This window comes from Equus asinus, chromosome 28 (assembly GCF_041296235.1).
Source record: "Equus asinus isolate D_3611 breed Donkey chromosome 28, EquAss-T2T_v2, whole genome shotgun sequence".
Lineage (NCBI taxonomy): Eukaryota > Metazoa > Chordata > Mammalia > Perissodactyla > Equidae > Equus > Equus asinus.
The window spans coordinates 23,271,745-23,415,923 of NC_091817.1; positions in this window are offsets into that span (position 1 = coordinate 23,271,745).

The following is a 144,179-nucleotide window of genomic DNA, read 5'->3' on the forward strand; positions in this document are numbered from 1 at the left end:
GACAGGTCACCTTTCTTAGTAAAAGATTATTTAGTCTACCTCCTTGTCTCCTCCTCTAGAAGAACAGAAGGTCACACAGACCCATAAAAGCCAAAGGCTGGTAGGTAATCAGAAAAAAAAAAAAAAAAAGGCGGTAAACCGGTTTTCTACTCCACTGTGCACCATGCATCAGGCAGAAATAAATTAATGGATTCCAGAAAGGTCTAGCTGGAAGGAGGCATCTCTCTGATCCCAAGGGCTACTGGGGATTTATGAAAGTGAGGGGCCCTTTAAATCAGCTTGGCTTCTGCCCAGGCTCCTTGGGGTGGGGACCATGTCATTTTCAGACTCATATACCCAGCACTGGACGCAGACTTGCCCCTGGCCCATATGGGTGCTCAATACTTGTTCGATGAGTGTCCAGGTAGAGAAATTACTCATAATTGGAAGACTGCCTTGAAGAAGAGGCAGTAGATGCTTTGCCAGGGGCCAGCAAACTGCAGCCCGCGAGCCAACTCAGCCCCTACTTGTTTTTGTACAGCCCACAGGGTAAGAGGGATTTTTACATTTTTAAGCAGTTAAAAAAAACCCAGAAGAATAATATTTTGTGCGAAGTAAAAATCTGACAAAATTCAAATTTCGGCATCCATAATAAAGTTTTATTGGCACACGGCCATGCCCATTTGTTTATGTGTTGTTGCTGGCTGCTTTCGCTTTTCACAAAGGGAGAGTTGAGTCGTAGTGACAGAGACTGTGTGGCCCACAAAGCCTAAAATATTTATTATTAGACCCTTTACAGAGAGAGTTTGCCAAGTCCTGTTCTAAACCTTTAAAATATGCAAACAGCTGAGAGAGAGTGAGAATAAGAAAGAGAGAGACAGATTGAATGGCTTAGTGCATTTGGGGTGCTATAACAAATCACCTTGGACTGAGTGGCTAAAACGAAAAAAACATTTATTTCTCACAGTTCTGGAGGCTGGGAAGTCCAAGATCAAGGCGCTGGTAGGCCTGGTGTCTGGTGAGGACCGACTTCCCGGCTTACAGATGGGCATTTTCTCATTGCGTCCTCACATGGCACAGAGCGGAGAGAGAGCAAGCTCTCTCATCTCTTCTTATAAGGGCACTAATCCCATCATGAGGGCCCAACCCTCGTGACCTCATCTGAACCGAATTACCTCTCAGAGGCTCCATTTCTAAATATCATCATATTGGGGATTATGGCTTCAATATGAATTTTGTGGGGATATAAAACATTCAGTCTGTAGCATAGAGTTATTCAAAGATGATATATATAGGCTTAAAAAAGGAGCAATTTCTCTCACTGAGATGGACAACTACTTCTCAAAAATGTTTTTAGGGATTTGAAGCATTAGAACAGGGAATTGGCAGATGATCTTTAAGCCCTTTCCAGCCCTGAGAGGCCCAGATTTATGACTCAGACGCCATGGAGGCTAGATAATTCCAAGGTGACTCTTCCAGGGGTCTCTGATGCCTTCAGGCTCTCCCATTCACTCTCCCTGTGCTACTTGTGGGAAGCTTTCCTGGCACCAGTAAGCTAGAGTACTCACTGGGATTCATCATCAGATTAATTCATCTATCCATCAAGTAGGCATAACTAAAGATACAGGGACTGGAGATTCAAATCTTATTGTTTAAACCCATAGCTGACAGCAGTTGCTGACAAGAGAAAAGTATTTCCTGATTCATCTTCTCAAAGCTTTTGATATGAGTCACTCTTTAAACAAGAAGGTGACCTTGCAGTTGCAGATGGTTTTCTGTGGCATTTCTCTATTGGACCACCTCGATCTAGTTCTCGTTTGAAGCCATAAAGGTCTGACATATCTGCATCTGGCCTTCCATCTCAAAAGTTTCTACTAGCCATCTTGACTCTAAAGCTTTCAGTTTGGTATCAACATGGGCCTGATTCTGGTTGAGGCACTGTCCTGAGTATAGGAAGGAGTTTGTCCTTTAAAACTATTCTACCTAGTAAAGATTCATTGTTGTGAACAAAGAAGGCAAACAGAAGCCTGAGCAGCTCCCCAAGTAGCTTAGAGTAACCTCAAGGGATCAAAATACCTGGAGAACAGGATGATGTGGTTAACAAAGTTTTCTGTCATCTTCAGAAGGTGTAAGAGTCAGTTTTTACTGTAATAATGCTCTGTAACAAACAATCCCAAAATCTTAGTGGCTTACAAACAATAATCATTCATTTCCTACTCATGGGTCAGCTGTAGTTGGCTCTTCTCAGCTAGACTTACCTGGGGTCAATAAACTAGACTGGACGCAGGCTTTGGGAAGTCTCATATCTGCTCTGTGTCTCTTCCCTCAGGACTGGAGCATGTTACTCTCATAATGCAGAGCAGAAGCTCCAAGAGGACTGGCAGAAAGCCACTCTGCCTCTTAAAGTCTCAACTTGAAACTTACACAATGGTACTTCTACCCACATCTCATTGGCCAAAGCAAGTCATATAACCAAGCCCCAAATCAACGGCTCAGAGAGGAATACTAGAGCCATGGAGAAGCCACGGCCAGGACAGAGAGAAAAGAAAGAATTGTAGACAAATAACACAATCTAACATGTGGGGTGACCTAAAGTCCCCTTACTTCCCAAGCTTTGCTGAAACTCTGTAAGCAACTCAAGATCCCTTTCCTTCCTCACTTAGTAGAGCTGAGGGATTATAAAGAAATCTTGGTTTGATAATGGAGGACGTGGATGGTGCAGACCGTTGTTCTGAACACCATCGACCTTGTCCATCCTGGAGATTGGGAGGTTTATGGGACTTGGGGCTGAATCTGCTAGAACTTAAAGAAAAACCTCCAAGCTCAAGTGAACACATTTTATTCTATCACCACATTCATAAAAGACTGTGTTTAACTGGTTAACTCTGGTTAGTTTGCTTCCAGTTTACCTAGATTGTATCTTTCATTTTCACCAACCACTTGGCACTGAATAGCCAGGATAACGATAAAATAAACAAAATGATAAAATAAACGAAAGACTATAGTTCCTTCCTGTGCTTACTTCTTAACTGTTTGCAAAATGTTTATGCTCACATTAGGTCCTTTGACACTAACAAGCATACCATGCGGTAAGAAAAAAAGAGAAGAGAAGACCCCTTTTTTAAGAGTGCTAAAATGAAGGCTCGGAAGTAGTTAGTGATGTGCCCAAGTTCGTGGGCTAAATATTAACGGACTGGAATGGAGTTAAGATTTCCTAACCCCTTGCGCAGTACTCCTTCCCCTCCCTTATGAGGAAGAACAAAGGGAGTACAGGGAGTGGGGAGCCATTGATTCTGTCCTGCCCAATCAAGGGAGGCTTCAGGGAAGAGGTGAGTGTTGAAAGCTATTGGAAGGAAACTGGCAAGATGGGGCAGGGGAGATGCTTTTATACCTTCACACAAAATGAGATCACCCAAATCTCTACTCATCCAGCCACTAGCCCACAAGACACCTTCTGGAGCCTCCAGGTGGCTGCTCAGTTTCCCATCTTGCCCCCAAAGGTCTCTTCTCCATGCAACAGCCAAAGAGTCTGCTCAAAATCAGCCAGTGGTTCCCCATCTTGCTCAAAATAATGCTCTCTGGTCTGGCCATGTGCTTCCTCTCTGGCCCCCTCTCCTACTGCATCTCTCCCAGCTCACTCCTGTCGAGCCACACCCACCTCTGTGCTTTTCCTTGGGCATAGCAAGAGTCCTTCTCTCTCAGGGTCTTTGCACCTTCAGTTCCCCCTGCCTAGAACGCCATTCCCCCAAATATACCCACGGTTTGCTTTCTCGCTTGATTCAGTTCTCTGCCTGATTGTGCCCTCTTCAGAGGTATCTGAACACCCCACCTAAAACTGCACATCTCATTACTCTCCATACTTTCACTGTACTTTGCTTGTATTCGTAGCCTCCATCACTTTGTGGTAATATATTGTACATTAAGATGTTTGCTTGCTTATTGTCTGCCTCTCTTTCTAGAATGAGAGCCCCACGGGGGCAGGGGCCTTGTCTGTTTACAGCAGTATCTAGCAGCACCCTAAAGCATGAATAGTGTATGGCAAATTTTCAGTAACTATTTGTCCAATGGATGAATCAGATAAAGGAATGAATTGGTGTTGGCTCTTTCTTCCGCTACAATCCACCTCACTGCCTCACCTATGATAGGTACCAAACTTTCCTAGAATTGTCAGTGGCCTCCATGCATCCTTCAAGAAGAGCTGAGCCCCAAGATACCACTGACTATGGCCCAACACCATTTCAGGCCCTCCCAGTGGCTACCCTAGCAACCCTTTATGATCACCAGCCTGGATCAGAGGCTTGAGGGAGCCAAATCAGGGGCCAGGAAGAGGCACCATCTTGCGTCCCTGGAGCAGAAGTCTTGGGACAAAGCCCTGGCAACTGGCATCTGGACCAGAAGCATGATACAGATTGTATAGTTCATGATGCTCTGAGGCCTCCCTCATGAGGATAGCTTCCTTGAAACAGTTTCCTACTTGGCTTGGGCCCCACACAGTCTCCTGCTAAGGGACCCCATTAACCCTGAGAGTTCCCCTGAGCACAGAAAGTACATGGCCTTGCTTTGTACCGATGGGCCAAGCCCATCCTATTGAGAACAGATGAAAAACCCATTTTGACCACCCCAGGCAGTGGAGAGAAGACCTCCCAGAGCCAGCCTTGGTCCCCTCTCCATTAAGGTCCATTATGCCATTACTCATCAAGAGAAGACCAACTCCCACCATAGAACTTTAAAGAAACAAGTGTTTAAAGAAACACATGTTAAACGGTCTCTATCTCTATCCAGCTGTTAACATGTGTATCTCATACTACACACATAGTCCACTTCTCTTATCGCATAGAAACACCAGCCACGTGGCCCTGGGCACCCAGCTAAGCCTTCACTTCTCAAGAGCTTCAGCATCCTCATCTGCAAAACGGGAATCAGTCTCCCCAGGCTGCTGGGAAAACGCCCAGAGATCTTGAGTCCCCAATCTCTACTTGTTAACCCGTTAACCTCTTTCTGCTTTGGTTTCCTCTGCCATAAAAATGAGAAGTCTACTTAATTACTAACACTCCTGCCAGCTCTAAAAGTCCATGAAATGTCATAAGATTGTTCCACGAATTTGATAAATTTGCCAAAGATTTTATTTCTTATATGATAAAATATATATTATAAGCATCTTTTTTTTCTGCTGAGGAAGATTGCCCTAAGCTAACATCTGTACCAATCTTCATCTATTTTTTAGTATGTGGGCCACCAGCACAGCATGGCTGCTAACAGAGCAGTGTAGGTCCACACCTGGGAACCGAACCCAGGCCACCAAAGAGGAACGTGCTGAACTTAACCACGAGGCCACAGGGGCTGGGCCAGTATAAGCATCATTTTAATTAGCAGACCATATTGTATAATTGACATTATGTATATTGCAATCTGTCAAATACATGTGCTAATACATCTTAAAATTGTATGACAATGTGTGTCCAACATAATAAAAGCAATGATTCTCTCTAGTACACACATCAGATACTTAATTTGATTTGGAGATGGATAAAGCATAGAAGTTGCCAGTCTCTCGCAGTCACAGTGTTTTAAACACCAGTGGCCTTGTAAATGGGTTTTGGAATGATTACAGCAATCCAGGCTGACCAGAGGGCAGGAAGATGCCATTTGAATAGTCTTTTCCTTTCCTAACACCTGCATCAGTCTAGATGTGAGGGGGGAAGTGCCCAGTCTCAAAGGGAGTGTTGTGGGATTCACCACAACCCCCACTTAGCTAGGCTGAGAACAGGCTTGCTTTGGTGGCAGATCAGGGGCCCAGCAAAAGAAGAGTTTCCCAGTGTCACATTTTCACTAGAATGTGAGCTCCATGGGGGCAGGGACTGAGTCTGTTTTCTCACTGTATAGAGCTTGGCACACACCTAATCAATGAATATTTGTGGAAAGGAAGGAGGGAGAAAGAAGGAGTAATAAGACATTAGGAAGATTCCAGAAGGACCTAGCAGGAGGCACGGTGACTTCTTGCTTGAGATATTGCCAAGAGAAGTCAAGCATTCAATGAGGACTGGGAATCTTTAAGGTCTATGTGAACCCTGAGATTCTACCTAGACCAGCCAGGAGGGGTGCAAAATGGGCAGCAGAGGGGAAACAAGACAGTCCCTCTTTTCATTTAGGTCCATGAGCCATGACATGCTGTTGGATGGTCCACATCCAGCTGGTGCCTTTCTCCTCTGGAAGAGGGACTTTGGGAGGCAAACTTACATCTGTCTGAGCCGCTGGTGAAATGAGTCATAGGATTCAGCATAGGATGGGAGAAGCAGGGGCTAACCTATAGGCAGGGTCACAAGAAGAATCAGAGCCTGGACTCTATATTAGTTTCCCAGGACTGCCATAACAAAGTATCACAAACAACAGAAATTTATTCTGTCACATTTCTAGAGGCTAGAAGTCCAAAATCAAGGTGTTGGCAGAGCTGTGCTCCCTCTGAAGGATCTGGGGAAGAATCCCTCCTTGCTTCTTCCAGCTTCTGGTGGCCGTCAGCAATCCTTGGCATTACATGGCTTGCAGCTATAGAACTCCAATCTCTGCCTCTGTCTTCACATGGGCTTCTTCCCTGGGTCTCTGTGTTTTTCTCTGTCCAAGTTTCCCTCCTGTTAAAAGGACACCAGTCATGGGATTAGGGCCTACCCTAGTTCAGACTGACCTTATCTTAACTAATTACATCTGCAAAGACTATATTTCCAAATATGTCACATTCTGAATATCCAGATGGACATGAAGTTTTGGGGGACACTGTTCAACTCAGCACAGCCTCCAAGGACTCCAGTGGTACACATTCCCTGCAGGAGCATAGCTGGACCTCATAGCCTACGCTCTCCATCGCTGAAATGTCTGCCCTCCTGGGGCTCTCTCTGACCTCTTTTGCAACTAACATGCTGGCCTCGGGGGGGCGCTGTGCCTCCTTTAACACACACGCACTCGCACATACAGTTACAGATAGTTACAGACATTCTGATGGTTCCCTCAAGGTCAGAGGGAGGGTCCTGCCTTGCTCCAGCCGTCTCCACAGGGCAGAGACTCCATAAGACCTCCACTACCCAGAGCGACTACAAGGGTGTAGATATGCCTAAAGTCATGTGAACCCAAGAGAGGGAGACCACTGAGGCCAGCATCCCTGCTTCCCACCTCACTGGGTGTTCTAGACACTCCCCACAAGGGAGTTCTGGCCCCTCCCTCAGAGGTGTGGCTTTCTTCTTGCCTGTCTCCACAGACCATCCAGTAAACCTAAGAGGGATGTACCACTGTGCATGTGTGTGTCCATGTGCGCGTGTGTATGTCTGTAGAGGATGAGATCGTTTCCTTACAGTCTCCTGTGGGGCTGAGTGCTTTGGAGCAGGACTACTCCCAGGGCTGCTTAGGCCTGAGATGGTGGAGCAGTGGAAGAAGAAAGAATTGTAACACAAGAGGAAGGCTCCCTCCCTCTGGTAGCTTGTGGAATGTTGCCCTGCTGGTTCCATGTGATGAATCGGCATTGCCTCTTCACTGCGGGATGGGGAGACCTTAAAAAGGCAGCTAATATAAGATAATGTTCTGACAAAATGCAGCCTATCAAAGGGACCATAAAAGGAAGTGGGGTTAATGGTTAATGGTTATGCTGCTGAGAATCTAGGGAGCAGCTCTCAAGCCCGATACTTTTAATACTAAGAAAATCTCCCAGGAGCCTACCACTAATGCTCCCCTTGCCTCTCCCAATAACCCAATAAACTGGTGGGAATCACTCTCCCCACTTCACAGATGGGGACGTGGATCTTCGGAAAACGTAATATGAACTAGTAGGAAATGGCTCCTTCAGGGGCATCCAAACAGCCCCTTCAGTTTATGGTTAAGGAAATTAGATCCAGAAATGGTGGTGCATTGGGGCAAGGTCACACAGCTGGTAAGATGTCCAGGTGGAATTCAAACCTAAGTTGGTCTGGCTAGAAGTCCAGCGCTCTTTCCACAACTCTGCGTGGTGATGTGGTTTGCGGCCTGTCCAGGTTCCCATGGTTAGTGGGTGTTAGAGTGAAGACTTCAACCAAAGTCTTCTAACTTCACTACGTCCCTCTAGACCTCAAAGGGAATTTTCACCCAGTCTCCATCTGTCTCCCCCTCTTGCTTCGTCTTCATAGACGGTCACTCCAGGAGTCTCTTCACTGGGCTGGGACTCGGCGAGTCCACGTAGGATGGGAGGCCCCATGACTAAGCATTTGCTGGAAGAACAAGTCCTGGTCTTTACTACACGACCAGGCTGTGTTCTCAAACTGGGCCAGAGCATTTGTTATTCTGCATCAACTCTGAGCATTGAATAGAAGAGAAAAAGTGGGACATTTCGGAACTGGCTTTCCTCTGTGCCAACAAAGTGCCATTATTTTAACTTCATTTGTGTGGTACAAATGAGAAGGAGATAAATGTCGTGTTCCAGTCAGAGTCTATTAGTGGGTATCAACTGCAACATGGAAAAGATTGTGCAATCTGGCCGTGTTAGGAAAGGGGGAGGGCTGCACTCACGGATCTTAGCTCTTAAATTCCTTCTGCCTGGGCTTTCTGAATCGTGAAGCAAGAGAAAAATGCATCCAGTGAGTTATACACCTAGAGCCGTTTGCCTACAACTTTTTTAATTAAATACAAATTCTATCTGGGCAAACTCGGGTATGACCCTCAACCTCTTTGGGGTTTAATTTTCTCATCTGTAAAATTGAGACAATATCTGACCTGCCTGCTACACTGTTTTTATGTGAGAATTAAATAAGAAAATGAATAAGAAATTGCAAATGTTTCACAAATTTTGTTAATTATGCGTTACACATCGAGTACACACAAAATAAGCATGCGCCTAAGTAATTTGGATGCATGTTATAAGCGTGTAATTCAAAATCAAATATATCGCCCTTTCACATCCCTGATGCTACTACACTGTGAGGTCTGATAGAAGAAGGGAAGAAAGGTTTAAATCTTTATTCTTTTGTTTTGTTTTAATAATTTTTTTATTTTTAATTTTTGTTTTAATAAATTTTCATTAAAGTATAGCATGTTGTACAGAAAGTACTTGATGAATTTTTCCAAAGTGAACATACTTCATACCACCAGCACCAAGATCAATAATTAGAACATTATGAGCCCCTCAGATGCCCTCATACTCCTTCCCACTCACCACCACTCCCTCTTTCCTGAAAATCACCATTACCCTGACTTCTAACATTGCAGACTAAATTTGACTGTGTTTGAACTTTGATAAATAGAATTACATAGTAGGTACTCTTTTGGGTATGGCTTCTTTCAACATCCTGTTGGTGGAATTCATCCATACCATTCAATGTAGCAGTAGCTTATCCATTTTCATTGTTGTATAATATCCCATTATATGAAAATAATTTATTCATCCATTCTACTGTTGATGGACTGGTAGGTTGTTCTCAGTTTGGGACTAATACAGATGTATATAGATTTTCAATGTGTATACAACTGGGAGACAAATGCTGGGTCATAGACTTGTGAATGTTCAGCTTTATCAAATATTGGCAAATCATTTTCCAAAGTGATTGTTCTAATTTGTACTCAGACCAGAAGTGTATGAGAGTTCCACTTGCTCTGCGTCCTCACCACCACTAGACTTTATAAGTCTTGTTATTTCAGCCACGTTGATGGGTGTGGAATAGTATCTCATTGTATTTTTAATTGCCCTTTCCTGATGTCTAATGAGGCTGAGCACCTTGTCATGTGTTTATCAGCCATCTGAATACTCTCTTCCGTGATGAGCCTGTTCAGGTCTTTTGCACATTTTTATATTGTGTTGCTCGTCCATTTTTTAATTTGGTGGGAGTTCTTGATATATTCTCGATATTGTATTGTAAACATCTTCTCCTTCTCTGTGTCTTTGCCTTTTCACTCTCTTAATCCTTTGCCTTTTTAAAAGATGGGAAATCTAGGGCCCAAAATGGGGAGGCAATTTGACCAAGATCTCCCAACAAGTCAGTGATGTAAGATGTGGGGGAAAAAACTCATATGACTCGGATCCCAGGATATAGCTCTACATACCAAGAAATGATTTTTAAGTAAAACTTGGGAGAATCAGTGATAACCAAATTATAATATTTTTTCAGAAAGCAATAAAAATTGTGTCATACAAAGTGAGAGGCACATACAAAGAGAAGTGAGGCAGCTGTTGGGACAATTGTCTAAGTCATGCAAGCCAAAACCTCTCATTACTTCAGTTCTTTAGTTTTTAATACTTAAATCTATTTTAATTCATTTTTTCCAAATCTCTATTTTGAAAAATGTTAAATTCACAAAAAGATGAAAGAATAGCATAGTGACACATGCATACCTTTCACCTATTGAGAGGTTCACTGCAACATTTTGTCTTATATATGTATGCGTGTACGTGTATACAAAATATATAAATATTTATATGTATTTTTTGCCAAGCCACTTTAAATGGCAGACATCATGACACTTTATTCCCTGATATTTAAGTGTATTTCCACCAGGACAAAGGCTTTCTCTTATATTCTGATAAAACCATTATCATACAAAAGGAGTTTAAAATTGATAATATCATATAACATTCAATCCATAATCAAATTTCCTCAATTTTCCCAACAATGCCTTTAGGATCCACTCAAGGATCATACACTGAATTTAGTTTTCACAACTATTTCATCTCTTTTATCTAGAACGGTAGCTTTTTAAAAAATCATTGATGGCATTGGTATTTCTGTAGAACGCAGGGCTGTTGTCCCATAGAATGTCCCACAATCTGGATTTGTCTGTTTCCTTATGGTTAGATTAAGTTTATTAAACAGTTTTGCTAGGAATACCCCATACTGCTTTTACTTAGGGTGTCAGGGTTTTCCAAACATTGGGGTGCATATCACTGGTGATATGTAGGAGGGTTTTATTAGCACCACGATGATTTTAGGTGGTACAATGCATAAGGACTTTTTTTTTTTGGTAGCATAAAAGCTTTATTTTTTTACATAACAGTTTGGTTTTATTGAGATACGATTCACAACCATGTAATTCACCCATTTAAAATAAACAATTCAATGGTTTTTAGTATATTCAGACTTGTGCAACTATAACCATAATCAATTTTAGAAGATTTTCATCACCCCAAAAAGAAACCCCAAACCCTGGAGCATCACCCTCTAACTCCTGACCATTCCCCTAACTTCACTCCCACCCACACCTCAGTCCCAGGCAGCCATTAATCTACTTTCTGTCTCTATACATTTGCCCATTCGGGATGTTTCATATATTTATGAAACCATGCCATATGTGGTCTTTGGTGACTGGCTTCTTCCGCTTAACATAATGTTTTCAAGGTTCATCCATGTTGTAGCATGTGTCAGTACTCTATTTCCTTTTATTGGTGAATAATATTGCACTTTATGGATGCACCACATTTTATTTACCCATTCATCAGTTGATAGACAGCTGGGTTATTGTCACTTTTCGGCTATGAATATTGCTGCTATGAACATTTGATGTACGTTTTCAATTTTCTTGGATATATACTTGGGAAAGGAATTGCTGGGTCATAGAGTAACTTTGCATTTAACCTTTATAGGAACCAACAGACTGTTTTCCAAAGTGGCTGAAGCATTTTACAATCCCCTCAGCACTGTGTGACAGTTCCAATGTCTCCACATCCTTGCCAACACTTGTCTTTTTTATTATAGTCATCCTAGTTGGTGTGAGGTGGTATCTCATTACAGCTTTCATTTGCATTTCCCTAATGGCGAATGATGTTGAGCATCTTTTCATGTGCTTATTGGCTATTCATATATTTTCTTTGGAGAAATGTCTACTCAGATCCTTTGCCCATATTTTGTCTTTTTATTATTGAGTTGTAAGAGGGATAGCCTTTTTTAAATAACAGGAATTACTACTATATCTTTGTTAAGAGTTGCAAATACTTTTTTCCAGTCTGTTGTTTCCTTCTTTTCTCCCCATGCAGTGTTTTTGTAAGTTTTTAATGAAATTTAATTTGTCAATCTTTTCTTGTATGACTTCTAGAATTTGAGTCAGAGTTAGAAAGGCCTCTCCCTCTCCAATGTTATAAGGAATTCTTCCATGTTTTCTTTGTGTACTTTTATAGTTTCATACTTAGCATTTAATCCTGTGATACCATTGAAATTTTTCCAAATGGCTATCCACTTATTCCAACATCATTTACTGAATTGTATATCCTTTCCTCTACAGTTTGAGGTACCTTGTTTATCATATTCTGAATTACTATAGTATTTGTGTCTATTTCTGCATTTTCTATTTTGTTTCATGGGCATGTTTCATTCACCACAACTACCTTGCTTTAATTATTGAGGCTTTAGAACATGTTTTTGTATCTGGTAAGGCTAGTCATTTCTCTTCTTTGTGAATATTTTTCTCACAATCCTAGTTTGTTATTTTTTCAACTGAACTTTGGAGTAAGCTCATCTGATTAAAAACAAAATCCTGTGTATCTTGTAATGATCATATTAAATGTAAAAGTTAAATTAGGGAGAAATGATATTTTATTATGATAAGTTTTCAGGTTCTCATTTTGTGTATTTGCATATTGATCCTTCTTTCTTGATTATGTTATCTAATGATTGATCTATTTTATTGGCTCAAAGAACTAGATTTGAGATTTATTTATTAACACTGTTTATCTGTTTCCCAGTTCATTAATTTCTACTTTTATCATTCCTAATGATTTCTTTTTGGTGTCCTTCAATTTATTTTGATATACTTTTTCTAAATTTTTTAGCACAATGCTTAATTCATTTGTTTTTTATTCTCTCTTTTGTTATTTAAGGCTATGATTTTTCCTCTGTACACTGCTTTAGCTGTGTATTAGTTTCCCCGGGCTGCCATGACAAAATATCATACACGGGGAGGCTTAAACAACAGAAATATATTGTCTCACAGTTCTGCAGGCTAGAAGTCCAAGACCAAGATGTTGTTAGGATTGGCTCCTTCTGAGGGCTGTGAGGAAGAACTTGTTTCGTGCTTTCCCCTAGCTTATGGTGGTTTGCTGGCAATCTTTGGTGTTCCTTGGCTTGTAGAAGCATCATCACAATCTCTGCTTTCGTCTTCACATAGTGTTCTCCACATGTGTATCTCTGTGACCAAATTTCCCCTTTTTATAAGGACATCAGTCATATTGGATTAGGGCCCACCCTAATGACCTCATTTTAACTTGACTACCTCCATAAAGACCCTATCTCCAAATAAGATTGCATTCTGAGGTACTGGGGGTTAGGATTTCAACACATGAATTTGAGGTTGGGGACACAATTCAACTCATAACAAGCTGTATTCCACAAATTCTGATAAAGAAGATTTTGATTATTGTTCCCTGAAAGAGTCTTCCATTTCAGTTTTCATTTCTTCTTTGAGAGCTGTTTAAGAGAGCCTTTAACAATCCCACATAGGAGCTTTTCGTTTTCTGTTTTGTTATCAGTGAATTATTAATTCACTTATTAATTCATTTATTAATGAATTATAGTTACAAAAAATTATCTATACTATATTGAATTTTTATAATTTATTGAAGATTTATTTATGGGTTAATATATAATCAATTTCTATAGATATTTCTGCAGCTTTTAAGAAAAATTATTAAATTTTTATTAAACTAAATTATTAATAATTTTAAAAACTCTTCTTTATTCTTTGGTTACATGGTTTAATCAGGTTTATCTCATTAAGTATCTATTTAAGTATTCTGTATCCTTATTTACTTTTGTCCCCTTCGTGTATTTTAGACTTAGAGAAGTGAACTAAGTTTCCCTTCTACTAGTATATGTTTGCCTATTTCTTGTGTTTCTTGTAACTTCTGCTTTATAAATGTGGAAGCTATATTATCTGGTATATAGATACTTGTAAATATTGTCTTTAAAAAGTCAAACTCAGAAACAGAGAGTAAGTTGGTGGTTACCAGGTGCTATGGAGTGGAGGAAATTAAGAGATGTCGATCAAAGGGTATGAACTTTCAGTTATAAGACGAATATGTTCTGGGGATCTAATGTACAGCATGGTGATTATAGTTGACAACACTGTATCATACACTTGATATTTGCCAGGAGAGTAGATTTTAAATGTTCTCACCACACACACACAAAAAAGGTAACTATGTAAAGTGATGGATGTGTTAACTAACCTTGTTGCGGTAATCATTTCACAATATATATGTGTATCAAATCATCATGCTATTCACATTAAACTTACATAATGTTATTTGTCAATTATATCTCAATAGAGCTGGAAAAAGTGGTGTCTTTACTGAACTATAACTCTTACATTATAGGGTACCTTTCTTTCCTCATTTAATGATCTTTGTCCTGAATTCCACATTATCTAATATTAAGATAGCAATCTGTGCTTTCTTTGCATTTATATTTCCCTGGTGTATATTTGTCTTTCTGAATCTCTTTGTTTTAGATATGTCTCTTACATTTAACATAGAGTTGAGTTTGCTTTGCGATCCATTCTGAAAATCATTTTATTCTCATAAAGATCTACTTTTATTACCAGGTCAAATATGTTTATCTTTCTTCTACTATTATTTGTACTATGTTGCTGTTGAATAGTTCTATTTTTTAATCTTTCATTATGTAGTCTATAATTTTTGTGTGTAGTTATTCTGATATTTAGGAAGGTTTGTATGTTTTTTCTAACAGACGACTTTATAAGCATAGTATTATTTTAATGCCATTAGCTTTCTATTTCCTTACCCTAAGCAATGATGGAATAATTATGTTTTATCTTCCTTTCTCCTGTTTTTTAGTTTTCCCAATAGCTCAGAGATGAGCTAGGACCACTGACAACCAATAAACACTGATTAACTGTTACTCTTTCCTAAAATCAATACACAACAATACACACACATATGGTCAAGAAAATGTCTTCATTTTCTTCCCTCCTCTGCCTGTATATCCCAAGCTGGTTTGTCTAGAACCAGCCAAAAGTCCTGTTTGAAAACATTCTCCCTAGACCTAAAGACAGGAATCCTAACACCTTGGAAAGAGAGAATGGTTGTGTCAATGTAGGAGTATCTGTCAAACCAATATTCTCCTCTTAGGGCCAGCTCCTGATTCCCCTATTTCCCAGGCACTAGGTGTGGCATAAAACTAGTAACCAGGGGGAGAAATCAGGACTGGATCTCCACGAAGAAGCTGTTCCAGGGGCCTGGCCCTCATCAAATGCAACAGTTACAAGATCCACAGGACTGGAGACACAGCTCAGGAAACAAGTAAATTTTAGAGACACACTTGATTATCAGAATGAGTCCAAAGATCTACATGGTCTACTGCACCTGCCTTACCTACATACAGGGTGACAACAGATGTCAGTGAACAGTTTTGCTTTATGCCCGTTGAGCCAAAATATTTCACCCTGGATAACAAATTATAGAGTTAATTCATCTATGGACCACACGTGTGTGATTGACAAAGATGTCAGGAAGACTTGGCCTTCATTATCATCATAACTGTGAACACACAGCTTGATCTGCCATTGATTAGCTGCCTTTCTTGCCAAACCTCAGTTTCCTCATCTGTAAAATAAAGACAAAAAGGGTATGAGAACATTGATCTCAAAACTCTCTTTTGTTGATATATTAGAATTGTATTTTTATAAAATTTCATCATTTTTCATTATGAACAAATTATTTGGGTCATTGTTCTTTTAAGAGTCATAATCAAAATGGACAAAAAAGTGCTTTCTAAGTTGTGTGATGCTGTGCAAATGACAAGCACCATTATTATTACTGGAGACTTCCTGGCACTTTCTTTTGGGGAAAAAAAGAAAGAAAATTAAACAGTTCTGTTGACTTTTAGAGTTGGGTTCATAGGAAGGTCTTTTTCCACCAATACAGAGATGGGTACAAGGTACTCGGTATCCCCGAGGACAGTAGGACCTGCTTGACAGGAACCAGGATTTGAGAGGCATGGCTCATATGCTCACAGAAATCTCCAGCACACAAGAGTTTCAGGCGAAAGCCAATATGTGGGAGGCTCTGGGGGCCTTAGTTAAAAGGTCAATCAATTTTTTCCAAGGTAATTTTACAGTGTCCATTAAAAGAATTCATGATCTGTTCTCTATGTTTGGGTGGAGTTCTAACTTGCTGAAGCACACAGTTCTGCATCTAAGGAACAAGTAACACAAGACATTCATTAGACAAAGGTAACTTAACCTGACAAATATCCCAATCTACCCCACCCTCAACCTCTTTTATAGAATCTGTCTTTAAAGAGGAAAATTCTAGAGATAAAGACTTAGAGCTTTGGATTCTCCTGTTACTTTGGGAAAATTTTCTACCTCGAGTATACATCCTTTTTTTTCCCTTACCCAGAATGAGTTGTTCATTTACCTAAGCGCTCTGCAGACTCCACCCCTCTAAACCAAGAGTCAGCAAAGTTTTTCTGTAAAGGACCAGGTAGTAAATACTTAAGGCTTTGCAGGTCATATGATATCTGTTGCAGCTATTCAATTCTGCGGTTGTAGTGCAAGAACTGCCATAGACAATACATAAACGAATGGGCTTGGCTGTGTTCCAATATAATTGTGTTTATGAAGACTGAAACTTGAATTTGAATTTCATATGATTATTAAAGCTAATGAAAAATTATTCCTCTTTTGATTTTCTTAAAATATAAAACCATTCTTAGCTTGCAAGTTGTACGAAAACAGGCAGTGGGTCATATTTGGCCCATGGGCCATAATTTGCCAACCCCTCCTCTATATCATGAACAACTTGAGGACAGGGACTGAGTCATAATCATCTTACTATCTCCTCAGACTTGCTTCAGTGCCTGAAACTTAGGAGACATCCAAAACCATGGAGGAAGAAGCAAGAGATGGAGACCACAGAAAGGACAGCAGACATATCCATCATACACAACAAAATGAGCCCTTCACATTGTTCTGTATGGGTATTGGGAGAGAGAAAGTGCAGAAGCTAATAGCACTGCTTTGCAGTTGGAAAGATCTGGATTTGAATCCCAGCTCTACTATTTCCTGGCTTGGCCCTGGGCAAGTAACTGAACATCAGAATACATTTGTCTGCAAGTAAAAGGAAAAACAACCAATGGTGGCTTAAACTTGGCAGATATTTATTGTCTCACCTAGGAAGAAACTTGAATCTAGTGGTTCTGAGGCTAGTTCAGCAGCTCAACATTGTCATTGAGGTCACATGCTCTTCCTGTCTCCTGCACTGAGATCCTGAGCCATTGGCTTTTCATCTTCATGTGTGTCATTTATGGTCGCAAATGGCTGTTTCAGCTTTAACCATCACATCCAGCATGTTCAAGCCAGGAAGTAGGGGACAAGAAGCCCCAGCTCAGTCTCCTCTTATACTGCTCCCTTATACCAGGAAGCCAGTATCTTACCTAGAACCCTGTAGGAAGATGCCATTTACTTTCTCATTGTCCAGACCTGGCTTACATGGCCACGTCTGTTTCAAGGGAGGCCAGTCTTTACTGTGGGATGCAAGGGAAGATGCAGTTGAGAGTGGCTTGGGGAGACCTTTAACAGTGTCCATCTCACAAATTGTCGTAGAGACAAATGAGATGATATGTGAAAGGCATGGGTACATAAGTACTCAGTCAATTGCAGTAGGACTAGCTTAGATATTGTCAAAATCCTAAAATATAATCCCTACACTGTCAGTACAAAAACTGTAATTTCTCAGATGAAGTTAGAAAGCCTTATGCTCTCATTTCACAATACTCATAATTACATACACTTAAAGTGGATGAAGATGAAGATTGAAATGGAATAGTGTGTGTGTGTGTGTGTGTGTGTGTGTGTGTGTGTGTGACATTAGGCTATTGATTCACTTTTATATTGTTCGATATGTCCATGAAGCTATATATGCACATATATATGCATTAAGAATAAACAAGAAAAGCCTGGTGACGACAGATATGCTCCACATCCTGTATGTTAAATTAGATAACTCAGACACTTTTCCCAGGCTTAAAATCTGAGTCATCCTTCACTTTCTCTTTGCCTTTCCCTGGTTAGTCAATAAGTCCTGTAGATCTTACACTGCAATATGCCTCATATTTGTTCTCTATTTTCCAAGACCCAAGAACAACCTTTATTGTCTCTTGTCCAGACAATTGCAATAGACTCCTAAGTATTCTCCCATCTCTAGTTGTTTTGCCCTCTACCAAAGCAATCTAGTCTCATCATCTTGCCAGAGTTATCTTCCTGAAGCAAAGCTCTGACCATGCCATTTCCTTGCTCAAAAATCTTCAATGGTTCCCCAATGCCTACAAGATTCAAATTCCTCAAGTTATTGGAGGTGTTCCTTACCTGCCCCCAACCTCCATTTCTCACCTTCTCTTCTCCTTACACGTCCACATCCAGCTCACTTAGAAATTACTCTCTGTTCTCTGATTCTCTGAACACCGTCCCCCCCACCCCCCATATACACACACTTTCTGCAACCACCTTAGCTCACGCTGATCCATCTCTGCTCTTCTAGATCCTCCCTTATAGAGATGATGGGCAGTTTCCATTTTAAGTTACACGAAAATTCTGCTGTGGAAGACTACAGGGAGCTTAGAATTTTATGGACCATAATTTGTGTGAAACTATCTGATCAAATCAATAAAATGGTCAATAATTGCCTCTGATGTTTTCTTAGTCCCAGGATATTTAAATGTGCTGACAACTGAGAATTTAAAAATTAAGATGCCCCATCAAGTGAGTTGGGAAGGAGACAGCTGATTCAGGCCAGGAGGCTCAGCACCTGGACTGGACACAGAAGGGGCCCAGTTGGAGCTCAGCTTGGTTTGGAGACATCGAAGGGCTTTCCCGTGGCAGAAGGTGTGTATTCTGTGCTGCTCCAAAGCAGGAAGGGGGCCATTACACTTGGTGCCAAGTGCTGCACTGGATGTGTCCTTCTGTCGTATAGTTAACTTTCCCAGTAGCTTTGTGAGGAAGGCCTTCTAATTATCTCTATTTTTCTAGTAGAGGTGAGAGATCCAAAGATAAGTAAATTCTTAAGGTCATCATGCTGGGATTCCAAACCAGCTCTGTGTGACTCCAAAATTCCACAATCTGTGCACTTAACAAAGATCATGCAGCCGTTAGGTGACTACATTTGGATCAGCTTTTGTCAGAAATGCCACAGAATACATTTGTGCAAGAGACAAGAGTCTGGACGAACTAGATGAGGGCCCCTCCTCATTCTGGCTGTTGGAGGACTCCTCTTCATTCAGTCTGGAAATAGAACTCAAGCATAGGAGCTCGCTCTTCCTATGACTTGAATTTCAATATTTTTTTTTATCATCAACCCCATTCCCATATTTCAGCAATGCCACCCTTAAATTTTCCCCATGACATATTTTTGCTATTGTTCATGTTTATACGACTAGCCCTTAGAGCCAGCCTTCAAAAACTAGATGGTAGCAATCGGTTCTTTTCCTCTTAATATGAACATGCGTAACTCAGCTTTTCTTGTGTAATAGACCACCACACAATTTAGTAGATTAGAGATTGGCTAGAGTTTGTCTGATCTAGATTGAGCTCAACTAGGCTCGGCTCCAGGCCATGGGCTAGATTCAGGTCTGCTTCACATAGCTCTCACTCTTCTGGGACCAGCTTCAAGGGCATGTCTTCCTTATGGTGGTGGAAGAAGCACAAGGTGGATAAATCAGTCACACAAGACATTTCAAGCCTCTTCTTGAATCACACCCTCTAATATCCCAACGGCCAAAAAGTTATGTGGATAATATCAAAGTCAAGAAATAAGAATTTCACGCTGTCCGTAATGAGGCCACTGCAAAGGTTTGGATGTCTGCTACAAGGGAGTAAAAACTTGGGACCAATAATTCAAACCACTACACCATTCAACCAAACAGGCACTGATCTCCTGCTATCCACTGGGTTGTGTTTTCATCAGCAGCAACATAACAAAATTGGACCAGCCATACACCAGACACAGAGCTAGGCATTTGGATTACAAAGATATTCCAGTCACGCCACTGATCTCTACAACATCAAGATCAAGTGGAGAAGAGAAAGAAGAAAAGCTAACATTTATTGAGCACTTACTATGTACTAAGCACTGTGATAAATAAGCCCTTTGACACAAATAATTGCACACAGAAATCCCAACAGGTCTTCTGGTCTCTATGACAGGTCTTCTGAACAGCCGCACTTTGCAGATTGTAATACTGAGGCCCAAAGAAGTTCATGTAACCTGTCAAAACCATACAGCTAGAAAGCTGAAGAGCTGGAACTCAAATCTAGATATAACCCCTAAGCCCATGCCCAGACAATTATAATACAGTAATAAGAAGCATACTAAGGAAGCATCAACAGAGTACTGTGGGATCAAGGAGAGGCAGTAGAGACCAGGCGACCTTTCACATAGAAGGGAGAAAATGAGCTGGATCTTGAAGCTTAAGCAGAAATCCACCAGGAGTTTGGGTTGGTGGAAAAAACCTGTGCAATGGGCTGACGAGAGAGCAGGGTAATTTCTAGGAAAGTCGGAGAGTTAACCGTCATTGGATTGTGGAGAATGTGGTAGCAAGTGATGAGAAATGAAAGGGAAGAATGAGGCTGGGGCAAGTAATGGAGAGGAGAGCCCTGTATACCAGACAAGGAGCTTTGGTTTTGCCTTAGAACTGGGGAACCATATGCAAGACGTGGTCTTGACTGAACTTGAATTTTAGAAAGAACAGTTTGGTGGCAAAACAGAGAAGATGAGCTTGAGCATGGAACCCAAGGGTCTATTCACAAAGCCTTCACAGCAAGCAGAGACTGCCAATCCAGGTGGGTCCATGTAGGTTGGAGAGTAGGGGCTGAGGCTGAAGCAGTGTCAGCTACCCCTGCTCAGCTACCCCTGCTCAGCTCTAGAGGGCATTGCCATGTTGGAAAACAGGTCCAAAATTACAGACTTTTAGATCTTTAGATTTTTAGACATTTTTTTGCTGAGGAAGATTAGCCCTGAGCTAACATCTGTGCCAATCTTCCTCCACTTTATAAGTAGGTTGCCGCCACAGCATGGCTGATAAGTGGTGTAGGTTTGCACCCGGGATCCAAACCCACACACCCAAGCCACTGAAGTCAAGTGCACCAAACTTAACTACTATGCTACGGGGTCAGTCCCTAGATTTTTTTTTTTAATAGCTTGATTTTTAAAATCTGGTATTCCTTTCAAACCCTTGCTATCCAAACATTATTCAAACTCGGGAATCCTTGCTCTCTTGCACTCACTCTGTATCTGAACTTTCACTGTCTGAAATCAGAGATGGGATAGGTTTGAACAGTTCAGAACCCTTGTGTTAGCAACTGATTGAAGCATTTAAAAAATATTTGTCAATATATATAATACATATATATACACATAAGCATACGTATACATGTGTGTATATACACACATACACATATAGGTATATATATGTGTGTATGTATACATATATATATATGCACATATATAGCAAATTTGGCACACAGCTGCTGCTATCACTGCAGCCACAGACCACACTCTGCATCTCAGAGTTGCACAGACTGCCCAGGAGCAGTGAGCTGCTTCACTCTCTCACACATTTTGTTTTTTGGAAACTGAAAGAGAAACCATTTACAACCTGTGGTCAAATATGAGCATCCTCTTATTTTCTCCCCTTACTTGACATCCAAGACCCAAGAATCACCCCCAGGAAGTTTGCCAAGGAATTGAGCTGTGCAGCTTCAGTCTTTAAAAACAAGAGACAGGCTTTGGGGATATGATCCACTAGTCAAAAGTAAAAGACGTGAAGGAGGCGGGACATCCTCAGCATGGCTCAGCAATAATTTAGTAGCTGAAACCCTCAGCCCTTAGGTTAACTGTTTTAACTACTCTGTATAATCTGCTATAGCTCCCTATTGTTTGGAGAGAAGGGTCTGGGTCTCAATCTTTCTTTTTCTTTCTTTCCTCTCTCCCTCTTTCTCTCTCTCTCCAGTTTTCTATGACTCCTTCCCTGAGTGCAAAATGCCTACCTACTCCCTGGCATGGCTGCAATTCTTCATCTGTTCTTGGATTTCCTCCCATTTCCTCCTATCATTGCTTCTTTGCAATGGAAACTACAAATACTTGTGGGCAGTTTCTTAATTATTTAACACATTTGCAGTCAATTTCCCGGACTTGATGAGAGTGCCATGGAGGATCCCCGAGGGCTCCGAGAGTGCTCTCTGAGAAGCCCGGGCCTCTCACCTTACCCACCAGCCCTGGTCCTCAGGGGGTTTAACATCAAATGGTTCTCTCACCACCTAGCCCTGTAATTCACTGGTCTGACTTATCATACTTAACTGAGGGCCTAGGACTTAGTTCAGAAAAGATTTCCAGCTGTATACTTTGCAACTCAAATCTAATTCATGGCAGCTTGTTCTATGTGTTGCTGCAGAAATCCAAACATCTTCTCTCCCTGTTTTTGTGAGAGTCTTGAAGTGTCACTAAAAAAAGTTCCAGTTCCTAGAAATTTAATTATTTAAAAAAAAATCTAGACTTCAGACAATTTCTGGAGCTAGTAGATTAATCCAAAAAATATTTATTATATATCTACTACGTGTAAGATAATGGTCTAGAGCAGGGATGGGCAAACTTTGGCCCACAGGTTTTTGTAAATAAAGTTTTATTGGAACACGGCCACATCCATTCATTTGCATATTGTCTATGGCAGCTTCTGAGCTGAAACGCCAAAGTTGAGTACTTGCAACAGTGATCATATGGCCTGCAAAGCCTAAAATATATTATCTGGCCCTGGTCTAGATAACTGGGCATTTGATTGCAAGCTGTCTGAAGGATCTTACTGCTTCTAATGGCAAATATTGGTGACTCCTAAATGTATTGCTCTATTCTGACCTCTCTCCCAACTACCAAACTCGTATTTGCAACATTTTTGTGGCATCTCCCCCTACTATCCCAATATCCTGCTGGATCTCAAGCCGGATCTCCCCATATGAGCCTCTCTTCCTATGGTGTCATTTGTCTTACTGCATCACTACCTACAGATCCTATGTCTCGGTCAGCTGCGAGCCACCCCTGGATCCTCGCTTTCCCTCAGCTGCACACGTAACCATTCATGATTCTTCCTATATATCTCCAAATCTGTCTTCTTTGTTTCATCTTCGCTGCCACAGGTTCCTTTGTCTCCCGCCTGAATCAGAGCAGAAGTTTCCCCTTTCCACCCCCAGTGAGGGCTCACCTCACCACACAGGGATGAGGATCAGCCCAGCTGAGGCACAAAAGAAGAATATGATACAAAGTTTTTTTTGATTTGGGAAAACAGCCCTTATGGCTCAAAAGCCCATAATAGCCAACACTTACAAAGCACTTCCTAAATCTAGGTGCAGTTCTAGGTAATTTATGCACTTTAGCACCTTTAATCCCCATACAATCCTACAAGGTAGACACTCTTATTATCACATCGCCATTCGACAGATGGGGATACTGAGGCTCAAAATTGAATAACTTGCCTAAGGTCACAAGCAAGCAAGGGGAGGAGCTGGAATGCCACCCCAGGGAGTCTGGCTCTAGAACCTATACTCTTAACCACTATGCTGCTGCTTCTGCTGAGCCTAAACCTTTATTTATCTTGCCAGGGTCACCAACATGGAACCCAAAGTCAGTTTAGGTGACAGCTTCCTCACAGACTGGACCAGTTCTGAGAAGAATATAGAGAATTCTTTCCCAAAGGACTTTATGCTGACATTCCAGGAGAGAGGCTCTCCCTCCACCAGGCCTCTCCCTCCACTATCTGGAGTGAGGCCCAGGCGTTCATGACAAACACAAAATTCAGAAACTCTAGAGCTGCATTTGTAAGAGAACAAGATTTCAGACTGGGGCTGGAGTAGTCAGGACAATTACAACCCTTATGCAGCCTTTCTCCTGCATTTGTCTGAAACAAATCCATTACCAAGTTGTCTTTCTGCTCCCTGATCTGTCACTCTACAAGCTTTTATCATGAATAGCAACACACTGAAATATTCAGCAAGTGCCCCGCAGAGCACTAAATACCAAAAGCACACACAAAAGGTCACGGTCTTGATCCCCCTCTCTACTCCCAGGAGTTTACAGTTTAAGTGGCAAGACCCCAAAGCTGAACTCTATACAACGTGGACTAAAAATGTGGGAAGAAATTATTTCTTGCGATTTTTCTGAGTGACTTTCTTCTGACTTTGTTGGATATGACCAACAAAAGGTAAAATTACATAGTTAATTCATCTGAACAAAATCTGTTAAGAATCTACTCTGTCCAAAGCTCTGTGCTTGGCATGGAAAGTGACAAACAGAAGTGCCAAATAATTCCAACCTTCAAAAAGTTTTCTACCTAGCAGTGGGCTAAGTTATATGTTTACATAAATATAGTACTATCTTACTGTCCCCCAAAGGTACACATTAGGGCAATAATAGTTAATGTCACTCATTGGGCCCCTGCCATATGTCAGGCACTTTGTCCAGTGCTGTGAGCCTTCTGTCATCTCATCCAATAGCCTGAGAGGCTGATATTATTAGCCCCATCACGAATGAGAGAATTGAGGCCAAGAGAGATTAAGTAACCTGCTCTAGAAGTAGAAGAGATGAGATTTAAACTCAAGTCTCCAAAGGCCACAGCTGAGACATCATTTGAGCTCCTTTTTGCTCTGAAGAGTGAATAGGATATTAATGGGGTGATATGAGCCACGCACTCCAAGCAAAGGGAGAAGCACGACAGAAAGCCCAGAGGCAGAGAAGAGTAGGATGTGTGCCACAGATGGAAGGGTGAGAGAATGTGGCGGAAGTAAGTCATAAAGGCAGGTTGGGGTTTTGACTCGATATTGAGGAGGTTCTTCATTTGGTGGCCACTGGCTAACCAGAATGGTGGGTTCTCCAAAGGACATCACATTTTAAGACATAAAAACCACCTTAGAAAGCTCTGGCTTTTTCTGATTTTGAGCCAAATCAGGTCTATCTTCCTCAATAGTGTTCCTATAACCTTTTTTAGCACAACCAAATATTCAGTAATTTGGGGCCAGGCAAACATGGACTTCCAGGACAGACCGCTTGTCCTTGCAATGGGCCTTCATGCTCTGGTGATAGAGATAACAGGGACTTAGCTGTCTTCCAGCTAATCACTTCTTCTCTGAGAGAAGTAGTTACTGCCTTGCATTTCTGTCTCATCAAAGGAGAATCAAATTGGTTTGTTGGGATTGCTACGTGGCATGTTGCATTAACAGAGTGTTTGAAGTATGGCCTTCAGAAAGTATGCTTCCATTTGTTGCACTTTATCATAATCAGAGTCCCAAAGCTTCAACCAAAAGAAAGAACAGAGTATGAAGTCTCTTTATTGGATGAAAAGAAGGAGATAAGCAGAAGGTTGGGCAGGAGACAGATTGTGGATGAGACACAATCCATGTTTTCAATAACAACACACTTTTCAACATTGTCCACATGATGTATAATGAGCAGGAAGACTCAGGGTCATTGGGAAGAATGAGCATGAATTGACCAGAAAAATTTCTGCAGTCTCTAGAGTGATGTACAAGAGTGACCTCAAAGGTCAAAGGACTCAGATCATAGAATCATAGCTGGAAGGAATAATGGAGATCAGTCCCTCCTCTTAAAATTGGAGAAGCTAAAACCCAGGGAGTGCAAAGACTGAGCCAAAGTCACACAGATGGTTAGCAATAGGACAAGATTTGAAATATCTTGATTTCCAATCCAGGGTCTATTTATGACATCACGCTGCCCTCGAGGAGAATATGACTAAGAGCAAATAGTAAATGTTTTAAGATATCAGAAACCTCAGCATAGGAAGGCTTCAAGGAAGGCAGAATGACATGAAGTGGGCTTAAATGGGTGGAGAGCAGAGGGCATTGCAGCTGGAGGGATGCAGCTTCCTCCACCTGCCCAGAATGTGCCAAGCCTGGCATCTCAGTAACAGGAAAAGAAGTAAGCAGATTCTTGTGGCAAAAAATTGCTATAGCAGTAAAATTAAATCCCCTTTCCAGAAGAAATGTAAACTCTCATAAACAATGAGAAACCTCAACCTTTGTGCCCTAGCTAAACTGTTTTAAGAAACCAACAGCTCCTTGGAAGGTTGAAGAAAGAAGCAAAAACAACTTGGTTTACCTCCCTCCTTAAAGGAACAGTGCCTCCTGCTGGCAGCATAACCATTTATGAAGCACCCTGAGGGCTTCAACCTCAGTAGGACAACCTGGGCAGACAGTCCCCCAAAGCTTAGAAGAGCCAGGTTCAACTTTCCCAGAGCCTTACCCATTCACCCAAAGAGTGACAGGACCACAGAGACCTCAGTCACCCTTGCCAGTCATGCTCAGTTCATTGGCCCATAACACATCTCCTTCAGCCAGAATGGGATGCAGCCTCTAAAATGATGCACGTGAAGACAGCAGCTAACATGGAAAAGCATCTACAAAACGAGTCTGGATGAAAAGCAGATAACTCGTGCCCACGGCAGGATAACAACGGAGATGTAAAATAGACATAAGAAGGAATTCAGATTGGAAAGAAAAATGTACCCAATTGTGGCCAGTTGGTGGGATTATGGGTGCTTTTTCCGTGTTTTAAAATAATCTTCATTACAATTATATGTGATTTAAATAATAAACAAATACATTTTGCAATATCTTTATCAACTGTGCTTGCTTTTTTCTCCAACCCACACCCAAAATACACTGAGCCAATAAAAATGTAGGCAAAGTTTTTCTTCAGCACTTGCCCTCCCATACTCTCTCCCTAATATCCTCGTTTTATATCCTGTGTTATCTCTCCCAGGGCTAATTCCTTAACCGTTATCTCAAACTGCTGACTTCTCCCTCTCCGTCTTCCTGTCACTTCCCTTCCCAAAATGTTTCCTAGTGTTAAAGCCATGCCCTGTGCTCAGCAGTGCATTAGCTAGCCTACTGATGAAGGAAGGTACTCATAGAGGTAGGTTGCTCTCCAGGATAATATATTTGCTTGATAGCTTGACAGTCGCCAAAGATGAACATCGTCAATGCCTTCCCTCTCTGTACACATATGCTATTCCCTCCCCTTATAATTGTGCTAGCCTTAGTGACCTGCTTGACCAATAAAATGCAGTGGAAATAACATTCTGGGGCTTCTAAGGCCAGGTCATGAGAAACCTTGCAGCTTCCTTCTGGCTCTCTTGGAATACTCACTCTTAGGATGCTATCTTCAGGAACCCAGCTACCATGCTGTTAGAAACCCAAGTCACATGGAGAGGCGAAGTGTAGGTGGTCTAGTCCAGTCAACAAATGTAGGTGGCCCAACAGCTGGCACCAATTGCCAGCCATTTGAGTGTGCCATCCTGGACACCTAGCCCAGCTGAGCCTTCAGATGACTGCAACCCCAGTTTCCATATGACTCAAACTGTGTGAGATCTCAAGTGAAAAAGACCCAGCTGAGCTCACTCAGTCCACAGAACCAAGAGAAAAAATAATGTGGTGTTTTAAGACACTAAGTTTTGGAGTGATTTTGTAACACATCAATAGAAAAACATTTTTAAATACTTTTTTTAAAGTGGAACAACAAAACTTCAGTTTCTGTGGTCTTTGATGTAGTGCAAGATTCTGGGAAGGATTGGTTTTCTTTTCAATCATTTCTTTAATCATTCATTCATTCATCCATCCAACTTACACATAATGAAGAAGCACCTTTGTGTAAGGCACTGTGTCAGATGCCAAGGGTTATAACTAAGTGGATCAGAAACAGCCCACATAAAAACAGTATTTCATCAAAGTCATTGATATGTTACATAAAAGTGGCACAATTCCTTGGATGAGCCAGGTGGGTAGGATTTGAATATACGCATATTTGGGTGCAAGGCATTGAAGAAAATGAGAATAGTATGATCAAGGCAAAGCCACTGAAGCAAGAGAGCAGGGAGTAGGCAGGAGAAGCAAGAGAAAGCCCTCCAGTTAGATTAGAAGGTAAGGGGCCCCAAGAGAAAAGTGAGCAGTTGGGCTGGCTGGGAAGGTGGACACAGCCCCTAAGCAGGTATTTCCAGGTAGCAGCCTCTGAGCCACATAGTCAATATGTCCCTGAAGGCCAAGGCCAATGTGATCTACATTCTCTGCCACAGACCAGTCACTGATTCTTCCCAGCTGCAGGCTCATTGATTTGTCAAGAGACCAGAGACTAAAGAACGCAAAAATCAAGTCTAAATAAATCTCCCAGGAATTCAAACTGCACATATTTCTGTGCATAAAGTGTATCCCCCATTTATGAGCTATAGCAAAGTCCACACATTCACCACCCATTAATATTGATGGGCCCATGAAGATGCTATTATTTGGGAAAGCATGATCCTAGCTCAGAGTTAATGGGTGAAAGAATCGATTCCATTTCAACCTCTAGGGAAAGGCTGAAGTTAGAGCTAGACAAGGGTTACAGGCATTGCCCCCAAACAATTAGCTGACCTGGATTCCTAACTCTGCTGGTAGCTTGCAGTGTGAACTTGGGTAAGTCACCCTCTCTCGCTGAGCCTCAGTTTCTCCATCTGCACAATGCAGAGTATCTCTAAGGTTGCTTTAAGCTCTGACATTTCACGATTCTATGGGGGAGAGGTATGTTAAGTGGAAAGGAAAAAAGAGGTGAAGTAGGACCTGACTCTCACACATCTGCCATCAACTTCAAACACATCTATATAATTCTACCGAGTCCTAATGGCATCAGCGTTTGGCTAGTACTGTGCATGACTTAGTGCTTGGCTGAGATTAAGATCAAACCTCAGATCCCCATATAGCTGACTTTTCCCCAGGGCACCTGGAGACCATGATCCCAAGTTTTTCCCTATACATCTTATTCTTGAGGTCAAACTTCATTACTGCATGCTTAAATGTAATTCATTTAGATTTATCTTCATGCATAAAACCCTGTCAGAATTCGCTAGGAAAGGGGAAATTCTCTTTATCAGATTTCCTTCTTTCTCCTCTTGGGAACGTAATGTAACTTCATGTCACCACACCATAAATTTACTTCAATGAGTTGGAAAAATAATGTTCAGCTTCTCAATAATATTTAAATAGCTCATTAAGAACTTGTATTTTACTATAAGCAAGAAGTCATGAAGCTCATGATAAAATGAATTACCAGCTCACCAACTAACAAGTTGACTACTCTCAGTTTTTTAATTTGAGGAGACAATAGCATGAAATTTCATAACAATGCCAGTCCCAATATCCCAGATTTGAGTACTGAGATGTACATTCTTATACCCCAACAAGGGCACCCTGTCTCAAGGGTTGAGGTGAAGCTAGAGGAGTACCATTTGCTAGCACTAGGCTGAGGTCAGTCCATGCTGCTTCAGAAATGATGCTCCCTCAACCATCTCTGTGGAGCACTATCCTCAACTGTGTCAGCTGAGGCAGCACCATGAACTACCTTTCTCTCTGGCTGAGCAATTGAGTAAAATTCAAAGGAGAAAATAGAGGATGCCACTAGGACCACCATTCCTCATCCATTCTGACTTATGGGAAGTAGTGGTGAAATGGCCACCCCAGCAAAATTTACTTTGCCCCTCTCCATTTTGTTGTGTTCCCTGATGTATGCCCAAAAGCTTTCCCCTTTTTTGAGCACGTAAGTTTGAGTAAGCAAGGAAAGGGCTTTGTTTGGCTGAAAGACAATTATGTAGAAGAAGGACAGCCTAAGGTCTTATTCCAAGAATCAAGAGACAGTTCCAAGAATCAAGAAACAGTAGCGAAGAGCCAAGAAACAGTGACTAAGACACTGGAGTCTGACTGTCTGGATTTGAATCCCAGCTCTGCCACTGGTTATAAGTTTAGGCACATGACTTAGCTTCTCTGTTCATGGGTGTCCTCATCTGTAAAGTAAGGAGAGTAACAGTGCTTACCACATAGGGATGTTGGAACGATTAAATGACATCACACGTATGAAGCACTAGGGCAGTTCCTGACACATCCTCCATGTTTGCTATGTTATTGCTGTGGGGGCTTCTGTAGCTACCAAGATAGCCATAAAATCAAACTGGTTCCACACCTGCTGGCCCCCGAGTAGACTACGGCCAGCCAACAAGAATAACCTTTCCACATCCTCCCCACTAGAGAACTGCACAAGTCATGAACACCTCCTGACCTCACCCTCCCTGAGTCAGGGAAGAGGAGTAAACAGTAGGAGAGTTGGGACGAGGACCTAATGCATGCAGGGCAGTGACAAAAGCAATGACTGGACAGTCAAGACACTTGGTTCCAGTCCCAGTTTGGGTTTGGATTACACATGCAATCCCTGTGGAGGTTGACCTGGATGGCCTTCACTGTCCCTCCCAGTTCTAAGACTCTGATACCCTTGAGCCCAGCACCCTTGCCAACACCCTACTCTTGGGAAATGAGATAGTGACCACCAAGGCTGCCTCCCATCCATAACGGCCTCTGTTCTAAGATGAAACGATGGTACTGGCGGGCCTGTGTCCTTTACATCTACCACATTTGTGGACTCCCCACCTTCCTATGTCCTCAAAAGCTTCTGGGACCCCATGGATCGCAGCCTGTCAATCACATCCTTTTTGCCTTCAGTAAGGTTAGCTCTTTTCAGGGGAAATTCTGAGATAACTAAACTATACTTGCTTTTCTGTCCTGCCCAAAATAACAGCATATTTTTCTGGGTTACGTCAATTCAGTGAGCTGTCAAAGACACTTAAGAGAAATCAAATGTTCTTCATGGATGGTGTTGCCACACACCTCACACATGCATACACACTGCTCTTTAAACCACCATCTAGTAAGAGTCATGAAAAGATAGAGGGTTGGAGTTCAGGAAGAGGAGAATTTTATATGCACTTACCCATTATTCCTCCAGGTTGAATGTGTGGGCTTTAAAAATCCAGCTGGGTCCTGATTCTTATCTTCATCAAGCTGACTGAAATATTTAGCAATCAGAGTTCAGTAAGCAACTTTGCTGAGTGGATAAAAAGGAGAGTGGGCCACACTCGGTGTTTCTCCTGCTCTCTCATCTCGGCAATGTTAATGGGCCACTTGGTGATAGACAGAGCCAAAGAGTGACCTCCAGCATTAGTACTAGAATGTGAATGTCTTATGTAGGGAGCTTTATTGAATTTTAGGCAGGTGAGTGATAGCCTTCCTACATCACGAGCTCTCATCAAATGTTTCCTGACTGATTGATGTTTTCTCTCACTTTATAGGCTCCCTTGAGGAATAAATCCAATTGAAAAGAACAATACACAGTTTCTATTTAATTAGATGTGTTTCCTATAAAACTAGAACTCTGCTAAAATATTAAAAATAGGCATTAATTTGAATTAGTATAAATGTCATACTTAAATGGGTTGCTTATTTCAAATCCAGATAGATAGATAGATAGATAGATAGATAGATAGATAGATAGGCATAATTAGATGCTTTGCTCACCAAGGCTTAACTTTCTAGAGTGACTGTTTAAACCAGTGACTCTTTATGGCTATTCCTGGATGTTTTGAGAATCTCTTCGAAGTTATCAACCCTTCCTTGTAAAAAGGCATCCACTGGCAACAAAAGACCCTGAATCAATAAAGCAATCCTAGAAAAAAGAACAAAGCTGGAGGCATCACAATCCCTGACTTCAAAACATACTACAAAGCTACAGTAATCAAAACAGCATGGTACTGGTACAAAAACAGGTACACAGATCAATGGAACAGAATTGAAAGCCCAGAAATAAAACCACACATCTATGGACAGCTAATCTTCAACAAAGGAGCTGAGGGCATGCAATGGAGAAAAGAAAGTCTCTTCAACAAATGGTGCTGGGAAAACTGGACAGCCACATGTAAAAGAATGAAAATTGACCATACTTTTTCACCATTCACAAAAATAAACTCAAAATGGATCAAAGACCTAAAGGTAAGACATGAAACCATAAGGCTTCTAGAAGAAAATATAGGCAGTACACTCTTTGACATCAGTATCAAAAGGATCTTTTGGACACCATGTCTTCTCAGACAAGGGAAACAGTAGAAAGAATAAACAAATGGGATTTCAACAGACTAAAGAGCTTATTCAAGGCAAGGGAAAACAGGATTGAAGCAAAAAAAACAGCCCACCAATTGAGAAAAAATATTTGCAAGTCATATATCTGACAAAGGGTTAAACTCCATACTATATAAAGAACTCACACAACTCAAGAACAAAAAATCAAACAACCTGATCAAAAAATGGGCCAGAGACATGAACAGACATTTCTCCAAAGAAGATATGTGGTTGGTCAATAGGCACATGAAAAGATGCTCATCATCACCGATCATCAGGGAAATGCAAACCAAAACTACACTAAGATTCACCTTACACTGCTGGAATGACAAAAATAACCAAAACAAAAAGTAACAAATGTTGGAGAGATTGTGGAGAAAAAGGAACCCACATACACTGCTGGTAGGAATGCAAACTGATGCAGCCACTATGGAAAACAGTATGGAAATTTCTCAAAAAATTAAAAATAGAAATACCATACGACCCAGCCATCCCACTACTGGGTATCTATCCAAAGAGCTTGAAATCAGCAATTCCAAAAGTCCCATGCACCCCTATGTTCATTGCAGCATTATTTACAACAGCCAAGATGTGAAAGCAACCTCAATGCCCATCAACTGATGATTGGGTAAAGAAGATATGTTGTGTGTGTGTGTGTGTGTGTGTGTGTGTGTATACACACACAATGGACTACTTCTCAGCCATAAAAAAGGAAAAAATTGTCCCATTCACAACAATGTGGATGGACCTTGAGGGTATTATGTTAAGTGAAATAAGCCAGATAGAGAAAGACAATCTCTGTATGACTCCACTCATATGTGGAAGTTAAATATGTAGACAAAGAGAACAGATTAGTGGTTATGAGGGGAAAGGGAGGGTGAGGAGTGGGCACAAAGCATAAAGTGGTGCACTACAACACGACTGACAAACAATAATGTACAACTGAAATTTCACAAGGTTGTAAACTATCATAATCTCAATAAAAAGTTTAAAAACAGGCATCCATAAACAACATTTTGCTACATTTTGAAGGTGCACGTAGATTCCCTGGAGCCCATTCATGAACCTCCCTCTTCTCCCCACCCCCAGGGTCTATGGACCCAGGTTGAGAACCCCTGACTTGGTTCTCAGCCATAGTCCTATCTTAAATACCATGCTTCTCTCCTCTTGAATTTATGTAACACTAGAATTTGAGCAAAATCCCTTCCGCAATCCCAATGCTGTTTCATGTCCTGAGATTCAGAGATGTTTGGCATCAAAAACTCACATACGTTTTCCTTTATTAGGGTTTCAACTGCCCTAGCAAAGATTTCTTCCAATTTAATTAAAGATGAGCCTTTTTTTCCCCTCTACTTTTTCTGTCTTGGAACCTATTTATTTTTTCACCTTATAGCTGAGAAAATTGATAAAGAGTAATAAGGTGTTGCTAATCTTCACAAAAAAACCATGATTTTATATCCTCCAAGAAGGAGGGGTTACTCTTTCCTCTTTTTTGACAAACATATTTCAAGTTCTTACACTCCTTTCTAACCAACATTCTAAAATATGGTTATACATGCTAAATCTTTCTCATTAAAGACTCCCTGTGACATAAACTCTGTTGCCTTTGGTGTAGATCTCCACCACCACCATTTCCAAAAGGAACAATATCCCTCTACACAGTCCAGAGAAAAGGTGTCAAACATACACTCTCTGTGTTAGCCTGGAAGTCCTCAAATCCAATGTCTGAAGAGATCATTCAGGCCATTCAAATTGGATAAGGCAGAAAGTGAAGCTGGAAACATTAGTTTCTTCATCTGTAGAAACAAGGCTGCTGATTACAATACTAAGCTTGCAGGGCTGCCTTAAGGACTAAAGGGCACAATGTGTGTAAAGTACTGGGCACAGCATGCGTCATACAGCAGTCAATAGAAACTGTCCAAAGGGATCAAGCAAGGGAAACTACAGCACCATGGACAGCTCCGGACAGTCAGCCATTTTGGAGAAAGTCTTCTGAGAAGACTTCTTTCTGTGGACTCTGTGGAGAAGGACTGTCTCGTTCTGAAAACGATCTTGACCACATAGACAATCTCTGGCTCTCTGTGGCAAGGAAATCATCCCTATTCTCCATCTCTACTGAAGGTGTTCCCCCGCCCCAAGATGTGAGGCTCATCAAAGGAATCTAAATGCTCCGAGGTCTTGCTGAATTAGACGCTTGGGTTTCCTTTCAGTGTCCTGTGGTTAAATCCCCAGCTGACCATTCTTCATAGATTCTTCTTCCCTCCAGGTGAGTACAGGGGCCTTAGGGCTCTTTGTTCTGTCTCCATCACTAAAGACCTTATTTCTTGACTAATATTCATTTCTCAGGGAAAATAATCTGGCTCTACCCTGTACCTTCCTTGGCCTGGTGTGTGGGTTTCAGGACAATTTTCTACTACATTTAGGACAGCCAGCTCCTACAAGTGAAAATACCAGCCAAGGCACTATCTTTCTAAATAAAACGCTGACTAAATGTTAGCAAGCTTCTTCGTCAGAAAAGGGCAGGAGTGTGAGGGGAGATGAAAAAACATGTGGACATGCTCTTTGATGGCAGTTGTCAGCTACTTGAGTTCCTGACACGTGCTGCTCCACGTGGCTGCCCACATAAAAGTATGTGCATCTATGCCCCATGCCCCCACGCCATCTCCAAGACAGTGTTCTTGACTCTTCAATGCCAGCACCACTTCTTGGCCATATAGGTGGGCTCTATAGTTATGCTCCTGAAAAAAATATGTGTTAAAATTGAATTTTGTAAAGTGAATGTCACTTTATCGTTGATTGACATCAGGATTAAGTGCTTCCTTTTAATTTCCAGTTGTTCTCTGATTGTGAGTGGCTCTAAACACTTCAGTTTCCAGCTGCTCTGCCTCCTGCCAAACTAGTTCTGTTAGGTGTTAGGAGTTTGATCATTATTTATCAACATCTCCCTAAGGCAGGTCCTTTTTAATATTTACTTGGACAATAGTAATAGCCTCATCCCTGCTTTTCCTCTTGTGTTCTTTACCACCATCAACCCATTTACACAAAGCTTCCAGGTTAATTGTCCAAAAGTTTACCTAAGCATACATCGCCCTGCTCAAAATCCTTGTTTAAGGGTTCTTCACTGTCTACAAAATTACATACAAACCCCTGACCCTGGAATTCAGTGTCCTTTTTGATATGACTTCAGCCAGCTTTTCCTGCTCTTTTTCCTGATAAATATCCTCTCATATACCAGCTGGACTGATTAATAATTCCTAAACAAGTTTATCCTTGTACCTTTATCCATATTCCTCTATCCTTCTGGAGTGATCTTCCCCTTCTCATAAAATCCTCCCATTCTTCAAAGCCACCACAAACCCCATTGCTTTTGTACAATCTTTGCTAAGTGATAATAAAAGCTAACATTTAGTAAGCACTTAGCATACGCTAGGCACTGGGCTAAGCACATTACAGGCATTATACGTCATTTATTCCTAGCAAAAACAACCAATTACAGCCCATACTTTGCAGATTAGGAAACCAAAGTTTAAGAAGTTGAGCTTCCTGCCCAAGGTGTTAGAACTATTAAGTAGTGAGGCGGGATTTGAACCCAGGCAGCCTGAGTCTGGGGCCCTCACCTTTAAACCACTTTCCTATGCCGCTACACTCAACCCCTAGCACTTGGGTAACTCAATGCTTGCTTTACTCCACCTTCATCTTGCATTATATTTATCATCTGTGTATTTGTCTTCCTTTCTTTCACTCTGGATAGTGAATACATTGCCAATTATGCTCTATTCATCTACATCTATAACCAGTACAGTGCCTGAAATTTTAGTGGAGGGAATTTTAATAAGGGAGAAGGGAGCTGTCAATGTGGGTATTTTGGATGAAAGAGGGAACCTGATCTATTCCCAGAGGTCTGTGACCATGAGATGGAACAGAGTAAATCTCATTCTAAACACATTCTACAGCCCTTTAAGAAATACCAACCTGCTTGGAGCAAGCAGTCAAGAAGCTAACATCACTTCAGTCAGGCAGAGCCTAGAGCCCAGTTACAGGGGGCTGCATTTTCCAATTAGCTCTTTCTTCCACTCTTGTCTAAAGGGACTGTGATGGGATAATAGAAAACTCAGAGAACAAGAATCATGATGTGGTTCACCTCAGAGAAAGTATATGTGGCCTGAGGGAAGCCAGCCAAGCCTCTGGCTGAGGCAGAACTCTCCAGAAATTGAAGCAAGGAGAGTGAGGATGCAAAAGGAGGGAGTGAACAGATGACCCACAGAGGAGGTTCCTTCATACTCTGTTGTATCAGTCAGAGTTCCAGCACCAACAAATTGGGTGATTTGAGAAAAATATAATAAAGAAACTCTTCTCAAGAGTGTAGTAGGGTGTAGGAAAGCCATAGGGGTTGTGCTGTGTCCTGGGGTGGGTAACAGTAGGGGCATTACCACCCTAACTCTGAGGGCCAGGCAAGGAGTGGGAAACCTGGAGACAGAGAAGCTCTCTGACAGGAGCAGGGACTTTCATTCAAGGGACATAGCCAGCCCATGGCAACCTTGGAGCAAGGTTGCTGAGGAAAAAAATCACCCCAACTTCATTCTCCCTTCTCCCTCTAATCTGCTTCTCAGCCTCCCCATTGGTGAAACTAAACAAAGCCATAGGGCAAGGAAGCTCATCGATGTCATCCACAGAAGTCAGCCTCCCCGGGCACAGAGCAGAATGTAATAGTGTAATTGTGGATCTGGAGGGGCAAAAGAAAGACAGCTGAGTCCAAGTCATGGTCTAGCCTCAGTGACCTTGTCACCAAAGTACAGACTCTAAGAGCATGTTATGGACTGAATTGTGTCTCCCCACTCCCAAACTCATATGTTGAAACCCTAACCCCCAATGTGACTGTATTTGGACATATAGGCTGTAGAGAGGTAATTAAGGTTAAATGAGGTCATAAAGATGGGTCCCTAATCCACTGGGACTGGTAGCCTTATAAGAAGAAGAAGAGACACCAGGGATGTGTATGCATGGAGGAAAGGCCATGTGGGAGTGCAGCCAGAGGGCAGGCATCTTCAAGCCAAGAAGAGAGGCCTCAGGAGAAACCAAACCTGCCAACACCTTGATTGTGGACTTCTAGCCTCCAGAATTATGAGAAAATAAATTTACGTTGTTTAAGTCACCTAGCCTGTGGTATTTTATTATGGCAGCTCTAGCCAACAAGTACAGAGCCAAAGGGAACCTTACAGGTTGTCCCACCTGACACTTAACTCACAGAGGAGGAGTCTGAGCAGCAAGAAAGGATGTGCCTCCCCCAACACCTCATGGTGACTTAGAGGCAGGGTTTGGACTAGAAGCCCACATGGCAGACTCCCGGGACAGGACCCCCCAGCACCCAGAAACTCCAAGATGGTGGTCATGAGTTGAATCTAACTTGTTAATGTATTTTGTTAGGCTTGTATCCAATGTTGGGATTTAACTAACTAAATTAACTAATTAACTAACTAACCAACTGAATTGGTTTCCAACTTTGAAAAATCAGGAGATTTCACATTAATACCCGGATGTTTGACGGCTCTTTAAATGTCTAAGATCCAGCAACTCTGGGCCCACATTCTAGCATGGCTATAAACAGCCTGAGCTAAGCTGCAGCTGACTACTTCTAAGGCATCCACAGCAACCAGCCCACCACCATCACACCTGTGTCACTCATTTAGTTACTATCTGGCCCCAAAAATCACTTCTATTATCAGCCCCTGACCACACCAAGCTATTTTTCAAAGGAAACACACATGGATATCAGTAACTAATAAATAGACTACCCCTCACAGAAAATATATGCAGTCAGTCAAGACTTTTTGGAAACATAGGAAATAAGACTGTCCTCTGAGAGTTAAACTGTGAAGTCAACCCACAGCTGTCCAGAGCAGAGGTAGGTTAAGTTGTCTTTTTTTAAAAGATTTTATTTTTCCTTTTTCTCCCGAAAGCCCCCTGGTACATAGTTGTATATTTTTAGTTGTGGGTCCTTCTAGTTGTGGCGTGTGGGACGCCGCCTCAGCATGGCTTGATGAGCGGTCCCATGTCCACACCCAGGATCCAAACCGCAAAACCCTGGGCCGCTGAAGTGGAGCGCATGAACTTAACCATTCAGCCATAGGGCCGGCCCCTAAGTTGTCCAAAGAGACGAATGTCTCCCAGGTGTGCGATACAAGACAGGAACCTGACTGTATGTGTGAGATGACTAAAGAAAGAATGTCTCAGTAGGTATGGGGCTGGTTAACTATAAAAGCTTGGAAAATACAGTCAGAAGTGAAACTGCTGATAAGCACCCAAGTGCTATCCAGGAAGAGAATGCTACAGTCGGAAACATAGCTGGACCATTCCCAGGACAGGTAAGATCCACCGGGCAATCAGTGCATAGCCCCATCAATCATTTGAAGCATCGTATGCTACCTGTTCTGGGTCCATGCTCACCAAACCACCTCCTTTTCAGACTCCAGTTTCCATGTAGAAAATTACCAGCCCCCCTCCATGCCCCTGGAGATGGGTGGGTACTAGTTTCCTAGCACTTCCATGTGCTACCTTTCTAATTGACTGCATCAGTTTTGGGAGCTTCATTAAAGGGCTCAGACCTCTGAAGATCAATTTGACTCTCTCTGCTCTGAACAATCTAGTTTCTGAGCCTGCAAGACTGACAGCCACATGTTCAGCTGGAGGCCTCTTGGGAGCCAGTAAGCTGAACTTCCTGGCAAGTTTCCTCTCCTCTCCCACCTCTGTCACCATGCACGTGCCAGAGCCTCATCTTTGGCCGTATGGCCTCACTTAAAAATAATTATAATACATAATCAATTTAATGAGCATCTTCTGGACGCTATGCCTTAATGAAAAGGAGAAACACTTTGATCTGCATGTCCGTATATGGCTATTTAAATTAAATAAAATTAAAAGTTCAGTTCCTCAGTCACACTAGCCACATTTCAAGTATTCTATAGCTACAGGCAGCTAGTGGTTGCTATATCAGACAGCTCAGTTATAGAACATTTCCATCATCTGAGAAGGTTCTTTAGGACAGTGCTAACATTGATGATGGAATTCAGATAGGACAGGGAGCTAAGTGTGAACAGAAGCACTTTGTGAAGCCTCTCAAATCACACCTCTTGGGTTTCCAGATGTTGCATCTATAGGTGAGGCCTAGCCATGTGCAGACTCGGAGTGAGTGAGGGGAGTGAGTGGCAAGAGGTTCAGGTCAGTCTCCCAGGGATATGACTGACCTCCGTGCCTCACCAGCCCCGCCTCTAGAGATGAACTTAAACCTCAGCTGAGAGGGAGTTCTTCAAAGACACTTCATCACTCAGGCAGCCGAGTGCCTGTAAAATGCTTACGCTCCCAACACCTCTTTGCCAGGACCTGACACTCACCGAAACTCCACAGAGGGGGTCCCAGGGATGAATAAAGACCAAGCTCTCTCATCCAAATGGCCCTGCACAGGCTTCCCTGCCAATCAGCTCGCCCAATCCACATCAAAACTTGGTGAGGAGGGCAGGGCAGAATTACTAGGTCCACTTTGCAGATGAGGTAACTAAAGCTCGGGGGATTCAGGTAAATTGTTCTCGGTAAAATGCTGGGAAATTTCAGGTGACACCAGGCTTTGAGTCCTGACTGCCTAAGTCCTGGCTTACTGTGTTTGCCTCTTACACCACACTGCCTCTTTAGAAAGTGCTCCCAAGGTTGCAAACCATTGGTCCAAGTGGCAAAGAGTTGGGACACGTGGTATGGAACCTGGAAGAAGGAAAGATGTCTCTGTACCACTGTGTTCTTGATGATAAAGCAATGGATGAGGATACAGAGGAGGTCCAGCTTAGATGACAGGGGAGGAGAGTCTGGGAAACACACTTTCCTTATGACAAGCTCCCTGCTTTCCAGCCCATAGTGTGGGGGTGATGCTAATTGTCTCTTTCCAGCCGCACAGGCGGGCTAGAACAACAGAGTGAAACCGTGGATAAGAAAATCACTGGGAAGACCGTCAGAAGCTCAGGATTATAAGCCTCCTGCTTCTCAGAACCCAAACAAAAGTAAAGCTAAAGTAAACAGACATTTTTTTCTCAGCCCTTTACTTTCACGAAAGAGATAAATGTCAAAGAAATCAAGCCTACATCAGACAGATTATATATAAGTTTTCCCCTGGGAGTCCACGTGTCAGCGAAGGTTCACCTCAGCCTCCTCTATCTGCCCAGCTGGAGTTCTAAATAATGAGAATTACTCATAATGATGTAACAAGTCTCTACCAGACCGTGATGGGCCTTCTGAATCACCAGAAGCAGTTCGTAGGTTTTTACACAGCAGATTCCACTGTAGTATAACTATCTGGACACTGGTAATCTATGTAGTAGACATGGCTGTCCTCTTTACACAGAATGCTACATTTTTTTCTAATTACTCTGGGGGATGGATATTTTATTACTGAACAACTATTTGGGTTTGTCATTGACTTTTTTGAAGAAGGGGTGTGGAGGGGAGAAAGATTCCATTTTCCCTGAGTTTTAACTTTTGGTCTAGTTTTGTGTTTCATATTGTACACGGGTTGCCATGGACAACGCTTTAACAATAGGGGGTGTGAGAAGTTTCACCTAATGATAGGCTTCCAGGGATAGAAGAGAAGAAAAGAAAAAGGGAGAAAAAGAGTGTGTGTGTGAGAGAGAGACAGAAAGACACAGAGACAGAGACAGAGAGAGAAACTGAGCCAACAGAAATACTTCTTCCAGTAAATCCTGTACCATTGAGTTCCCACCTGTGAGTAAAAGGATTTCTAAGCTCCCCAGAGAGTTTACAGGGCTCCATCCAATTTTCACAAAGCAAAAGTCTACATATATCTAATAGCCTTCCCCAGCCACGCCAATTCCAATCTAAGAAAGAGTCTTGCTGAAGCAAAGGCCGGGGAAGCAGCTGACAAGACTAAACTTTATTGAGTGTAATGCTGTCTAATGCAATTCTCCAGGCAATATTTCTTGGCTTTTCAGATGGTTCTCATTTCAGCTCGAGCCTATTGATCTCCTGTCAGATGATCTGGGCAGCTATGTGTGCTGTTTGCTGAGGTGTTTAGATCAGTGCCCTGTATTAGCCACCCTTCAGCCAAACAGGGGCCATTTTCCTTCTCTCCTCTCTGGTTCCCCCTTACTTTGTAATTAGGACACATACACCTGGAGGTTTGTATTACACTTCCAGGGAAGTAACTCTCACCCTAAATTACCTGCTGTTGTCTAAATATTTGTTTCCCCCCAAAACTGGTATGTTGAAACAACTCCCAAGGTGATGGTAGTAGGAGATGGGGCCTCCAGGAGATGATTAGGTCATGTGGGCAGAGCCTTCATGAATGGGATTAGTGTCCTTATAAAAGGTGCCCAAGAAAACTCCCTTGCCCCTTCCACCACATGAGGACATATCAAAAAGTCAGCAGTCTGCAATCCAGAAGAGGGCCTTCACCAGAACCCAACCAGCTTGCACTCTGATCTTGGACTTCCAGCCTCCAGAACTGTGAGAAATAATTTTTTGTTGTTTATAAGCCTCCAAGTCTGTGGCATTTTGTGATAGCAACCTGAATGGACTAAGACTTACCTCTCCTCCCCAAGTCAAATCCATCCCATTCGCTCACTTAACAGACGTTTTAGTACCCACTAAGAGCTCAAATCAAGGCCTGCTTCCTTAAACCCAGTTAAACTACTAGACTTCATCTAAACCCAATTTTCCATATAACTGTGTGTGTGTGTGTGTTTAGGGAAAAGCTTGATGAAGTACCACATGCAAGCATAAGTTATATTCTATAAATACACAAGTCTTTGTGACTACCTAGATTTTTCTATATTCAAAATGTACACATTCCCAATATATTTGGACTCTAGAAAGGATTCTCTTCTCTTGTGGTCCCTCTCTAGGATTTTTCCTCTGACCCTGATGAGAATGGAGCCCTACAGAGACCAAGACTAGAAGGATCTGAGGCATTTCCCGAAGTGGAAGCCTGGGTTTCTACAAGGATCACAGAGGGAGGGACGGAGAAGATGGGGAATGGAGATGCCACACAAATGAACTGCATCAACCACTGTGGAGACAACATCCCATCATGGACAGAATAAAGCCTGAGAACCAAAACATCTGGGCTCCAGTCCAGGCCTGCCACCTGCTTACTCACTGACCTTTCCTGAAGATATCTAACCTCTCTGAGCCTCAGACTTTCATCTGAAAAATGGGGATGAGAAGTGCCCACGTCCCTCCCAGAAAGAGAGAGGCTCTTCCTGTGAAAGCACTTCACAATGTATTGTTTCAGTAAGTAAGCTGTAGTTAACAAACAACCCCCCAAACCCCAGAATTTAATCCCGCAGAAGTCTATTGCATTCCTAGTACATCCTCCATGGCAGTGGGGCTCCACTCCTCATAGTCCCAGGGACCCAGGTGATGGGAGCTCTAGGCTGACAGCCGTTTCCATGGTCCCCATATCAGCAGGAAAGGGATGTGATGAATCATCCACAGGCTCTTCAATCTTCCACCTGGAAGTGACACACATCACCACTAAATCAAGTCATGTGGCTACACCTAACTTCAGAAGAGACAAAGAAGTGCGATTCTTCCATCAGCCTGGGCCGAAGCTGGATGGACCATGAAACTAATGAAGCTGAGTGTCGGTCTCCTCACTTGCAAGGCCCCTATCAAGTCCCCAGAAGGCCAATGTAATGTGTTTTCATGGTCATGTGCTTTGTAAAATTAGACATATTTTTGTATCTTGTAAAAGCTTTAGGCCCCACAAAAGCAGAATCTGCCCTAGACAGCAAGGAGCACTGGAATATTTGTGAACAGCTGCAATGAGTAACTCGGATTACCTAAGTAATATGAGTTTTTCAAGTATGTGACTCTGTTCTCCCAAAGTGATATACTGCCTGGAGAAGGATAGCATCTGACCCTAAAAATAAGACTGAGAGATAGGGTGATGGAGACTACTGCACCTCTATGCTTGGTCCCAAACCCTCCTGTCCACTGTCTTCCTTTGGTCCCAGTGCCTCTTACCACCTCTTGCTTTATGTGAATCTGAGTCTTACCTCCTTGTTAGATCACAAACTACTTGAGAACATAGACTTTGTATTATGGGCTTCCAGGATTTAGATTTTGAAGTGGCCTTAAAGGCTATTTAGTATTTAGTCCAACCCAAGAACTTAAAAAGAAAAGAGACTTTCAAAGTTCACACAAGTATACTGGCGGAAGTCAGGTCTTTAAACCTTAAGTCACTGCACTCTTCCTTGTATCTCTCACATGGATCCTTAAAAATGCATTACATGGTTCTGGCCCCAGTGTTAGTTGAAAGGAGAAAGTAGTACCATTGTCCCCATCGAGACAGCATCACTTCTCAGCTCTGCATCATCAAGAAATATCCCAAATTGCACCCTAACTATTCCTACTCTTTCAACATGGACTTTTCAGCACCATTTTTGCCTGAATTTCTAGAACTAAGATTGATCCAAGGGCAAAGTTCTTATACACCACACTCTCCAGTCCTCCTTGTCCACACGCTACACTCCTCATTCCTCCCCATCCACACACCACACTATATGCTCCCTCCCACCTCTTCATAATCACATAGACTAGTAGAGCTAAAAGAGAGTTTAAGAATGATTTGCCCAATCCCAATATTTTACAAATGTGTAAATGAAGGTTCAGAGAAACTCAGAGGCTTATTTGCCCAAGACTACATATGTTAAGGCAGAGCACAGGGATCCTGATTCTAGAGTAGTCCTACTTCCAGTCTTCCAAATTCTCCCAAATATGGAGGAGATTCTTATCCTTCTCCTTACTTTTTAGTAATTAAGCAATCAGACTATTGCTAGCTATTTAAGAATGATAAGATAGTTATTGATAACTGAGTAATGGTCTGATTGCTGTAACTTTGATAATGGAGTCAGATGACTGAGATTTGTTTTGAGATAGATACTATTTTATGGAGAAAATTTCCACCCAAAAGCACTGGCCACTTTTTGTTTTAGAACCTTATAGTCTGTCCTCTTGAAGTGTCTTCTTCAGAAGTTCTCGGCTTCAGAAAGAGAAGAGAATTTGCAGTTGGTGATACCCTTGCTAAAAGTTCTAGCCTTTCCAATATGGTCACTGGGCATTTTCACCTGTTTTCATGGGTGTATTAGTCAGGGTATTGGAGGAAAATAGACAGCACACACATGTCATGATAAGCTGAAGATAGTGTGATAAAGGGACTGTTTACAAATTGTGCATGAGGTGTAGAGACAACACATGAGATAGTGCAGTATCCCAGGGCCAGCAATAGCAGGGCAATTACCAACCCCAGGAGTTTTCCCTGCTCACCATCAAGATGAATTTATTTCCCATTAACTTCCTTTTAGTGTCATTTTTAAGGGAATCAATCCTAGCTGCTTAAAACATTTCTAGGTGTTTTTGCCCTGAACACCCTCTCAGAGCACTTATGCCACTGTGATTTCCTTCTCAATTCACTAGCAACAAATTCTGTTAAATTTCCTTCATTTGAGAATGTCTTATTTGTCCCCTTCAGTCTTGAAGGATGTTTTCACTGGGTATAGGATTCTGGGTTGATAGTTCTTTTCTTTCAGCATTTGAAAAAAAAATACTGTGCCAATTTCTTCTGGACTCCATGGTTTAATATGAGAAATCTGCTGTTATTCCATTTATTTTCCTCTGTTAGTAAGGTATCATTCTCTAGCTCCTTTCAAGATTTTCCTTTGTCTTCAGTTTTCAGAAGTTTAAGTATAATGCATCTTGGCATGGATTTCTTTGGATTTATCCTGTTTGTGATTTACTCAGCTTCTTGAATCTGGAGATTTACATCTTTTGCCAAAATTGAGAAGTTTTCCACCATTATTTCTTTGAGTGCTTTGTCAGCCCCAGTCTCTTCCTCTTCTTCTGGGATTCTGATGACATGAATGTTAGATGTTTTATCATAGACCCACAGGTCATCCAAATTCTGGGTTTGTTTTCCCCTGTCTATTTTCTCTGCTGTTCAGATTGTTTATTTCCATTATTCTACCTTTCAGTTCACGGATTTCTCTGTCCCCACCATTCTGCGTTTGAGACCATCCACTGAGCTCTGTCTTCAGTTATTATATTTTTCATTTTCCATTTGATTCTTCCTTACACCTTATATTTCTTTGCTGAGACTTTTTATTTTTCATTAGTTTCAAGCATGTTCATAATTGCTCACTGAAGCATTTTTATCATGGCTGTTTTAAAATTTTTGTCAGATAATCCTAACATCTCTGTCATTTCAGTGTTGGCATTCATTGATTGCCTTTTTTCATTCAGTTTTAGATCTTCCTGGCTCTTGGTGTGACAAGTGATTTTCTATTGAAAGTTGGACAAGTTTGTATTAAGTTATAAGACTCTGGATCTTATTTAAACTTCCTGTTTTAACTGGCTTTCTCTGACACCACTCCAAGAGGGGAAGTGGTGGCACCTGCTTGTAACCGCCAGATGGAAGTAAAAGGCCAGGCTTCCTACTCAGCCTTTGTTGACATCCAAAGTGATGGTGGTGGCGAGGGAGGTCCTTGTTATTGCTGGGCAGTGGTAGGAGTTCTGGCTCCCCCAGATTGTCGCCATTAACACCATAGCAGCATGGCCTCAATACTGCTGGGTGATGGTGAAAGTGCTGACTCTCCACTAAAATTCCTCTGGTACCACTCCAGTGGAGAGGGAAGGGGAACCTCATCACTGCCAGGTGGAAGTGGAAGTCCAAGCTCCCAGGCGCCGCAAGTTGTCTCCACTGACACTGTGATTGCAGAGGGGAAGAGGGGAAAGAGCTGGTCACTAGACCTCAGGGATGAAAGTTCCAGTCCTCCCTTTGGGTTTATCTGACACCACTCCAGCAGGGATGTTGAGTGCCTCATTACCACCTCATAAGGGTGGTAGCTGAGGCTCCTCACTTGGCCTGTGTTGGCATGCATGGTGGTGGGACCACAGTTTTTTCCATGTTGTTGGCTGAAGTGTAGATTGGTTATTGTCATAAGTGTTGTCTTGCTAGGCAATCCCTTTCCTGGTACTTTGGCCAGAGAGAGCAGGCTTTTGTTGAGGTTTTGTCTGTGTTCATTGGTGTTTCTGGGCTGCTGAATTCTTTAATTCCAAACCTGGGGTATATGACATACAAAGAAAACCTAGGGAACTCACCACTGTGTCGCTCCCTGGATCCCGAGATCACTAGTCAGTCTGTCTTCTCTTCACTTTTCACAGTCTTCTTAGGCTGGTATTATATTTAGTGTCCAGGTTTTTAGTTGTACTTAGCAGGAGTAATAAGGAAAAGTATGTCTACTCCATCTTCTCAGAGTGGGGAGTTACCCACAGTGTATCTTTAAAATTTGAATTTATTGCCAACATTTAAAAATCAGAAGATTTCAAATAAGAATCTAGAGATCTGGCTTCTCTTAAAAAATTGGAATATCTGGCCATATTAGGCCCACACTCCAGAGTGGAAGCAAGTGGCCAGACTGCATTGTCCAATATGATAGCCCACTAGCCACATATGGTTATATAAGTTTAAATTTAAATTAAATAAATTAAAACTTCAATTCCTCAGTCGTGCTAGCCACATATAACAGTGGCTACCATATTGGACAGTGCAGATATAGAACATTTCCATCACTGCAAAAAGTTCTGTTGTATAGCACTGGGCCTGTACAAGATGGGCATACATGATGAGGAGCTTGCACACCATGGGGGCATGCATGCTTCAGTTGGCTAACTCCCGACCTCTTGATAATATATTAGGCCATGTCATTCATTTACCTCACCTGCTGACAAATTTGTGTTTACAATTTCCTGACCCTTAGCTTAAGGGGTCAACAGGATTTTCGACTTGGGGAGATGCAGAGGCGGGCATACCAGATAAAGAGCATAGCAGGAGTGATGACACAGAGGAGGAGGAGTTGTGGTCCTGGAAAATCGAGGCAATTAGGTTTGGAAAGAAAGTAGAAGAACTGGAGGAGAAAAGCAAGGTAGAGATCAAAGTGTTGGCAGAAAGGAGGCACAGTTATAGTCCCCACTTTGCCTCTAACTAGCTATGGAACTGGGCTCAAAGATTAACCTCTGCTCTATAGGCCTCACCAACCTCTCCTTGGTCTACTTTCCCCTTTGCTCTCTGTGGTCCAGCTAAGTTGGCTTTCTCTCAGGTCCTTGGATATCCCAAGCAACTTCCTTCTTCAGGACCTTCACACTGCCTGGACCACTCTGCATCCTGAGTTTTATCCCCGCATGCTGGGCCAACTCCACATAACCAGATGACCTCGGAGATGCTTCTCCTAACCCTCAACCGGGTGAGGTCCCTGGCCACTTGTGCTCATAGCTCTGGGTTCAACTTCACAGCACTCATCACGTCTACATTCATCATCTACTGGAGTAGGTTCTAATCTGTTTGTCTTCCCTACACCTTCGCTGTGAGTTCCGTGAGACCCAAGACCATGGCCATCTTGTTCACTGAACTCTCTGAACCAGCAGAGTGACTGGCACAGAGTAACTTGAGAAAACATTGACTGCATAAAGGTATGAAAGCTCTTCAGACCTTAGTTTCCGCATCAGCAAAATGGGAGCAACAGTAACTACTGCTCCTGAATTACGAACATATTAGGAAGATAAAAAGGACAGAGAGATTATTTTAAAATTTAAGACCAAAAAGCTCAAAACATTTTAATTACTGAAAGGAAAGCTTTGAGCTGTTAGTTACCAACCATGAGACTCTGGTGACACTGTTAAAAATGGATTCGCTCCAGAACTCAGGGACAAAGCTAAAACTGAGGCTCCAGAGTTGTTGGCAAGTAGCTAGACAGCGCTGCTATGAATCTTCCCCTTGTGGTATCTGACTGATTACTGCATGTTTTGCTTGGCATTAACTATCTTGTAGCTTAATTTTTTTAACCTAAAGCTTGATAGATTTCATTCCAGCTGGAGGTATATTTTATGTCTTAGCTGATCACCTCCCAGTCAGTCAAAGAGTGACAAACCTTCTGGACCTCAGTTTACCCGTCTGTTAAATCAGAAAATAATTGCTGCTCTGTTTAACTAACAGGTTTGTGAAGATCAACAAACAGCTAACAGGAACACAGTTGGCAAACTATAGCGCACTGTGCACTGTGGGTGTTCTTAGCTGGAAGCAGTACTTGGGCTTCTTTCTCCAGGGTGCTGTGTTTGCAGAAGTGAGAGGATTGGCCCAAGGCCAACAGGGGCTTTACCTTTAAACCATCAATCTGAGTAGCTCTGGAAGAATTCTGAATGCTGACCTCAATAGGCCAGGAAGATAAGAAATGCAATGCAAGCCTTACTAGAACGATTGCCGCATCTTCAGACCCTGCCTGGGGAAGCCTTGGGACAATGACCACCTCTGACCCACCAGCAAGCACCTACAACCAAGCACCAGGTGCCTTTGTTCTACCATCTGCAGCTAAAAACTTCAAAGGTAGCGTGGAATGACCCCAAGAGGGGTGGATCAGCTGAGCCTCACAAGCAGGCAAAGCTTTTATTTCATCTCTGCGTCTCTGCCCCAACCTGGGACAAGGTGCAGTGGGCGCATCAGCAGCATTCACCTCTCAGTACAGCAGAGGGCACTGGTGCCCTCATTGCCGTCCACACCCAAGCCAGCCTGGAGGGATGGGGCGGGTCTTCCTGGGTGTGCACAGGGATTTGCCCTGCTAGTCCTCCTCCCCCATCCCAGCCAAATACACACACACACACACACACATACACACGCAGTCATAGAGACACACAGACACACACATATACATATACAGGACACACAGACACAAACATACACAACCACACACAAACATACACAGTGGGGATGTTCCAAATTAGCCCCTACAAACAACTGTAGTTTAAGCCATTTAACATCTATATTGAACCAAAGAAAAATAGGATTGATGCTTAACGTTGTGAGGCCTGGAGATTTTTTTAAACTAAGAAAAGAGATTGAGCCCATTCCACCAGGCAGCCAGGCGTTGGTGTGACCCAGTGGCCAGGGTGCTGCTGTCTGGGAGTGAAAGAACCCTGTTCGGCCCCAACTCTGCCATGTCTGATGTGACCTGAGGCCCGTCGCCTCTCTCCCTGTGCTCCAGTGGCCTCTAACGTGAAGTGAGGATGCTGGTCTCAGCGTTCCGCGCACCTTTTAACTTCCTGGCTCTGTGCTCCCCCTGTTCCTTCACCTTCCTAAGGGCAGACAGGCGAGGTGCCCCTTCCCCAGGCCCTGGGAAACAGGCCCTGGGAAACAGAGATGCTCAAGTGCAGGAAGCCAAGCGGGGCCAGGGAGCTCCCTTCCTCCCTCCAAAGGGACTTAAAATGAGTTTACGCACCTATGGGCTGCCGGGCATGGTTTTAAGGTTTGTGGGTTTATTTGACTAAATTAGAAATCAGGAAAGAGGTCAAAAGGAAGCCACATAATGATCTTAAAAGAAACTGAATTCGTTCTGTCGTCTGCCTCTTGTAGGTGGGATCCCACAGGAGCCTGACTTAGGGAGGGATTGGGAGTTGGGGTGTTAAACCTGCAGGGGTTGCTCTAGGAAACAGGCTTTAGAAGGATGGGCTGAGGGAAGCAGGGCCAGATTTCAACAAAATTAGGAGGTCAGTGACATTTCTGTTCTGCGCTCCTCTCTCCCATTGAGGGCACCTTCATGACCCATTTTCCGGACAGCCATCCAATGGCTTCGTGACAGACACAACTCCCTCCTGACTGCTCCAGGCACACTCTTCCCATCCCCACAAAACTGCCCTGGTTAAGTCTCGTTCTCTAGATGTCACCTGATTTCAATGTAGGGAAATGCCTTTGGGTCCCTAAAAGCCACTTCATTTCACCAAATAGGTATTCCTATTTACAAGGGTCTAGACCTATGCTAGGAGACAATATAGGACATGGCGCTTTATACAAAGGGCAGCTCCAAGGGCGACACTTGAGAATGTCCCTCCTGCCTCTGCTCTCTGACAATTCTAGGTGGTGAACTTGACCACTTCAGGTGGACTTGAGATTCAAGTTGGCTTTAAGCCTGCCCTTGCACAGTCCTTCAGGTGTCCAGAGGAAACGAGCATTCTGCCAGTGCCCATTCTCCATCATCTCCTTCGCATATTGAATTGAACATCTGAACCTAAGAGCTCACCGTGTCTTCTCCATTTCCGATAACAGGGTCCAAATGTCCTGCTTATTGATAATGCATTTGGAAATCTGTTTTCTTCCTTCTCTAAGGGAACTGTATAAAATTTCCATTTCCTCAAATCAAAGCATTTCCAAAACAATTAGCCAATTTGTTGACTTATTAAAAACAACAGCATAACAAGGGAAGAAATGGCTTGGACTCTGCAGGAGACAATCAGAAAATTAATTCTTCAGAAATTTTAACTTTCAAAGCACAGTATCCTATTGTGATGGAGCAATAATAATATTCTCCCCCATTTTACAACTGAAGCAAATGAAGTTTCCCCTCTGTCACTCAGAAGACCCAGATAATCACTCTCCATCATGATTCGAGGTTCAAGAATACAGCCCGGAGCCCTCCTAATAGAGCTCATGTCTTTGAGCATTACCATGGTACTGCTCTTAGTATGCTGGGTGTGGCTGGGAGGACTGAGCAGTCACTCGCAGTGGCTCTGCCCCATATGTTAAGTGGGAGGTACCTGGAATGCCAGGCTTTTCATCAGAACCCCATAGAGGAGATGCGACCAGACATTAGGAGAGTGGGTTCTAGTGCCACACTTGCTGCTGCCTCAGCCGAGCCCTGAGCCAAGTGCCCTCCCTTCTCCATGTCTCGATTTCCTCAACTGTAAAATTATGACTTTGGCTTGGAAATGGGCTGCTCTTGAAGCAATCCTGGTCCATAACAAAGTTCTCACTGAAATGAGGAGAGATGAAGACTATACAGTGAGTTCCTCTTAAAGCCAAATGTATTCATTCTAAAAGACTGTCCTTGACTTTGACCCTAGGTCTTCCCTACATTTAGTGTCAACACTTCATTTTAAAAACACAAATAATGGTACAAATGAATGATAGTTGAGTTTTATTTTGCTTTGTTTTGTTTTACTGTCTTAACCTGGCAAAATGAAAAAAACCCTGCAACTCTTTGTCAGTCCTCAAAATACCTTCGGAATTGTACTGGTCCACCAAATTGAGAGGACTGGGAACCATTGGATTGGGTGGTCTCTGAACTCCCTTGTGGCTCGGATTCCCTCTGTGTCTGATTGACACACCTGCTGGTGGTAAGCTCAGCACTGCCCTTACTAGAAAAAGGAGTAGCTGTCTATTTTTCAGTGGTTCTCTGCTCTGGCTGCACCTAGATTCACAAAGCAGCCTTTAAAAAATACTGAATACTGAGTACCACCCTCCCCTTACCTCCCACCAATGAACTGAATCAGAGTCTCTGGGAGTGCACCCCAGATAAGGGGACTTTGTTAAAAGCTCCCTGGGCGGCCAGCCAGGTGGCATAGTAGTTGGGTTTGTGCACTCTGCTTCAGTGGCCCTGGGTTTGCAGGTTCAGATCCTTGGTGCAGACCTACACACCACTCATCAAGCCTCACTGTGGCAGCGTCCCATATACAAAATAGAGGAAAGTTGACACAGATGTTAGCTCAGTGACAATCTTCCTCAAGCAAAAAGAAGATTGGAAACAGATGTTAGCTCAGGACCAATCTTCCTCACCAAAAAAAAAAAAAAAAACCTCCCTGGACAGTGCTGCTAATGTGCAGCCAGGAGTGAGGACCATGGATTGAAGTGTTCACATACCTGACTGTCTGTATAACAGAATTACTCGGGGGAATCTTTATAAAAGTTCAGATTCCTAGGCTCTACTCCAGACTTACTAAATCAGAAACTCTAGGGCCCAAGGAATCTTTATTTTCAAAAGCTTCCCAAGTAAGTCCACTGCTGCCAGGCCTCAGACTGATATTTAGGAATCAGAGACACCTGTTACATGTTAAAAGCTGAGGGGTCTTAGGAGGGTTCGCTGCTCCTCTATGCATCTTTCTGACATAAGGGTCACATCTGAAGTGTCAACTTATTGAATCCATTTATTGCCCCATAGCATCCTTCTTTGGAATATGTCTGTTCTGGAGGCCAAAGACTTCATGAAATCCCTTTCATGCCGGACATCCTTGAATTCATAGAATCGGGGGGGGGGGGTTGGGCAAGTGACACAGAAAGAGACGGGGAAGTGCCAGAAACACAGTTCCTCTACCCACTCCTTTGCCCTCCCTGGTCCTGAGTGTGTCACATATTTGAGCTGCTTCTCAGGAGTGGTGGCCATGATGCAGACCATCCACACACCCTCCTGCACAGATCTCCAAGTCCCTGAGCACAATGCAGCCAGGCCACTGGTCACCATGGGTCAAGGTGACTTCCCAATGACAGCATTCATGTCACACCAGTCGCTCTGCATAGCCAGAAGTGAAATGTTCAGCAAAGCTCCAGTTGTCTACAATTCATATTTTTATCAGCTTAAGCCTCCTTTGAGATACTGAGAACTTTGTTTGCTATGTTCCTAAGCAAAGCCCAAAGGAGTTGGAAATCTTTAGAAAATTATGTTAAGCATCCAAAGGCTTTTGCATGAATGAAGTGGTTGAGACAAGATCTACTATAAAACAGACCAGGGATAAGTGAAAGCAAGGAATTGCTTCCAGAGCTCAAAGACTGTGCTTCTGCCTCCAAGCCCAATGAAATCCTCATGAAAGTACCCAGGGTTGGAATAACACCCAGGAGGGAGTTACTACACCCAAAAGGCCTCCAACCAAATACATGAGCCCCACGGTCTGCCCTTCTTAGTCCGCCTCCCAGCCCAGGGTTAGAACATGGTTGTTTAAAGAGAGTAACAGATTGGAGGACACTGAGCTGGCCCCTGAAGAGATGAGCATAGAACTCATTCATTCATCCATCTATTCATTCAATAATAATGGTAAAAGCCAAAATTTATTGAGCAGCTACTCTGTAAAAGACACTATTCTAATTGCTTTAAATGTATTAATTCATTTACTTTTCACAAGTACCCTTTAATATAGGTGTCATCATCAGCTACATTTTATAGAGAAGGAAACTGAGACACAGGTGACTAAATCTGTTCTACAAGAACAGGCAGGGAGTACATGGTGGAGCTAGGAATCAAACCCAGACAGCAGGCTCCAGAAACATGAGCCAGGCACTGAGCTGATCAGTAGCAGACATAGTGGTGGATAAGACCACAGAGTCCCAGGAAGGTGAAGGGTGAAGTTTGAGGCCAGGGGTCAGTGGGAAAGGTTATAGGAGGTAGATCCCTCACAGATCCACTGTTGGCCTTGAGAAAGTCCCTTTTCCTCTCTAGCCTTAATTTATCCACTTATAGAATGAGAGGATGGACTTAATATTCTTTAAGATCCTCTTAGCTCAAAAAATATAAAAAATACATAAAATAGTAGGCCAGGCAGTAGAACACAGTGGGTAGGAGTTTTTGTATTGATTGGGAAGCAAACCCCAAAAAAAGGCAGAAATAGTCATTCCGTCCTTCTCTATCTTCTGGGAGGCATGCACAGGACCCATGAGAGAGGGCAAAGGGGAAAAAAATGGAGTGGCTTTCTCTCTGCTCCCCGGTGAGTTCCCTTTAAATGATGTATCAGCTGTCACTATAAAAGGAATTAGAGATGCAGGGAGTTTGAGGCAGGGACTTTGCTGGTCATTTCAGTGTACATGTTCCCAACAGCCAACAGCATCAAATGTTCATCCCCATCTGAAAGTAAACCTGCCAAGGCATCATAAAAGTGCATTTGCTAAATCCCCAAACATCTGGACAGCAGCCTTTCCAGAGGAATCAGAGCCAGAGCTCACAGTGACAGTGTAACTAGCTTAAGCAGATGAAAGGACAAAGGTGGCCAGAAAACATTACCCCAGCTGGGCCTGCCATTGAGTGGGGCGGGCTGGTATGAGGAGAGCCTTGGCTATAAGCCTCTTGTTTACAGCAATCTCCTCGGCTAACAAACAAAATGTGTTGGTCTCTCCATCTTGCTCCAAGGTCAAAAATGAACCTTCTGTTCCATCTTTATTCCAATTAAAAGATCTAATTCTAGGCCACTCTTTGGGCTTGGCAAAGCACAACCAACACCCTTTGAGATGTGTGGCACTTTTATAGATTAACTTGGATGGGTTCCCATGACAGCAATCAGCCCGGGATCCGATGCTCTTGGCTGAGCATAATCTGCAGCTCCCAGCAGCCCTCCCCCCATGAACATCCCCCCTTCCTCTCCTCCTCACGTCTTCTGTTCTCTTCTCCTCTCTCTTCTCCTCCCCTCTCCTCTCTCTCTGTCTCTATCTCTTGCTCGTAGAGCTATCATGAAATCCTTTAAAATGAATATATTGAAAATAGTTTGGAAGTTCCTCAAAAAGGTAAACATAGTATTACCATTTGATCCAGCAGCAATTCTACCTAGGTATATACCCAAGAGAACTGAAAACGCATGGCCACACAAAACTTGCACACAAATGTACATAGCAGTATTACTCATAATAGCCAAAAGGTGGAAACAACCCAGATGTTCATCAACGGAGAAAAGGATAAACAAATTGTGGTAAATCCATACAATGGAATATCATTTGGTCATAAAAAGGAATGAAGTGCTTAAATGCTACAATGTGGACAAACCTTAAAAACATGCTAAATGAAAGAAGTCAGTTACAAAAGATCATCCATAGTATGAGTCTATTTATACGAGATGCCCAGAATAGGCAAATCCATAGAGACAGAACATATTAGTGGTTGCTTAGAGCTGGGGTGAGGGGACGGGGACTGACTGCTAATGAGTAGAAGACTTCTTTTAAAGGAGATTAAAATGTTCTAAAAATTATTAGGTTATGGTAGTGGTTGCACAACCCTGTGAATATACTAAAAAAAAAATGAGCCATACACTTTAAATGGGTGAATTGTATGGTATATGAATCACATCTTATAAAGCTGTTTCAAAAATGAATATATTACTTAAATACACCTATAACGCAACATAAGAAAACTTACAGGGTATTTCAGTGGATTACATTCTTATATAGCCTCAGAGAAAATGGAAGTGGAAGTTTCTGTTACCTCCTTCTTTCTTTTCTTACTGCAGATAGATGTTCTCACAAAAGTGGGGAATAATTGCCTAATGCCTTTCACCTCAAATTTCAATCTCAAACAGACGCAAATCAGATATTTTTATGGCTATAGAGTCCCCAAGAAAAGGATACTGATTTAGCCAAAAGCAAGAATGATAGAAATTGAATATATTGAAGGATTATTTTATTTTTGATATGATAAAATAGAAATTTAAATCAGCTATAGAAATTTCATCCCAAAAAACAGTAGAAACAGGGGTAATCTTCTATCCTGTATTGTTAGATATTTGAGGCTGGGACAAAGTGTTCTATTTGCCGCTCAGAGCATTGAGACGGACAATGCTAGAGACATGGAAGGTTCTCAGGTTCTGTCTTTATTGTGGCTTCCTGATTCCTTGGCAGCTGCTATTTGGTGCCACTGGTGCTACAGAACCAGGGCTGCATGACCCTCGGTAGGTTGTTTGACTTTAGTGGAGCTCAACTGCTCAGCAGGAAAATAGTTCCTGCCATGCGACCTCAGAGACTACAAGTCTGAGAATCAAGAGGGATCATGGATGGGAAATGCTTTGAAAACTATAAAATAGTTTTCACATGTGAAAGTTTGTTATGACTAATCTCTATCTTGAAACAAAGGTAGCATTGGCTATAAGGCATTAACTTTCAGGCCTGAAAATATCTGTGATCTTCCTCACACCGCTGCAATGTGGGGAAGACCCATCAGTATTCAGAAAACCATAGTCTCTGGGAATCAAAGAATCTTGAAATCAAGAGGAACTTAGAAAGCATCTAGCTAGTAGAAGACTTTACTGATGCTTGAATCTTCTTCACAACCACCCTGACAAGTAAATTAGAGTCAAATCCATCTGGTTTGTGTTCTGATCAACTTAAGCACCATTTTTCTACTAGGAGATCTACCCATCTGAGAGATTCAACTAAATTCAATCCAAGAAACCTTTTGTGCCCATATTTGGGCTAGAAATTGTGGGTGGAGGCCCTGTTCTCTTGGAGCTTTCAATATGGTTGGAGAAGTGAGATTCTCGTATTTGAGTCAGTTAAAAGACAATTCAAGGTAGTATTTAAGCCAAGCACCAGAAGTTATCTAGAGTCCTTGTATTGGTTTTCTATGGCTGTTGTAACAAATTACCATAAGCTTGGTGGCCTAAAACAATGCAAATTTATTCTTTGCCTCTTCTAGCTTCTGATGGATGCTAGCCTTCCTTGGCTTGTGACCACATCATTCCATCTCTGCTTCCCTGGTCACATCGCCTTCTCCTCTTCTCTAGTCAAATTTCCCTCTAGTCAAATTTCCCATCTTATAAGGACATTTTTTATTACATTTAGGGCCCACCTGAACAATTCAGAATAATCTTCCATCTCAAGATCCTTAACTTAATCGCATTTGCAAAGTCTCTTTTGCCATGTAAGGTTTCCAGGTTTAGGGGATTAGGACATGGATATTTTGGGGGTATTATTCAGGCTACCACAATCCTCAATAGCATCAATGGTGTAGAGGGGGATAAGTCAACACTGGCCAGAAGAGATGACTTGAAGAGAACAGATTTAAGATAAATATGGATAGAATTTGATCAAGATGAAAGAAGGAAGAACATTAAATTGATCCATAATAAGAATGAAAATAATCAAGTAGGCTTGTATTAAGCCTCATTTATGAGCTCATATTTGTGCTAGGTTCTTCCCTGTGTAGGAAGACCAAAGTCCCCAACACTTGGTCTCTGTCTCAAGAAGCCTACAGTGTATGAGAAGAAGAAACATGTATGTCCATAAGGTGGCAAATATACTGGGCAGTGGTTTCCACTGGGAAAGGGGAGCTCAGCGTGAGCTGCGGTCAGGGCAGTCTTGTTGGGAGAGGTGGGCCTTTAATGAGTGTGTTACCCATTCATTATCTTGAACAGCCAAATGGAAGTGGAAAAGGGGCTGAGGAGGAAGACTAAGAAAGGGCCAACAGGCTTGGCAAAATGGAACTCACTGGAAATCTTACCCAGAGAAGTCACAATAGAGCACCGGAATGAAGGCAGGTTTCAGCAGGTTGAGAAGAGAATGGATGGGTAAGAATTGGAGATACAGTAAGAGAGAAGAGGGGCAAAATAAAAATGGATGGCCATGAGGAAGAGTGACAGGTTAGAAAAAGGCATAGGGGGTTGTTTTGTTTTAAGAGAAGAGAAACCTGATCATATTTGGAAGAGAAAACACCAGAAGAAAGGGCAAAATTAAAAATGCTGGAGAACAAGGTGATGCTCATGAATGGAAACTTTTAAAAATATCTTTGGTTTGGAACACCATCGCAGGGTTAGGAAGATGGCCGAGAACACAACTTCAGGGTCAGCCCTGAGACTACACCTCCTGTCATCATTGGTGATGGTGGGGAGGCTGCATCCCGCTCAGTCACTTTGACATTTCCATGAAGTTGGCAAGGTTTGTTTAGAAACACTTTTCAGCTGACAACAGGGGTAGGAGAGATAAGAGTTGTCCCTCTAACCATCTTAGCTCATTCCAGTTCTAATGAGGTGTCAAATTCATTAACACGTGGCAAAGCCTGTTAGCTTTGGCTTCTAAGTTTTTATAGATAGTAAAATACTGTTCTGAACAGTTCTGGCTCATTTGTTAGCAAAATCCAGCCTTTTAAATTCTCTCTAGAGTACAATGAGGGTATGGTCTGGCTGGGAACTAGCACATCATCACTTTTACTCCATTCTGTTGTCTGAAATAAGTCACATGGTCAAACCAAAAATTAAGGGGTGGGAAATATTATCTTCCCCTTTTGTGAGAGGAACTGCAAAGTGTGAGGCAAAAGATGCTGGTGCAGGGAAGAGTGACAAGTTGGGGCCATTAAAGCCATCTTCCATACTAAAGACTGTGTCTTTAAAAGATAACTCTGTCAACAACGCAAAGAGTGGATGGAAGGAAAGAAAAAGTGCAGGTTGAGAAACTAGTTGGAACTCTGGTTATAATTTATTCATGACAAGATGACAAGAGATGACAAGAGCATGAGCTAAAGCAACAGCTGTTGCAGTGGAGGAGAGAACAGACTGAGGATGTCTTAACTGCTTCTCCACTGGGAGAACTTTGACTCTGAGAAATAACTAGATGAAAACCCATCAATGGGCATTGCTTGACGATATTGATTGAGTCATGTTGGGCTATCAGTTCCTCACATTTCTTCCTCGGGTTACAAGACATCTCTATTTATCTTCTGCCTTCGATCCTGGGCGGGATGATTCTTTGCTAGAAAAGAAAAGTCTAAGATAAATGGAGCCTGTGGGTGGTCACACAGCAAGACCCATGATAGTGCTGCCACTGAGGTCAGAGGGCCTAACTCAATTCTTTTTGTCCTTCCTTGACAGCTATGGCACACAGGTATCACAGCCCCTATAGCACTTAGGGTGTCAGCCATACTTTACGATGCTGATTATATTTTTCTGTGTTATTCTTTCACCATTTTGTGGATGAATCTGGTCTCAGAAAGTATCTTAGTTTTCTCAGTTACAGAGATTCCAGTTTCTCTGTTGGGTACACAGCATAAGCACAATGAAGATTTCTTGCCTTGATTGTCTTTTGTTCCAGTTACCCTGCCTGTGTCAGAAGGTCAAATGTTATTTACTAATTTATCCCACCTGTGGGGCACTCTTTGGGAATTAGATTCTGTAGCCAGAGTGCAGAGTCTTGGGGAAACAACAGGCTGATGTCATTCTCATGGGAACATGGAGTCAGTCTGCCTTGGTGCTTCTGAGACCAAGTGTTTAATTCATTAACTTCTCTTCAATTTGGTGATGGGGTGGGACCTAAAATTAATAGGTCCACTGCCCGTAACTGTTGTTATACCACTCCAAAAGTATTGAGATAAATTTGGCATCACAGAAAGAGCAGAAGGTTTGGAGATAGGTTCAAATCCTCACCACGTCAATTACTGGCAATGCGATATTGAAGTCACTTAACATCATTGAACCAATTGTCTTGTGTGTAAAATGGGGATACTGATAAGACACTACCCAGTGGGTATTAGGGGCAAATAAGATAAAAAAGATGAAAACATTTTATACATAAGAATGTACCAGGCACAAGCACATTATTAAAGATTTCCAGGAAACCTACGATCTTTCCCCATATTTCAATTCATAGTGCCTTAAATCCCAGTCATAATGATTATCATCAAATAGGTCTTTTCAATATATCTAATCCAATCTAGGCTCATTTCAGTTTACTTGTATTTCTTTTTCTTTCTAAAACAAGGGAAAAAGATGATTTAGGTTATGCTTCTTTTAAGAGCAAAACTTTATATAGTATGTGGCATTCCATTCTCAGCACCACGTTTAAGAAGGATATTGACAGACTAGAGTGAGTTAAGAGAAGAGGATTCAAGATGACAAGCAGATTGACTCTTTGAAAGAGAAGAAGGAACTAGGAAAAAGAACACTACTTTAGGGGGAGAGATAAAGTGATAGCTAAGGTCAAATTCTTAACGGACTGCTATGAATTTGGCAGACTGAAGTTATTTCTACAGGATCTTGTCTTAGCTCAGGTTTCCTGGAAGACAGAGAGCCTGAGGTAAGGATTAAGCACTGAGACTCTATTTGAGAGGTGTGATCCCAAGGCAGTGAGAGTGAGAGAAACAGGAAGTGAGGCATGGAAAGAATGCCATGTGATGGGTTAATACACCGCTTCACCATGAACCATAAAGAGACATGACTGGTCATCTGTTAGGTGCACTTGCTCAGTCACACAGGTTGTCCCCAAACAGAGATTATGCCAAAATTGCCTTGGAGGACTCTGTGGAGGGAAGTAAGGAGGGACTTTTACCCTCCTATTGCCTGTTTTCCATTGGTCAAGTTTGATCCCACAGGGAGTTAACTCCCTTGCATTTTCAGCTTGCTTCATCTGGCCCCTCAGCAGCTGTTTGGAAAGTCAGATCCTACACTTCATGGTGTGGCATTTCATCTAAGTCTGGAAATGGCAGGAGTAGCCAAAAACTCTAGATGCATAATCGGTTGGCCAGGTTGAAAAGTAACAGCCAAGGGAGAAGGGGTGGTCTACCAGGCAAGAAACTAGTGGACCCCAGGAAATGAAACCACATGGACTCGAGCTAAATCAGTGGCTACAGTGGCATAATTGTGAGCGGCCTCTCAGAGAAGGGCAGACACAACGATGGCTGAGGAGGATAATCAGCTGGGGGTCCAGGAGATCAGGGCACCAGGAGAATCAGAAGACGTACATAGGGGTGTTCTATAGAGATCCTTTATTCAATATCTTTTGGTATCTACCAGGTACCAGCCACTTTCTAAACCCTGAGACTACCAAGAAAAAAAAGTGATAAGTTATAGCCACTAAGTTATAGCCACTTCCCCAAAGGCACTCACAGCCCTGTAGATGCAACAGATACATGAACACATTACGGCAATACAAAATAGATAAGCACTATGTAGATATATACACAAGGTACAGTGGGGGCATAATAAGTAGAAGTGACACAGAGAACACTATTGCTCAAATAGAAGGAAAAAGTACCAAGAGAGCTGTACAGATGTGGATGGGGCTATTTCACAAAGTAGCACATTTCTTGTTCCTGAGGCATTCAAGCACCAGCTGGCCAGCCACAGAGCTAATATGCCATGGAGAGGACAAAAGCGTCCAGTGAGTGAACTGGATGACCCTTAGGGCCATTCCAGCCCTGGAGCTCTATATTCTTATGATGGATGTAAACATGACATCTGAGGCCAGGAAGTTCAGTTGGTTAGAAACTTTCATTAAATGTATACTTTTGAGGGTCCCACATAAGCCAGAAGTTTTGTTTGTTTTTGTTCAGACCATACCCTGAACCCTGTCCCCTTATCTTGTAAACATATGCCCTTGGTCACCAAGGAGGAGGGATGAGAGAGTGTGAAAGATGTCTTACTGCTTATACTACGGGAAAAATAATTCACACTGGCAACGGCCAACTATAAACTATAATAGAAAATAAGAGGTCAGCCAAAATAGCAACAAAATTATAAATATCTCTAAATTAACCTTACCAAGAGGGTATATCACTTTTATATATACAAAAATAAAAACACTCAAAGGATATCAAACGAGATATGAAAATATGAAGAGATACGACATGCTATTAGATGAGACAACTTAGTGTGAAAATGTCACTTCTGACTAAATTAATCTATAAATTCAATGCAACTCCCCTAAAAAATTCCAGCAGAAAGTTTTGAGGGACTTGAAAATTTGACTGTAAAATTTATATGAAAGAATAACAGTGCATGAACATCAGAATCAATTTAGAGAGCAAAAGGGGGATAATTGGTCTACCAGATATTAAGATATACTACAAGTCAAAACATTGTTTATAAAGGGTACTGGTTGTGACACAGAAGCAGGGAAAGAGATCAATGGAACAGGACAGAGGGCTCTGAAAAAATGGTGTAAAATAGGGGGGCATCATAAACTAGTGAGGAAAGGATAGGATATTTAGGAAATGTTGAGAAAACTGACTGACTATATGAAGAAAGATGAAGTTGGGACCCTATCTTATTCCATACATAAAGGTAAGTCCCAAATGTCTTAAGGACCTAAATGAGAAGAAAATATAGGGAAGATCTTTGTAACACTGCAGTGGAAAAGGACTTCATTTTTTTTTTTTTTTTTGCTGAGGAATATTTGCCCTGAACTAACACCCACTGCCAAACTTCCTCCTTTTGTATGTGAGCTGCCACCACAGCATGGCCACTGACAAACGAGTGGTGTAGTTCTGCACCCAGGAATCAAACCTGCGTAGCCAAAGTGAGCACACGGAATTTAACCATTAGGCCACCAGGGATGACCCAGGACTTCTTGATTAGATCCCCAAATCATAAAACATATCTAAAAACTGATTAATCTGACTATATCAGTGAAATTACATTTGACTAATGACTCCACAGACAAAGTTGATAGATAGGTAACAAATTGGAAGATTTTTCATCACCTAAACAAAGAGATTGCTATCTACACTATAATAGGCAGTCCTACAAATAAATAAAAAGACAGGAAATCCAATAGGAGAAAAAGGATGAAGGATATGAATAGACAAATCACAGAAAAGGAAGGTGACCGTATCATTTATCAATCAAACCAGGGCACATTAAGAGCAAAAAGGGACACTTTTCTATTTTCTATTTTTTTCTATTTCAACCATGCCAGGACAAGCAAAAATCTCAACTGTCAACTGTCCTAGGCAAACTAGGATGTACAGTCACCCTAGAGAAGTTGTGATAGTTAATAAGTATGTAAGTTACTAAGTTATAGTTAATAAGTACTATTAACTGTAATACTTATAATAGTTAATAAGTATATGAAGTTAAAAAGTATGCAATACTAATGGTTAATAAATATATGAAGTTATAGTTAAGCTAATAGTTAATAAGTATATGAAGAGATACTTAAGCTTACTAGTAATAATACTTTAATAAATACAAATTAAAGTAATAATGGGATACGTCTTTGCACCCATCAAGGTTGCAAAAATTAGAAAGCCATGCAATATCAAGCATTGGCTAAGAAGCGTAGCATTGGCAAGTGTTAAATGATGTAGTCTTTCTAGTGAACAATCTGCCACTACTGAATGGGGTTAAGTAGACTTATACTCTATGACCTAAAAATCCCACTCTTGAATATATATCCCAGGACACACGCACAACATGGAGATGTACAAGGATGTCCATTTGCAGCACCATGATAACAGACAGTTAGAGGCAGTGTAGGTGTCCTTCACAAGGAGAGTGGGTGACAATGAAGTGATGGATGCATATGATGAAATCTGATACTTCAGAATGAGGCAATGACCTGGATGTATTCTACAACAACACAGATCTCAAAATTATAAGATCAAGACTTATGGTCTCTTGTTTCACATTTAAGTCACTTGGAAATCATCCCTCTATCTTAAGTAAAAAGCTGAACAGACTGAAAAATTAACTAGTCTTTGATCCTTAAGAGAAGTGAGATCTAAGGGAAAACTACTGCCCCCACTACTGGAGAGACGGACAGGTAAATACAGGAAGTCACGGCTTCCTGGAGCAGAAACTCATGAGAAGAAACCACAATAGGAACTAGTGTCTGAATCTGGTTCCTAAAATGTAATTGACAACTGTAATTGACAAATTGCTGGAGGCTCAGTGAGGACAAGATGGGAGTTAAAAATTCCAGGGGGACTCAGTCATAGGGAGTTCCTACACTTTTGTGAGTTTTACCTCCAGCAGCTTGACCAGGTTCTCACAGTAAAGATCAGAGAAAAATCCCCTCATGCTTCCATTAGATGGAGAGGAAAAGGAACCTTTTAAACATATACCAGAGCACTCTGTTCTCAACAAGGCCTGCCCTCAGGAGAAGCTAGTTAATCAGAGCCTAACCTGCTGCAATATTATCAGAGCCTAACTGAGCTAGGGGAAGAGAAATATCCAGTCAGCTTTAGCTTTCCATGGGGGAGAAGGGAAATACCCAACTCCAGCCCTCTCTAGCCATCCTGTCCACCCTATAAACACCTTACCTGTAGAGGAACAAATGTAAGAATTATATCCGACTTCCCAGAAACCATGCAAGTAAGAAGAGAGCAGAGCAAAACATTTAAAGGGTCAAGAGGAAAAAACAAAACAAAATAGAATTTTGTAACCTAGAATTCTGTAGCCTGTGAAATTATCCTTCAAAAGTGAAGGAGAAATCAAGACTTTCTCAGACAAAAGAAAATCAAGGGAGTTTGTTGTCAGTAGACCTGCCTTGCAATAAATATTAAAAGAAGTTCTTTAGAGAGAAGGAAATAATATAGGTCAGAAACTGAGATCTACATAAAGAAAGGAGGAGCACTAGAAAAGGAATAAGTGAAGGTAAAATGAAAACTTTTATTTTTCTTATTTTTCATTGATCTAATAGATAAGTTTGCTCAAAATAGTAATAGCAACAGTGTATCTGATTATATATGCTTATGCACATATCTCATGTATATATAGGTATATATCTTACGTATATATATATATATATATGTTTATGTATGCTTATATAAAAGTAAAATGAATGACAGTAATGATACAAGGGACAGGAAGGGGGAATTAGAATTATTTTGTTATTATAAATACATGACCTGGGAAGTAGTATAGTGCTATTTGAGGTGGGCTTGGATTTGCTGTAAATGTATATTGCAAACTCAAGGGCAACGATGAAAAAATTAAAAAAAGAAATATTGGTATGCTAAGATAGAAGAGAAAATAGAACCATATAAAATGCTCAATTAAAACTGTAAAAGGCAGAAAATGAGTAGAAGACAAAAATAGGAACAAAGAACAAGGGTAACAAATAGAAAACAGTAACAAATAGGGTAGATATCAATCCAAACATATCAAAATCACTTTAAACATCAATGGTCTAAATGCATCAATTAAAAGAGAGGTTGTCAGAGTGGGTCAAAAAACAAGACTCAAGTATATGTTATGTACAAGAAACCCACTTTAAATATAAAGACATATATAGATGAAAAATAAATGGATGGAGAAAACTACCATGCTAACACTAATCAAAGGAAAACAGGAGTAGCTATATTAATTTCAGATAGAGCAGACTTCAAAGAAGGAAAGTTATCAGGGATAAAGAATGGCATTATATAATGATAAAGAAGTCAATTCTCCAAGAAGACATAACAATCCTTAATGTCTATGTGCCTAACAGAGTATCAGAATATATGAGGCAAAACCTGATAGAACTGCAAGAAGAAATACTTGAATCTACTATCATAGTTGATGAGTTCAACACCCCTCTATCAGAAATGGACAGATCCAGCAGGCAGAAAATCAATAAGGACATAGTTGAACTCAGTGCCATCAATCAACAGGATACAATTGACATTTACAGACTACTTCTCCCAATGACAGCAGAATATACATTCTTCTCAAGCTCACATGGAACATCCACTAAGATAGACTACATTCTAGGTCATAAAGCACAACTTAGCAAATTTAAAAGAATAGAACTCATACAATGCCTACTCTCAAACCACCATGGAATTAAACTAGAAATCAGTAACAAAAAGATAAAAATCCCAAAATAAGTGGAAATTAGACAACATACTTCTGAATAACACCTAGGTCAAAGAAGAATTCTCAAGAGAAATTTAAAAAGTATTTTGAACTAGTTGAGAATGAAAACACAACTTATCAAAAATGTGAGATGGAGGGAAAAGCAGTGCTTAGAGGGAAATTTATGGCCTTGAATGCATATGTTAGAAAAGAAGAAAGATCTAAAATCAATAATCTAAGCTTCCACCTTAGGAAACTAGAAAAGGAAGAAAAAATTAAATCCAAAGTGAGCAGAAGAAAAGAAATAATAAGAATTAGAGCAGAAAGCAATGAAATTGAAAACAGGAAATCAATAAAGAAAAATAAAAGCTATTTCTCTGAAAAAATCAATAAAATTGATAAGCCTCTAGAATATCAGATAAAGAGGAGACATCACTACAGATCCCAAGGACATTAAAAGGATAATAAAGGAATACTATGAACAAATCTTTGTCCACAAATTTGATAACCTAGATAAAATGGATCAATTCCTTGAAAGACACAATCTGCCAAAACTCACACAAGAAGAAATAGATAATCTGAGTAGGCTTCTATCCATTAAGGAAATTGAATTAATAATTAATAACTTTCCAACAAACTAAAGAAGAAAAATTACATGATCAGATCAATAGATCTTTTTTTGCACAAAAAGTATTTGACAAAATTCAACGCTCATTCATGATAAAAACTCTCAGTAAACTAGGAATAGAGGGAAAAATCATACAGTCAAGTGAAACAGTTCACACGGAATGAGATTTATAACATAAAGATGTTTGTGGAAATAAAAGCACACACATAAACAAAACAACATGGTGTGCTTTCCAAGACACAAGCATACCCAAGGTCATATATGAAACTCATTAGAATAGTTGCCTGGGGTGAGGAGAGAACAGGAAAGAATGGGAGTAGGGATTGGAAATAATAGGGTAAAAATAATAAAAGAAAGAAAAGGAACTTTGACTCTTCAAAAGCTGAGCTGTATGATTAACTCAAGCCAGCCCCAGTGGCCAGTGGTCTAGTGGTTAAGATTCTGCACTCTCACCACCACAGCCCCAGTTTGTTTCCTGGTCAGGGAACCACACCACCATCTGTCAGTTGTCATACTATGGCAGTTGTGTGTTGCTGCAATGCTGAAAGCTTTGCCATCCAAATTTCAAATACTAGCAGGGTCAACCATGGTGGAGAGGTTTCAGGGGAGCTTCCAGGCTAATAAAGACTAGGAAGAAGGATTGGTCACACACTTCTGAAAAATTGGCCATGAAAATCCCATGAATAGTAGCCAGATCATTGGCATAGTGCCTGATATAATACCGGAAGATGAGAGAATGGCACAAGAAGATCAGTCAGGGTTCCACTCTGCTGTACACAGCGTCGCTAGGTATAGGAATTGACTCGATGGCCCTAACAAACAATGGTTAACTCAGCAATCAGCTTCTGAGTTAAACAAATAAATCAATAAAACAAAAATAAAAAACTATGCATCCCCATTGAGGATAGGTTCAGAGCATCACCTTTTAATATGAAGTCACTGAGTCACTAACTAATCCTCTCTTCTTCAAACCTTCATTAGTGCCATTCCTCCAATTTCTCTTTCTCAATCAGAGCTCTTTGTCTGCGTAGAGGAAGAATTCATTCAATGAAGATTAAGAAAAATACAACAGGGGCCGGCCCCATGGCTGAGTGGTTAAGTTCGCGCGCTTCACTTTGGCGAACCAGGGTTTTGCTGGTTCAGATCCTGGGCGCGGACATGGCACCCACTCGTCAGGCCTCTGACGAAGGAATAATGAAATGGGAGACTCGGGGCCTGAATACGGGGTTGTGGTATGGTAGGTGTTTCTTTCATAGTGTGATCTTTAGAGATTATTGAAACAGCCTACTTGTTCCTTTCTTCCACCCCTAAAAAACAAAACAGTGCAAAGCCAAACAAAATGCCCTACATCCGGTCTCAGTCCCAGATGCCACAACTAGAGGACCCACAACTAAAATATATAACTATTTACTGGGGGCACTTGGGGAGAAAAAAAGCAGAAAAAAAAAGAAAAATATGACAGCTTATTGGAAATTTACAGGGGCTCTATCTCACCAAACCCAAGGTCATGCACAAGGCCAGGCAGGTTCACAGAAGACTGTGACAAGGGTCTGGAAGTCCAGCAGGGGCCTGAGTTATTCTCTGCATCTCCCCAGGACCCAGTAGTCAAGGTCCCTTTCTGCACAGTTGCCTTATTTCCTCTCCATAGATTGATTTTCTGTGCTCCTCTGAGCATTTGGGGCAGACACGTCTATACCATGGTTTCCAGCCAAGCATGCCTCGTGTTTCTAAATCTCATATCTGATGGACAGAGTATCTGGTTGGCCTAGCTTGGTCCAATCAACTGTGGTCAGGGGCTCAAGGTCACACAAATCTTCTCAGAGTCCTCCTGATGAGTGATGGGAAGCGGGGAAATGCTCAGGAAAGAAGCTGTGGACTGTGCAAACACACCCCCACCCTGCCCAAGGATTTCTGGTACACTCTTGGTTATGGTTACATAACCAGGGAGCCATATTTGATCAGCTCAAAGGAAGAAGAATGGAACTGAAGTGACATCGCCTGAGGTTCCACTTGTCCTTTCATCCACTTCCTATCTCAGAGGGTTTAATCAAAAAATTATAGGATGTTAGAGCCTATGCAGCTGATCCTTAGAATCAGAGGATCCTGACTCGCAGGCCACAGCCCTGGTCAAGGTAAAGGTATTGACCATCAACAGCAACCCCTTCTTGGCCTTTGTCTTCCCCAGCTCCTTAAGGTGCATCTCCTGCTGACTCCACTTGCAGATCCTGGATGGCTTCATTCATTCCATGTAACACACAGTGTTTCAGTACTTACTACGTGCCAGACCCTGTGGTGGGCGCTGGAGATTAGCTGGTTCCTAAAGCACTGATTTAGATCACAGCGATAATCAGTGGTCTTCGCCCATGATTTAGTGGGAACTTCCATCCATATTTCCCAGCCAGCTTCTCTGGGAGCCAGCCCTTACAGGCAGTTCTGGGGTTCCAGGCAGCCTCCAGCACTGCACCTCCCCTTGTCTCCACCAATTTCCTAATTTGGGCTGTTCATGATCCTGCACTTCTGCTGAACTTCCCACTCTGTGGTTGTCTTAGTCCATTTGAGCTTCTCTAACAAAATGCCACAGACTGGGCAGCTTGTAAACAATAGAAATTTACTTCTTACAGTTCTGGAGACTGGACGTCTCAGTCAGGGTGCCTAGATGATCAGGTGAGGGCCCACTTTCAGGCTGCAGACTTCTTGTTGTGTCCTCACATGGCAAAAGAAGGCAGAGAGCTAGCTCTCTGGGACTACTTTTAAAAAGGCACTAATCCCACTCATGAGGGCTCTGCCTTCATGACCCAACCACCTCCCAAAGGCCCCACCTCCCAATACCACCATCTTGGGCATTGGTATTCTAACACATGAATTTTGGAGAGACACAAACATTCAGACCATTGCAGTGATCTTCCAGGCTCCCCAGTCTCCTCTAGGCAGGCAGTTCTTAACCTGGGGTCCACACATCTGGAATGTAAACAGAGATTGCACCTTTATTCTCACCACCCTCTAACTCAGGGGTTGGCACACTACAGCCTGCAGACCAAACCTGGCTTATCACCTGTTTTCTTACAGCCAGGGAGTTAAAATGTTTTGTATATTTTCAAATTGTTGGAAAACTCAATCAAAAGAGAAATAATACTTCATGATTTGTAAAAATTATATGAAATTCAACTTTCACTGACCATAAATAAAGTTTTATTAGAACACAGCCATGCTCATTTGTTTATATATTATCTGTGGCTGGTTTCATGCTGCATCAACACAGTTGAATAGTTGCAACAGAGCCCATATGGCCTGCAAAGCTTAACATATTTACTATCTGACCCTTTACAGATAAAAGTTTGCTGACTTCTGCTCTAACTGAAAGTTAGCATTTCCTTCAATTATGAATGAAGGTGATAAACCAGAGTGGTATTCACAGTACCTGTGACTGTCACCAATAGAAATCACAGATATTTTCATAACATATTACAGTTGCTACATATCTTGAAATGTCATTTATTCTCATCATTATTTCAAAATTAGGGCAATTAGTAGACCCACCATTTTATCTTATCATTTTAAAAGCATTAAAAAAAGCAACACACATATTACTATAATCACATATCTGTGGGGCTTTAAAAATATTGAGATAACTGTATTTCAATATAATTGTAATTCTATGTATTTTGGTTTAGGCATTTAAAACTATTATTCTAAGAAAGGGTTCACAGGCCTTAGCAAACAGCCAGAAGGTCCGTGGCACAAGAAGGGTAAAAATCATAGGTCTAAGAGAAAGACAACCCATTTACCAGGGTCCTGATTCTTCACTCAGGTCTGGCTACTTCTCATGTGCAAAGGGCTACAACCACTTCCCTGCATCTCAGCTACCCAGTGGAAATGAAGAGCTCACCTGCACACACAAGCTTGTGCCACCCTCCTGACCCCAAGTTATCACGTGACACTTGGAATCACCAGCAGCACTCATTTCCCCTCCCCTCCCTCACTCCCCGAGGGCTCCCAGTATTGCCTGGACCACAGCTGCATTTGCCATGTCCTTAGACCCCTACGCCTTGAACTGCCCAGCCACCCTTACCCAGCCAGCTTCAGGAGGGCTTTGACATTGGGGCCCACGGACTGAACACTAGGGACCCTGAGAGTTCTCTCCCAGGATGGTGGATGGGGAGGGATGGCAATGCCAAGGTCCAGGGACTGGAAAACCGAGAGGACCCCCTTGCTCTTTCCTGAACCCCCTTCCCAAAAGAACTTCACTTTTACTGAGTCAAATCCACTTTCCCTGCACTCCCGAGGAAGATGGGGAGCTTGCATTGCTTTACACAAGAAGTGCCACGTTTTACTGCCCCTAAGGCCCCCCACCTGTAATGCAAGCATTGGACCTCAAATTCCCACTTGAGATTATAGGAGAACTCAACATATTACCTTCAAAAGGCCACATGATTTTGGACTAAGCCACATACATATGGAAACCTCTAAAATAAATATGGAGGACATCAATAATTGCACACCATGCTCAAATTGGCAATGTGGTTAAGAGACTAAATATTTATTTATTTTCTAATAAGGTACTTACTATCCTAGTGAGAGAATATGATCACATAAGGATGTGTGTATGGTCCAGGTGGACTTTCAGAGCCAGTGTAGATGTGACAAGCCTGCTGGGCAGGGCCAGGGCCCTGAAGCAGTATTTGAAGGAAGAGACTGACAACTCGAGGAAAGCAGGTCATTACTGAAGGTGAACCTCCTGACCCCTCCATTCTTCAGGACATCTCCTCACAGAGGCTATGAAATTCTCTTGGTCAGGGTCTTTATGAAAAGTAAAAACTCCCAGAATGGTCTTGGTGATAGGAAGATAGGCTCAGTAACCACCAAGAACTCTGACTTTCAGGCATCGTCTGCTAAACATTGACCAAGAATCTCCTGTCCCACCCTTGAGTGAACCCAACTGGGATGAGTTGGTCACCTTATGAGAGACCATTGATTCTGCCTTCGATACCTTGCCAGTTGCCCTCCTGGGCAATTTCAAGCAAGTCTTAATTTCTTCATGTATCACATGGACAGACTTTCATCCTCTTGAAACCAGCCAACTAGATATACTATTGAACCCATTTGTTTGTACTCTGGGATCCAAACATTTACCAAAAAAAGGATGGTTATATCATTGCTTTGATACATGCCATCATCACCTCTTATATTTCTCTATTGCATTTCCTTCTGAAGGATATTCACAGCTATGATTTCATTTTATCCTAACAACTCTGTGAAAAAGAAAAAGGAAGTCAAGGAAAGATGGGAATTATTCTGATCCCCATGCTACAGATGCACAGAGTCCCAGAAAGAAGTGACTTTCCTGAGGCCACCTGGTGAGTTAGGCAGGTGGTCCTGGTCCCTAGGTTGCTGCCCGGCGCCTGTTACTTACAGTCTTTGCTTTTGAGTAACCTTGAATATTGATATGCAGCCCCACAGTGTCTCTTGTACCCCCTACCATAGCTCTGGCCTCTCTTAAGATAACAGATCCAGCATTTCACAGGTAACGCTGACTCACAATTGCAAAATGGGGTATTTCTTTGGGAGGACACTGATGAGACTTTAAAGATGGAGTAATTGGGCTGATAAGATAATGAGCACTAAAGTGGATAATAATATTGAGCTCTAAAAGGGATAATAGTATTGATCCGCCTCATCAGGCCTGTTGGGAGGATTAGCTCACTGGCAATCATGAAGAACTTTGCAATGAAGGAACATAAGTGATAGCACATTTGAGAGTCCCCTTGTCCCCTTTGGGGTGACTCTCCCTGGAGTGATTTAAGTGGTCATCTGGATGCCATGGCCATCAAGGCCTGTCTGATGGAAACCTTCACTCCTAGATTCCCTGTGCAATCCTGTATTCCTTACCTTAACCATAAGGTGAAGACTTGCCCTTCTTTAAAAAAAACAATGTGCAGCAAGAAAGTTTTCAACTGTTAGGCTCCTGGTGGGAAGCGGGAGCATGGGAGAAATGCCAGATGCTTCTAAGAACTCTGACTAGATGCAACAGACTTGCCTGTGGCCACAGAGGTCAGGGGTGGAAGAGTGACCCTTAGAAGAGCAATCAGAGATGGCCGGGAGGGGCTCTGTCAAGTGGAGGCTTAAGAGAGGTTGATAGGAGGCATTGAATTTGGTTCTGATCTGGAGTTCCTGTTTGCTGCCATCAAGGAAACACTAGGTTTCTCTCACCCATTCCCATAGCCAGCCCATGTGGAAAAGCTACCCTGGGTTGTTTTCACAATGTAATTATTATAGTAATTCTGGTTTCAGAGTAGATGATCAATCTATGCTGATTGATAGATGTTCTGGTGTTTGTATGTGCATCGTGTCCTTACTCACAAGCAAGCTTTTCTGACACTCAGTGCTTTGCACTGAGCCATGCACTCTCTGTCCTAAGCCCCTTGTGAAAAATACATGAACGAATGCAGTGATTTGCTCAGGGTCACATAGCTTGAAAGTGGTAGAACCAAGGTGGCCCCAGAGCTTCAGACACTAAGCCTAGAACTCCTCCTCTGCCACCCTGTCCTCCGTAGCCACTCTCCAATCCAATCACAAACCTCCCAGGGTACTGTCACGGAAAAACCACACTCCTGTGATCCTCCCTCACTCTCACACTACTACCACACTCACAACGCTTCTGACACCAGATGTGTGTGGAGGCTTTTTCCTCCACCAAGCAATTCTCTGTGACACCAGCTGGATGTCCTACAATTTAATTCAATTCTGACACTAACTGAGGTTAGCACAGACCCTATAGATTAAGGGTTCAGTCCCACAAGACCATCCCCGACTTCAGATGCCAATTGCAAGTAGCAGGTCCCCAGGCTACCCACAACTTCTGTCTGACTTGGCTCCAAATCACAGGTTCCCATGACCCTCTTCTGGGATTCGATCATTTGCTAGAACAGCTCACAAAACTCAGGGAAACACTTACTTACATTTACCAGTTTATGATATAATAAAGGATATGATAAAGGGTACAGATGAGCAACTAGATGAAGAGATATATAGGGCAAGGTCTGGAAGGGTCCAGCGTGCAGGAACTTCTGCCTCCATGGAGTTGGGCTGAGCCACCCTCCTGGTACATGGATGTGTTCACCAACCTGGAAGCTCTCTGAACCCCATACTATTGAGATTTTTATGTAGGCTTCGTCACATAAGCATGATCGATTATAAACTCCATTTCCAACCCCTCTCTAGTCTCCCCTCTCCAGAGAATGGGTGGTGGGGTAGGGCTGAAAGTTCCAAGTTTCCAGTCATGGCTTGGTCTTTCTGGTGACCAGCCCCCATCCAGGAGCCCACCAAGAGTCACCTCACTAGAACAAAAGACACTCATCCCCCAGGAAATTCCAAGGGATTTAGGAGCTCAGTGTCAAAAGCTCCAATCACTCAGGAAATTACTAAGGTCTTAGGAGTTCTGTGTCGGGAACTGGCATCAGAGACTAAATGTTAAAGCAAAAGATCCTCGTAGAACCCCTGTTTAGATGGGTTTTAGGAGCTCTGTGTCAGGAACCAGGGGCAGAGACCAATATACATATTTCTTATTATTTCTCAGGGACTTATCTTCAGTGCTTATTTTTTTTTTTTTTTTTTTTTTAAAGATTTTATTTTTTTCCCTTTTTCTCCCCAAAGCCCCCCGGTACATAGTTGTGTATTCTTCGTTGTGGGTTCTTCTAGTTGTGGTATGTGGGACGCTGCCTCAGCGTGGTCTGATGAGCAGTGCCATGTCCGCGCCCAGGATTCGAACCAACGAAACACTGGGCCGCCTGCAGCAGAGCGCGCGAACTTAACCACTCGGCCACGGGGCCAGCCCCTTCAGTGCTTATTTTTATTGTCTCTGTGCTCTATCCAGCAGAGCTAAGTATGCATTTAGCAATGGTGAACCATTCAAGAGAGGCCACCGTGCTAGGAGCAGCCGTACCTGAGCCCAGCCTCCCAGCACCCTGAGGATTCCCCTGGAGGACACCTGCAAGTCTCCTTTTGCACAGAAAAGTGATGAGATCCACCTTGTATTCTAGTTGTTTGCATTCCCCTGCCATCCCCTCAATTCCTCCTTTCTCAAAAGTATTTTAAGGAAAAGATTTCAAATTGCTTGGAAACTGAAGCAAGATTGCCTGGTTATCGATTCAAATTCTGGCAGGTCTGACTCAGAGCTGTCTCTCTCATTCCTGCCACCAATTCTGATGGCTAAAGAGGGATTCCAAGGAGTTGGCTGTAATCAAATGACCCAAGAATCCCCACGCCCTCCCCATGCAGGGGAATTTAATATCTCGATGCTCGCCGAAGTCTCATTGCCAGGATGTTAATTGGGATTTCAGTTTGCGCCTCTTCATTCTAGGATTCTGCTTAAACTAGTATTTTTGGTTCTTTGCTCCTGTTTCTTAACAGCAGATAACAACCTCTGAATATTCACAGAATGGGAAGAGCTGGGTTTAGCCAGCAATTTGGCAGATAAACACAATAGCAGTGGCCTCAGCACTGTATTTGGAGACGTGATCGAGAATGTGCTGTGGCAAAGAAATCCTATACGTTGTGTCACCCTCTGCATGGAAAGAGTCTGGGTCTATTGCATCTTATTAAAAAAGATATTAAAGAAACAATAAGATAATAGTGATAAGGATCTGCTTGTGTGTTAAAGGGTTTGAGACATAATCATACAGACTTGAATCTACTTATTTTCTAGGCTTCCTTTAGCAAATTTTCTTTGCTTGGTTTCTATGGAAACTGGAAACTGCACATGAGCCAGAGACACTCAATAGTCTTCCTTGGCATGTGTGTCCATTTCAGATTTCTCTGCTTTACGTGATATCATGTTGAAACAACTATGATTAAAATAATAATAATAATAATAATCCATACACTGTACTCTCAGAATCATTGCTCAGAAGGTCAATGTTGATGGCTACCATTTATTGAACACGTGCTATGTTCCATAGCATATACTAAACAATTACAGACTTTAACTCACTTAATCCTCCCAGTAGCCCTGTGGGTTTGGTATCTGTAACCATGAGGGTCCAGCTGAGAAAATGGAAACCACTCTAGGTCTTTCAAATGGAAGGAATTGAATACAAGGAATTAGCTATGCATGTGACAGAAGTACTGAGAGGCCAAAGGGTGCCCTGTAAGTCAGCTCAGAGAGTAGCAAAAATAGGAAGGTATACCAACCCTAGGGCTAGAGAGACAATGGGAGGAGGTAGTGTTTCCAGTGCTCAAAAGTTGGGACCAATTGGCAAGAACTAGAACTACCATGAGGAGTGTGTGTAGAAGCTGAAGGAGGGACCACCTTGTGGGCCCTGGAGCCACGGAGGAGACGTAACAACTACCAGCATTCCACAGGAAGCAGAGAGACAAAGACGGAGGAACACCCTGACTTCTCTCTTCCTCCTGCCATCATTTCCAAGAATCTTCTGTCAAGGCCTCCTATTGACTGAACCTGCATGGAAGCCAGAGAGGAAATTGTCTTGTGCAAGGATGATCTGACAACAACTAGCAGTTGACTAGCAGAGTACCACTATACCCATTTCATAGATAAGAAAACTAAGTCATAGCAAGATAAGGTAATTTTCTTAAAAGAAACACTAGCAAGTTAAATGACTAGTTATCTGGTTAAGAGGCCATGCTCTTAACCACTTTATGGTACCTCCTGTAGAGAGGAAAAAAGCTTCTTCACACATGGGCCAGATCCTTGGTTAAAGACAAGAGAGAGAAATCCCCTATCTCCTGAATTCCCTGAATTTCCTCCAGGGCTGGGCCCAGGCTTTGTGGGGCCTGATACTTATACAATTCTAGGGCCCCTCTTCGAGAAAAAGAACACAGAGTGATGAATACAGACTTAGTTATGAAAATGATTATTCATTTAGAATAAGAGAACACAACAAATTTAAAAATTGTAAAAAGCTGAAAAATACCAAAAACATACCAAAATCTAGAATATAATATTTTTGTTAGTTAACTACCCAACACACCTTTATAATACTTTTTCCTACATCTTTCATACTTTTCAGTCATCCCCTCATATAGCAATAAGTTTTCAATTGAGAGAACGGAAAGCTAAAATTCAGCCTTTTCTCTAGCATAGTTGAAGAAATTTTCTTTTTCTTTGCTGAGGAAGAGTCACCATGAGCTAACATCTTTACCAATCTTCCTCTATTTTGTATGTGGGTCACTGCCACTGCATGGCCACTGACAAGTGCTGTAGGTCTGTGCCCAGGAACCGAACCTGGGCCACCAAAGTGGGACAGGACGAACTTAACCCACAAGGCTGGCCACCAAGAAATTTTCTTTTTTAATTTTGATAGTTCAGAAAAGTTTCTTTCAGCTTTACAACTTATTATTTGTAGTGATATATCAATTTTTAGGATTGTGGTCAAACATAGAAAATCCTCAAATAAGTCTCTTTTACTTATGAGCTGATATTTCAGGGCATTTCAAAGGGTTTTCTTGTGAAGTGATTAATCTTAAATACCTTTTGAAAAGTCAGCATTCACTAACTACTTATCCTCAGTGTCCTTGTTTCTTTACACTAGATGTCTTGGCCCAGAGGACAGTGGGTATATCCCTGCATGCCACAATTTGACTAGATCACGAATTAACTGAACACCTCTTAGGTACACCCACTAAACCCAAACTAATGCATCACCAACCCAACTTCCCTTTAGGTGCATACTGAAGATGCCCACTACAGAGCCACTTAATTAAAGGGGACAGTGACAGAGGGGATGTTGGCATGAAAAGAGACTGAAGTCTTAACTGATTGCAGTTAAAAGATTTTACGTTTTCAAAATTTGCAAAATATGTGACCATGTTGTTGGAGCTTCTTCCAGGTCCTTGAACGGGGGCCATGCAAGTGAGAAACCCTGAAATTTAAGATTAAAGCTTTCTTAGCTTCATGATAAATCTGCCTCTAGTTTCATCATCATCATCATCAGCAGCAGCAGCAGCAGCAGCAGCATTATAATTACTCCTGTATCATGGGGGTTTTGTAGGAATTACAACAAGAAAATGTGTACAGAGCTCCTGAACCATAACACGCTGTCAATCGATTGTATTTATCATCACCATCATTGTACTTGATCCTCAAGAAGTGAAGGAAGCTGGCACGGTCAGGAGGCTTTCTGGAGGAGGTGGGCCTTCTGCTGAATCTCAAAGGCATTCCTTTTACTTTTAACACCTGAAAGTGTCTCTAGTCTTTTCAGGCAAGGACATACCATAAGCAGTTTCCAGGACTTGGAAATCTAGATAGGGCATATTAGGTTTATATTTGCTATGGCTGCAATCTGGACTGAAAGAAGAGGGTTTGATTATTCAAGTTATTTTAAAACCGATTTGATTATACTGTTGAAACTCTTAAGAGTAACAGGTGAAAAAAAAGAAGAACAAAGAACCATTCAATGCTCTGTTTGTTCAAGACGGTTCAGTTTCAAGAGATGTTGGTAAAGTGATCTGATCTACCTGCATCAAATTATTCTACAGAGAAAAGCTTTCTTGGGAGGCACACACACACGCAGAAAATAGGTTGAATCTTTCCTCCCCAGAACCAGTTAAAAATACAGTTCTCTTCCTTATCTCATGGGAAGCCGACCCAACTCAGCCCAGTGAATTGGTACCAAGAAAGTGGTATCAATGCGGGAAAGTCATGCTTCCATTTTCCCATGGAAAATTCCGTTTGGAAGAAAGGGAGGGGCAAAGGGTAGGTTCCTGCCCAGGAAGGCAGGCATACTGCCAACCACCTCCTTCAGCAGCCAGTGCCTCTCTGCCCTCCCCCAGACCTGGCCAAGGACAGCCACAGAGGCAACACTAGCCTTGGTGTGGAAGGAGCATAGTGGCAACAAAGCTCCTGGGTTCCCAAGGCAACAAACTCACCCATCTCCCCAGGTCTGAAACTATTCCGTTGGCCAGTCCCTTGGGTAGAGGATTGAAGATTCCTCATACCATTAAGATACCAACGTGTAAAGCCCTCCTCCAGGCATCAATACTATAGCTTAAAACGGACTATCCCAACTGGACAACTGAACGCAGGGCCATGAAAGGATGGGCTGCTCCACACCTTCCTTGAGCCTGCCCCCAGCACTTTGCAAGTCCAGCCATCTGTTATAATTGTTTGGACCTCCTCCCCTTGGAGCTTCCACATCCTCCATTGAGCTCACCTGTTTTCCTTGAATTCTATTATTCCAATCCCACCTTTCAGCCCTTCCACAACACCCATGGAGTCTTTCCGGAGCCCACCCATAATGGTCACTCCTTCCTCTGACCTCTCATAGCTTTTAGTTTATTTTAAGAAACGAATTAGTTTTTACATTGATTCTTAGTAGATAGGTCTTTATTTCCACTCTGCTGGTTGCTGTGTTTCCACCACATTTATGCTCAATAAACACTTGCTGAATAAATGAACAAATGACAGTTTGGAATCAGAGGAGATGGTCCAGGCATAGCTCTGTGGGGAGTGTGCCTGAGGAGGGCCCCAGAAAGGATGCTGAGAGGCTCGGAGGGTGCCTGAGGGTGCTGTGTGCTCTAAGGCAGCAGAGGTCTCAACAGGGAGAAAGACGGGTCCGTAAGCAAATCCTGACACCTAACAATGCCCGCAGGCCCCCGAGGTGTAGTCAGGACCTTTTGGGTTGTAAATCACAGAAAGTCAACTCAAAATAGCTTAAGCAAGAAGGGAAGTATTGGCTTTCAAAGGCAGGATACTGAAGTGGCTCATAGAATGGAAAGAAAAATTCCAGAAACCAAAACCCGAGGACAGAAAGTGCAAACCCACTAAAGACCTAGAAAGTGTCTCTCTCTTCTCCCCTCCTCTCCTGTCTTCTCCTCTCCCTCGCCTCCCTATATCTGAACCCCAGATATGTCCATCTCACGTCACACCTCTCTCTCCTCCTTCTTATTCTCTCTCTCCATCTCAGTCTTATTGTGTCTCTATTTTAAGCCCATTCTCTTTTACATCAAAGAATTTCTCTCTTCATATCAGAAAAAATAGCTCCTAGCAACTCCAGACATAAACCCTTAAGGATTTAGAACTAAGAATAACTAGCCTTCCACGTCTAATCAGAAGATTCCATGGGAGGCCTCCATCGGCCTGATTCTGTGTCCACCCCTTGGATGAGCTGCTGTGTCCAGGGATGTGACACCTTCTGGGCCCAACTGTGTGATGAAAGAGGTTAAGCACCATGATTGACAGTTCCACCAGGGCCACGTGGAGGGGAGAAACAAGAACGTCAGCCGCTCACTTTGCCAGCAAAGACAAGGGCCCTGGGAAAGACCTCTTGGAAGGAATGAAGGAGAAGACAGAAATTTCTGCAGTCAAGAGCGATATCAAAACTAGAAATGTGTTTCCAGGCAGAAAAAGAGAGGCCCCTTGAAAGTTCTTGGGCTTTTGTCTCCTAGGGACACCCTTTCTAAAATGATCTCAGCCCAGCAGCTCACATCACATATCTTAAAATATCAATTATGCTCATCAGTATTTCAAAACCACAGTAGATCTACCTCTAGAGCTTGTTTTTAACGTGTTATAAAAAGCACATATATTAGGGGCCGGCCCAGTGGTGTAGTGGTTGGGTTTGCACACTCAGCTTCAGCGGCCTGGGGTTTGCAGGTTCAGATCTGGGTCACAGACTGACACACCACATGTCAAGCCATGCTGTGGTGGCATCCGACATATAAAATGGAGGAATATTGGCACAAATGTTAACTCAGGGCCAATCTTTCTCAAGCAAAAAGAGGAAGGTTGGCAACAGATGTTAGCTCAAGGCCTATCTTCCTCAGCCAAAAAAAAAAAAAGCACACTGTATTACTACATCACTGTTTTGCTTTCTAAACTGTATTTCAATGTAATTAGCTTCCTTTGTACTTGTGTGTAATTTATGCACTTTAAAACATTACTCTGAGAAAGGGTCTGTAGGCTCCACCAGACTGCCAGAGGGGTCTCGGAGGCTAACAACCCCTATTTCAGTTGACTGTCAGATGCCGAATCTCCTGGTTTAATCCTCTCACTTTCGCATCATTTTCTCTATTGTCTGCGTTTTTGTCTTTTTGTCCTCCTTTCTGCACAATTTCCTCGATTTGTTCTTCTGACCCCTTTCTCTGACTATTTTACCTCTGCTGCGTTCCTTGTGAAACCTCCTGATCTCATTCCACAGCTGTTCCGCCTTCTCATCTCTCTCGGCTCTCAGTTCTAGGACGTGATTTGTCCCTGCTGATCTGTGGCGTCTGTTCACATACGAAAAAGCCACTCCACAGTGATTGGGATTTCTGCACCTAAGTGCGGGGCTTGTTGGCTGGTGGCTGCACTGTGGGGGACCAGCCACTTCATCGTGGGATTCCCCGCATGTCAGAATCTGTGACTCTCCTCTTGGGGAAGCCTAGTGTCCAGAGGAACCCTCCAACCCCCTGTGTGTGTGGGGGGGTGGGGGGAATATCCGGGCCAGCATCCTAGGAACCACCAAGTGAGTAGACTTAGACCTTATCCCCTGTCCTCCATCTAGCTCGGGGCTGTTCTCTGCATTTCCTGCTATTCCCTCAATCTGAATTCTCTCTGGTTCAAGTACCCAGGGATTAAACCTCCAATTTCCCGCTGGAGCAGGAGAGTACAGCTCTCCGGCTTTTTTGGACTGGGAAAAGAGACCTCCTGAGATAGACCTTCGGCCCGTCCTCCTGTGTTCCACTCCACTCTCTCTGAGCTTTGAGAGGAGTTAGTGCCTCCAATTTCTGGGCCTTTCTGCAATTCTTGGATGTGAGCTGGCTTGCTCTTAGCTGTCCCCTCTGTGGGCATCATTCTCCACCCTGCCAAGACAGCACTCAATCCTCCACTTGTCATGTCCCAGAGTTTTGTCAATCTTTCTTGTCTGGTGTCATTTTCTCTCCGTTTTTCTTTGTCCTTACAGGTTTATACCATTTCTTTACCATCATTTTAGTGGGGCTTAGAGAGGGAACAGAGATTACAAGGCATATTTAATCTGCCACATCCATCCACATGTCTTCTGCCTTCCAGTTTCTCACTTTGGCCCAGAAAATAATAAAAAGACATCATCGACCCTGTATTGATACCTGTTGGAGCTTTTGTATCCAACGCGGTGTTGGTGCAACAGGACCTAACAGTGAGGAAACAGCTGTCTTGAGCCTTGGCTGCCAGCCAGTAACCGGAATGTCAGCTTTCATCCCTGCTAATGATTAACTTGGAATTACAGGAACTGAACTACAAGATGGAAGAGGAAGGCGCGAAACCCAGTGTCCAAAATGTTGATCTTCAAACGGAGCTGGAGGGGTCCGCTTCTTCCAGGCAGACTGTCTGGGCTGAGGGAACAGAGGCATGAGCCCCCCTCCGCCCCCACTATACACACCTGACATTCCACCTAATATCCTAACATCCACCTCATGATTGTTCCCAAAGGGTATTGCCCTGTACTTCAGTATCACAGAAAGCTTTCTCCTTTTCTTTTTATATGTTGGTTCTATGTTTGCTATTCCGTTGACAATGTATCTTCTTGGGGCAGGTGGTGTGTCTTCTGAAGGGCTACCCAAGTTGTCTGTATTCAAGCACAAACTCCTGCAGCTCCCCATTGAAAATAAAAAGTGGGAAGAAATGGTTTTTTGACAAGGAGATCAAATTAAGTCGAGAAGGACAGAAAAGAAACCTGACAGACTTCCTTGTTATAAAAACGAATGGAAGCACCTGAAATAATGTGAGTCTTGAATCTTGTACATATTTCCTGAAAGTGAGAAGAAAGGCTTGTATTTCTACAGCACTTTTCTTCAGAGGGCATCAAAGTGCTTTTTAAAAAATTATACAAAAGAAAGCAAAGGCACCCAATAGGAGGGTTTCAGTGCCTGTGCAGCAAGTCCGTGCAGCCAAGCTGTTATTTAAAGACACAAAAATGCAGATTTCTGGATAGACTCGTGCTGAGTTTGTTTCAAAAGCTGAGGTTGGGAGGGAAGCGAAGGTTTCTTCCAAAGCTGCATGGCCCCTCCGTAGATTGCTGGGCACCCTCAAATCACTGGTCCCCAGAGGTGCTCCCACAACCCTCCTCAGCCTCCAGCTCATGCTGAGGTTTGAGAGACGAAAAGATGGACCAAGAGAAGCAAGGTAAGAGCGACTGAGCCCCAGATGTGGTTCCCATGATGAGAGAAGAAGACAGAGTATTGCCAATTTCCCACAACACTAATTGGATGGGTTTCTATAACAGGCATTGTAGTCATGGGGGCTATTTTCTGGGATCTGATGAAAAACCAGAGGCGAGTTTTGTTTTGAGGACATTTTTATAAATAATAGGCTAATAGTCTAAGGTCAAAAAAAAAAAAAAAAATGGCCTGGCCACAGCTTCCTTCTCTACTGATGAGAAAATCCAGTGCTGGCCAGATCTCATCCTAGCCACTGGCCTACTACACAGTTGGAGCAAAATTAAGTAGAACTGGCCACACTGCCATAGAGAAAGTCCACAGTGAGTCATCTGACTAAAAGTTGCCACGTGGGGCCCATTCTGAGATGCTGTGCCCCACAACAGAGAGGTCCAAATGGAGAGAATCTGAGAACCCCAGCAATCCATGAGAAGAGTCACTGAGCACTAGAGACGGAACAGCGGCCAGAGGCGGAAATTTACATAGGGTAAAGTATCTCACTTGAGATATCAATTATAGGCTGGATGATTATAAATTTCCCCCACCCAAAAATTCCCTCTAAACATAATCTACACAAATAGTGAGTTTCCACTCATGGATGTGAATAGAAGGCAGAACTCGTTGCTTTTGGTAAATTTCACAATCTTTCTGAAGGGGGAGAAAAAATGATGAGTATAATGTTGGGTATTTCTCTTTTCTATATTTAGGTTTAATTTATTAATCCTCCACCCAAATACAGGAAGAATTTTCTCTAGGACCAAGGCCACCATACAAGGATGTGCAGGTCATACACTGAACAACTCCAGGGCACCCTCACATCATAGGCAGTGGCCATAAATGAAACATCTCATTTCCAGATGTTGTGGTCACAGAGCGCCACATAAAACTTCTACAATGAATAAACAGACTGCACCAATTGATGTCAGCACTAACTACATCTGAAGCGCCACTCTCCAGGTCTCAGAATAACCATCAATCTAGACCAGGTTCTATTGCTAGAAGTAGGGACCTGGGTGCTGTGGACGCTGCAGGGTTGTCTCCCAGTAGGCCTGTTTCCACATGAGTCTTCACTTCTTCCTGAGGTCTGCAGCTTCCCCTAGTCTCTCTGGGGAGAGTCTGGCCAGAATCTGGATGCTACTTTCCTGATCTGGCTAGCACACATTCTAAACCCCCAAGGAGGATACAGCTTTCTCCTCCAAATGCAACGCAGCTCTCTGGTTTCTTGGAGCTGGCTGCCTCCTCAGCACCAGCTCTGCAAGGTGCTGAGGACCCTGGAAGCAGAGCCTGGAGTCTCCTCAGAGCTCCGTCTTACCCATCAGGGGAGGTCAGCCCCCACTTCTGGCTCCACAAATTAAATACATGGACTAAGCTTGTCCTGCCTGGTATCCATCCTGACCTGTCAACAAAGCCATAGGCAACCCTCCTCAGAGAAGCACACCCCACCCTCCATGCAATAACAGAGCACTCACGCTGCTCCTCAAACCTCTCGCTTGAGCACTGAGGGGTGTATGACCCCGACTCTCACAAACCCAGCACGCTCCATGCAGAGGTGACACGACGACCATTAAAATACACGTTTACATTGACAGTGCATCAAGACTTACAGGCACCAACACACGTGAGTTTGGGGTATTCTAATAAAGATCGTTTGGATTCCAACCTCTTCTTGGTCGTAATCACCCTCCAGCAATGCTGCCTGTGGTATTCCATTTTCTTTCTCCCATCTTTGTTCTTGTGAAGATAAAAGCAGTTTGAAATGAGTAGTTGAAATTAGTTACATTTAGACCACTCTGTTGGAAGGTGAAATCTCTTTGTTTTTCCTCTTGAACAGTGTTTACACTGTTGTCTTTCATGATCAAAGATAATGTTGATACTTCCCCAAAAGACAGATAAAGAATAAAAATCACCGTCGTCGTCATCATCTACCTGTGGTCACAGTGAACCTCGGTATCATTTTGGCTCATCTTATCTAGAGCCTGATAGCCTGTCTCAGGTAGCTAGAAGTCCTGAAACCTGCCTAGCCCAGGTCCCCTATGTCTGTCCCTGATAGTCTCACTCTGGAGTACTTTGCAATAATAATAATAACAGCTCATGTCTTTAAGCACTTGCTTTGTGCCAAGCACTGTTCTAAACAGTTTCCATATATTATCTCATTTATTCCTCCTGAAATCCCTCTGTGGTATTATCCATATCCCCATTTTACAGACGAAGAAACTGAAACACAAGTGATGGAGTCATTTGCCCCAGGTCTCACAGCTGTAAGAATTCAGACCTAAGCAGTCTAGCTCCAGAGCACACAGGCTGAGCTCTGACAGTCTACCAGAGCATGAGGCAGCATGAATAGCCACCGCTCAACTAAGCAGGAGTCAAAGCGATGCCCAGCTCTTCACAGTTTATCCACAGATTCCTCTTTAGAGATGTAGGATCTCAAAGGAAAAACAAGTCCAGAACCTCACTGGGTTCTCCCCACTCTGCCCCACAACATGGTGCCACCCTGCTGCCAGTTACTCCAGTAGCTCTGCAAACCGGTGGCATCTCCCTCCAGACTGCCCCAGTTCTCTCTACATATGCAGTGCACCCCTCCTCCCACCTATTCATCTTTGAAACTTGGTCTGTACATCCGACACTGTGTTTCCAGGCAGCCCTGCAAATTTCGACAATCCATTACCTCCTTCTCCTCCTTACCCCACAATCCTCACACTCTGGAGCAGTCCACGTGTCCCTATGCTAATTGCCCTTTCCAAAGTTAACATTTCCAAATGGCAAGATAAGTTCAGTCATTTAAAGAAAAAATACATGTCCTTGAGACACATGATAAAAACGTTGGGCTTTTTTTTTTTTTTTTAATCTCATCCTTATCGGGCCTGCAGAAGCAATGAGCTCAGGTGGCCTCCTGTTTATTGTTTTTCCCAGGGAAGCCAATTTCAGTTCAGTTCCCACTGTTTCATAACACAAGAGCTCAACTTACACACTTCCAAACAGAGGGATGGGTGCTCGGTTTTGTTTTCTTCTTCCCTCAAGAAAAAGCCTCAATCTCAGTTGCAGGCTTAAACAGATTTAACAGCCATAAGCCCCATAAGCTCTGGAATGCCATAAATAGTCCTTTTCATCAAAAGCTGCAAATCACAATTCTACTGTAAAAACCAGAGCTGCTCGGACAGCTGCCCACAGAGCTGAGCACGGGGCCTTGCATTTAGTGGCATTTAATAAAGATTTGTTGACGGACTGCTTGATCCAGGTACACATATCAGGTGTAGCCCGAGTTTCTGAGATTTTTTTTTAAAGGGATTTGAGCTAAGATTTAAAACCAACTCTTAACGCACCAACCTCTCCATTCCCAGAGTCCTTTGGGCCCAGAATCTCAAAACCTATTGATAAAGCATGAGTTTTAAGCCCCTGTGGGGACCGGAGGGCAGGAAGGGAGGCAGGACTACCCACTAAAAGCCCCTCCACCATCTGGGCCATGGTGTCCTCATGACAGCCTGCAAGAACTAAGAGGGGGGCCCTTTGGATCATCAGAGAAAAGTAAGCCAAGAGTTCCTTCATGAAGATTGAGAGCTTTGCAGTCAGCAATCCTGATTCTACCACTCCTTGCCCTGTGGCCTTAGGTAGGTTACTAAGCGTCTCTGTGCAGTGGTTTCCTCATTGAAACTAGCTCATAGGACTTCTATCAGGATTAAATGAGGAAGTGCGCCTTAAGCCCTTGAGACAATATCTGGCATGAGGACATATCTGGCATCACTTGTGTTTTAAATAATTAGCTTAGCAACATAGTGAAGGAAATTTTGCTGAGCTTTTAATTTTATTAAAATTGGAGGTCCCTGTATACCAATTACAGGAACTCGGCTACCCAGAATATTCAATTAAACACAACACCCTACTCTCCCCAAATGCCAGGCAGATGGGAGCTCACAATACATATGAAAGCGCTCGAGGGAGCAGAAACAAGTAGGGATCGGTAAGCAGTGAATGTACCTGGGATCGCAAAGCACCAGGGGTGCTAAAATAAAATCATGTCATAAATTTTTAAAGTGAAGTTAGAACTTCAGGGACAGGTATACCTTATGAGGTATTCCAACATTTTTAAAGCCCTTTCCATCACAAGGGGGAAGAAAGGAAGCTGACTGAGTTACTGTGTTCCTGATTTAATGATCAGAGTTTAGCAAGAAAAATAATGGGAGAAGGATGGATATACACAATTAGGAAGTAATTAAGAGCGGGTAAACACAGCTGTTGTTAAAAACACAGGTAAGGGAATTCCTTGAAAAATTAAATGTAACAAATCAGCAGGCAGAATGAAATGGATCCCTGGGCAGTGAAGAAACTTGTTAATAAACTTGCTGAACCACCAACGACCCAGAAAAGCAATAGTGACGACAAGGAAATTTTGCATTGAATCTTGAAGTGAGCTTGGGAAAGATAAAACTTTTGGGTGCCTAGCAACTTGCAGGGAAAGAGGAGCAGTAGAAGGACAAGGAGGGAAGTGGAAGAGAGTCCCCTTGCTTGGCCTCCCTCTGTGGTTACGACATCATGTTTCGAGGATGGATCATTGTCAGGGTTAGAATGACCTGGACTATATAAAGAAATCAATTCTGCAAGTATTTATTGAGTGCCTCCCATGTCCAAGGCACCATGCCAAATGAGAGATAAGAAGATGAGCAGGACTGGTCCTGGATCTCTAGAAACACCCAGGCCATGGGGACAATAGCTGTGAGCACAGTAACGCAAGGTAAAAGGCGATCGATGCTGGAGCAGAGTTACAGGCAGAGCACCGGGACAAGGGAGGGAGGTGAATTTCCACCAGGAGTATCAGGGAAGGTTTCTTGCAGGAGGTGGCATTTGAGCTGACCTTGAAGGGTGGATAAGAAAAGTGTGTCAGGCAGGGAAATTACATTCATTCACTCATTCATTCATCCGTCCATCCAACTATCCACTCCACTAACAAATAGTTAGTAGGCACTTACCTTCTGTCAGACACTGTGCTGGTTGCTGACGACAGATTTTTGAGTAAGAGACAGAATTCTTGCCCTTGGGGAGCTCTTGAGGTGGTAAATCTTAACCAAATCACCACATCTTCAGATGTAAATTGCCGGTGTAAATTTCCTCATGGCAATGCCGAGAGGGGTGGTGCAAGGTTCTGTCGGTGGCTCTAACAGGAATGTCTGACCCGGCAGAGAAGTCAGGGAAGGCCTTGCTGAAGAAGTGACGGCAGATCTGAAATCAGAAGAGGGGTCAGAGACATACAGACAGAGAGAGGAGGCTCCAGCATGGCCACCTGCGGGAGTAGCACACTGCAAGGCAGGAAAGAAGAGTGATGAGAACAAGGGCCGAAAATAGTCCAGGGAGGGTGGAGCACAGCGTCGGGGGAATAGTATATGGAGACAAGGCCAGAGGGGCCAGCAGGGGCATGTGGGGTCTTGGTGAGAAGCTCCTGCCCTTTATTCTAAGAAAAATGGAAAGTCTTGGAAATATTTCACTTGGTGCCATTACATGGAGTAGGGTAAGAGGTGGCACGATGAGAGTTTTATTTTGGAAAGATCATCCAGCTGAAGTGTAGAGACTAGATGAGGGCCAGAGTAGATGAACCAGTGGTCCAGCAAGAGATGTGGTGGTGGTCAGGACTAGTAGGGCAGCAGTGGGGATGAGGAGAAATGATGCCAAGAGATATTTAGGAGTAAGTCAACAGGAATGGAAGGTAGACCGTGAAGCTGTGGTAAGGAAGAGGGAGATATCAAGGCTACCTCTGGTTTCGGAACTGGACAGTTCTGAATGCCAATGCCCTAGGGAAGGACAATGAGAACGGCCATGGTGGCAGAGAGAGATGAGCTGTGGGGAATCAGAGGCCTGAAGGTGTGGCAAGATGTGTCTCCCCCAGTAGACTATAAGCCCCCTGAGCGCAGGACTCTGTCTCTTTTTACTCAAAATTGTGTTCTTGGCAACTAGTACAGTGTCAGTCTGATAGCCACTGTTCAGTAACTGCTTGTCAAATGAGTGGACAGTTGGATGAGTGGATGATTTTGGTGTTGGATTGTAAAGTTTGAGGTGCTTTAATACACCTGAGAGGAGATGTCAGGTAAAAACAGATGGGCTGCAGCTCAGGAGAGAGGTCAGAAGGGGAGCTATAGATTCATGAACCCCCAAAGAGAGTAGCTCGAGGGAGAAGATGAATGGACCCCGGAATTCCAACAGGTCAGGGCCAGGTAGCGGGGGGAAGATGCACAAAGGAGAAAGAGAAAGGGCAGCCAAAGTCAGAGGGAATATTTCAAGAAGAAGAGAGTGGTCAGGGGTGTCGATTGCAAGTAAGATGAGAACTGAAGAATGTCCTTTGGATTTAGCAACACTGAGGTCATTGGTGACCTTTGTGGGAGCTGTTTTTGTGGAGTGATGGGGTGGAAGCCAGATTGGAGGGGGTGAGGAGTGAGGAGTGGGAGGTGATGAAATGGTGACAGGGAGTAGACGCAAGTCTTCGGAGAAGTTTGGCAGTGAAGAGGAGAGGAGAGGTGAGGCAGAAGCTGAGCAAGGGCAGGAATGCGCCCAGCAGATTTGAGAAGTTACAACAGCCTAGCGTGGCTAGAACAGTGGTTCTTGTGCATTTTTTTTGCTGCCCCAACATCCCCTGAGTAACAGACATCCCAAGTCATTAACAGAAATCAGAACAGCAGAAGGAGTTGATTTCACTGAGGGTGATGAGTTTGTTTTGGAGACGTTTGGGGTAGGGGTGGGGTGGTTACGGAAGTGGGTGGGGGAGAGAGACGTCTGTAGAGTAGCTGGAAATATGATTTGGGGCAGCATTGGCAAACTACAACTGCCAAATCCAGCCCCTCACCTGTTTTTTTATGGCCAGCCCATGAGTCAAGAGCAGTTTATATATATATATATGCGTGTATATGTGTGTGTGTGTGTGTGTGTGTGTGTATATATATATACACACACTGGTGAGGGAGATTGGCCCTGCGCTAACATCTGTGCCAATCTTCCTCTATTTCATGTGGAACGCCACCACAGCGTGACTTGGTGAGCAGTGCTGGGTTGGTGCCCGGGATCCGAACCTGCGAACCCAGGCTACCGAAGTGGGGTGCACGAACTTAACGACTATGCCACCAGGCCAGCCCCAGTTTTTATATTTTTAAATGGTTGAAAAAGGCAAAAGGAGAATAATATTTCATGAGGTAAAAAGTATAGGAAGTTCAAATTTCAGCGTCCATAGATAAAGTTTTATCGGAACTCACCCAAGCTCATTCATTTACATATTGTCTACGGCTGCTGTTGCATTGCTACAGCAGAGTTGACTAGTTGTGACAGAGCATTTGGCCAGAACAGACTAAAATATTTACTATCTAGCCCTTTACAGAAAAAGTTTGCCAGTTCTTGGTCAAAGGCATAGGACAGCAATCAGAGCAACTTCCTGACAGTCAAAGTTATGGAATAGAATCGACTCAAAGGGGATCAGATCACACTGCACATTAAGGAAAGCAGGTGGCTGGCCATTTGTGGGGTCCAGACAGGATGACAACAGCCTGATATCTCTGGTCTACGATGGACGTTAATCCGCCTCCCCCTCCTCCTGTGTTCTCCCCTCTTGCTGACGTCATGAGCAGCCTCCACAAGGCTCAGTGTGAAAGGACACTTCTTCAGGGAAACATTTCCCTTCCCTTCCCCAACTGAATCCCCCAGCCGTCTTAGACAAAGCTTCCTGCTCTTCTCCTTTACAGCACTTATCACCATGGTCATTAAATAAGCATTTGTAGAATTCTTGGTTTACTGCCCTTCTCTCCCCTCAGACTGGGAGACACTGTGGTGTAATGACTAAGAGGACAGACTCATAGACAGACTGCTTGGTTCAATCCTGGCTCTACCATTTACTGGCTGGGTAACCGTGGCTCACTTACCCTCTCCTGGCCTCAGTTCCCTCATCAGCAAAGACTGATGTGAGAGTCTGTACCATTCAGGGTTGTGAGGATTAACTAAGATAATAAGATGCAAGGTGCTTGGAACAGAGCCTGCAATATACTAAGTACTCGATAAATATATCATCAATTCTAACTATACAGATGAGAGGAGTATGGAAAAGGAGTGGGAGAAAAGAAAGATGAAACCTGAATTTCAGGGCAACTGGGTAAATGGCGATGCCATTTCCAGAGACAGGGAACACAGGAAGGGGAGTGGGTTTGGGGACTCGGCATGTCAAGGTGCCTGGGGACAACCAAGTGGTGATGCAAGGTGGATAGGTGGATGTGGAGCTCAGCAGAGTTGGTGGGTGGGGCAGGGGATTGGAGATGTGTGGAAAAGGGTTGAAATAGCTGGGAGAAATAGCTAAGGGAGAAACATAAGTTTTCTGGGCTGTGCTTTTGGCCCATGTAAAAATGCTCTGGCATTTGTATTACTGTTGTGTGATTATCTATCTATACCTTAATAAATGTGAGCTGTTGCTATCGCATGTTCCTTGAGAACTTGGACTAGCTTGTCTTGTTAACTACTAGGCCTCCAGTACTTCTTGCACAGTACCTAGCATACAGTATGTACTCAAAAAATATTTATTGGAATAATAAGCAAAGGAATGAAGGAAAGGGGAGAGACATGTACATATTAACTTGATAATCAGATTGGGGTTCGTGGCAAATGCTGTGGTCCACCCTGGACATCACCAGTTGTGGACAGCAACACCTGTGTCTTGCTGCCTGAGGGAATTCTCTGGTGACAGGAGCAGGCTGGTCCATGCACTTCCGGGGGCAGACAGGAAGTGCTGGGGAGCTAATGCCTCCAGGAAGGAGTAACTCTCAACCACTGAGTGGTGGCAATTGATGGATAAATACCAGCACCCTCAGCCCTCGATTGGAGGCCTCAGTTCTGTGAGCCATGCCGTTGCCAAGGAATAGTGTCACAGGTGTCCCCTGTAGAGTTTTGCTCCAAGTATAAGTTCACTGGGTCCGTGTTCACCACACAGCAGCCAGAATGCAGGAACACAGGAGGGTAAAAGCTACATTAAAGTGGGAGTTTTACTCCCAGATATCTGAACCCAGGTCCTCAGAACAAGACGGGGAGAAGGACATCAGCTCTTGAGACATCTGCTTGGACCACAGCCACATGACCCTCCGTCTGGCCACAGGGCATCAGCCTCCTGGAAGCCAGGCTGGCAGCTGACTGACAGTGATGAAGGTTTGAGACAGTTCTAAGATAAAGGACATGGTCACTGTGGGCAAGCCACCTATGTCAGTTTCTTTATCTGTAATTAGCAAAGGAATCAAACAGGTCATATCTCCCTTTGTAGTTTCTATGACTGCATCCTATTCTCTGAGTGTTGGTGGTTTTCATTTCCTCCACATCCTCGTTTTCACCTCCTTGTGGTCCTTTGTTAATTACAATGTATGTGTCTCAGCAGATATTTCAGTAAAGACACTAAATTTTCAGTGCCTAATAGGCACTTAAAATCTTTAATGAATGGATCGATATGCTCCTCCTCCCTTTCTTTCTCCTTCTCATGCTCTCGAAACCTGACATATGGTCTCCGTTTTCCTGCACAGGAGGGAAATCCTGAGAGCGCTGCCCTGTCCCCTTCTCTTTTCTTTGACGTTTCAGTTCTGAAGTCTTCCTGGGTTTAGCAGTCATCTCCCACTTCCAGAGCCTACTTTGCCTTATCTTTCTAAACTCAATATCTTTTACTCCTGTGAGCATATTGGTTCAAATAACTCTCTGAAGCTTGCTCCGCCAACCTTTCTGCTGGACTGCTGAGCCATTTGTGACCTGCAGACAGAATAAATTCAGAGTCCGCACAACCACCACTCACTCGTGGAGAGAGTCAGCCACATGGCAGCGACCAGATTCCTCATTAACATGCCCTTGTGTAAATCTGTTATGATGGCTCCTAGGGACAATGATGAGTCTGTGGCCTTGGAGAAGAAAGGAAGAATGATCTCCAAACCTTATAGCTATGACATTCTGTTTCCAAAGGAAGAGGTCCAAGGCTTTGGACTTCTCCAGCACTTTGATGCTTCAAGAAACCCCTGTCCCAATGTCATGTTCTATCCCAGAATACCAGCAAAAGATCCCAGGTGGGCAGACCCATGACATTTCTCTAATCCTGTTTTGTGCCTAGCACTTAGTTAACTCTGTGATAACTAAAGATGAAGTTTATAAAGTGGTTCCTAGAACTCTTCTTCAGACCATGATGGAATAACTCATACCAACTAGGCCTGCCCTTATACACTATTATGAACCTGGACAAAATGCATGAAACAACTCTGCAGATACTGGGCAACAGGAACACAGGATGATGATGCCTGAGAGAAGGGAAACAATTGAGGTGATCCTCTGATCATCCTGGCTTTCTGCCTAGAGGAACTTACTAGACCCCAGCACAGGGAGGAGGAACCCAAGCAGAGGATGGGAGCCTCCTTGAGCTTAAGAGGCAAGGATCAAAGTGAAGGGAGGTTAAGGTGGTTGGAACCTGCAGTATAGAATGCCAAAGAAGAAGCAGCTACAAGGAGAAAGAGCTCTTGACATCTTCATATGTTGCCCTTGTTTGTGTAAATAATAAACGGCATATTTGTAAGGTGTGACTCCATAAGGCCACACAAAGAACAACTACCAGAGAAAAAAACAACTACTGGAGAGTTATAAGCCGAACAACTATCAGAACTTACACTTGGTTGGGAAGCATTCAAGTTCCAAACTACCAGAATGAAGAAAACTTGTTGAAGACCTGGGGAATTCAGTAGAGACACTAGAAAAGCTAGGTCTTAGAAGCAGTACAAAACTAGCCCTGCCAATAAACACATACTTATTGATAGCTACTTTAAATGTCAATGGACTAAATGCTCCAATCAAAAGGCATAGGGTGGTCAACTGGATAAAAAATAAGACCCATATATATGCTGCATACAAGAGACACACTTCAGACATAAAGACACTCACAAACTGAAAGTGAAAGGATGGAAAAAGATATTCCATGCAAATGGCAAAGCAAAGAAAGCAGAGGTAGCAATACTTATATCAGACAAAATAGACTTTAAAACAAAAACTGTAACAAGAGACAAAGAAGGGCACTACATAATGATAAAGGGAACAATCCACCAAGAAGATATAACACTTTTAAATATCTATGCACCCAACATAGGGGAGCCTAAATATATAAAGCAAGTATTAACAGACATAAAAGGAGAAATAGACAGTAACACAATAATATAGGGGACTTTAGCACTCCACTTACACCAATGGATGGATCATCCAAACAGAAGATCAATGAGGAAACACTGGCCTTAAATGACATATTGGACCAGATGGACTTAGTAGATATATATAGAACATTCCATCCAAAAACCACAGAATACACATTTTTTCAAATGCACAAGGAACATTCTCCAGGATTGATCACATATTAGGCCACAAAACAAGTCTCGATAAATTTAAGAAGATCAAAATAATACCACACATCTTTTCTGACCACAAAGGTATGAAACTAGAAATCAACTACAGGAAGAAAAGCAGAAAAGCCATAAAAATGTGGAGATTAAATAAAATGCTGCTGAACAACGATTGAGTCAATGACGAAATCAAAGAAGAAATCAAAAAATTCCTGGAGACAAATGAAAATGAAAATACGACATGCCAAAATCTATGGGATACAGCAAAAGTGGTTCTAAGAGGGAAGTTTATAGCAATTCAGGCCTACCTCAACAAAGAAGAAAAATCCCTAATAAACAATCTAACAGCACATCTAAAGGTACTGGAAAAAGAAGAACAAACAAAGCCCAACATCAGCGGAAGGAAGGAAATAATAAAAACCAGAGCAGAAATAAACGAAATAGAGACTAAAAAAACAATAGAAAAAATTAATGAAACCAAGAGTGGTTCTTTGAAAACATAAACAAAACTGACAAACCCTTAGCTAGACTCACCAAGAAAAAAACAAAGAAGACTCAAATAAATAAAATCAGAAATGAAAGAGGAGAGAATACAACGGACACCTCAGAAATACAAAAGATAATAAGAGAATACTATGAAAAGCTATATGCCAACAAATTGGATAATCTAGAAGAAATGGATAAATTCTTAGAAACATACAACCTTCCATAACTGGACCAAGAAGAAGTAGAAAATTTGAATAGATCAATCACCAGTAAGGAGATTGAAACAGCAATCAAAAACCTTGCAAAAAATAAAAGTCCAGGACCAGATGGCTTCCCAGGTGAATTCTACCAAACATTCAAAGAAGACTTAATACCTATCCTTCTCAAACTCTTCCAAAAAAATTGAAGAGGAGGGGAGGCTTCCTAACTCATTCTACGAAGCCAACATTATCCTGATACAAAACCAGACAAGGACAACACAAAAAAAGAAAATTACAGGTCAATATCACTGGTGAACATTGATGCAAAAACCTTCAACAAAATACTAGCAAATCGAATACAACAATACATTAAAAAGATCATACATCATGATCAAGGGGGTTTCATTCCAGGGATGCAGGGATGGTTCAACATCTGCAAATCTATCAATGTGATACACCACATTAACAAAATGAAGAATAAAAATCACATGATCATCTCGATAGATGCAGAGAAAGCATTTGACAAGATACAGCATCCATTTATGATAAAAGCTCTAAATAAAATGGGTATAGAAGGAAAATATCTCAACATAATAAAGGCCGTATATGACAAACCCACAGCAAATATCATTCTCAACGGAGAAAAACTGAAAGCTATCCCTCTAAGAACAGGAAACAGACAAGGATACCCACTGTCACCACTCTTATTTAACATAGTATTGGAAGGCCTAGCCAGTTCAATTAGGCAAGAAAAAGAAATAAAAGGGATCCACATTGGAAAAGAAGAAGTGAAACTGTCACTCTTTGCAGATGACATGATTTTATATATAGAAAATCCTAAAGAATCCACGAAAAAACTTTTAGAAATAATAAATGAATACAGTCAAGTCGCATGATGCAAAATCAACATACAAAAATCTGTTGCGTTTCTATACATTAACAACGAAGTAGCAGAAAGAGAAATTAAGAATACTATCCTATTTACAATGCAACAAAAAGGATAAAATACCTAGAAGTAAACTTAACCAAAGAGGTGAAAGGTCTGTACACTGAAAACTATAAAACATTGTTGAAAAAAATCAAAGAAGACACAAAGAAATGGAAAGATATCCCATGCTCTTAGATTGGAAGAATTAACATAGTTAAAATAGCCATACTTCCTAAAGCAATCTATAGATTCAACGCAATCCTTATCAAAGCTCCAACAACATTTTTCACAGAAATAGAACAAAGAATCCTAAAATTTATATGGAACAACAAAAGACCCCGAATAGCCAAAGGATTCCTGAAAACAAAGAACAAAGCTGGAGATATCACACTCCCTGATTTCAAAATATACTATAAAGCCATAGTAACCAAAACAGTATGGTACTGGCACAAAAACAGAGACACAGATCAATGGAACAGAATCAAGAGCTCAGAAACAAAACCACACATCTGTGGACAGCTAATATTCAATAAGGGAGCCAAGAGCATACGATGGAGAAAGGAGAGTCTCTTCAATAAATGGTGTTGGGAAAACTGGACAGCCACATGCAAAAGAATGAAAGTAGACAATTACCTTACACCATGCACAAAAGTCAACTCAAAATGGATTAAAGACTTGAATGTAAGACCTGAAACCACGAAACTTCTAGAAGAAAACATAGGCAGTACGCTCTTTGACATCAGTCTGAGCAGCATATTTTCAAGTACCATGTCTGACCAGGCAAGGGAAACAAAAGAAAAAATGAACAAATGGAACTACATCAAACTAAAAAGCTTCTGCACAGCAAAGGAAACTGTCAATAAAATGAAAAGACAACCTAAGAATCAGGAGAAGATATTTGCAAACCATATATAAGATAAGGGGTTAATATCCAAAATATACAAAGAACACATACATCCCAACAAGAAACAACCCAATTAAAAAATGGGCAAAAGATCTGAACAGAGATTTCTCCAAAGAAGATATATGGATGGCCAACAGGCATGTGAAAAGGTGCTCAACATCATTAGCTATCAGGGAAATGCAAATCAAAACTACAATGAGGTATCACCTCACTCCAGTCAGAATGGCTATAATTAACAAGACAGGAAACAACAAGTGTTGGAGAGGATGTGGAAAGAAGGGAACCGTCGGACATTGCTGGTGGGAGTGCAAACTGGTGCAGCCACTGTGGAAAGCAGTATGGAGTATCCTCAGAAAATTAAGAATAGATCTACCATATGATCAAGCGATCCCACTGCTGGGTATTTATCCAAAGAACTTGAAAACACAAAGGCATAAAGATACATGCACCCCTATGTTCTTTGCAGCATTATTCACAATAGCCAAGACTTGGAAGCAACCTAGGTGCCCATCAAGGGACGAATGGATAAAGAAGATGTGGTATTTATACACGATGGAATACTACTCAGCCATAAGAAATGATGAAACCCGTCCATTTGTGACAACACGGATGGACCTTGAGGGTACTATGCTGAGTGAAATAAGTCAGAGGGAGAAAGTCAAATGCCGTATGATCGCACTCATAAGTAGAAGATAAAAACAACGACAAACAAACACATAGCAACAGAGATTGGATTGGTGGTTACCATAGGGGAAGGAAGGGGAGGGCAAAAGGGGTGATTAGGCTCACATGAGAGGTGATGGACTATAATTAGTTTATGGGTGGTGAACATGATGTAATCTACACAGAATTCTAAATATATTACGATGTACATCTGAAAGCTATATAATGTTATAATCCAATGTTACTGCAATAAAAAACACTAGCCCTGCTAACAAGCCTAAATGGTTGTTTACCTAGTAATAGTAAATTAACTGTCTGCCAGAACAAAGTTCAACACTCTTTGAAAGAACAGAGCAAAATTCAATCAACAACTAACATTCACAATGTTCTACGTTCAATTAAAAAATTGTTAGACATGGAAAGAATCAGGAAAATAAGAACCATAACAGAAACATAAGTCTACAGAAACAGACAAGAAATGACAGAGATGATAGAATTAGCAGATAAGGAATTGAAAACAGTTACCATATTTTCATGGAGTTAAAGGAAAACATGAACCAAATGAGAAGAGAAATGGAAACTATTTTTTAAAAATCCAAAAAGAACTTCTAGAGCTCGAAATACAATATTGGCAATAATGGAAGCAATATTACATCTGAACCATTCTGAGGGGCACAAGGCGTTGGGAGATGCTGGCTCTCTCTCATAGAACTTTCTGAACCACGGAGAGGTGGCCAACCCCAGTGGATGGAGCTCAGACCCTGAAGTCCAAACAGTAGCTCCAAGCCTGGCTCCATCACAAAGAAGCTTGGGTAAATTTTTAAAGTACCTCAAAGCCGTAGTTTCCTCATTTGTGATGTGGGAATAGTAATTCTTAACTTGCAGCGTTATTGAGAGGATTAGAGGTGAGGCGGTGAAGCACTTGGTGCAAAGTGGATAATAAATGATAAACATCATGATTAGTCCAGTGGCTCATCAGAGATTCCTGGGACCACTACATGAGGTATCTCCTCATTTTGGGTCTCAGGGTGGGATCCAATGACACTGGATGAGTGAAAGAAAAAAAACTAGCATATACATAAACAATATAAGTATACAAATCATCAAGCACAAGCAACACTGGGCATAAACATTATTCACCTATGTGTTGTGTGTGGGTTACAAAGAGAGTGAGGTGGGTCCTTTTCACTAGATAACAAAGGGTCAGGGGGCCCTGATTATGGAAATTTGGGTCAAGGGGCTCATAATTTGAAGTTTCTCCATTGGGAGAAGGATGACTTTTTAATTTGCAAATTGACTGACAGCAGCCTACTTAGCACAACATCTCTGTCATTAAGTGGCCCCCTTGACGCTTTGACGCAGGTAACTGTGGCTCTCAGGGAATCCTAGGAGACCACTGCTCCAGAATCTCGTCTCCAGGTAGGGGCAGGTGCTGGGGCACAAAATTAATATAGTTACTCAGATCTTGGAAAGTTATTTTCTCTTATGATGAAAGAAACAGAGACAGCTGTTTACTGAGCAGCTACTGTTTACAAGGCAGGCATTGTGCTAAAGGCTTTATCTGGATTATCTAGAATAAACATTCGCTTATTCAACAGTTATTTATTGAGTTCCAACAGGCACTGTGCAAGATGTTAGGCATGCACTGGGATCATAGAAAAAGATAAGTGAACAGGTCATAACCACAGAGTACCACCCAAGCGTGGGCCCGGAGCAGAGGGCCAACACCTCACCCAGCCTTAGTCGGGGAGGGTGTGTGTGTGAATAGAACACTCCAGGCAGAGGAAAGGGCAAGCACTAAGGCGTGGCAGTGAGAGAGACAGAGGGTAGTTCTTTAGGGGAATTGCCAGTGGTTCCTGAGTTTGGAGCAGAAAAAGTCTGCAGAAATAAGCCAGCAGCCTAGTCATGAAGGCTTCATATGCCTGGAATAGAGTTGCCAGATTCAGCAAATAAAAATACAAGATGCTAGGGGGCCGGCCCTGGGGCCAAGTGGTTAAAGTTCCGGGTGCTCCACTTTGGCAGCCTCGGTTCATAGGTTCAGATCCCAGGCACGGACCTACTCCACTCGTCAGCCATGCTGTGGAGGCATCCCACGTACAAGGTGGAGGAAGATTGGCACGAATGTTAGCTCAGGGCCAATTTTCCTCAAGCAAAAAAAAGGAGGAAGATTGGCAACAAGTGTTAGCTCAGGGTGAATCTTCCTTGCACACACACAGAAAAAAACCCAGGATGCTAAGCCTGGTGAACACTGCCTCAGCCAGGTGATCAAGGTCAACATCAACATGAGAAGTCATGTGGATAGTATGTACCCTTAACATGATGGAATGAGAATGGCACTTTACCTCTGTGGTCCTCCTCCCCAAAACACGCAACCCCAGTCCAACCTGAGAAAAACATCAGACAGACCCAAATTGAGGGACATTCCACAAAATGCTTGGCCAGTACTCCTCGAAACTGTCAAGGTGGTCAAAAATGAGGAATGTCTGACTGTCACAGCCAGGAGGAGCCTAAGAAAGCGTGACAGCTAAATAGATGTGCTATCCTAGATGGGATTCTGGAACAGAAAAGGACCTTAGGTGAAAACAAAGGAAATCTAATAAAGTAGGGACTTTAGTTAATAATAACATAATCAACATTAGTTTGTTAATTGTGACCAATGTGTCATACTTATGCAAGATGTTAATGGATAGAGTAACTCTCCGTACTACCTTCATAATTTTTCTATAAATCTAAAACAATTCTAAAATAAAGTTTATTTGAAAATACAGGGTGCCCAGTTAAATCTGAATTTCAGCTAAACATCTAATTTTTTTTTAGTGTAAGTATATCCCATGCAATGTTTGGAGCATAATTATATCAAAAAATTATTCATTGTTTGTCTGAAATTCAAGTTTTACTAAGTGTCCTGGAAACTCTTTCCTGGAAAGAAGTTCACCCTGAGAACACCAAAGAAAGCAGTTAGGAGCTACTGAAGGGCCTCTGGCAGGAAGGCGCACAATACACAACTTAGACAGTAGATATACAGGTGAGGAAACTGAGGCTCGATGGTTTTGCCAGAGTGCCCAGCTAGCTGAGTAGGAAGCCACGATCTGAACACAGGTCTGTCTCACCTCAAGCCCATGTCTATTCATTACACTCCGATGCCTCACAGAACTCTTTCCAAAAACATCCACAATAATTCTCTCTTGCTGGCAAAGAATAAAGGAGGACCGAGAGTAGATGTCCTGTCTGGAGGACTCCAGCAAAAGCAGGCGAGTGCTTCTGAGCACCGAAACTCAGGGCTACCCAAAACACAAGGCCACGTTTCCTGCTGGGTACGAGCTCCGCACTAATGTCCCCCTTCCGCTCCTCTCTCTCCATCATATCTTCACCATCATAGTCAAAGCAGACATACTCTGAACCATGAACTGAAAAGCTGGAAGGGACCTTTGGAGCCATTCATCCAAAGTCCGCCTTTGAGCACGATTCCCATCTGCAGTTGTCCCCACAGATGCCACCTTCTTGGTCTAGCTCTTAACTGATGGCTCCAGCCCGTGGCAGTCTTTCCCCGCCTTTCATTCCCACTTCCAAACTGCTTAGCAGCTAACCAAGCTAATTAGGGCTATGTGTTAAGTAAGAGTCAGTGGTCTCTGAGCAAGGGCCCAAAAGGCTCTTCTGTGTGGAAACGGAAACTTTGTAATGTGTACTCCAGCTGCTCAGGGATCTTTCTGCCTGACTCTTCCTCATCTTGTTCCAAATAGATGATGCTGCTTTATACCTGGGCTCCACAGAGCTGAGGTTAACGAACTGTATTTGGACGAGCAGAGTCCAAGGGTTGCTTTAGTTTATTTTAGTACCACAGGGCAGACGCAGAGGGGCAACAGACAGGTGACGTGTACTCAGCCAGCAAAATCTCCTGCAGGAAATTATTGATGCCAGCCAGCTGCTCCAGGCCCCTGCTGGGCTCGTTCTCCTCCTCTCCTCTCTCTCAGGGGACGGCCATCCCGCTGTGGCTTGCCAGCTCTGAAAGACAAAGAGGGCAAAGCTCTCAGCCTGCTGTGTGCCTGCCTCCAACACATCCCCCCATGCAACCAGCAACAACAGGGCCCTGCCGGGGGTGGAGGAAGGACATGTCCAGCAATCCTCTTTCCTCTAGAAATGGGATTGGAAATGGGGTAATCGTCTAAATGGGCAGTCCTGATGCATCGATAAGCATAACTCCCATTTTTATTACGGTGATGAGGCTGCCTGAGCACGCGTAATCCCTCTCTGGGCTCCAGGAGATTGCCAGGCAGCCAGCCGCCACCCCGCCCTCCGCCACAGCTGCATTAGTCTGATGGGAAGAGGTGCTGAGCTCTAAACGGACTGCATTTCATAATGGCATTTAAAAGCACAGATCCTGGGGTCAGGCCAGTGTCCAGGACACTGCTGACCGAGCTCCCTGTCCCCTTGAAACTGCCCTTCTGCTCCCCCAAATACTGATGGGGCAAAGACGGACCAAATACAGGGCTGCCCTCAGTCACGTAGGGTCAAAAAGTGTCAGGAAAGACCCCAGTTAAAATCACTCAAGGAAATGTGGTATAATAGAAAACCTTTAGGTTCTAGCCCCAGCCAACCCACTAACTCTGGAGGCCTCAGTTTCCTCAACTGCATTAGGTGATTGCTAAGGTCCCTTCCTGCTCTCCCACATAAAAGACTTACGGATTCAAGACTCTCCCACCCAGCCAGGGATTCCATTCTCATAGAGTAATTCCCTTGTGTTCTCAAGGCTGTTCTATCTTTTACACCTCCCTATTGGAATTATAATCATCCACCTTATTAGTGAACTCCTTATGGGAGAAAATGACCTAGTAGTAGCTAGAAGCAAGGCCCTGAGGGAATAGGACATGCAGGGGAGGTATGGCCTTGTGTACCAGCAAGATGCAAGGGTTTCAGGAAGGGAGGTAGAAAAACACCCAAGGCCACGTCATCTGGGGCCCACCGTGTGGGCAAAGTCCACACTGAGAGTGGATGAGGTCCGGGCAGATGGACTGCAGATTAGGGCAGCTGGTTCCGCTGATGGCACTCAGAGACCTTCAGAACAAATCGTGACTCTGTGTGCCCACTGGCTCCTGAGTGGAGGCTTCGTCTTTCCCCATTCACTCACTGGCTCAAGCACTGATCAGCCAGGAGGCCAGGAGGTGCAGCAGAATTAACTGGATTTAGATTCAGAAGCTGGGCCCTAGCTGCAGTGCCAGCATTTGCATGACACTGAACAAGGGATTTCACCATTCCGAGCCAGCAAAATAAGGCAAGTGCATGCCTTGCACACTTTGTGGGCAGGCTTGTCACCTTGCACTCCTCCAGGAGGTGCCATTCCCTTGGGTATCTAAATGAGTAGCGACAGCCAGAATTGGGCAGTGCGCAACTGGCACAGTCAAACGTCGTGGCCTGACTGGTAGTTAAAAAACATCAAATGACATAAGATATATTAGTCATGAACACTATGAACACAAGAGTATCATCACATTGGTCACATTCTAGAAGAAGATGCTAGATCCATAAAAGACATTTGCAAAAAGCTAAAATTTAGTGGCCTCAAGTTTTGCATTCTATCCACTCAAACATGGAGGAACAGTAGAGCAATCCATTATATCAGCGTAGTGCTCTCGTCGTGATTCAGACTACAAGAGCCATAGAAAAGAATAAGCAAAATAGGAGGTGTGGCCCCAAGCCCAGAGTGAGGCAAATACCCTTCCTTACGTGTCTCCCTGGTCCGAAGATCACACTATTCCCCTCTCAAAATATGCTTCGTTATAAGACATGGAGTCTCAGTTAAGACAGGCTCCATGATAGACTTCAAGGAAGGAAGACGGGGACCAGATATGTCTAGCCCAAAAGGAGGTTCCTTGCATTTCACACCCTCTCACACACCAGCTAACATCAGCTCAGGGCAGCAGGTCCTAAGGGTGCCCTTTCTTCTCAACCTTCCACAGGCCACATTTGCCTGGGAAAGGAAAAAGACCCACAGAGTCGCGACTCTATCACGCTGCCCACCTCCCTGCTGATTCGAAGCTCCTTCTCACTCTTCCCTGTACATTGGCGATGCTCAAGCCAGGCAGGTTAAAAATGCTGAAATAATGCAAAGCCCCTTGATCCACTACTGCCTTTCCTATGGTGGGAAAAGGTGGAAATGAGGGGAAAAGGTGGAAATGGGAACCCCTAAAAGCATTTGTGCCCATCTCTCCATTTCTCCTTTCACTACTCTAATTCAGGTCATCTTTATTAGATGCCTCCTAACGTGTCTCCTTGATTCCGAGACCCTTTGCTCTCTACTCCATACCCCTCTTAGAGCTACTGCTCCAAAACACAGCTCTTGGCCCATGATATCCTTGCATCACAGGCTGCAAAGCACCCCGTGCCGAGATGACACTATCTCTGCCACAAGCTTGTTCCCAACCTCACCTCTGGCTACTTCCTCTCATGTAGCCTACATTTCAGTCCCACGAGGTGGCCTTCCATTCCTGAACAACTTCAAGCATTCATTCACCCAACACACAATTAACTGAGTGTGTAAGTGTATCAGGGAGTGTGCTGGGCATTGGAAATGTAGTAGAGGGCAAACCCAGCCAGGCATCCCGGAGCTTACAGGGAAAGCTTACATCCCTTTCAGGGAAAACAGACATCAAATAACCACAAAAATAAATGTCCGATGACAAACTGTAATATTTAATAAGGAAATGTGCTCAGAGATGTACAAGGCAGAAGGGCTGAAGTAGTCTAGGGGATCAGAGAAGGTTTCCCTGAAGAAGTGATATTTGAGCTGATATGTGAAAAATGAGAAGGGATAAATGAGGCAAATGGGGTGGGAGTGACAGCAGCCACAGAAGAGAGGATTCCAGAGGCCTATAAGCAGCAGAAAGAAGGCCGGTCCCACTGAGGACAGAGGTGGGGGTGCTGGTCCGCGATGGAGCTGAGGAAGTTGCCAGGGACCAGACTATGAGGGGTCTTAGAGGCTCTACTGAGGACATAGATCTTTATCCTAAGAGAAATAACGAGAAGGCATTAAGAGGTTTTAAGCAGGGGAGGGGGGTAGTTTGGGGAGCATGTGACATGATCAGATTTGCATTTTGAAATGCTCACTCCAGTTGCTCTGAGAAGAGGCTGGGGGCCGAGAGTGGATGTGGGGGTCCAGTGAGGAGGAAATCGCATCCATCTCAGGCAAGAGACAGAGATGTAAATTTGGACTGGAAGCTGGGAGTGGAGAGCGAGCTGAGCAAATGAGTTTTCCAAACCAGACTTTACCAAACCAGATGGATGGGCAGCACCATCTGGAAAGATATAGCAGCAGAAGATGACCAGATTTGGGTGGAAAGATCCTGAGATCAGTGTGGAACATAATGGGTTTAGGGAACCTTTGAGGCCTCCGAGTGGAAAGATCAGTGATAGATGGGTCTGGGATGGAGACATACGTTTCAAGGGCCATCTGCGCACAGATTGCAGTGGAAGATGTCGACATGAATGAGATTGCTTTATGTCATCTCTTACAGTCACCTTCTCTCTCCAGTCGTTCCCCTTGTGCCTGTTCCATGCAGGGAATGTAGGACTCTGCTGCCTCATAAAACCCCTTAGGCCTCGGTACCCATTCCTGCTGCTGTAGGGCCTCCTCCATCATTTTATGACCAGTCTCTGACGTGTCTTCCCCAGTAACAATCCAGGAACACCTTGGGACAGAGACATGTGGCTCTCCTCCTGATGTCCTCAGCACACAGAGCAGAGCCTTGCTCTTGAGTGAGCAGTAAGATACAGGCCCACTTTTCAGGTCCACCACAAAGCCCCAGCACAGTGTTGCTCTGGAGGAGAAGAGAATGCAGGCCGAGACCCCAGAGCCTCATCTGAAAACGGGTCTCAGAGTCTTCAAAGGGGAAATGGTCCCATTCCTTACCTCTGCTTCCAAGACTCCAATAAAGGACTGAAGAATTTTAAAATGAGAATGGTATTGATGTTTTCCCACTGGTAGTGTAGATAAGTGAGCAATCAGATATCTACTGGGGATGTATTTATCATTTGTTAAGTGTGCAAGGCACAGGTAGAGAAAATGAGTAAGCTCTGTCTTCAAAGAGCTTCTAGTGCAATCTCTTACTCAGAACCCAGTGTTCTGATTATAATTCAAAACAAAGTTGTGCATGATTTCACGTGAGTATCTACAGGAAAATCAAAGCCTGAGTCCCCAAGGAATTTATAATCTCAAGAAAATATAAGACCAACATAGATGAAAAGTTAACTTTATCAATACACACAGAGCCTAGACTCTCCAGTGCCTGTTTTTAAACAAGAAAAAGGTACCCTCCCTCCAAGCAGACACAGTCCCTCAGTGGGCCATGTGACCTGGCTGGATTTAAGGCCGTGTCTCCCTGGCCTGGCCAGATGTCCTCGTGCAGTGCACCCCCTGCACAATGTATGTGTGACACCACTAATGGGTGTTGTTCACAGGGAGGGATCATTACAGGGTGGGCAAGCCAGGGAATAGGAAGAATTGACTGGGTAAGGAAAGAAGACACAGCTGCAAAGAAGGCCAGAGGCATGTCTAGTGTCAAATCAGGTTTGACCAAGGTGAAGGGTGCACCTGAGGAGTAAGGAAACGAGACTGGGGAGGTTTGGAGGGGGAATGATTATGGAAGGCCCCAAACACCTGGCTAGGGAGTTTATACTTAACCCTGGACAAGCTGAGCGTTGCCTAGGGACTTCTTCCTCTGTGAGGGTTAATTTTATGCGTTAAATTGAATGGACCTTGGGGTGCCCAGATTAAACATCGTTTCTGGGTGTGTCGGTGAGGTTGTTTCTGGATGAAATTAGCATCTGAATCAGTGAACTCAGCAAAGTAGGTTGCCCACCCCCCCCCCCATGCAGGTAGGCATCATCCCATCCACTGAGCGCCTGAATAGAACAAAAGGTGGAGGACGGAGGAATTGGTCCCTTTTTTCCTGCCTCACTACTCAAGCTAGTATATCTCATCTCATCTGCCCTCAGACTGGGATTTACATCACCAGCTCCCCTGGTTCTCAGGCCTTCAGACTCAGACTGAATTACACCACTGGCTTTCCTGGGTCTCCAGCTTACAGACAGTAGATCATGGGACTTCTCAGCCTCCATAATCACATGAGCCAATTCTTCATAATAAATCTCATTTTAGAAAGATAAAAAGATGATAGAAAGATAGATAGATAGATATCTTATTGGTTCTGTTTCTCTAGAGAATCCTCTTACACTTTCTTTTCACCAAAGCAATGCCATGGAGAGTTGGCTACCACTTGCAAAAGTGCCCACTTGCATCCTGAAGGTCCATGAATGATACCATTGGACAATACAATATCTTTGTGCTGGCAAGAAACCCCAAATAATAAGGTGCAATCCCATGCATTTGTAGCCTGCCTAAAATATATATTCTATGTCCAATATATTTATTTTTACAATAGTCTCATTTGATTAACACAATGAGAAGATAGAGCAGTTGAGAGTCTCGGTGAAGGTCAAAGAAAAAATTCACGGTGGCAAAGCTGGGACTGGAACCCAGGTCTCTTCCTCAGAATCCAGTGCTCGAGGGCACTCAGGCTCCCTGCACTTGCCTCGGCAGGACCCCTTTTTCACCAGTCACCACACTGACTACTTGAGTCTGCCAGCCCTGGGGCCTTTCCAAGAAAAGACAAAGCTTCCACACAAGCAGTAACGACATTGATGATGCCAAGCCAGAGGCAGGGGATTGTGGCTCATTTCCTTAAAATACTTGCTCAGCAGCACCCATGCCCTCATCCCCACCACCCATCATCCCAAGAAAGAGATGTATGGTACTTCATGAACATGAAGGGGAAAATAATTCCCTGTAGATTTTTGCAGTCTCATTCTCCCAGCTTGTCAAATGCCAGCAGCAAGCCAGTCTGGCTGCATCGTTAGCTTGGCTCAATCTTATTTTGTAGTGTTTTGCAGATTCCAGCAGCCTTTTTGTTCCCCCCAACTGGGCAAAAACATATCACCTTTGAGCTTCCTGGTGTATCATTCAAAAGATTTCCCTGTTCATCTTGGACTTCATAATATAGTATTCTCTCCTGCAATCACAAGCCACATTTTTTTCTCCAAGAAAGAACATAAAAGTTATTTTTAACAACATAATACAAGATATGTGATCAAAATATAATTTAAAAAAACAACTAAATGGAAGACTTTTCAGTATGTCATGCAAAGCACAAAAAGCATGCTGTTCAAAAGCTAATTTTCAGTTATCATATTTACATTCCCCCTCCTCTTTTTTTTTTTTCTGCTTCACCCTTTTGTTGCAAAGGAAGCTGGAATGAAAGGGGATTTGTCTCTTTTTCTCAGACTCATCTCTCACTGCTGAGTTTCTCCACACCTGAATTCACACATCTCCCACATCATGACAATTACCTCCATGGTAACCCCTGATGACATCATAAACATAATGTGATAGCAGAAGAAACAAGAGCTCCTGAGACCCTGTTGGATGCAAATGCCCTCGATGAGCTAAGGGACTTGCAGGAACAACAGGAATTTTGTCCTGAGATTTTAGCAGAAAAGTAATTCTTGAAATCTATTCTCGTGTTTCAATATTTATTGGATTTCAAAGCTTCTTGCTGCCCAGGAGCCTGTGAATATGGTCAAAGGGCCATGACATTTCTAAAATGGCACTACAGCACCTGCACCTGAAAGCAAATTAAGGGAACCAATGGATTTCAGCCTAAAGACACAAATCTTTAACAATAGTTAGATTTTACAGGTATTTTTGACGGTCAAGAGAGGGGCTCTCGGAATGGCTCCGTGATTTTAGAGAAAACAATGTGTTCCTGGAAAGCCTTTTTCTCTTTCTACCTTTTCTTACCCAAAATAAATGCGTAAAGCCTCAAGCCAAGGTCAACAGCTATTAATAACTTTGTGGACACCAGCCAAGAAAAGTGGACACACCACGGGTATGTGATATGTATGCCACACAAACTTCACAGCGAAGAATAGAAGTGCTTTGTGGTAAGACAGTGGTGAGATGTGAGATGAATGCTAACATCCACTTTTCACAGGCATTTTTCTCTGCAAACAGCCCCAGCTTTGGGATTTAAAATTTTATTCTAAATGCTATTAGGTACATCAGGGCTCTCAAAATATGGATTTCAAGTTGGAGACATCAAAGTGCATGATTTACTAAAACCGCTGTGGCTTTCCCCCCACCTCTTCCTTCACAAGATGCTATTGTAAAATTCAGGCTGCTTTAATCTCTGTGATTGAAAAAAAAAAAAGAAAAGAAAAAAGAAATGAAAAGTGCAGCTTGAAAAGGAACTGAACTCACAATCTGGGAGAAAAAAGTAAGCGTTACCCAGTGAGCTCTTCAGTTTAATTACTGGCCTGAGAATTTCAAGTTACATGTGTTTTAATTATCCACAGAAAGACTCACCTATTATTCTCTGAATGCAAAATTTTAAAAGCAAACAGAAAATGGGAGAGGAAAGTCTTATTTAAGGACTTCCAAGAATTAATCTTTGCATTCTTCTCATTTTTTTCCCAAATTTGGGGATAAAATTTGTCATGGAGTGTTTGATCTTAGGGAAACACTGAGCTTGACTTTATGAACACAAACTAATATGACTATTGTTTTAGCAAACAATTTCAGAAGCATAGGGCTCTAGTAGAGGGCTATATAAAATTTTGCATTAACAAAATAACACAACTGTGTTTTCTCTTGAAACGCAAGAAATTGAACTACATGAATATGTTTGCTGATTGAGTGAATGAGTGCATGAGTGAGTGAAAGTCTCAGGGCTCCTTCACTCATCAAGCCTTTTGATGTCCCTAAAATTTTACTTGCATTTTTAAAGTATGTTAATTTGTTTTACTTGTCCATCTTGGGTTGTCAGTTTCTGCCACAAGAAAAGAGCAAAATTAATTTTAATTGACTTTAATTTGAAAACATGTCACTCCAGATTTCTAAAAAGTAGAATTCTAAAAATGACTGGGCATTGCCAAAGCTTTAAGGAGCCTTCGAATGGCTGTAACTGACTTATCATGGGCCCACAATGACACCTAGGGAGAAAGCACTTTTGATTATGAAGGAACAACCTTTTTATTAACGCTGAAGGCCCTTACTCCAACCCCACTAACCAGTCAACAGTTGTTCAAAGCACATCTAACTGAGCTCCTGCAATGGGCAAGGAACTCTGCTAAATGCTTTGGGGGAGAAAAAGATGGCAGTACATGGTTCTTAGGTAGCCTATTAAGGAAGATAGGACCCCTACAGACAATGTGAAAACCATTGGTTACAGCTGATATGTGCTTTGGAAGTTCTAAGGAGCAGGAGACCACTTCTGAGTAGGAAGACCACTGTGGGCTTCATTCAGCAAGAATCAATGGCAAGACAAAATTTATGCAATGACCCAGAGCCAGAAACCTGGGATATATTTAGAACAATGAGCAGAGGACTGACTTTGTTGAGTGCCTGCTGTGGCCAGGGTGCAGAACAGAAAGAGGATCTGTGAGTCAAAGCCACTATGTACCCAAGAGTGGATAATATGGTCAACCTATAATCCCAGGATCCGAGTAGGAGTGAGAGGAGAGAAGGCAAGGGGTGGCCAGGACCTGCAGTGAGAGTTGAAAAGGAAATATCCTCAGCCTAAGATAGAGACACAGTCACTGACTGTCTCCGGCAGGAGCCAAGAAAGGGAAAAGAAACATGGTCAATTATTAAGCCATTGGACTCTACAAAGCTGCTCAACTTCCTGCTGTTGGCCTGGAATGAGTTTTCTGGGCCCTCCATAGGTATAGCAGCTTTCACCCAGCAGCATCTTAAAGGCATTACTCTGCTTCTGACACTTATACAACACGACAAATTAGAATGCACTAGCTGCTGCTTCTGGGGTGGCCACAGCCCAAAGACAGCTTGTTAGGAACCATTTGCCTGCCAACCCCAAAGTCCTCAGGTCTTCAGCAAAGTTGGGGACACTTGGCAAGGTATTTAGTTCCCAAAGCAATGATGAGAAGAGCTCTGGGCTGGCAGTCAAGAGAGCAGGTGCTGGCTGATGCTGGCCTGGACATCAACTTCCTGTTGGACTTTGGGTGAGCCTCTTCCTCTCTCGAGGTCCAATTTCATTTGTAAAGTGAGGAAGTTGGACCAAATACTTTCTTCCATGTCTTGCATTCTGTGAGTTGAGATCAAGTGACTCTTCCGAGTTCACACAGCCACGTGAAAGTGAGAGCCTGGACCGGATCCTGTGTCTCCTGACCCATCAATCCAGTTGTTCTTTCCACTGGGTTGGGCTACACGAGCAGGAGATGTTAACAGTAACAGCTAACATTCACTGATGCGCTGGCTACTGCATACCAGTGTCTATACTATATTTATTAGTCCTCACATCAATCATTTGGGTTTGATAAAGTTGTCAAATCACTTTGCAGATAGGAAACAAACACAGAAAGGTTAAGTCATTGGCGCATAATCACAAAATTCGTAAATGCAAAGCTAGGATTTCAAGTGAGACAGTCCAATTCCAGGACCTATTATCTTCATCTCTACTCTCCATGCAACACAGTAGAATAAGAAGGAGCCGCAGAGCAACATAAGGGACATGGAGCCTTAAAATAGAAAACATGGCAGGCTTCCAATGGTGAATTCACACTGCAAGCATGAGAGCTTTCAGAAGAAATATTTTGGTCAGTGTTGCTTGCCTGCGTACCTCCCCTTTCCCTCCCCAAGATGACCGCATGAACAGTCCCTGGGGCATCATTTAGGATCCAGTGGTCTTAACTGTGGTCTGAATGGAGTACGGATAATGACCACCTAGAAAATCAGGAGACAGTGGCCTCCCAGCTGACTCCCCCAGTCCATAAGACAAGGAAAACCAAAAACACCGCAGATTATTTTTACTACAAAATAAAACCCGAGAGGAGGGATCCTCTTGAAATCTTCAGGGAGCCACGCTGACATCACCCCTAGGCACGCAGGCTCACGCGCAGGCTTATCCAGTTGAACACATCTCAGATTCATGGCTGTGCCAAGCTAGACATCATTTTAAATAAAACAAAGGGAAAAGGCACTTAAAAACTCTAAAACTTCTTTTGGAGGCCTGTACGACACGATCTCTACGTCCTCTTTTACCACAACATCTAAGATCTCTACTCTAGGAGATTGAGTAATTTCTGGGTAGATTTTCCTATTGCTGATAAAAAATGTGTTAGTGTGTTTGTGAGAACCCTGAATAAAGACTGGTAACCTTATTTCTAATCCAGCCCTTTCACCAACTGGCCACTTGACCTTGGCTGGTCATTTGACCTCCCTGAGGCCTAGGTCCTCAGCTGCAGTGAGAAGGCTGATCTTCTCAGAGTTCTAGAGTTCTGTGAGCCAGCCAAGGACCAAGAGTCCTTGAATTGTGTGTTTTGCTAGATGGATCCACAGAACACAATTGTGATCCATGGGGATTAGATTCAAATAAGAAACAAGAGGCAACGAATGCTCTTCTGAAAGAGAAATTAAGTTCAGATAAAAACCTGTGCCTCTGTCTAGTTCTGGAAGCTCGGCTTGGCCCTGACCTGCTGCTAAGCCTCGGGGGCTCCTCAGTCTATCCACACAGCAGGGAGAGTGAAGGCTTCTTCCCAAGGAGCTGTTTGCATGAAGCAATGCACTGCAATCCTCAGTGACCTCCCTGGAGGGAAGGTTTGCCTCCTCAGGGACAGCTTCAGCAGGACAGATAGCAGAGGACGTGAGGTAACGAGCCAGGCAGACACGGCTGAGAGGAAACCCAGATAGAAGACCACTGAACCTTCCTAGGCGAAGACAAATCCCCCTCATCACTTCACGATTCTGCCTCATCAGACTATAGGTTTTCCCATAGTTTTGCCAGAAAAACCCTCTGTTGCATTCCTGATGGCCACACACCTGGATGATCTCTGGCTGTTTCTCCCAACCCTTTCTATCCTGGATTGTATTTACCAAAATTTGTATTCCTCTGAACCTCTAGGAATCTTTCTGATGCTGTCCTATGGAAGTAAATTAACTTTATTCAGAGTGCAGTGTCATTTTTAATGCGTAGAGTTATCCTTAGGTACTTTAAAAAGAACTTCACATTTTCAGCTGCCCAAGAGTGGAAGGCTGTGTTCCTGTTCATTAATGCACTTTCCCTAGACGTATGAAAACAGAGGAGGGAGCATCAGCACTCGGGGCATTGTAGCAGGGTTCCTGCATGTGACGAGAGGGGATCCAGAAGGCCCAGTTTCTGTCATTAAAATATAAATCTCACGAGGGCAGCAATATTATAGTCACTGCACAGACCCAGCAACTAGAACAGCTTCTGGCATTTAGTAGGTACTCAATAAATACTTATAGAATGGATGGACAGATGGATGGATGAATGAATTCTGACTAAAATCCTAGGATTCTCTGTTTCTTCGGCCTAAGTCAATCGCACTCTCACTCTGTCTCTGATTCTCATTATTTAACATTTCCAGAAATCTCCTGCTCTCATCCCATTTCCATATTTATCGGGTCCTGGGGCCCCCATACCGGTGGGCTGGCTTATAAGATTAATTTTTGAATAACAATAGTAATAGCTACCATTTGTTGAGTGCTTAAATATATTAATCACTATGCTAGGCATTTTAAATGTAGTATCTTTTTTCATCTACAAAAGAACCCAAGGAGATCATATTATTACTTCCGTTCAACAGATGAAGAAACAGAGGCAAAGAGAGTATACGTTTGCCTAAGACTACCCACCAGGTAAGTGGTGTCGCTGGCTTTAAACTCAGATGGTGTGGCTCCAGAGGTAATGCCCTTAAACCCAAGACTTGCCGTATAAGCTTCAGCCCTGCTAATAGCTGGAGTATTCATTGCAGATCTTTCAACCAGAGGAAAGGATGGCCTTCAGAATCATCTGGAGCGCTTCATGCTCTATCAGGTTCTCCAAGGCCCTACCAGCTTCCTCTGTTAGTTTTCACCTGAGTCATCGAAGAGCATTCTTCAAAGTAGAAGGATTATCAGTGACAGCATAAAGTCTATTCAAGACCAGGTACCACATTTTGTACGAGTTCAGACGCACAGGTAGAGAGAACTCAGTTTAACTGGATATTTACTAAGCTTTTCATCATCACAGTACACCGACGTCTATTGTGCTTGGCCTATAATGGATACTCAATAACTGTTGAATTAATGAATAATTTATTAATAAACTAAGAAATGAATAGAAAAATTCAAGTTAAAACTCTAGTTTTTGTTAAACAACGAGGAGTCATTATTCTTTTTAAACATATATCTTCAGTGTCTCTCATGTTCCTCGGACTATACTGGCCATTTTAGGGGACAAAGGAAAAACAGAGACCCCACAGTAAGGAGTTATAGTAGAGGCGGGAAACAAGGTTTAAAAACTGGAAACAATTAGACTGCAATATATTCTAACTTCATAACAGCATCTGACGCTACTCTGTGTCCCAGGATAATCAAATGTGCTCTTCCAGATTTTTTTCTTTGCATTTACAATTATTTGAGTTAGGTAAAACTGTCAAATCCATTGTAGAGATGGGAAAATGAAGCACAGAAAGGTTAAGTCGTTTGCCCACGATCACACATGTAGTAAGTGTCACACCAGGGTTTGAAGGCAGTCAGTGACTCCAGAACCCATTTCTTAACCTCTACGCTCCACACTACCCGGTATAAGAGTGACACGGGGATATTACAAATTTACGTACAAATATATTTGCATATATAGGTGTGGTTTTTGTCTCCTTTCACTGTGTGTGTATATGTGTGTGTGTTATCATAAATGAGACCATATACCATGTACTGTTTTGGGAATTGCTTTTTCATACAATATATGTCTTTTAGATATTTGCATGCAATTGCAGAATACATCAACCTTTTGTTCATAGTAGCAGTGCATTATATGGGATGGATATTTATTTAACTTTCTTCCTACTGACGGAAAATTAAAGTTATTTCCAGTTTTTCAATTCACATTTGTGATTGCATGCACATGTATGAATATTTCTGGAGTATAGATTTCTAGTAGTGAAACTGTTTGGTCAGGGTAAATCCACATTTTTGCAGTGGATTTATAACAGGGTTTTTGCCACCTTGGCCAAAGGCATTAAAGCAACTAGGCTGATGTGGACTCCAGAGATGGGCATAATGGATGGGTATCCACACACTTCATACTTACATGTAGCACCTCACACGTTCCAAGGAGTCTTTACATATATGGTCTCATTTATCTTTATAAGAAGTTATGAGAGAATGCTCATCTCATTTTATACATAAAGAACCTGAGACCCAGCAAAATTAAGAGACTTGTCCAGGGTCATTCCATGAATTAAAATCAGAGCTGGAACTAGGAAAAAATCTCATTTGTAATTTAGGGCTGTTTTCTTAAAACCACAGTGGTATAATAAATTGCATATAATAAAATGTTTGGTTTGTGCTCAGCTGTTAACGTACCCATGAATATAAGTTTTAAAAAGTGGACAACATGGGCATAGGTAGGCATTGCAAGTTTTGACGACAGAAATGTATTAAGAAGGAAGGGAGGTGTTTTCCAGCTCAAAAATACTATGATCTGATGATCCTTGAGAATTAAAAGATAAAATAAAATGGAGAAGAGCTCTTTGCTGATAAAAATGGGAGTAAAAAGTAAAAAGAGTTCAAAAAGTGTGGTTGGGATGGGAGAGTCCTACAAAAATTGGTTCCAGGAGTCCCCACAAAGATTTGCAAAACAAAAGCCCTCAAACCACACTCACTGTCTTGTGGAAGCCAGAGTAATCCAAATTCAACCTTCTCACCTAAGAATAGTGTTCAGCCTAGAAGTTTTTTCTCCGAACTGAAAGGTGGAAAATGACAATTACTTGATCAGTAGAGAATTCCGAGTTAAATTATTCTCCAAGATAATTTACTCCAAGCAAAAGATTTTACTGTTAAATATTACTTATGATTGAACAATAGATATCATTAGGTAAGAGAGTTTTGAAGAGGAGTGAGTAAGCTTTCCTGCAGAAATGAATACAGAAACCTGTTCTTGATCATCTTGATCAGAATAATGACAAGAGCAGGAAACCTGTAAAGATGTTTTGATAAACTTACTTTGTCAGATGCCCTAACATTTACCTGTAAGTTTCAACTAAGGATTGAGACATCTCCTCTCAACAACTGCAAAAGACAGACAGCCCCTGTCTCAGGTCCTTTCACCTGGATAGCATGTAATTTATCTATAAATTGTTACTCTCCTCCAGTTCTGACTGTAAAAGCTACAAATGACATAAATTACTACAGGATCAAAGACAAAGAATCATGTTGAGTAGTGTCTTAGAAGATGACCTTGAAAACATGTAAGCTTTCACTACCAATCCATGGTTAAGAGGAAATAAAATAAGAGGAAATGTGTCCCTTTAAGGCACATAGTTTCTGAAAACAATATGGTTCTTAAGGAGAAGGTCTTGGACTATGAAAAACGGTTGGCAAGAGATTGACTCTATTACTGCATACCACTGGGAGTTTGGGTTAGAATTTGCAATTTTGGCTTTAAGCAGGACACTCAGTGCCCTGGCCACCTGCATAAAAGAGTGCCTGTGAACTTTGCCAAGAACTTATTCACATTTCAGTTGACCAAGATTTTTAATAATCATCTGACTTCCAAACCCCCTATTCTGAGGTCTCCTGCAGTAGCCCATGGGAAACAAAAGCCTTCATTTTCATTTAGAGTTCTCTTTGTCTGGTTCCAGCAAAGAGTCTCTTCTCTCTCTAAGGATTCTTGATAAATATGTAGCTCGTAAAGAGAGCAAGCGAGGGGTTCAATCTGTGACAGGAAGAATAGAAATGATGACACCTTCGTAGGACTCTCAGCAGATGCTCACTGCACAGAGGGGAGGGCTTGAAGGAATGATGAGATTGTTGTTGCTGTGGCAACCATGCATGCCTAAATGAACAACAAAGTTAAGTCCGAACAGGCTTCGATGGCGTCAACACTTCCCTTTACCGGAGAATGTGTACACTCAGTAGTGATCCCACCTAGGTATTGTTCTCATGTAAAGAAAAGTAGTGTCCAGTAATAGCAAACTAACAGAATAACCATCATGTACTTGCCACACAAACTTCTCCAAGCCAAGGGTAAGGGCCACGTTTTTCTGACCCCCTGCTGAAGTTAAGAGGCACCTTTCAAACTCCCAGCCCTTTTTGTGATATTCTATTTCATTTTATCATGCTACTGCTGGGCTCCTATTGGGTTTTGTTGTAGGCAGATAAGGCCAAGGGGGAGCTGAGGGGAAGCAGAATAAGACACAAAAAGGAAAAAGGTAAAATTAGCTATAGCACATAATTGGACCCTTCTCAGCCTTAAAGAAGCACAATACATGTTAATTAAGTAGATTAATACGTTGCTTGCTAAAGGAGCTATTCTAGACAGCAGGAAGTAAGTTTAGAACAGGTAAGAACTTTTGTTCTGGACTGAGGTTGGTTGAGTCCATTGCTCTGAATAATTAGATGAATTTTCCCCTTGGGTGGAGATAGGGAATGGGAAAAAAACAGCTGTCTTAGAATGTTAGATGTTATTAAAAATCCATTGGGTTAAGCAACTTTTAGATCATGAGAGCTTTTCAAGAAATTGCCCAGTCACTGGCCTATTAATTGAACTGTACAGTGATAACGTTCATGTGATGGAATGGCCTTTCAGATAAGTGTAACATTCTGATCCAATTTTAGGCAGACATTTCATGCCCCAAATGTTTATTATTATTATGTGACAGAATTGGCTACTCCAGGAGTTGGAAAGAAGAAAATATTTCAGGTTAAATAATTTGTCCAAAATTCTGGTCAATGCCTGCAGCGGCAATAAAGATCTTTGTCAGGTAATATTGAATTGGATGTTTAAAGCTTGGTGCTAATGAGCTGGGTCCAATGAATGCGTCAGCTGGCTGAGAACAGAGTCAGGTCGGCTCTACAATGAGACACTCTACTGCCAGTCAGTCCACTCAGAAATACATCTAAGTTTGCCAAAAAGAGTAAGCAAAAACACATAATGAGCTCCATTCAGACCCATCATGGCTCAGAGTATACACATGGCTAATAATAGATTTGAGAGCTCACCTTCCTTTAGAAATAATGAAGCACACACACCTATGCTTACAAACCCCATGTAACAAATCATCAAAAAAATGCTCTAAGTAGACATTTGAGCACTATAGACTATAAGTTAGAGTCACACAAGCATCAGTCTTTATGACTTTACAATATCAGCCCGAACACATTAATTTTGCAAATAAGTACACTGCGTCTTCATTACACAAAAGTAAAGGGATATAAGCTTTAAATACCATATTATGGAGTTGTGGGAGTCACACATGAGGATAAATTGTCATCTTAAAAGTTCCTTCCCCAGTCCACCCACCTCCCATAAGGACCTTCTGTTATTATAAGCCTGTCATATATTTTATAGAATATATTTAGGTGATAATGTAAAAGTAATCCTATATTATTTATAGTAAATATCTTCCATTGTTAATGTCCTATTTCTTGATTTGGGTGCTGGTTACATGGATGTATTCACTTTATGAAAATTCATCAAGCTCTATGCAATTTTCTGAATGTAGATTAGACTTCAACAAAGTTTTTTTGAAATCTTTTCTTATGTCTGTACTGCTGAAGTATACAAATAGTTATATCTTGTTTTAGAGCCAACACATTTATTCCTATAAATGGGAAGGTAAAAAAAAGTTTTGTAAAGCAACCATAATTTAAGTGAGCCAAATAAGTTCATTATTTACATAAAAGGTGTGGATTATGGCTCTAGCTTCGCCCCTAACTAGTGGTTGAATTTAAGCCTCTGTTCCTCACTTTTCTTTCCCAATTAAAAAGGGTTGGATGGGCGAAAGTCCAGCGTCTCTGCCAGCTTCAGTGTTACATGCTGCTGGGTAACAGGCCAAATGAGAAGTGAGACTCTTCTGGTGAACCTTTCTGTAAAGCAACAAGCCACTGCCTGGTTTATGTCTTTCTATAACCGAGAATCTAATGGGGGTGGGGAGACAACTGGAGTGAGCAAAAGCCTGATTGAGTGATAACCTTGACATATGACTAGGCTTTCTTAACCTCAAGAAAGCCTCAGTCTAGTCACATAATTCTAGAGTTCCAGAGAAAGGAGAAGCTGCTGAGTATTTCCTCCATTCAAGTCTAAAAATCAGTAAGATGAGGATTAACCTTTTCCTGCCAAAAGAATTGTACAGGGTTTTCAGTGGAACTAAGTTTAGTCAAAGCACCACTCATTCCATAAATATTTATTAAGCTCCTGCTGAACGCTTCCTGGTACCTCTTGGGGATAAAACGGTAAGAGAGCCAGAAAGGACGCTGCCCTATAAGTCTCAGGAGCTTGTGGGGCACACAGACAAGTAAACAAGCAAGTACAGGGGGGTTTGTAGGATAAGTGCTGTAAAAGGAGAAACGGAAGGTGCAAAGCAAACAAGCACAGAAGGGTCACATAACCCACTAGTGGACTGGGGTAGGGCAATACCAGGGAGATTTTCGGGAGCAAGCAATGTCTAAATAATGAGTAGGAGTTAGCCACGTAACCATGTTTAGCTCACATGCTGCGGGGCAGCGCAACCTAGAGCGGGCTCAGGAGTCAGACTGCTTAGCTTCACCTCCCTGTGCCGCCACTTAATACCTGTGTGAGCCTGGGTAGGGCTCTTACACACTCACTAAGCCTCTGTTTCCCTGTCTGCAAAATGGGAACAATAATAGTACTCATGAGTTGTTGTAAGGATTAAGTGAGAGAATCCATATAGGCCTACTCAGCACAGAGCTTAACTACTATTGTTATTATTAATAGCGAGACAGACGTGGGGAGGGGACAGCAGAGCGCCTGTGCATAGATTGGCCCAGAGGGGACAAAGATATGACCATTTGGTGTTCTGAGAGCAGTCCAGTCCAGCTGGAGAGAACAGAGGGAGGAGGTGATGAGATGAGGCTGGAGCGGAAGGCAGGCACCAGAGGGCAAAAGGCCCTGTATGCTTTGTAAGGAGTTTGGAGTTCATCCTGAAGGAATGGGGAGCACTGACGTGTTCTAAAAGGAGAGGCTCATGATACTCACTATCCACATTTATCAGCAGGGAAGAAGTGTGCTGCTCACATAAAAAATATTTATTTTACCCCAAAGCATTTAAGACTCTGCATCCACTAGCCATTTTACTCTACAGAGGATGAGGTCCGGTTGGAACTCAATAGCTCACTAGCATCCAAGGATTCCCTTCCCTTGGTGACTTGAAGATGCTGGACGCTCAAATAAGTGCAGTTAATTCAGGAGAGGCATTACCAAAATAATGTAATTCAGCCTAAGAGACCCAGTTCAGAAAATTAACATAGTATATCTTCTCATGAGCCCTGAGCTCCAATGTACAGCAGGCCTCTCCTGAGTCATTAAACTTGCTCTATTACATTAAGGAAAACAGACAACTAGCCCTGCTCTGGCTGGATTTTGTAGAACACAGATCTCTTTTTTTCTAGCAGGGGAAAAGCAAGCATAAACCACAGCAGCAGAGACCTGTGTAATATGGGATGCAAGATACACATTTCTTCCCCTGCACTTCCTATCTCATTAAACCTGACCTCTAAGGAAAACTTTAATAAGAACAAACCAAGGCTTCTAGGAGTGAATACGTATTAGAATGAAGTCCATAAGGGGTGGCTGTAAGGACTGGCATGATTCAAGATGTATAAATGATCTGGAAGAAAAAGTAAGAAATAAATCTCTGATGCGGACAACCTGAAGTGCTTCTGGGTAATTTAATGCCAAGGTGCTATGGATCATTTGTAGGGGAAGCAGGCAAGAGAGTGGCAGATGTAAGGCAAGTGTATTTGGAAGAGAACAATCCAAATCTTTCTTGTAAAAGGATAAACTACCAGTCAGAACCCAAAAACGATACCTAGAATTATGGTATGGCCCCTGTTAGGCTATTGAAGCCAGAAAATTGGGGGTACCATCAAGAAGAGCACTGAAAACCAACCACCATTCTTAAGCCGTCTCCACCAAAATGGAGGCACATCCGCTCCTGAAACGCTGTGTGGCTTTATGGCTATGCACCAAGAAAGAGAAAACAGAACCCTCTGGCACACTCATAAGTCTCCTGTTTGTCCACCAGACTCAATTAAATCACATACAGTATTGTGCACACCACAATAAGAATTAAATATCGGTAACTAATACCATTTTGTTCATGCACTGAGTATTTACTGCCAACCAGCTAAATGCAAGTCACCATGCTAGCAAATGGGGGCAATATCAAGGATGAGCTATGTACACTGACCTCAAGAGGCTTACTTTCTAGTAGATGAAATGAGATATGCATATTATCTATAACACAGGGCACAGAGTAATAAAACCCACAAGAAAGGAGCAGATAAAGTGTTGAATATCTTACACATTTTAAAGGGCATTATTATGTCAATAAATCATATATACAAGATCTATTTTTATTGACCTCATTCATTTTAAAGCTTAACCTGAATAGTGATGGTCACTGTAATTTTACTAACTGACAATTCCATTAATGCCCAAAGCCAACGGCTGATATTGATCAGCAGGTATAGTGGCAATAAGAAGATGGGAAGTTTCTGAATGGGGCTGAACTCTGGGGTTACTACTAATAGCAGATGTTAAGAAGACGGATTTTTTTTTTTCTTCTGATGGCAGCAGGTAGTAGGGAGTGTTCCCTCAGCCTTTGAGTGAGATCTGCCATTGTTTCTGCTGCCTTTGTCCTCAGGGCACTTGGGTTATCCTGCAACCTCTGCAAGGTACAAGAGCCATGCCCTAAAAAGCTCTTTAATGGAAGGGAATAAAAATCAGGCTCATTGTCGGGATCAAGTAGCTAACGTCCTGTTTCCAACCAAGTCAGCTTAGAGAAGCATTTACTATATTAATACCAACTCTGTCCTCCACTGCCCTATCCCATGCCAAAAGGTACACGCTGGATTTAGGAGATTAATTCTGCTTGCAGAACTGCCAGCTCTCTCCAGCCCTCATAATCAGAGTTTAATGTGAGAGATAGATGTCTTTGGGATATGAAATTTCTATATCCTCAAAGTAAGATGCTCCAAGGAAACCAGGTATAGGAAAAGGAGTTTTCATTTTGCTACTTAAATACCAAGCTCTCTTACTCCTCTCTCTGTGTGCTCTGACACAGGAAACAAGCTTATGTTGCTTGCTACCTTTGCAGTTATCAACGTCTACTTCTTCACGAAACCTCTTTAATTAATGCAAATAGACAGACTTTCCCATTCTCCATCATTTCCACCATTGCATTTACTTTTGCCTCTGTGTGTTTTGGTGGAGGGAGGGGCATATTTAGAAAAGTGTCTCTCAGTTAACAGAATGCATTTAACTGGGAATCAAGTTCCTACATGTAATAATATCACATTTCAGAATGGATAAAACCTCTGAAGAGCACATATTTAAAGAAAATAAAGATTTTCAAGTGTATGACATTAAAAATATTAGCAATGAAGTCAATGAAGAAGTATCTATCTGTTGGGTTTCTAACATATCAAGGTATGTTACTAGATGCTATGTAAGGTTTTTTCTGGGTTGAACCTAAGCTTTTTAAGAAGCTTATAATCTAGTTGGGAAGACAAGTTTAAAAATGTCTGCAAACTGAACATAAACAAACAAACACATAGATAAGGAGCACAGATTGGTGATTACCAGAGGGGAAGGGCAAAATGGATAAAGGGACAGATATGTATGGTGACAGATGGAAACTAGACTTTTGCTGGTGAACACAATCCAGTTTATACAGAAGCTGAAAAATAATGACATATACCTGAAATTTACATAGCGTTATACACCAATGTGACCTGGATAAAATAATAAAAATAAAGATGGATAGTAGTCTATATATATAGATACACACACACACACACACACACACAAATTAAATATAAGAATTAAATATTAGAATAGTAGTAACATGTCTGTTAAGTCCAGTAAGTGTTAAAGTTCGTTTCAAAAAAGCTTGGAGGAGTTGGAAAATCCCCAAGGCTTTAGGAATCTGTACCTTTCAGCTAGACTCACTTTGTGAGACTGCGTAAAATTAATGGCCCTACTGACAAGAGTTTCAGTTTTTGTGTTCTGTTTTTGGTATTTTTAATTTTATGATTTATGCTAAATATAGCATGGCATTTTTTAATATCGTAAACATTCTCCCCCATCCAATACCTGTAGATGATTATTTTTAAAGAGAGTTTCAATTAATTAAGGAATACTTGCATTGTTCAAATTACATTTCATCTGGTTTCTTTTATTTTAAGGGCACTTGAGGTGAGTGTTACCTTCTCTGGGTTCTCTAAAGTAGCAGGAGCTATAGAATCACAAAGCCGTTCTGTGCTTCACAAGATAAGGATGCTGTTTTGCAGAAGTAGAGATTCCATTTTGAGAGTGCTTTAATTAACAATTGAACTTGTAACTTCAGTTTAAACAAAACAGAAATCTTAATTGTTAACCAAAATAACCCTTGAACTTGAGTTTTAAAATGTCATAGTTTGGGATTCTTAGTTCTCTCTCTCTCCCTTCATCTCTAATATGCAAAGAGCCCAGAAAGGTGCAAAACTTCAGAGAGGCATCAGAATCAAAGCTGCACAGTTGAATTCAAATTGCAGAGGAAGAAAAGGAACATCTCGGAGAATCGCGAGGGATCTGACTGTCGATATTGCTTTCAACCAGCTTGAGCCCCTGCTGCATTTTAAGTAAGTTGTTTGCCTGGTTTCTCTTATTTTTTATAAATAAACATAAAACTATAGTCTTAAATGCATGGGGAGAATTCAGATAATTGCTTTTAATTTTATAATTGGGAGTCAGCTGTGTCTCAAAACAGTGAGTCTGAAAGCCGCCCTGGGGATGACACACTGTAAGCATTCAAAATGATATGGGAGGAGGACTTGCTTAGTAAAACAACAGAGCACCTCTGGCCACTGCATCAGTGTTTCTAAGTTTTTATTTCATCCTTCTAGAGTTCCCAGAAATATGGACCAAGATGTTCCTAGGTTTAGAAAATGCAGGAGCAATTATTTTGTTGCTAAATTAAAAACTAAAGTGTCCCCCAAACTATCCAACTTCACCTCCACACACACAAATTACCACATCTTAGTTCAAAGCTTCTAAGACTAATTACTGTGCCAGTATTAGGACTATAGTGCACCCCATTCTTGATTATTCAAAGACTAATTATCTAGGCCAGGGACTTAAGCTTGTCCCTATTCCCTTGGTTTTCTGCCATTTGGTTATTTTAAGGTTCACTGGCCTCTTCACATGCAGGGCAGAGGAAATAAAAGAAGATGAAACTCAAATCAGCAAATTTTAACTTCCCACATGATCTATTAAAAATTATGGGATAGAGGAGGAATAGTTAATGTGACAATCAAGGTTCTCTACGTATCTGATTTATTCACAGTGTTCTCTTTCTCCAGTTATATAAGCTGACCAGATGTCTTGAGTTAAGTAAAATAGCACTTGATTTTGACTCTTTGACCTTCTTATTGTTTCACTTTATTGATCAGTTTTGTCCCTCTGATCCCAGTTCTTCCTCCCTTTGTCCTTTCTTCTCCCTTTCCTTTCTCACTGTCAGCAGGAGTTACATTTATTTACTAAATGTCAGTCCTTTTATTTCTGACTTTGAAGGGGAATCCCTAGGACTTGCAGGCCTTTCCGTCACACTTTTACTTCTACTAGCTTTGCTAAACTAGACCCTCAACTCTATATGCTTATCTGCTCCCCTAGCAGAGAATGGGGTACAGCCCTGTAACGCCTCCCTCAGCTGCAAGTTTTATCATGTCTTCAATCCCCTATCTGGAGTCTTGTCACTTTAGCTACCCATATGGATATTTAAGATGACCCACTATGCAGCTCTCCCCTAACTTCGACTCCCACTATGTACCTCTGTAAATGACAGATTCCTTAGCCAATGGAATATAAAGCAAAGCATTACAGTCAGCCCTCTGTAAGCTCAGATTCTGCATCCACAGATTCAACCAACCATGATGATCTACCGTTGGTTGAATCCACGGATGCAGATGCCAAGGGCACACTAAGGGACAAAATCCATAGATTCTGTTATCCGTGGGAGGTCCTGGAACCAACACTCCACGGATACCGAGGGACGACTGTACTTCTTTCAGTCTTGTCTCCCTCCATTGATTGTTCGCCAGCCAAAGCCATATTAGTTTCTTGCAGCTCAAATTGTCAAGGATTCAATCAGAAGCTCAGGCCACACACAGGAAGGATTGTCAGGGAAGAACATGCCTATGAATAAGACCCCCAAAACTAATAGGATTCATCTTCTGTGAGCTCCACAGAAACCTCTGTTAAGCCTGAAATTTTCTGTCCAACATTAGAAACCACAGGCTCCTAGATGCAGCCCCAAACCTGAAGGGTAATGATCAGCTGTCCTCCACGTGCCCAAAGCCTAAAAGGTGCATCATAGTTCCAGGATAATGAGGGAAGAGCAGAAGAATTCAGGTTACAGGTCACAGTTCACATTCTATTATATCATAGTCTATTCGAGTCTGGTCAATGTGATGTGATGTGATGACTCACATATCTATATATCTATATCTATATCTAACAGACACTAAGTGGTTTATGTGCATCATCTCTAATCATCACAGCAGCCCCGAGATAGATACTATTAATATGTATCACACATGAGAAACTAAGGCTCAACTTCACAGGAAATGACAGAGCTGGCTTCAAACCCAGGTGTCTGACTCCAAAGTCCATGCTCATTCCATTCCATTCCATTACTACCCATCCCAGCCCTGGACTTTTCCCCATTTATCTGGTCTTAGTCCCCAATTTTCCCAGATCTCAAGCTCCCATCAACCAAGTCTTGTTATGAGCCAGTCTGTAATCAAGCCCTCATTCCTGTGTAACTGACCACTTAAGACCTTCCGCTTAAGGCTACTCTAACTCCACACAGGACCCACCAGGTAGGTTGCAGCTCCTGCCCAGGATTATCCAACCCAGGCCATGGTCCACATTAACAAGACTCCTTTCTTTTAACCAAGTTTTTTAACCAAGTTTTTGTGGTGGTCTTTTAACCAAGTTTACTATGAAGAGCAAGGAGGAGGAATATAAAATGGTATTAACTATAGAAATGTAAAAGGCATGTGGGAGAATAGATGACAAAGAAATAGCAATAAGGATTAAAATACCCAGAAAGTTGACACCAATAGCAAGATGCCAGTGAGTAATAAAATATAGCAACAATTGATACAGCAATTAAAATAAGTAAAATAAAATATTATATACATTCCTGAAAGACATAAAGTAGACTTGAACACATGGAAGATTTGGTCTATTCTTGGATAAGATGATTCAACATCATAAGTGTGTTGGCTCTTTCTAAATTTATTTATAAATTTAATTCAATCCCAATAAAAATACCAACAAGATTTTCTACAGAGTTAGACAAGTTGAAACCAAAGTTCACGTGGAAAAACAAATACGCAAGAATAGCCAGAAAAACACTAGAAACAAAAAACCATGCGGCCGTAGTGGGGAGGGGGAAATAGCCATTAGAACATATCAGAAAGCCTGCAAGTTCCTATTTAGTCTACAGGTTAGATAAAGTCTTTTAATCATGGTTTAAAACTTAGAGGCAATAAAAGAAAAGATTAATAAATTTGACTACATAAAAATAAAATTTTTGTATGGCAAAAGAAAAACCACTATAAACAAAGCCAAAAAACTTTGACAAACTAGGAGAAAATATTTGCAACAGATACCGTATACAAGAGGCTAATAGCCCTAATATATAAAGAACTCTTAAAAATCAGGAGACAAAGGGCTGAAGATGGAAGAATGACATACACTCACACTCACACACTCCATCTCAAGTGGCTCTTATACATATAAAAAGTGATTAAACCCACTCATGATTACAGAAATGCAAATTAAAACCCGAGATATCATTTCTCATCTATTAGACTGGTGAAAATCTTAAAGTATGACAACATATTCTATTGGCAAGGCTGTGGAGAAAAAGCGCTCTCATATATTGCTAATATGGGAAAGCAAACCGACATAACTCTTCTGGAGGAGAATTTGGCCCATATCTAACAACACTATATATGCATGTACCTTTTGACCCAGCAATTCTGCTTCTGGGAATCTAGCCTGAAGATACATCTCCCACAATGTAAAAGTACAGATTCACAAGAATATTCACTGCAACAATGTAATTGCAAAATAATTGGAGAAAATCTAAATGCCCATACATATGAGAGTAGTTGAAAAAACCCTGGTACAGCCACACAACGGAGCACTGCGTTATATGTAGCTGCAGAAAACAATAAGGAAGATCTCTACAAAGTGATAGGGAGCGATTTCCAGGATGTATCGTTAAGCAAAAAATAGGCAAATTACAAGAATAATGTCTACAGTACACTACTCTTAAAGTAAAAACGAAAGGATTGTAAGAAAATATACATCTGCTCATTTATGCAGAAGGAATACAGGAGGATAAACAAGTAACTAATGAGCATGGTTACTTTCTGGTTGTTGGTGGGAACAGGGAGGGAAAAAGGGGCATGGGAAGGGGTAGTAAGGATGAGGGGAGCAATATTTCTCTGAGTAAACCTTTTTGTATAGCTCTGACTCTTAGAATCATGGTAAAGTTTCATGGCAATATATATTTTCTGGATAATGAGAGCCAGGTTTCCACTGTAAGAGAAAGAAGTTACAAATTAGGAAAAGAGCAAGGCTAGAACAAACCTTGTGGTGTTAAATTGGAATTTGAAGTATCAGTATAAACTCATGGATTTTAACGTATATTCAGATGGCTACAAACAGAAATACATAAAAATATGTGCATACATGTGTGTTTGTCTACATACATATACCTCTTAGCTCTGTCCACTTGACAGAGCCTACAAAAAAATGACACCCAGTAGCAATAAGAACACCTAGTGCCCAGATCCTGTTTTCTAAATAACATTCTCCAATGAAAGGGCCCAGGGCTCCTTGGAGAAGTGGCTGCTTCTAGAGCTGGGACAGGAAAAATACAAGATGAGCCTGGAACATCTTGTGCCATGAGAAAGTAAAGAAGTGCTCAAAAAAGTGATGGACCTGTTGAGATGTCACAGATGACTCCTGTTGAAGGAGCTCCCAATGGCAAAAGCTGGAACAATGTGAGCAACAAAAAGATATAACAATAATAGTAACGGATTATAATCCATAGAATATATAATAAATATCCATCAGTCCATATTGATATAAATAAATAATTGAGCAAAACATAAACAGGGTATAAGCCAGTCACAAAAAGACAAGCATTGTAATTTTCCTCTTAGGACATTCCTAGAGAGGTCAAACTCAGAGGGATAGAAAGTAGGATGGTGGAGGCAGAAATGGGGAGTTAGTGTTTAATGGGTGACAGTTTCAGTCAGGGAGGATGAAAAAAATTCTAAGGATGGATGGTGCAGATGGTTGCACAACAATGTGAATGTACTTAGTGCTACAGAATTGTACACTTAAATGTGGTTAAAATGGTAAATTCTATGTTATATATATTTTACCACAACAAAATTTTTTTACTGTATTTTAAAAGGAAAAATAAAAATAAACAATAAACAGGGGAGAAGGTCCAGCTCTTCCTTACAGAAGAATTCTAATTAAGAAATGCAGAAGGAATAAAGGAATATAAGAAAATCTCCAGTAGGCAAACACCAGAGTATAATTGCTGTAGCAGGAACCACTGATGGATGTTAACTTTACTGGGCAAAAGTATGATAAGAAATAGGATATTGCATAGGCAGAATATCTCCTCTCAAAATACTTATTAATTATAAAGGGAAAAATATTAACTTTAAAGTGGGAAACTTGGCAGACACCATCTTAGATATGTGATCAAAGTTAACACCACTGCTAATATGACATATTGACACTAGGAACACAGCATTAAATCTGTAGTATTCCTGCCAAAATGCATAACCTAACCCCAATCATGAGGAAACATCAGGCAAACCCAAATGATGAACATTCTACAAAATAATTAGCCTCTAAATCTTCAGAAGAATCAAGATCATTAAAGTCAAGAAAAGACCGAGGAATAGGTCAAGAATGAAGGAGACTAAAGAGACACGACAACTAAATGCAACATGTTTCTGCACTGGAACCATTTTCTATAAAGGACACGATTGGGACGATCAGAGAAAGTGGAATGAGGTCGGAGGATTAGGTGGTAGTAATAGATTAGTGTTAATTTCCTGATTTTGATGGTTGCATTGCAGTGATACAGGAGAGAGTTCTTATGTGAGGAAATATACACTAAAGTACCCCGGAGTAACAGGTCATCAGGTCAGCAACGTAGTCTCAAATTGTTTGGTGAAAGGGAACTTACTTGTACTTAACTTGCACGCATAAATTTGAGATCTTTTCAAAATAGAAAGATAATAATTATTATAAAAAGCTTGAGGGCCGGAAAATGTGAGGAGCAGGGGAAGCTCCAACACGTGTCTCCTGTAATTCCAGAAGCAGAGAACAGAGGAGGAACAGAGAGGCATCATGGGGAGAGAGAACTGCTGGGAATGGCTAAGAATTTTCCAGGCTGGAGAGTGAAGAAAGACATGAATCCTCAGAGTAAATGTTTACATCAATTGCCGAGACAGAAAAACAAAAATAAATCCACATCTAAGCATACCATAGTGAAAATTCAGAACAGCAGGGATAAAGAGAAAATCCTAAGTGCTACCAAGAGAGAAGACAGATCACCTACAAAGGAGCAGTCATTAGGCTGAAGGCAGGTTTCTCATGGGTGCACTGATGCCTGCAGACAGTGGGGAAATAGCTTCCGAATGCTAAAGGAAAATAACGAGAATTGCATATGGAGCAAAACCAGCGCTCTTTCAACTGCAGTAGGTCATGAAAGGATACACTTCAGTAAGAAGAACAATGAACCCAGAAGGAAGGAGTGGGATTTAAGAGGCATAATTAGCAAAGAAATTAACAAAATATGTTGGTAAGTCTATTTAAGTATTAGCTGCTAATGATAATAATCATAACTAATTTTGTGCCTTTAAAAACTGGTAAAACTAACATTCTATACGACAATAAAATGGCAGATTGAAGAAGGGATTCTGTGGGTGATGAAAGCCTGCTAAATTCTTTGTCTTGTCGAGAAGGAGAAGAGAGAAACTGAAGAGTTACAGACTTCAGGCGTGTCATACACACTTTAAGCTTAGTATGTATGTTAAAAATGGAAAGAAATTATTTAAAAAGTAGAATCCAAAATTTTCAAACTGCTGGAGTGGAAGTGGAGGAAAGAATAATAAAAATGTATAAATCCAAAATAGGGCAACAAAAAATAAAAAAAGAAGTAGCTAAAAACCTTGGTAAATAGAAAATAACATAAGATGGTAGAAATAAGTCCAACTATGTCATAATCACAATCAATGGAAATAGATTAAACTCAAGTTAATCCAGAAAGTTACTATAACTCTGGATAAAGAAGCAGACACCAGCAACAGGCTACTTTTAAGTGACTCATCTAAAACAAATACAGAAAGTTTGAAAATAAAGAGATCAGAAAAGATATACCAGGCAAATACTAACCAAAAGAATTCTAGTGAGTAATACTGATAGCAGATTAAAATGGAATGTAAGGCTAAAATCATTAACAGAGATAAAGAACCTCACTTTAAAATTATTTTTTAAAAGTCTACAAGAAAATACAACTATCATGAATTTGTATGCATCTACTAACACAGCTTAGACATACATAAATCAAAAACTGATAGAATTACAAAGAAAATTGGATAAATCCAAATTTGTAGTTGGAAATTTTAACACAACTCCCTCTGATAAATACTGATAAATAAATCAGACAAAGAATCAGACAACACAATTAACAAACACGATGTGTTGGGCAGATACATTAAGAGAACGCTACACTCAAAAAATAGAGAATATACATTTTTCACATATATGTGACATATTTACAAAAAATTAGTCATTAAATCACAAAAGAAGTTTCAACAAAATTCAAAGAATCAATAGCACACAGTTTGCATACACTAAACAAATGCAATTAAATTAGGATTAAGAAGAAAAGAGAGTAAAAATAAAACACTCATATTTGGAAAAGAAAATTGCACTTTTAAATAATCAAAGGTTAAATAGGAAATTACAATGGGGATTACAAAAGCCTTAGAACTGAATGACAATGAACATATTTGTCCTCTGAAGTGTTCTTTTGAAACCAGTAGGATGAGTACAGCAATACCAACCCTGGACCTTCTCCCGTCTGCTCCGCCAGCGCACTCACCTACAACCAAGGCTGAGAACGGCGAATTTCCTTCCTGCCTACCTGGAAGATGTGCAAGTGGTGGATTTTTTCCGACGTAATTACTGTCTGGGTCACCTTTCAGATCCTGGCGGTCTTTAATCCAACTTCCCATCTTGCTCGGGACCGCAGTTTCCTCTCCCGACCCCATTAAGGGTCTATTAAAATCGAAGTTCCAAGGATGAAAATACCAAGGGATTCTAAGGATTTCCCTTACTTTCTTTCCAGCTTCACAGTTCATCTTAAGATTTTTTAAAATGTTTTATTCAGCACTTTAGATGTTTGTATTGGGAGGGCTTCTTGGGATATCCAGTCTACCGTTTTGTCCAAAATGTAGCGCCACCATGAGTCAAGTTACCTGTCCCCTCTGTGTCTCGTTTCCTCTTCTATAAAATGGGGATAATAGACTCTGTGAGTTTGTTGTGGGGGTCAGTGAGGGAGGGAGTGAAAGCCCTGGCACTAGTAAGCGCTCAATAAATGCCGACCATTAGCAGCAGTGATTGGAGTGAACTTGGTACCAATACGGAGCATACCCAAAAAATCAGCATCATAGAGCAGTCTCACCTGTGAATACACATGGAAAATTCCTAAGCAAAAAAAAAAAAGTTAAGCAAATGAAATCCAGCAGGGTATAAAAGAGTACAAAATGGCCAGGTAGGTTTATCTCAGGGGGTTCCACATTAAAAAAAAATGAACCAACATGGTTGACCATACTAAAAGATAAAAGGAAAAAACTACATGGTCGTCCCAGTAGATGCAGTCAAAAACAATAGAATTTAATCTTCATTCATTATAATTACTCTCAGCAAAGTAGGAGTAGAAGAGAATCGCCTCAATCTAATCAAGCAGCTACAAAACACCAAGAGCAAACGTAAGAAAGAAAGGGGAGTTTTTAGAAGGATTTCCACTGAAGTCCCAACTGACACAAGGGAGCCTACTTCCACCCCAATTATTCAACACTGTGCTGGAGTTTCTAGGCCAGTGCTGTCCAACAGAAATGTACTGAGTGCTACATACGCTTTTTAAAATTTTCTAGTAGGCACATTAAAAAATGTGAAAAGAAACAGGAGAAATTAACTCTAATAATATATTTTATTTAACCTACCATATCCAAATTCTTGTCATTTCAACATGTAATCAATACAAAAATTATTAAGGAGATATTTTACATTCTTTTTTCATATTAAATCTTCAAAATCTGGTGTGTGTTTTCCACTTACAGAGCAGCTCAGAATAGCCGCATTCTAAGTGCTCAATAGGCGCATGTGAAAAGGTGCTAAACCTCACAAGTAATCAGGGAAACTCATCAGATTAACAAAAATGTAAAAGTCTGGCAATGACAAGCATTGGAAAGGATATGGAGGACTCATACATTGTTGGTAGAAGCACCCTCCCATTTGGAGAACAGTATCTAATATTTGAAAATGAGCATAACATTCAGCCCAATAATTCTACTTCCAAATATGTACTTTGGGAAAATTTTCCCCTAAGTCTGTAAATAAATATTTTTCAAGGATGTTCTTTTCACTATTATTTGTAATAGGAAAAAAAAAGGAAATACTCTAAATACTCATAGGTAGAAAAAGGAAAGACAAATTCACACAGTGGAATAATATACAGCAGTTAAAATGAACCAGATGTGTATGCACTAAAATGGATCAAGCTCAAAAACAATAATAGAACAAGATGTATAGTGCATTAGCATTTATGTAGAATTTACAAAAAGTATAAAAACAATACTACACGTATTTTAGGCATATTCTATATCTCACAAAAATATAAACAATATAGAATATGGCTACACAGCAGAATCATAATAGTGATGACTCTAGGAAGGAATAGAGGGAGGGAAATGAGGAGAAAGGAAGAGATCAAAGATTTGTCAGTAAAACATTACTTCTTTGATTTGAAAAAAATCTGAAGTACATATAACAAATGTCATTTAGGAATTGTGCTTGATGGCTACATAGGTATGTCACAGTATTGTGCTCAGCACTTTTCTGTATTTTTGAAAGTTTTCATAATAGTAATCATATAATGCTTCTTGCTATCTATGTGTCAAGGACAAAAAATTCTTACCAGCTACATCGAATCAGAATATCTGCCACGAAAAGAAAACTTAAGGGCCCAGCCTGGCGGCGTAGCAGTTAAGCTCACATACTCCGCTTGGGCAGCCTGGGGTTAGCCAGTTTGGATCCCAGGCACAGACCTAGGCACCACTTATCAAGTTACGCTGTGGCAGGCGTCCCACATATAAAATAGAGGAAGATGGGCACAGATGTTAGCTCAGGGCTAATCTTCCTCAAAAAAAAAGGAAAACAACGGAAATGAATTTGACACAGGAAGATTTGTGTGTACACGTGTAAGTGGCAGACGTCCAGTCTGATATCAGACATGCCATGGCCTGTGTCTAGAAGAGTGTCTGGCACATCGCAGGCACTCGGTCAGTACTGTTTCAATGAATGCATGGAGTATGTTGCACTGGTGGACAGAACCTTCAAGAGTCTATCTGCGGGAAGGGAGGTTTGCCGCTGTAGTTGTGTTGTGATTGCTTAAGAAAGAGAGCTTGGTTTTGAAGGATCACCATGGGGAACAGAATATGGTGCCTGACCCAGATGTGGGTCTTTAGTCCAACTGAGGTCATTGCTTTATGGAAAGAGGAAGGATGTCCAGGTTACAGGAGAAGTGACTTTTTCCAGTGTTACTCTGAACATAGCAATTCTACTTTGGTAGCCAAGTGACAAAGAGTGTCATACACTGGATGAGCATGAGAGAGTTGGAGGAAGGATATTTTCCCTACCTCCTCAGACCCAGCATGGTTTAGGCTCAGCCAGAACTCCAGGAGACTTCTGATATACTTTGCTGCCTCAAGGACTTGCCACAAACAGCTATATGTATTTCTACTGATAGAGCTCCATGGTAATTTGACCTGACATAAAAAGTTCTCAGTGTCTCCAGATCAAACCACCTCCCCACATAAAATACTTATGTACCATAAAATCTGATCTAACAACAACTTATGAAAGATAGATGAATAGATGAAAGAAAGATAAGTAGTTAGATCAAGATAGTAGACAGATATAGAGATGTCTTTTCCCCTATTTGAGATTTCCACCCTATGAAAAAATTTAGCTGCTAAGAAATTGAACAAATATGCCAAAATTCATTAGAATTCTGTTTTTAAAAAAAAGTAAGGTCTTCAGGAATGTTTTGCAATTAACTATGTTCCATGCATAACAAACCTAAATATGAGAACTGGCAACCAGATCTACAGACAGTGGAAAGAAGAGGGGTTTGAGTGCTTCATGTTGTCATTTTTGGCTCCAAGTTGAGAGGACCAGGATGTGGTTTCAATTTTGGATGTGCTAATTATGTTTGTCAATTGTGAGCTTTGCTTAATTAATTAGTCATGCAAATTTAACTTTAGTATTTTTTGCACGTCTAAATCATTACTATAGCAATTAAAAAGCTGCTTTGATTAGCTCCTTTCACAGTGTGTAGCACAGCATACTTTTGTCAACTTCCTTTTGACAATCTAGCATTTGGGTGCTGTTTAGAGAAAATACATTCTATATGTTTGGGGAAAAATAAAAACCAAGACAGGTGACAAGAAAGGTGACCTAGAAATGGAAGATAAGTCAGCAACTGTTGGCACCATAAAATCAGTGAATATAGACTGGAATTGTAATAGCACGTGTTCAGGAGGAGTTCCAAGGGGAGGAGAGAGTTGGTGTGCTGAATAAGCCAGGAACATGTTTCTTTCTGTACATTAAGGTGGAAAGAAGAAAAGAGTGAGAGATTTATATGTCTTTGGCCCAAAATCAATGTCAAAACCCATAAAATACCATAGGAACCAGGCTTGTCCCTGTCTGGGAGATCTAGCCTGACCCTTATAATCAGTAATAAATACTGTGGCCAAGTGAAGCCTGTGCTGAGTGAAGGTCTCCCCAAGGGCCATTTCATACTTTAACAAGCCCAACTGTCAGGAACATCTTATGATATTAAGTTGAACTTCCTCTTAATTGCTAAATAGGTGTTGCATTCCCCTCTGAACCACCTGTGGATGCCGTATTACTCTCCTTTCTGCAGAGTGAGAACCTGACATACAGCAGGAGTTAATATACTTCTCCCACCCCACACTGGAAATTAGTAGCAAATTCAAGAACAAATACAGGCTTTTAGCCCCTTATTCAGAGCTATGTGCCAACCAGATCTTCCCATCCATTCCCCTCAGCACCAGCCCTATGGGCAGGATGCTAGCAAACGACAGCTAATAGGTTGTTATATATCCATGATGTTGCTAAAGCACAGAGCCAACAGCAACCATTTAGAGAATATGATGCCATTTCTCATTTTAAACTCATCCCCAAGGTCTGATAACTTCACACATCTGGTTTGTCTCAGAAGGTCACCAGCATCGCTGACAGAATCCAGCTATGGAATACAAAATAACACTTCATCTGAGAAGTGGATGATCCATAGATGGCAAATGAAAACCCACTGGAGAACGCTGTAAGGTACATTAAAAGGGAGGGGAAAAACAGCCTTGGATGACTCCTGGAAAACGCAGAGCCAGCAAGGAGAAAGGGACAGAAAAAAGGGAAATAGGGAAGTTTCTTAAGGAGTCTCCAGTGATAAAAATGTATGCATTTCTGAGGCACTGCAGAATGGGTTATTAAGGTATCAGCCAGGCTTAAACAAAGGTGGCCCTGTCGTTCAGAAATTCATTCATAAATTTGAATATCCTAAATAGAGAAATTTAATAACTAAAAAGACATGATTTGGATTCCATAGTTCTTTGATACCCCAAATCCTCCAATACCCTAATAAAATCGAAATTTATTTTCAAGCTTTTCTTAATAAACTTGCCCCCCAAAATATCCCAAATATGTGGATATACAGATACATGTACACATACACGCTGAATACATTGCTATTAAATTCTTGTATAAATAGGGCTTCTCAGTAAAGACCTGTGCTGGAGACTAGTTCCTTCCCACCTTCTCAGGGACCTCCCTTAGCAATTACACACACACACACAGAGCATTATCTTCAATTTTCCATCCTTCTAGATTCCTCTCCTGTTGATAAACTCATCCTTCCACTCTGGCATTTTTTCTAGCAATAATGTTCTCTCCCCTTCTGCCTTCACAGCCATTCTCACAAAAATGTCTAGTCTTACTGTCTCCACTTCTTGCCACTCACTCATTTCTCAGCCCACTGTAGTCTGGCTTCTACTGAAACTGATCCTGTGAAGTCACTCAAGCCTCTCCATTTGCCAAATGAAGTGAAGACTTCTCACTCTATCTTACGAGGTCTTCCTGAAGCCCTGGACACTACTGATATCTCCCTTCTTGAAACTCCTCCAAGGCTTCTCTGATAACACTTTCCTGGTTCCATTTTCTTTTCTTTCTCTCTCTCCTCCCCGCCCCCCCCCCTTCTCAGCCTCTTTCACCGCCTCATCCTCTTCCAACATTTCCCTAAAAGTTGACAGCCCCAGAGGTTCTTCTTCAGTTCCCTGCCCATTCTCCCAGATTCCTTGTGGTAGGTACATTTATCTAAGCCAGTAGCCTGGGACTTATCCTAATATACCATCATGTTCATCTCCACATCCAAGGTACCTCAAGTCCTATTGATTTTATACCTTCATTTCCTTCCCAGCCTCTCTGCTCTCTAACCTATTGTCCAAACTGCAACCACACTGAGATTTCTAAGAAGCAAATCTGATCGTATCAATCTCTTGCTTCACACTCTACAACGGTTCCCCATTGATTATAACTGTGGATTTCTAACTTTTTTTAAAGGAATATTTTCTGCACTTGGAGAATATGAATTGCATGTGTCAACACCATGCCTAGTATGTGCTCAATAAACAATTGTTGGGTAAAATGGAGTCCAACTTGAAACATGCACACGTGTAAAGCTGAGCAGTTCCTACTGAAGCAGGGGTAGGAGCAGCTCCCCATCTGCTTGCCCCAATCATACTCCCATCAATATCTCAGGCACTTCTGTGGTCTAGGGCATATCTGAAAGCCAGAGATCTATGTGATAAAGTTCAAGCTTCCTAGTTTGGCCACAGACCCTTGAGAAACTGATTGCTACCCACTCTCCAACATCATTTCCAACTGCTCTCCATCTTTACCCTTCACTCCAGCCTTGCCAAACTGAATTACTTGCCATGCCTAGATATGCAAGGGCTTTGCACATGTAGTTCTTTCTGTCTAGAATACTCTTACCCTCCTTGACAACCTAGAAATCTCCAACTTATTCCTCAAGACCAGCAAAAAGATAAGGCCTATTATGATTCCATAAGCAGAATGTATCACTTCCTCAAATATCCCTCATAGATATCTTTATTATAAAGCTTATCACACTCCAAATCAATTTTTACATATATATATATATATCTCCTCTACTGGGCTATGAAGGCAAGGATTGTTTCTGCTTTATCTTCATAACCCAGAGCCTAGCAAAGTGCCTAGTACCCAGGAGGTACTCAATATATGTTTGCATAATAAACAAAATTCTACTGGAACAAATCATTCTTCTATCTCATATCCTTTTTGTAATAAGGTGGAGAATAAACAATTTTTAGTCCTTTCTATGATTTTTCAAGTCACAGGGTGCCCCATGTTAAAAACCGGCCAGCTAATCTTCTACTATCTATGTTTCAACAGAAATGGAATGTGATTAAGCCTTGTGGGTTCACCTAAATATTTAGAGAGAATGTTACTCATTTTAATTGAAAATGAGATGTCTGAGGTCTAGTGGGTTATTATAACTGTTCTTCTCTTGGGCACTATTGAATAATGTCTTGCGTCTTAGGTTTTATACAATGAAATAAATAAGAAAGGAAAAATATGTGGATATTTGTTCAATGTGAGTGAGATTAACAGAGCACAAGAATCTGATCCCTTAACAGATTCAGATGGGGGCCATCTCTGTAATGACATAAAATCGGAAATGAGCAACATCAGACGCAGTTTAAAGAAAATTTGATAGCAAAATTTAACTCAAGCTGTGTAAATGAGACTTTCCCCAGAAAATTACAGAATTTCCCCTAATTCTTCTCCATTGGCCTCCAGAGTCAGTGTTTTGCATCAATTGTTGCATCAGTTTCCTCATGACTCTGAAACACCAGTGTGTTGGTCTCCTAGTAGATGATTTTGTCTTCCACTGCTGGGGCAGCTTTGCAATTACGTAGTAGAGACACATATTCGTTTTTTATATTTATCACTCAATTATACTACAGAAACAGGTAGTTTACCTATCGTCTTATTAACCAAAAAGTATCTGGTATAACCCAAGACTTCTGTATATACCAACATAATGTACTTGATGTTCACAAAGACGGCATTGCAGGACCCTGAAGCACCCTCTGAATCATGGAAGTGAGACAAAATTAATCCCTTGAGTCTTGTTTCAAATCCAAGTACTTTATTGTATTCTAATTCTCTGAAAAATCATGATTCATGCATATGGAGCATGTATGTGTGTTTGTGTAGAATCTTTGTATGTAACACCCAGTCCACTAACCATGATCCAAGGAAACATACTCTAATTAAGGATCAAAGCGTGCTCTAGAGACCCTTGAGGAAACTGGAGAACTTTTCAGGAGTTCCACAAGGTCAAAACTATATTTGTAACAATACTAAGACATGATTCATCTTTTTCATTCTCATTCTCCCACAGATGTAGTTTTCTAGAGCCTACATGATATGTGATAGTGGAAGAGATTGAATGTGGAAGCAGATTTGAGAATCCAGCTGTCTTCTATTAAGCCAGACATCAGAGATATTTGCAAACTGTAAAACAATATCACTAATTTTTTGTTTTGGAAAATATAGTTACATTTCATAAAAATGTTATTTGTGTAAATGAGTTTGGAATTTATTGTGCTTCCTAAATCTGAGGTGTCATGTCCTTTATCTCTTCCGGAAAATTCTCACCTCTTATCTCTTCAGACATTTCCTATTTCCCCCATTCCCTTCCCCATCTAGAGTGCCGGTGCAATGTATGTTTGTCCTTTTCATTCTGACATATTCAACGTCTGTCATATTCTCCATCCTTGTGACTTTGTTCTGCATTTTGAGTACTTCCTTCAGATCTTTCCAGTTTGCTAATTCTTTTCACAGCTGAGTCTAATCTTATTTTGCCCTTCTATTGCATTCTAAAATTCAATTATCATATTTTTTATTTTTAGAAGTTCTTCTTCACTTCTTAAAATCTGTCAGGTCTTGTTTGTGTGTTTATAGTTACATCTTACTTTTGATATTATTTAATAATATAAATTATTAAAATGTAAAACATTTTATATTCACTACCTGATTATTCAATTATCTGAAGATCCTAGCAGTCTAATACTGCTGTTTTCTCTGCTTACTTTCATCCATGGAAATCTGTTTCTTCCCACATGATGCTATTTTGGATTGTGAGTTTACTTTCAATCAAGCCTTATATATGGGAATCTTACGCAGCCTGGGTTGAAGACACGAGTCTTTAGAGAGGACTTGCATTTGCTTCTGATAAGCACGCAAGGTGCCCAAGATAGTATATATTAGAACCCTAATCCACTTGAGGGCAGGCCTCTGGTTATAAATTCTCAGGAGACAGTTTTTTCCCCACTGTAACACCAAGCCAAGCCAGAGAATTTGCCTTATTATTTCTTTTTGCTGTTTTTTTTTTTTTTCAAGCCTCTTTCCATGGCAAATGCAGTGCTTGAGGATTCTAGTTTCATGTGAGGTCTTGGTCTCATCTTGGTTCTCCACTTTGCTGGGCCCCCAGTCTTGTCTTCATGTGGCTGCTAAACACTAAGCATCTTGGTCACCTGGAACAGCAAATGCCCCTGGGCATCTGTGGCTTCAATGTCTGCTTCCTCCCTTTCAACTTCTTCCTTCTTGGTCCCTGGGAATTTGTCTTATGTTTTTGCCAGCCTAGCTGTATAGAGGAGATATTTATTATATATTGTTAAATATTTTAGGTGTCTTTTTTAGGAAGGTTTTCACAGTTTGCCATGTTGCCCAGGAATATAAATTGGTACAACATCTCTGAAAAGTAAAATGCATACACCCAGCAATTCTGCCTCAAGGAATGCATTCTTTGGATGGTATGCCTATCAAAGTTTAAAATATATGTAACTTTTAATCCAGAAATTCTACTTTCTAGGAATTTATCCTAGAAAATATATACGTATATACTCACACTTGTATAAAATGCCATATGAATGAATGATATTATTTGTTGCAGCAGGCTTAGTGAAAGATTGAAGATCGTAAATACCCTAAAAGTTCATTATTAGGAGACTAGTTGAATAAAGTACTTCTCCATAATGTTCTGCAATAATTAAATAGGATTGAAAAGATCCATGCAACAGGCTACAGAAAGATGTTTATGATGCAAGTTGCATGACTTCTTTATGTAAAAAATACAAGATACACTTATATGTGCTTATATATTCATTAAAAGCTTCTGAAAAAAATACACAATTAACTGTTAACAGTAGTTCCCTTTAGGGGTTGGAATTGAACCATCATTATAGAAACATTGCCTTTAAATGACACAAGTGCTAATTTGAGATGATTTTTTTACCCACTGATTAATATCAGCTCCTTACTACTTTATTATCATGGCAGTGTTACTGAGGGCATTTGAAAATAAAGTCCTTCTCTCCAAACTCTTCTGCCACTCTCATCATCGACTACCTGTCTGTCATTCCTTACCTGTCCCTTACTTGTCTATTATTATTCCAAGTAATCTGGTTGTCCTCTGCTGACTTCACTAGGACACTCATTACTTAATGCTCTAAATATAATGGTATAGACTAAAATAGGTAGATTTCTTATTCCCATCTGTCTTGAGAAGGAATGGTTTACACTGTACATGAAGGACTTAGATTTTAAATGCCACACCACTGCATAGGGACAAGAAGGGCTCATTGAAAATTAAGTGAGAAGCCAGGTCTGTTACTTTGTCTGTGCCACGATTTGATCAGCAGGAGATACTGATTTTAACATCTGAGCCAGGATATAACTTCTGGTTGGAGCTTGAATTTTCAATGAGGCTGCTTAATTCGTAAGGACTAGTAGCTGAGTTAGGCGTTTATGCAGCTGGGAACATCTTCTGGCATGAGCCTGAAGGTTTTGCTTTGAACATCTTCATTCTTTCACATGATAAACTCCTGGTGATGACCGTGCACAGCTTCAGAGTTACTTAATTTCCCATTAGATTTAGATGCACAAATATGACAGAGCCCATGTAATTTTACTTGGCCTTTCACATACTAAAATGCTACTTCCTTTTTCATTCTCCTTGAAATAGGCTTCATATTAGTGCTATGATGGAAATTGGCCCAGATATTACTCTACATCTGGACTACAATTTGCACCATTTTGTGATGCTATGTCGGGAGTGACGTGTTTAAGATATTTTTGTGGAAATGGGTTGTTTTGATTATGAGTGAGTTTGTTTTATTGTTTTGGGTTTTATTTTGTTTTGTTTTGAGAGAAAACAGAGAAAAAGATCAGGAGAAGAGAGAAATCTTCCTTTTAGGAAGATGATTATTTCCCTTTTGAGTTTTTTATTTTCATAGTATAATAGTATTTATATAGAGTTTAAAAACATGCAAAAGAATACTCTACATGGTCTCTGGATGCATGCAAGCACATCAGTGATAAAACCATACCTGCCTAGAACCAGCATAAAATTGCAGGAGAGTGGTGTCTTAGATTGGGTAACCCCCAGCAAAGCCTTAGACCAGAACTTGGGTGCAGGGCATTTACTGAGAGGGGATCCCGGAGAGCAGGAGTGAAGGAGCAGGGAGAGAGACAAGAAAAAGACAAAAGGCAGGAAAGGATGTGTTATTGAGGTCGCTGCTTTAGGCAAAAGGGATCAACTCCACTGGAACCTCTGAGTTTTTCTCTCTCCCTAATGGCATTCATACAAAGCTCTGTCTCCTTTGGTTGATGTTTCTCCCAAGGGTGTTCATTCTTCCATAAGTTTTTTTTTTCCAGTAATAGTTCCTGACGTGACTTTTTCTTTTCAATTTTATTGAGGAATAACTGACAAATAAACTTGTAATATATTTAAAGTGTACAACATGATGATTTGGTGTGTGTATACATTGTGAAAAGATTACCACCACTGAGTTAATTAACATATCCATCACCTCACATATTTACCTTTTTTTTCCTTTTTCAGTGAGAACCCAAGTTCTACTCTCTTAGCAAATTTCAGTTATACCCTACAGTGTTATCAATAATAGTCACCACGTTATACATTAGATCCTCAGACCTTATTTATCTTATAACTGAAAGTTTGTACCCTTTTACCAGCCTCTTCCTATTTTCCCAATCCCCCAGTCCTGACAACCACCATTCTACCCTCTGTTTCTATGAATCTGACTTTTTTTTAATTCCACATATAAATGATACCATGCAGTATTTGTCTTTCTCTGTCCAATTTATTTCTCTTTCCAATAGTTTGTTGTTAGTGTATAGAAACATACTGATTTTTGTATATTGATTTTGTATCCTAGAACTTTAATGAATTCATTTATTAGTTCTAACAGTTTTTTGGTGGAGTCTTTAGGGTTTTCTATATTTAATACCATGCCATCCACAAACAGAGACAATTTTACTTCTTTTTTTCCAATTTGGATGGTTTTTATTCCTTTTTCTTGCTTAATTCCTCTAGCTAAGACTTCCAGTACTATGTTGAATAAAAGTGGTGAGAATGGGCATCCTTGTCTTGTTCCTGATCTCAGAGGAAAAGCTTTCAGCTTTTCACTGTTGAGTATGATGTTAGCTGTGGGTTTGTCATATATGGCCTTTATTATTTCAAGGTACATTCTTTCTATACCCAGTTTGTTGAGAGTTTTTATCATGAAAGAATGTTGAATTTTGCCAAATGCTTTTTCTGAATCTATGGAGATGATCATATGATTTTTATCCTTCATTTTGTTAATGTGGTGTGTCTAATTTATTGTTTTACATATGTTGAACTATCCTTGCATTCCTAGGATAAATACCATTTGATCCTGGGATATGATCTTTTTAATGTGCTGTTGATTTCAGTTTGCTAATATTTTGTTGAGGACTTTTACATCTGTGTTCATCAGGAAATTTGGCCTGTAGTTTTCTTTTCTTGTGGTGTCCTTGTTTGCCTTTTGTACCAGGGTAATGCTGGCCTCATAAAATGAGTTTGGAAGTGTTCCCTCCTTTTCTATTTTTTGGAAGAGTTTGAGAAGTATTGGTATTAATTCTTCTTTAAATGTTTGGTAGAATTCACCAGTGAAGCTATCTAGTCCTGGACTTTTATTTGTTGGGAGGTTTCAATTACAGATTAAATCTCCTTACTAGTAATTGGTCTGTTCAGATTTTCTATTTCATCATGATTTAATCTTGGTAGGTTGTATGTTTCTAGGAATTTATCCATTTCTTCTAAGTTATCTAATTTGTTAGCATATAACTGTTCACAGTAGTTTCTTATGATCTTTGGTATTTCTATGTTATCCGTTGTGATGTCTCCTCTTTCATTTCTGGTTTTATTTATTTGAGTCTTCTTTCTTTTTTTCCTGAATTAGTCTAAAGTTTGGCAATTTTGCTTATTTTTTCAAAAGACTAGCTCTTAGTTTTAGTGGTCTTTTCTATTATCCTTTTAGACTCTTTCATTTATTTCCACTCTGATCTTTACTTACTAACCTTGGGCTTAGTTTGCTCTTCTAGTTCACTGAGGTGTAAAGTTAGGCTGTTTATTGGAGACCTTTCATTTTTCTTAACATAGGCATTTATTGCTATGTACTCCCCTCTTAAAACTGCTTTTGCTGCATCCCATAAGTTTTGGTATATTGTGTTTCCATTTTAACTTGTTTCAAAAAATGTTTTATTTTCTTTTTGATTTCTTCTCTGATCCACTGATTGTCCAAGAGCATGTTGTTTAATCTCCACACACTTGTAAATTTTTCAATTTTCTTCTTGTGATTGATTTCTAGTTTCACACCATTGTGATCAGAAAATTTGTTTGATACAATTTTAATTTCTTAAATTATTAAAACTTGTTTTGTGGTCTAACATATGATTTCTCTTGGAGAATGTTCGATGTGTGCTTGAGAAGAATGTGTATCCAGCTGCTGTTGGGCAGAATGTTCTGTATTTGTCTGTTAGATTCATCTGGGCTAATGTACAATTTAAGTCCGATGTTTCCTTATTGGTTTTCTGTCTGGATGATCTAGCCGTTATTGAAAGTGGAGTATTGAAGTCCCCTGCTATTATTGTATTGCTGTCTATTTCTCCCTTCAGATCTGTTAATATTTGCTTTATATATTTAGGTGTTCTCATGTTGACTGCATGAATATTTAAAATTGTTATATCCTTTTTGTTGAATTGACCATTTTAACATTATATAATGACCTTCTTTGTCTCTTGTTTAGTTTTGGCTTAAAGTCTATTTTCTCTGATATATGGATAGTTAGCCCTGCTTTCTTCTGGTTTCCAATTGTGTGGAATATCTTTTTCCATCCCTTCATGTTCAGTCTATGTGTTTCTTTAAAGCTGAAGTCAGTCTCTTGCAGGCAGCATATAGTTCAGTCTTCTTTTTTTATCCATTCAGCCACTCTATGTCTTTTGATTGGAGAATTTAGTCTATTTACATTTAAAGTAATTATTGATAGATATAGACGTACTATTGCCATTTGTTAATGATTTGCTGGCTACTTTGTAGTTCCTCTTCCTTTCTTCCTCTCTTGCTCTCTTCCATTGTGATTTAATGACTTTCTGTAGTGGTATGTTTTGACTCCTTTCTCCCTATATTTTGTGTATTTATTATAGGTTTTTGCTTTGTGGTTACTATAAGACTTACATAAAATACCTTATAGCTATAACAGTCTATTTTAAGCTGCTAACAACTTTACTTCAAATGCATACAAAAGTTCTACATTTTTACACTTCCCTCACATTTTATATTTTTGATGTCACAGTTTACATCTTTTTGTATTGTGTATCCACTAAAAAATTACTGTAGTTATAGTTATATTTAGTGCTTTTATCTTTAATCTTTATACTAGAGTTATAAGTAATTTATACACTTATCCATCATGATTTATCCATCACCATTACAATACCAGAGTGTTCTGAATTTAACTACATATTTACCTTTACCAGTGAACATTATGCTTTCATGTCTTTTCATGTTACTGATTAGTATCCTTTCATTTCAGCTTGAAGAACTCCCTTTAAAATTTCTTGTGGGGAGCCAGCCCTGTGGCCAAGTGGTTAAGTTCACATGCTCTGCTTCAGCAGCTCAGGGTTTCACCTGCTTGAATCCTGGGTGTGGACATGGCACTGCTCATCAAGCCATGCTGAGGCAGCATCCCGCATGCCACAACTAGAAGGACCCACAACTAAAAAATACACAACTATGTACCAGGGGGCTTTGGGAAGAAAAAGGAAAAATAAAATCTTAAAAAAAAATCTTGTAAGACTGGTCTAGTGGTGATGAACACTTTCAGCTTTTGTTTGTCTGG